At 32.9% G+C, this 144179-nt stretch overlaps 10 protein-coding genes and 2 pseudogenes across 17 annotated transcripts; 6 read left to right on the plus strand and 6 right to left on the minus strand.

Moving 5' to 3' along the window:
* Positions 1 to 11433: 11433 nt before the first annotated feature.
* On the minus strand, positions 11434 to 14663 carry LOC121231864 (U-box domain-containing protein 15). Its single transcript, XM_041116834.1, has 4 exons — positions 14074 to 14663; positions 13825 to 13941; positions 12911 to 13333; positions 11434 to 12822 (listed from the first exon to the last, which is right to left on the minus strand). Exons 1-4 carry the CDS (start codon positions 14413 to 14415, stop codon positions 11767 to 11769), a joined length of 1938 nt encoding a protein of 645 aa, XP_040972768.1. The 5' UTR covers positions 14416 to 14663; the 3' UTR covers positions 11434 to 11766.
* A 1997-nt stretch (positions 14664 to 16660) lies between these two features.
* LOC107922258 (G2/mitotic-specific cyclin-2) lies at positions 16661 to 19822 on the plus strand. 6 transcript variants are annotated; one of them, XM_041116882.1, is made up of 12 exons: positions 16661 to 16944; positions 17161 to 17220; positions 17334 to 17472; positions 17744 to 17800; positions 17893 to 17938; positions 18012 to 18134; positions 18223 to 18348; positions 18442 to 18531; positions 18625 to 18846; positions 18932 to 19030; positions 19114 to 19292; positions 19393 to 19822. In XM_041116882.1, exons 2-12 carry the CDS (start codon positions 17172 to 17174, stop codon positions 19535 to 19537), a joined length of 1275 nt encoding a protein of 424 aa, XP_040972816.1. In that variant the 5' UTR covers positions 16661 to 16944; positions 17161 to 17171; the 3' UTR covers positions 19538 to 19822. The 6 variants fall into 6 exon arrangements, with proteins under 6 accessions (XP_040972816.1, XP_040972891.1, XP_040972837.1 ...); XM_041116903.1 differs by having other exon boundaries at positions 16689 to 16948; XM_041116940.1 differs by having other exon boundaries at positions 16689 to 16948; positions 17747 to 17800.
* Positions 19823 to 19914: 92 nt separating this feature from the next.
* Positions 19915 to 21666, minus strand: LOC107922261 (small nuclear ribonucleoprotein SmD3b). The gene is made up of 5 exons (XM_016852198.2): positions 21415 to 21666; positions 20694 to 20746; positions 20492 to 20558; positions 20365 to 20421; positions 19915 to 20261 (listed from the first exon to the last, which is right to left on the minus strand). The coding sequence occupies exons 1-5, from the start codon at positions 21571 to 21573 to the stop codon at positions 20199 to 20201; spliced, it is 399 nt and encodes a 132-aa protein (XP_016707687.1). The 5' UTR covers positions 21574 to 21666; the 3' UTR covers positions 19915 to 20198.
* A 102-nt stretch (positions 21667 to 21768) lies between these two features.
* Positions 21769 to 24225, plus strand: LOC107917512 (dolichol-phosphate mannosyltransferase subunit 1). Its single transcript, XM_041117021.1, has 8 exons — positions 21769 to 22054; positions 22528 to 22627; positions 22724 to 22757; positions 22834 to 22910; positions 23003 to 23028; positions 23121 to 23285; positions 23376 to 23490; positions 23910 to 24225. Exons 1-8 carry the CDS (start codon positions 21957 to 21959, stop codon positions 24012 to 24014), a joined length of 720 nt encoding a protein of 239 aa, XP_040972955.1. The 5' UTR covers positions 21769 to 21956; the 3' UTR covers positions 24015 to 24225.
* Positions 24226 to 25626: 1401 nt separating this feature from the next.
* On the plus strand, positions 25627 to 30727 carry LOC107918201 (metallocarboxypeptidase A-like protein TRV_02598). 2 transcript variants are annotated; one of them, XM_016847737.2, is made up of 11 exons: positions 25627 to 26123; positions 27024 to 27081; positions 27159 to 27269; positions 27491 to 27628; positions 27863 to 27932; positions 28017 to 28072; positions 28198 to 28323; positions 28784 to 28923; positions 29831 to 29903; positions 29990 to 30064; positions 30265 to 30727. In XM_016847737.2, exons 1-11 carry the CDS (start codon positions 25987 to 25989, stop codon positions 30571 to 30573), a joined length of 1293 nt encoding a protein of 430 aa, XP_016703226.1. In that variant the 5' UTR covers positions 25627 to 25986; the 3' UTR covers positions 30574 to 30727. The 2 variants fall into 2 exon arrangements, with proteins under 2 accessions (XP_016703226.1, XP_016703228.1); XM_016847739.2 differs by lacking the exon at positions 25627 to 26123 and adding an exon at positions 26615 to 26639 and having other exon boundaries at positions 27472 to 27628.
* Positions 30728 to 32824: 2097 nt separating this feature from the next.
* On the minus strand, positions 32825 to 33987 carry LOC107917529 (uncharacterized). Its single transcript, XM_016846863.2, has 2 exons — positions 33592 to 33987; positions 32825 to 33474 (listed from the first exon to the last, which is right to left on the minus strand). The coding sequence occupies exons 1-2, from the start codon at positions 33985 to 33987 to the stop codon at positions 33430 to 33432; spliced, it is 441 nt and encodes a 146-aa protein (XP_016702352.2). The 3' UTR covers positions 32825 to 33429.
* Positions 33988 to 34725: 738 nt separating this feature from the next.
* On the minus strand, positions 34726 to 39744 carry LOC107918001 (pentatricopeptide repeat-containing protein At5g42310, chloroplastic). The gene is made up of 5 exons (XM_016847478.2): positions 37693 to 39744; positions 36986 to 37138; positions 36814 to 36885; positions 36148 to 36326; positions 34726 to 35921 (listed from the first exon to the last, which is right to left on the minus strand). Exons 1-4 carry the CDS (start codon positions 39475 to 39477, stop codon positions 36216 to 36218), a joined length of 2121 nt encoding a protein of 706 aa, XP_016702967.2. The 5' UTR covers positions 39478 to 39744; the 3' UTR covers positions 34726 to 35921; positions 36148 to 36215.
* Positions 39745 to 40363: 619 nt separating this feature from the next.
* Positions 40364 to 42099, minus strand: LOC107917371 (pentatricopeptide repeat-containing protein At1g06710, mitochondrial-like; annotated as a pseudogene).
* Positions 42100 to 52132: 10033 nt separating this feature from the next.
* On the plus strand, positions 52133 to 53553 carry LOC121232009 (pentatricopeptide repeat-containing protein At5g61400-like; annotated as a pseudogene).
* A 707-nt stretch (positions 53554 to 54260) lies between these two features.
* LOC107916910 (pre-rRNA-processing protein TSR1 homolog) lies at positions 54261 to 61644 on the plus strand. Of its 2 annotated transcripts, none has more exons than XM_041117313.1 (22): positions 54261 to 54565; positions 55639 to 55759; positions 55861 to 55937; positions 56010 to 56087; positions 56180 to 56311; positions 56534 to 56584; positions 56697 to 56828; positions 56918 to 57040; positions 57192 to 57269; positions 57532 to 57624; positions 57697 to 57819; positions 57939 to 58022; positions 58594 to 58692; positions 58808 to 59020; positions 59186 to 59261; positions 59682 to 59785; positions 59869 to 60128; positions 60220 to 60306; positions 60382 to 60612; positions 60773 to 60851; positions 60963 to 61026; positions 61153 to 61644. In XM_041117313.1, exons 2-22 carry the CDS (start codon positions 55669 to 55671, stop codon positions 61266 to 61268), a joined length of 2391 nt encoding a protein of 796 aa, XP_040973247.1. In that variant the 5' UTR covers positions 54261 to 54565; positions 55639 to 55668; the 3' UTR covers positions 61269 to 61644. The 2 variants fall into 2 exon arrangements, with proteins under 2 accessions (XP_040973247.1, XP_040973273.1); XM_041117339.1 differs by having other exon boundaries at positions 54275 to 54565; positions 57727 to 57819.
* Positions 61645 to 94570: 32926 nt separating this feature from the next.
* On the plus strand, positions 94571 to 100628 carry LOC107917964 (pre-rRNA-processing protein TSR1 homolog). The gene is made up of 21 exons (XM_016847417.2): positions 94571 to 94745; positions 94869 to 94945; positions 95018 to 95095; positions 95188 to 95319; positions 95563 to 95613; positions 95722 to 95853; positions 95943 to 96065; positions 96216 to 96293; positions 96556 to 96648; positions 96721 to 96843; positions 96963 to 97046; positions 97619 to 97717; positions 97833 to 98045; positions 98211 to 98286; positions 98702 to 98805; positions 98890 to 99149; positions 99241 to 99327; positions 99403 to 99633; positions 99794 to 99872; positions 99984 to 100047; positions 100174 to 100628. The coding sequence occupies exons 1-21, from the start codon at positions 94655 to 94657 to the stop codon at positions 100287 to 100289; spliced, it is 2391 nt and encodes a 796-aa protein (XP_016702906.2). The 5' UTR covers positions 94571 to 94654; the 3' UTR covers positions 100290 to 100628.
* A 39510-nt stretch (positions 100629 to 140138) lies between these two features.
* LOC107917366 (acyltransferase Pun1) lies at positions 140139 to 141488 on the minus strand. Its single transcript, XM_016846724.2, has 2 exons — positions 140986 to 141488; positions 140139 to 140880 (listed from the first exon to the last, which is right to left on the minus strand). The coding sequence occupies exons 1-2, from the start codon at positions 141486 to 141488 to the stop codon at positions 140139 to 140141; spliced, it is 1245 nt and encodes a 414-aa protein (XP_016702213.2).
* Between the last annotated feature and the right edge of the window lie 2691 nt (positions 141489 to 144179).

Below are 144179 nucleotides of genomic sequence, written 5' to 3' on the forward strand. Positions count from 1 at the left end.
TTTCCACGATCAAGTCTCATATTTGAGTCGTCCGGATCTTTATAAATAAATTTGATCATCATTTTCATTCATTTCATATTCTAATGCATTTAATTAATGCTCTAGGTAAAATTACCATTTTGCCCCTAAACTTTTAATTAATGACGATTTCATCCTTAGGGTCAGGAAAATAAAATTCTTGCAATTTAATCCTTATTTCCAGCTATTATTCTCATATATATTGATAACAATCCATGAATTCTATAAAATATCAGAATTTTTCATAATTTCAACCCTTTTCAATTTAATCCCTAAAACATGTTTTCCCCCGATCTTGAACTAAATTAATAATTTCATTCAATTTTGTAATTTAAATAATAAAAGAATCCATTTCATGCTATTTGGTCATTTCTTACATGTTTACAAAATTGCCCATAAAGTTTTACTTTTATTCAATTTAGTCCTTGAGCCTAAAATATGCAAATTAGCCATGCTAGATGAATATTCATACATATTTTTCCTCCTCCTTCTCTCCATTCCACATCCTTAATGTAGATAATACACTTGTAAGTAACATTATCCATAATTTTTATTATTTACTTTTATGAATATTCAAGCTGTTTATCTGCATCATAGTCACTAAATTATTTATATCTGGATCTATAGAACTCCAAATTAATATCAGATAATTTTCCCTGAATCTAGACTCATATATATTATTACCATAAAAATTTCAGAATTTTTGGTTTAGCCAATAAGTACAGTTTATTCTTTAAAGTTACCCCTATTCTGCTATCTGATAGTTCTGACCCCTCTTTACCAAAAATTAATTATCTCCTCATATAGGATTCAAATGATGTTCTTGTTTGTTTTTCCTAAAAATAGACTCATTCAGGATTTTATAAATATAAATTTAAGCCCCTAATTATTTTTATTCAATTTTTTATGATTTTTCAAAGTCAGAACAGGGGAACCCGAATTCATTCTGACCTTGTCTCACAAAATTCATTATATCTAAAAATTTACAAATCCATTTCTTACACTATTTATTCTATGAGAAACTATACTCAATAAGATTTAATTTCATATTTTTTTCATCTTCTAATTCGATTTCTACAATTTATGGTGATTTTTCAAAGTTAGTCTACTGCTGCTGTCCAAACTGTTTTTGTGCAAGCTATTAATTACCATGTTATAACACCCTTATTTTCTTTTTCTACACCATTTCTCATCACTTTCTCTTATTTTCTCTTCACTAACATATCAAAAACATAGGACCTTATGTAAGAAAACTCTACTATAACATTATTTCCATGCTTTGTCAATAATAACAAACTTAAAAACATATTGAAATCTTGATATACTTACCTTGTTCTATTGATACTAATCTTTAACTTGATTTTCTCTCTCCTCCAGGTTCTATTTCTTGAATCCAACTTGATATTCTAACTCTCCATGCTCTCCTTAACATTTTTGTCTCTTGGTAGCTATGGAAATTCATTTGATTTTTGGGTGAAAATGGTGAATTTTTTGTAAAAGGACCAAATTGTAAGAAAGCAAAACTTTCTTTCTTCCTCTCTTTCTCTCACGTTAGTGCATGGGAAAATATGGATGAGAATTTCTCATCTTTCTTTCTTTATATACTAATAAAATAATAATAAATATATTATTAAAGTATTAATAAAATAATATTTATCTAATTAAATAATTATAAAATATCAAAATATCTCTAGCATCATTATTACTTTCTAGATCTCTCTCTCTTCCAATTGACCATTTTGCCCTTCATTATCTTTTAAAATTTCATCCTTGAGTCATCATTTAATTTGGTAAAATTGTAATTTAGTCCCTCATAGTTCTTCATCTATTCAATTTGGTCTTAATTCATCCATTTTCCTTAGTTTCTAGATCATTCCACTCTTAAATTATTTATACTATTGGTCCTTCAACTTTTCATATTTACACTTTAACTCCTCAAATTATGAATATTTACTCTTGTGCAACAAAACTTTTCTCACTTTTACAATTTAGTCCTTTCTTGAATTAATATATCATAATATACTTCTCAATATTGACATAACTCAAAATTTCCCTTTTTGTCACTTTATTTCCTTATTTTAATATATCAAGGATAATATCTTACTGTAAAAATTTTTAGGGTATTACACTTCTCCTATATTATAAGCTCTTTTAGAGCATTTTGAGCTTATTCTTGTATCTTCTCACTTGATGATTATCAACTTTACTATCATTTTGAAAATTTTCTACATCAACATAATCTTCAATACAAGAGTCCTTTCTAGGAGGATGGTTAGAGTCATCAAAAACAACATGTATAGACAACATGTATAGACTCTTCTACTACTCAAGTTCTTTTGTTAAATACTCAAAAAGCTTTAGAATTTAAAGAATAACCAAAAAAATTCCTTTATCACTTTTTGCATCAAATTTAATAAGATTATATTTACCATTATTTAAAACAAAACACTTGCATCCAAAAAGATGAAAATAGCTAATGTTAGGCTTTTTATTTTTGAAGAGTTCATATGGAGTTTTCTTTAAAATAGGTTAATCATTACTCTATTAACAATATAGCAAGCAGTTTTTATGGCTTCCGCCCAAAAATATTTTGGTAAAATGCTTTAACAAACCATGGTTCTAACCATTTCTTCTAAAGTTCTATTTTTCATTTCAACAACTCCACTTTGTTGAGGGGTTCTAGGTGCAGAAACATTATGGCTAATTCCATTTGAGTTGCAAAAATTTTCTAAACCAAGATTTTGAAATTCGGTTCCATGGTCACTTCTAACACTAGTGATAAAGTAACTTTTTTTTCATTTTGATTCATTTTAGAAAATGTGATAAATTCTTCTAAAGCCACGTCTTTAGTACTTAAGAAAAGAACCCAAGTGAATCTAAAAAAGTCATCAACAAGCACAAAAGCATATTGTTTTCCACCCAAGCTAGTTGTCCTAATAGGACCAAATAAATCTGTGTAAATTAGTTGAAAAACTCTATTAGTTGATACATTATTAATAGATGTAAATTAGACCCTTCCATGTTTACCCTTAAAACATGCATCATAAACTTTATCTAATTCAAATTCAACTTTAGGAAAACCCCTAAGTCATTTTTGGCTAATTTATACAAAATGCTCATGCTAACATGTCCTAGTTTTCTATTCCACAATAAAGAATTATTTTCATTTGTAGCAACAAGACATATGAATGAATCATACAAGTCATCTAAATGCACCTTATATGTATTTCTTATCCTATGTCCTACAAGCATAATCTTATTAGACACAATGTCAATTACTTTACATCCATTAGACTCAAAAATGACATTAAGACCTTTATCACGCAATTGACTAATACTTAGGAGATTATGCTTAAGACCACTGACATAGAAAATATTTTCAATAAGAATTGAATAGTTTTTACCAATAGAGCCAATTCCTTCTATTTGTCATTTGGATTTGTCAACAAAAGTAACTTTTCCTTCACTTTTTAGCTTTAAATTGATAAAGTGGCTTTTGTCATCGGTCATGTGCTTTGAGCATCCATTATCAAGGTACCATGAGTTTTTACTTGAATTGTCCACCTTGAAGCAATACTCCTCTTCCTACAAACATAGAATTAAACTTTGATTTTTGGTACCCAATTTCTTTTGTGTCCATAAACATTAGTTCCTATAATTTTAGTCCCTTTAGGTATCCATTTTGAAAGGATGTCATTATCTTAAGTATTATGAGTCCTTTAGGGACCCATACACTTTTAATAATTTTTCCTTTGTAAAAATTTGGGGGACTTCTATGTTTATAGAAATTAAAGCTAGTTTTAACAAAGTTTGGTTTTGAGCTTTCTCCTCTTAGAAATCTTTTTAGTAAAACTTTGTTAGAGTGAGTTTTTTCACTCTTAAGCAACTCAAGTTGCTTTTGATGATCATCATGAACATTAGAAAGTTAATTATGCAAGTCACAATTCTTTTTCTCAAAATCATTTATAATAGCTTGCATATCATTTATTTTACTTTCAACTTCATGCTTGACTTTGGAGAGTGAATTATTTTTGTCTTGTAGCTTTGAAATAGTTTTACTTTATTTTGAAACCATTAATTCAAACACCAAGCCTAGTTCATCATAAGCATCTTTTATAACTCATCAAAAGAATAGAAAATTAAAATAAATGAGTTAGAAGTTACCTTAGGATTACTAATGGCCATAAGGCAAAGGTTGGCTACTTCTTGATCTTCATTGTCAGATGAATCTTCATCACTCCAAGTAGTAACATAAGTCTTGAGCTTTTGTTTGTTTGACCCATTTTTCTTTCATTAGAGATAATCGAATTTGATGTGTCCCGACTTCTTGCATTCATAGCATATGATAGGGTCCTTCTCCTTAGTAGATTCAAGCTTAAGTCCCTCCTTCTTTTGGAATTTTCTCCCTCTGTTAGACTTCATAAACTTCTTGAATCTTCTAGCAAACATGGTAATCTATTTGTCTTCATCCACCTCTCTACTTGATTTACTTTATTTATTCGTGGTGGATTTGATAGCAACACCAACCTTCTTCTTCTCAATTTTGGCTTCTTCAACCCCTTCATTGAGTCTCATCTCATGTGTAAGCAAAGAACTGATGAACTCATGTAAGGTCAATATTTCTAAATTCTTTACTTCTTCTATAAGGTGGTCACATTTACTTCCCATGATTTTGGCAAGCTTCGAAGCATCTTCCTCACAACTTTTTCATTAGGATAGGTCTTCCCATAAGATTTTAGCCCATTGATGATAATATTGAATCTATCAGAATTACTTTGATGTCTTCCTCGAGCTTCATCTTAAAGGTCTCATAATTGAAAGTGATGATTCCCACATTTGATTTCAATTGAGAGTGATGATTCCCACATTTGATTTCTTCACTTGGTTAGTTCCCTCATGAGTTACCTCAAGTTTATCACATATCTCCTTGACATTCGAACATGACGATACTCTACTATACTCATCCGGACCAAGTGCACAAAAGAGAGTGTGCATGACATTGGTATTAAGTTGAACACTCCTTCTATATTCTTCGTTCCATTTTTTCTTACTCTTTAGAACTAAGAGCTTTTTTTTCCGCTTGAGTGGAATTGAAGGGTTATCCATAATAATGTCCCAAACCGAAAATCATTTGCTTGGATGAATAGTATCATCCTTGTCTTTCAATAAGAATAATTAACACCATTGAAATAAGGAGACTTGGAGATAAATTGAGACTCACCAAGAAAATTCGAGCCGGAAGTAGACGTCATTGTAGGAATTGAGTTGATGAATGTTGAGTTTCCTCAAGGATCTTCTCTTTGGTTGTTAAACCGTCTAAAAGAGACTAGCTTTAATACCAATTATTAGCTCAAATAATCAAATTGAAATTGCCAAGAGGGGGTGAATTGGCTTTTAAAATTTTTTTGTGAAAGTTAGAAAGAAATGATAGAGAAATAAACACAAGAATTTAGAGTAGTTCAACCCCAATTACTTACTCCACTACCTTAGTTTTCCACTACTAAGGATTTTCTCAAATTCACTAATTTGACAATCTTTGAAGATAAGGTTTAACCTTACAAACTCCTTTAAGGTTTTTACCCAAACCTTAATATACAAACTCTCTCAAATAGATACAAAGAAACAAACAAACAAATAAGCCTTAAAAGATTGATGTGTTTGCAAAGTAATCTCAATTACAATGAAAAACACTTGAGCAAATAGAATGGAAATAAAGCTCACAAGTGTATGAAAGAAAAGTATTGAAATATTTGGCACAAAAGTTTTTTTTTTTATTGATCTTTAAGCTTGAATATTTTCTCTTCTTGTTGTAGGACCTTTACAAGCTGGTATTTATACCCTCTAATTCATTTTTAACCGTTGTGGTTGTTGAAAAAATAAATAGAGTCATTGGGGATGAAAATTTTAGATCATTAAATTCACCTGCAACAAAAAGTATCCATACTTTTTCTATGAGTATCGATACTAGTAGCATTTAATGCCTGATTCGCTGACCATTAAAATTAGTTTCTAACTATACCAAGAATGATTTATCAGTACCTGATAAAATGTATTGATATATTTATAATAAGTATTGATACTTTTTGTCCCTTCTTGAAAGATCATAAAAATAAAATTCAAAAATGGTATCGATATAAATTAATAGATATCTATATAATTTTAAAAGTATCTATACTTATTGTTTTTGTTCAATTTTTTATTCAAGTCAAAGAATAGTTTTGGTATCAATAAAAAATGAGGTATCGATAAAAAATATGGTGGTATTGATACATTTTAGAAAATATTGATACTTTTTGTAAGAAACAGTTTTTCAATTGATTTGATATTGTTTCAATCAAGTTCAAGTGTTTAAATTTGATTTTGAATTTTGTCCAAAATATTCTAAGTGTTCAAAACATTTTCTAAGATGTTTGAAAGTTCTGAAATAATTTTTATGCTTTGAACTATATTAATTTTTTGTTCTAAAAAAATTTTATTTAAAAATATTTTTGCTTGTTATATCAAAATAATTTATCAAATAAAACTAATTTAACAAGAACTAAATATACGACTTCGAGATATTATTTTTCCTTCCAAAAATAGTGAGAGCTTATTCTCTAAGTATTAATTTTATTTTTCAAAATAACAATTTTACCGGTTTCTATTGAGAGAGAATTTTGCTTTCCCACTAAAAGTAAAAGTAAACAATTTCTGATTATGTGTTTGATTCAATTTGTTCGAGCCCACACTCAAATCAATTTGTGGTACGAGAATAGCAGAGAAGGTAATTCGGTTGAAATCTAGGAATGACAAGGATCTGTTTACTCGAAAATACTAGTGAAATTTCGGTAAAGAGTTTATTGCTATAAATATCATAAACCAACTCGATTTTTAAAATTTTTATTTTTCATTGTACAAAAAATCGTTTTTGAATCGGATTTTTCCAACAACTAGCATGTTATCCTCAATTTTTTTTAAGAGAAAACATTTAAACATGAGTTTTTTTTTCTCTTACCAACACAAAAATTCATTCGATGGGCAACAAAATGGGAAATTCAATATTTTCTTTTCTTTTTCTACATAACATGAATTTTATTTTTTACAAGTATATTATTATTTTATTTATTTATTTATTTTTACTACACTCTTCTTGCATGAAAATTTCTACCAAAAATTCTTATGTAGGGGCCAAATGTAAATGCTCAATTTTGACTACTAACATTTTATCTCTTCCTTTGAGATAAAGAATATTATATTTCAGAAAATTGTGCTACCAAACATATCTCTTCCGAAGCAACAACTCTTGCTTAGAATGATTGTTGGTCAAAAAAAATATTGTTCAATATTAACAATACCCAAAATAGGGCTTTAGTTAGAACAAATGTCATCAAAGATAGTTATTATTTTAGAACAGCTCTTGTTGAGAACAACTAAAGTTTAGAAAAGCTCTCATTTAAAACAATCATTATTTGGAACAATTGTATTTTTTGGAAATAAAAATTATTCAAGAACAACTCTTATTTAGAATAACCTTTATATTGAGAACAATTCAAGCTTAAAAAAGTCAAAATAATTATTATTCATGAACAATTCTCATCAAAGAAAAACCATTTTAACCATTAATGTTATTGTGACATAAATTTATTCTATTATTTCTATTAATTGTCAATTTTGTAACTTTTATTTTTTTGAAACAATTTAAATAGGAGTCTTTCACATGAAAGGATTTTTGGCACTCAAAATTTAAACTCTTAAAGTTTTCTCAATTATTTTTTTTTTCTTAACCTTATCATCTTTCAGATCTCTCTTTTTTCACTTTATCAATTATCATCTACCGTTACGCTCTATATTATTGAAGCTACTTTAATCTTCATTTCTACCTTTTTCCAGTACAATCATTCATTTCTTTGCAAAGATTTCTCTTTCTTGGAAAGCTTATCTATAAAAAATCTTACCACTCAAAATCATGAAAATCAAACCAAGGGTTGAGCAGACCAGATAGCCCTCGCCACGTTAACCTTAGTCGCATCTACTTAACACCAAGCGGTGCACCTATCTTTCACTACTTTAACAGACCAAACTACGATAGAAGAGAGAATACAAGCAGATTAGATTTGCAAAAAGAGAAATTAGAACCCCCAAGGATTTTGTAGAGGAAAGTTAAGTGAGTTTAGCTCTCAAGGAGGGAAAGCTTCTAGAAAGAAGTGACAATAACAAGAAGAATGTATTGTCAATTTAGGAAACATGGGAATAAGTTACAATGAAATTAATTATTATGAAGATAAGATTGATGCTTTGTTTGATTGGTGGGTGTAATAATAAGGGAAATTTTATTCAGCACATTAATATTAAAATAGTTGTAATAGTATCAGTATTAAAATAATCTACTTTTTGGTAGATAAAAAAAGTTCAACAAGTAACATTAAATTATCACTTTATGTAATGTGAATTTTTCATTAATAAAAGAAATAAACCCTTAATAACTTATTTCTTTTCATGACTTGATAAAATATTTTTAAAATTTGTTCTATAAGCATAGTCTTAATCTTTCTTTTTTTTTTTTAATGAGAATTATTTTATAAAATTACATGCTAATTTTATAAACTTTTTATACGCCTCTACAATAAGTTTCATTCAAAAACAATTTTTAAATAAAAATATTTTATAAAATATTTCATTAAATAAATTATTTTACAAAACAAGACCCAAACAAAATTTGGCTATGAAAAAAATAAAAGTTGAAATTAATTTTTTTTAAATTATAAAATTTTCAAATTATAGAATTTAAAAATTAAAAGAAATATATATATTAGTTGGAACTAATGTCGGAAAAAAAAACATAATTGTAATTTATTATAAAAAGTCTTATATTAAAGTTCAATTACTATATCTACAAGTGTAAAACATTTTCTTAAAACTAAAACAAAAAGCTTCTTTTAAGTGGTGAAATAAGTATATTGAGTTGATTTTCCTAACAAAAAAAGTGGGTAGTGTTTGTAAAAACAAAAAAATAAAAAAACAAAAATATTTAATGTTAATACTTGCATGGATATTTTAACGAGCAACTGTGAACAGTTTTAAGCCAAGCACCGGCTGAGCAGAGACGTAGGTATATAAAGGAAGTAACTCAATGGTCAGAAAAAGGGCAACCAACTCCAACATCATAATATATGACTGTATCTTGTATATTTGTCCATCATGAAATATTTAAACTCTTGTACACTATTTGTTAAATATGACTCTTATTTTCAGTCAAATTTGAAAAATAATCTTCCAGTTAAACTCTGTTTACTTGTTTCAATCAAGTACTAATTAGTTTAGATTATTTTATTATTATTTAACCTATGAATTTAGCCTATAAATAGGCTCTTTTACAACTTTAGAAAAATACACCTATTAGAGATTAGAACTCATAACAAATTTAGAGAATTTTGTGAACTTTGTGTTTACGTTTTGAGGGTTCTTTGTTTTTGGGTTTTCGGGGTTTAATCTTTATTTCCATCTTTTGTACTTTTCGTTCTTTTGCCATTATAGTAAAATTATCTTTGTTCGTGGTTTTTATCCTCTTTGGAGGAATTTTTCCACGTTAAATTTGTGTGTTCAATTTCTCAATTTATTTCGCTATTTTTTTCTTGTTCGTTGCTTAATCGGGTCGATCCTAACAAATAGTATCAAAGCTAGTTCAATTTTCATAGATCAGCCCATTCAGATATAGCAGCAACAAGGTTTGAAATTGAGAAGTTCGATGGTGAGACAAATTTCAATCTGTGGTAAGTTCGGATGATGGCAATTCTAGTACAATCCGATTTGAAAAAGGTTGTTACCGGGAAAAAACCTAAGAATCTAAATAAAACAGAATAGGAAGAGCTTGATGAAAAAGGCTTTGTCTGCAATCTAGTTGTGCCTCACGAATACGGTATTGCAGGAGGTATTGATGGAGAAGACCTCATCTGCCTTGTGGAAAAGGTTAGAAACTCTTTATGCGACTAAGTCTCTGGCTAACCGTTTAGTGCTAAAACAACATCTATTTACATTTCGCATGAACAAAGGTGAGCTTCTTAGAGATAACATCAGTCAATTCATTACTCTTTTAAATGATTTAAAGAACGTTGAGATTCATATTGATGATGAAGATCAAGCTATGCTATTATTGTACTCTTTACCCCCTTCATACAAGTCTTTCAAGGAGACCCTAATTTATGGTAGAGACAAACTCTCATTCGAAGATGTGAAAGGTCATTTGTTGAGTAAAGACAAACTCGACAATGAGCTTTATTTGGATAGCAAGGCAGATAGGCAAGCTTCCATTTTGATAGCATCAAAGAAACGAGACAAAATGTGTCGCTATTATAAAAAGTTAGGTCACGTCAAAGCAGATTGTTATAAACTGCGAAATAAAAGAGCTGCTGAGAGTAATGAGGAGGATGTAGCTGGTGCTAATTTGGCCAATGAAAGCGGTGATGATTTCTTGTTAGTGTCAACGAGCGATAACTCCAAGCTCACGTCTGAGTGGATCCTAGATTCGGGATGTTCTTTCCACAAGTGTCCCAATAGAGAATGGTTCTCCACATACAATTCGGTTGAAGGTAGAGTTGTGCGTATGGGAAACGATTCATCTAGTAAGGTAATTGGTATTGGTACTGTTAAAATTAGGATACACGATGGGACGATTAGGACACTCTCAGATGTCAGGTATGTACCTAATTTACGAAAGAATCTCATCTCCTTAAGTATTTTAGACTTGAAAGGATGCAGAATTAACATCAAGTCGAGCAGCATTAAAGTATCTCGTGGAGCTCTCGTTCTGTTAAAAGGTAAAAGAACCGGCAGTCTTTATATTCTGGCAGGTTGTACAGTGACCGGTGAAATCGGACGTCCCTCGTCCGTTACGGAGTTGAAGTCAACTCGTTTGGAGCAGAGGCAACTTGGTCATAGGAGGGAAAAAGGTTTGACCATTTCGTTGAAGAGAGGTTCTCTTTTGGATGTAGGTTTTGAAAAGTTACGGCACTGTGTTCGTGAAAATCAAACCCGGATTAGTTTAAATTTGACAGTGTACAAGTCGAAGGCTAGAAGTATTCCAGTTTCTAAGCACAAATTCAACTCAATTAATTCCCTGCATAGCTCAAGATAAGCTCATGGCGGGCTTTGGCAAAGATAGCGTTGTGGAAATATGAGTCAAGGTGGAGATTTGTTAAATATGACTCCTATTTTCAGTCAAATTTGAAAAATAATCTTTCAGTTAAACTTTGTTTACTTGTTTCAATTAAGCACTGATTAGTTTAGATTATTTTATTATTATTTGACCTATGAATTTAGCCTATAAATAGGCTCTTTTACAACCTTAGAAAAATACACCCATTAGAGATTAGAACTTAAAGAATTTGTTATTTGTTTTTAAGTTTTCGGAGTTCAATTTCTAACACTATTCATACAAGATTTAACTACAACTTTATTACATAAATTAGAAAATAAGTGGAAATAAGAGTTACAAATTATTGAGATTAAGATAAAAATAAGGAAAGGCCAGTGTGGCTCCTCATGTACAAGACTCAAGAAATAAGTATATGCATGCAATACAAGTAAAAAGACTGCTCCTAAGTTAAGGGCCACAAATTAAAACGTTGAATATGTATACTCTAATGTCTGTGAACAGATATGATCATCTCTATCCAGAGAGAAAAGAAAACGAAAGCAAACGAATAATCAACTAATTGAGATATTGGGATTTCCATATATAGATGATATATGTATGTATAATGTTGAGAAGAATTATGGAATTTGTTCGGACTTGCTCATAAGCTGTAAAAGGCCATTTGCTTTCCTCTGAGCTCTATTGGTTCCACTCTCAGCGATCTGAACTAAATGCTCATATACACCAAATTGAAGGGCAGCAAGAATGTGTGAATAATTATTTGAACTCAACTCAAGAAGAACCGAGGTTGCACACTCCTTGTTCTTAGGGGTTCCATCTTTGATGATGTCAACCAGAGTTTGAATGAATGAAAGTTGTCCCATCTCGTGTCTCCCCTCTGCGTGAGTTGCAAGAAGTAAGAGGATGGAGAGGGCCTCATCAACCATTCCCAGTTTCTTGTCCTCCAGTAACAGCATTAAGGGTGGGACTATGCCTGCTTCAATAGCCCTCACCTTATTTAATTGGTTGAGAGATAAGCTGAACAGTGCAGTGACAGCATCTCTTTTACCTCTAATTGTGCCGTTCTGCAACAAATCTACAAGCGGAGGAATGCCGTTTTCCAGAGCTATCGTCACTTTGTTCTCGTCCAGCATCGACAAGCTAAATAAAGCGGCTGCCGAATTCTCTTTCGACTCCATACTTCCATTTTGCAACACCTCTATGATTGCTGGTATCGCGTGTTCATCGGTTATGAGCCTCTTATTAGACTCGTCTATGGATAAATTCAATAGAGCTGTAACAGCATGCTCTTGGATTTTAGAATCTGGATAGGACAATAGCTTTACTAATCGTGGGATGGCTCCATGTTTAGCAATCAAAACTCTGATCTCTGGATTCTCCTTGGAAAGGACACGAATATTCTTTACGGCTTTTCTCTGCACTTCTAATTGACTGGAAGATAGTTGTTCAACCAGACATGAAATTTCGTCTTCATGATCAACAAAGAACTTCCTGGAAGATGCTTGATCCTCTTTCTTGGGGAGATGAAAGTTGTTCTTCTCACACCATTGTGTGATCAGGTTCTTCAGGGCATAATTAGGCGCTACTGACAAGTGAGCTAGAGTCTGCCTGGTCTTCGGACATGTGCGATGGTTAGAATCAAACCACTTCTGGATGCTCTCTCTTTCAAACGTCTGGATTTTATTGGAATAAAAAAAAATCAATAAGTTTCTCATAGCATAACATGGTGAGCTTGCATACAAATGTTGTCTTTTACGTTACCTGTCCACTGGCAACAATAACAGGATCTCTCATGATTTCAAGTGTGATGGGGCAGAGGAACTCATGAGGGATGACCAAAGAGTGGCACTTGGACAACTTCTGAGGCGTGTCAGTATCATCAAGAACATTGGTAATTTCCATGCCTAAAACCTGCTTGAATTTGTTGAGCAGTTGTATGATTTGCTGTATAGATTCTGCAGTGCTGCCTCTTTCTTTAGAAAGTTTCTTTACAGCTATGGTTTCTATCTTCAAGTCCTCAACGGTATGTAAGTCTAGCTTTTTGGCTAGCCTTTCTACTATGGCTATGTCAGCATTCCTTTCATCGGTTTTTGAGGATACCGCCATCAGATCTACAGCAAGCTCTATATCTTGCGTGTCTGTTCTCTTTTTGGCCCGGGTTAATTGAGTCAGCATCAGCTCAATCTGAACAACAATCCACATTCAATTACCAAGAATCAATGTTAAGTAATCATGTTCTGAATCCCAAACATATATCCTATCAAATTAATTATCTTATAAAAGTTCATATATATATATAGAGAGAGAGAGACCAAGTCAAGAGGCAGCTTTTCTGAATGATGCAATTGCTCTTTTAATCCCTCTTAAAATTTTAAAAGTTCAATTTAATTCATTTTAACTTTGATCAAATGGAAAAAAAAATTGCATTTTTGGTCTCTCCAAGAAATTTATCATTCAAATTAAACCATTTTAACCCAAAATTTCCTACCTTTGGCCTCAAAATATTTTTAATTTCATTTCGAACACAAACATAAAATTCCTAGCTTTTGTCCCTTATTATATTGTATGTATATATATATATGTTGTTAAGATGGGTGAAGGCATTGAGTATAGTTTTGGGTTTCCAAATAATTCGTCAAGGCCTGAAATAGCAAAGAAAGATAATAATTCCATACCTGTTCCCTGACTTCGTCAGATACCTCAAGTTCATCGAAAGGCAGCTCTTCCAAAGCTTGGGTTAACTTTACGTAAGCATTATGAAATTTGATCATTATAGCCTCACTCTCCAATGCCTGAATTACAAAGGCAAAACCCAGAATATATTTATGTAAGCAACAATGAGATTTAGAAGAAAAAAAAAATGATGATATGATATGAGACACCAAATATAATCCACAAATTAATTAAACACATCCTCTTATTACCAGGTGGATCTTGCTACCCTCATTGCAAGTTTTCAATAGTTTCATTGCCAAACGGATTGCTTTCTTCAATCTAGACAAAGAAGCGACGCAATTGTGGCTGATGGGGGAACCATGGTGCCGAATCTCATCGAAGAAAGGTAACAGAATCTTCATGCGCCTAGCCAGATTGTAACATTCTTTCCTTTGGGCTCTTCGGTAATCCCCAAACCGAGCCACGTACTCAATCATACTCACCGTTTCATCCACCAAATCGGTGGGTGATTTCGTCCCATTATCTTCCCCCATATTCTCCCATCCTCCATCTTCGCCATCTCCGTCTCTTTCTCCAACATCCATCACCATCTGCAGCTTTCTGCTACCTACCTCTTTCCCTAGATCTACACAACTAATCTATCTACTGTGCTTGAGACTAACTCAATATATATAATCCAATTGTACATAGAGAGATATATATGGTTTTGAAAATTATATACGTCAAACATGAATCGTTAACGACATCCAGAATCGAAAGAGGGAGATGGGATTAACATAAACCAAAAAAAAAAACAAACCCTAATTTTCCATGAATGTTGGAGTGTTCATTGGTTAAGTTTTGGCTTCTTAATATAGAATAATTCCTTTTCAAAGTTCGTTACTCGTAAATGGACACCCATGGTTTGCTTATGTAATTACACATGTACGTAATTTAATTAAAGGTTAAAATCTGTTACCAGTTCCTGTACTTTTGCAAAGTTTGAGTTTTAGTCCTTATACTTAATTTCTCAATTTAAGAATACTTGTCTAATCATTAATATAGTTAATAGTTCTTGTAAAAGAATTTCAATTTAAAATGTTTATTTTCTATCAATCATATGTCACTTTATATAACTTTAGCCTAATCAATATGTCATGTTGGTAAATTGTGACATAAAATATTATGTAGGATTTTTTAACTTTTTCAAAGTACAGGGACTGAAAGATAATTTAACCTTAATTCTAACTTCTCTCAAATAATAATTGTGAAAAGAAAAAACCATAGTTTTCAAAGGACAGGGAGTGTGTTTTTCATATATTTTTTTCTAGAATAAAATTGTTAAGAGTGGATTTTTCAAGTTTTCGAAACTGATAGTATTTCAAAACAAATGCAATCTAATATGTTAATTAGGTGACAAACCAATGAAACCATGCAAGTTTGAACAGATTAGGTCAATTTTTATAATTAGTACTTGTGGTTTACTCGATTGGTGAATTTAGTTACTTTATTTTAATTTTGATAAATTTGTCCCTGTACTTCACGAGTTTGTAGATTGACGACATGGAAGGAATTTTTTTTTAATGAATTGGCATTATAGTGGATTCTTATTGGTTGGGATTTGAACGTCAAAACATGTTGAGTTTAAAAAATATATTTAAATGTTTCATTTAATAAAAAATAGAAGGAAAGAAAACTAAAAAATTAACCCTATTAAATAAGGAATATGTTTATCTTCATTTATAATCCGTTATTGTCGTGTCAACCGAGATAGATGCGTTGAATATCATCGATTGGGAGGTTCAAAGTTGACGCATCATTTATCTTTGAAGCAATTGGGCAGGTGTACGAGGTGCATGGAGGTCTAGCGGATTATGTACTTGATTGTGGTGATTTAGTTTGAGTCGAGATTCAGGCCAGTATATTTGGGTTCAATTGACAACACCATTAAAATTATGCAACATTATTATTAAACTTGAAATAGAAAAAAGATTTGTTAGATTTTTCTATTTTTAACCATGTTTCTATTTAATTTTGTAACTCGATCAAGATAACTGAATTTGGTTTAAATTGTCCGCCCTCTATACATTCACTTGTATTGAGTGATATTTGTTAATAAAATCAACTACCCTTTATAGTGTTTTATAATAATAAAAAAATGTAAGAAATATGTTAATTAGAAAAAGTGTATGGAAGACGTGGAATGTGTAAAATTGATGAACTGATTTTTTATGAAAATTAAAGTGCGTTATTCAAATCTACAAGTATATCAACTATTTATAGAATGTGATGAATAGATAAGGGTTGATTTTCTAAGGTTTTAAGTCTTTTTGGTGTAAAAAAAATCTCACAGGATGTGGACATATACTACTTCCCTGCCATTGATTAATTTTTCTTTAATATTTATTTGAATTTATTCAGATAAATTAGTAAGATTGATTAAATCGAGAATCGGTTAATATATTAGTTTAAACGTAAGGAACGAACCAATTTTTAAGTGAAATATTCAGAAATGAGATGGAAAATTGGATATATTTTATAATTTTTTTAATATTTTAATTTTTTACAAATTTTTAAATTATTTATTTTGAATTGAATTAAAAATAGATAATATGAGGGATCCAATTATTAAATTATTAATATTTCCTACTAGATGGGAACTCGAGTGGGATGGGGTAATGTTTTTGGATCAGATTGATCCATGGCCCCAATTTGTTTACAGTTAGCTAAATCCGACCCAACAACCATGGATAATGGATAATCATAATAAAAAAGGAGTAAAATTTGAAAGCACGTGGTATGCTAAGTTAAGCGTTGTGTCTTTTCATTCAATTTACTAGCCGTTAGATTTGAAAATAAAGAATTTCTTGTTTGCATGCTTATTTAATTTTGGTCCTTTTCTGCAAAACCAAAAGAAAAAAACCCCCAAAAACCTGATCGGAAGAGAGGAGAAAAAAGAGTGACAGCGGGAGAGAGAGAGAGATCACTCCATCGCCGTCCAGTCTTCAAATTCCAAATACGAGTAATCTCTCTTTTTAATTTCCTTTCCTTTTTCAGTGAATTGAGCATCGAAGGAGACGGGGTTTTTCTGATTGGGATTCTGAAGAGTGGGCAAAGATCAACGAGGAAATTCATTTGAGGCAGGTTCTTGACTATTTCCTTGTTTAAGATGATTTTTTGATCTTCTTTCTTTACTGGGTCTTTAGCATTTCTTTCAATTTAATCAATATTATCAAAATAGTAAAAAAAAAATCGCTTTGATTTTGATATGGAGTCTTGAGTTTAACGGTCTTCAATGAAGTTGTAGGGATGCCTATGTTAAGGGGGTTCTTATTGTATGGAGTTGTTGTTTGTAGATACGGAAGATATGGCTGGATCAGATGAGAACAATCCAGGAGTTATCGGACCCTCGCAAGGTGACTAGTTCCACCCCATTTTCTGTTAACTTGCGTTTGATGTTTAAATAACTATTCGATATTTAAAGTTTTAAAGAAATGTATTTTCTTCTTCTTTTTTTAATTTCAAATAGAAGTGGGCTTGCGTGCCGGGGCCCGGGGGAAGTTCGCGGCGGCGACTGGGCAGAATCGGAGGGCATTGAGCATCGTTAATCGGGATGTAGTTGGAGCTCCACCTTTCCCTTGTGCTGTCAAAAAGAGACCTTTATCTGAGTGAGTAATTTCTTAAATCCTCTCTCTGTTTGGTTGCCTATAACAGAAAAGAAAGCACGGTTTTTTAGTTTGCTTTTGTTGGTTTGAATAAATGATGTATATGAGGAGTGGGGTTTCTCTTGGAATTCAAGGGTCCAAAAATGAGACTTTTTTTTTATAATTAAACAAATAGTTTTCTATTTCTCTCTTTCTCTAGCTAGAGAATGAAATTTTGTAATCAAGGCACAGTTTTGATATTCTTTGTCCATTTTCCTTTTGTGTTCTAATTCAGAAGAAATGCAGTCTCTAATAAGATCCCATCCACACATGTGCATAGACCAATTACTAGGTCGGTAATTTTTTTCTTTATGTGATATTTGTTTTGGTTTCCCAAATTTATCTTCTTCTTGATCCTTTTTTGTTTATGATTCATTTTCTCAGGAAGTTTGCTGCGGAGATGGCGAACAAGCTGCAAATGAAACCAGAGGTACCCTTTTTACAATGAGAAATTTAGGTATTGTTCAAAATATGAAGTTTAATGGTTTAAGTTACACTTACAGGTTCCAAATGAATCGGATGATTTCACTATCATAGATTTGGATGACCCCAAGGAAAGTAATGACACCGAAGTGCCTATGTTTGAGCGACATGTTGAATCTATGTTGGAGGAGATTGACCGGATGGTATGGCATGCCTCCCTTTACTAACTGATACATCAATCAGTACCATTCTTTTGTTCAAATGGCACTGATGCTTTGCTTCCGCTTGCAGGAGGAGGTTGAAATGGAAGACATTGCTGAAGGGCCTTTTTTGGACATTGACAATGGTGATAAAAAGAATCCGCTTGCAGTTGTTGAGTACATTGATGATTTATACAAATTCTACAGGAAAGCAGAGGTGATTTCATGCTCAGTTGCAACTTAAAAAGATGGAGTGATTAATCATTTGTTTTGGTTGATTTTGTGAACCCTTTTCATTTAATTTTTGCAGTGTACCGGTTGTGTCCCTCCAAATTATATGGCACAACAACATGACATTAACGAAAAGATGAGAGCTATCCTCATTGATTGGCTGATAGAGGTAAGGAAAATGTTGCATTAATTGACATTGCTTCTTGTTATGGGATGAATTTGGTTTCATCCTGGCAATTAAATTATCATCCATCAATTGCAGGTTCATTACAAGTTTGAGCTGATGGAAGAGACCTTATATCTGACAGTCAAGGTAATTGATAGATTTTTATCAGTCCATCAAGTTGTGAGGAAGAAACTTCAGCTGGTTGGAATAACAGCCATGCTTCTTGCCTGCAAATACGAAGAAGTTTCTGTTCCGGTTGTGGAGGATCTGATTCTGATTTCTGATAAGGCTTACAGCAGGAAAGAAGTGCTTGACATGGTTTGTGATTCAACATTGTGTTTCATAAATGTACTGATGAGTAAAAGAAAAAAAGGGTGATACATATATACATCTTGATTTGCAGGAGAAATTGATGATCAATACTTTACAATTCAATCTATCTTCTCCTACACCATATGTGTTTATGAGGAGATTTCTCAAAGCTGCTCAATCTAACAAGAAGGTTTGTGACAACAAAAACATTATCATTTTTTGCTTTTGTCATTAATTGAATCTGAGATGGCTTTTAATGTGACTTTGAACCAGCTTGAGCTTCTGTCGTTCTTCATGATCGAGCTGTGCCTAGTCGAATATGAAATGCTTAAATTTCCACCTTCTTTATTAGCTGCTGCTGCTATTTTCACTGCTCAGTGTACTATTGGTGGGTTTAAGCATTGGAGCAAGACCTGTGAGTGGTATACAAACTACAAAGAAGAGCAGCTTATGTAAAGTCTTTTGGCTCTTTCCTCCTTTCAGTTACCATGAAATTTCAGTAACTTCCATCTAAAAGCTTACTCATGTTATTTGCTTGTTCTGTTGGTGTAGGGATTGCTCAAGAATGATGGTTACTTTCCATCAGAAAGCAGGTACAGGGAAACTTACAGGCGTACAACGCAAGTATTGCACATCTAAGTATGGTTATGCTGCAAAAACTGAACCAGCAACTTTTCTCCTTGAGGCAAAATCCTAGCACAACTTGAAAGCATTTGCCTTTTTATTGACCAAATAAAGCTGCCAAGAAACCTAACTATGAACTGAGGGGATAGGGGAGCAAAAGAGCAACACAAGTTGTTCCTGGGTTTATGAATACGACGCTGTCTGACTCAGTGTTTGCTTTTTTTTAGTTTTATATCTTATTTGAACTTAACCAGATTATGTTTGTTTTTCATTCTCTTTCCCGGAGAGAATAAATTGTAGAACTGTTCCAACAAACCCATTTTTATTTGTTTATATATCACAAGCAACTTAGACTTAAGCCCCCCCCCCCAATTGGATAAATAATTTGTGTTCATGTATTTCCATCCCTTTCTTTGCTAGACATCTATCACTACAGCCTACCAAGCAAAATTAAAAATCTCCAATATCTATCATTTTCCGAAAAGTACTGCCAAGTCATTAAAGCATTTTAAACATTCACACTGAAATTGAGCAGTCATTTTTGATTCAGGCAAAGTGACTTCACCTTTATCTAATTTCTTTTTCCTCAACGAAATGAAACGAGTCAATCCTTTTACATCAATTATGAAGAGTACAATACGAAAAGAGTCAATCCTTTTTTGCATCTCAAGTGGTCTGCAATGATGACTGATGCTTCTGACAGAAGAGATTACAAAGCACTTCACAATACCAAGTTACCTACGAATAGATGGCACAACACCTCTCCCGGCTGTTGTGCCACGGCCAGCAGCTTGAGCCTGCAAAAACATAAAAGAGTGTAGTTAAAACTTGGTAGTCCAAAAACTAGTCAAGGACATTAATGATGGGGGTCCATCTTCATTACTGGACGGATGAACTTACTTTAGCTCGCATTGCAACAGCTCTACCTCTGCCAACTCCAAGAGATGAACTCTTGCCCTTCATGAAGTTACACAAGGAAGTTAGAAATCTTCTTACAGAAAACTTAAAACCTACTAGTAAAATGTACCTTGATTTTAGCATCTAGACGTTTGAACATAGGAGCATTCTTCAACATATCTGGTATGACCATAAACCTGTCAAAATATGCCCCTTTTTAATAGCCAAACAATGTTATCTGATCTAAAGAGAGAGAGCACACCCTACACTACATACAACCCATTAAAAACAAAGGAACAAGGCTATGTGGGAGAGAAAGAGAGAGATAATACCTGACTTTACTGCCTCGAATGAAAACATGCTCAAGCTGTGAAACCTTCCCATCCTGAAAGCCAAGCCAAAGCAATCATCTTAAAATTAGTTACAAATTGATGCAAATGTGAGGAAAGACACAACGAAGCTAAGTACAAACGGGATGTGCACATGCTTTTAAAAAAGGATGATGCACTTAAATCACAACGAACTATCTTGGAATAAAAAAAAAACTGTGAAATTCTGAAGTCCCAAGTGCAAGTTTTAATTGTATACAACAAATAGTAAAGAAACATGTTCCAAGAAAGTCAGAAATTAAGTTACTTCATTAAATCAGCTACCAGACATTTGTGGGATATGATTTCAGGTCTAAATTTTATTGAAATCGATAGAACACACACACACATACACAAACTAATTAGAATGACACAACAACCAATTATCAAAGCTCAAGGACAAAGTAGGACATAGCAGTGAGTTATTGCTGAGTTATATCTTCTAATTGGAGCATAAACTCCATTCACTTCTTCCTTTCTCTCATAGGATTTAACCCATTTATAGGTTTAAGCCCAGAGATCCTATGCCTAAATCTAACATCATATGTTTATAGCATTTTAAGGTTTATCACTAACTGGGAACAAAAACCCTGAATTCAACAGATCCAAAATAAACATAAAGAAATCAAAGTCATTAAGAAACAAGTAAAAGAAAAAACAAAAAGGACGAGATAAAGTGAGGTACTTTAGCAGTGAAGGTGATGTTCTCGAGCTGGCAATTCCAGTTATCCTCGCACTCGACCATGCTTCCTCTGTAAAGCTCTCCACTCTTGAGCTCCACAGTTACGATGTGACCCGACGCCTCGTGCAGCAGCTTCACCGGTATACCCAAACTCCGACTCATTGTTTCTCCCTAGCCTGCTTTGCTTCCGTACAAGTCGAAGAACCCTAGTGGTTTTTTCACTAATTACTTCTCTCCTTTCATTCTATTAACTCTTCTCTAACCCAAGTCTGGTTTAGATTTTAGCCCAAAATAGGACGGTCTGAGATTAGCCCAATTGTTTTGTTTTCGTGCTTGATGGGCCTTCTTCTATGCCCTTACCCCCATTGAGTTTATACTACTCTGTTTGCTCTTAGCCTAATTTAATTGAAGCAAGCATCGTTCGAAAAACGAAAAATCAAATGAAAAAACAGTATTGAAGACGAACTCTTTCGACCAAGAATTCTTGCTGCCATAATCGGAGAAACGGCATTAAAATTGGTGAAGGTTTTGAAGAGAAGACGAAAATGGATGCTGCCAAGAAGAAGTACAGTATAATAGTACCAACGTATAACGAGCGCCTCAACATTGCTCTCATCGTCTATCTCATCTTCAAACATCTCCGGTATGTCCCTAACCATCCCAAATCTCTCATTTTCTTTCCCTTATTACATGGATGTCTTTCATCGCGATCTTTTGAAATGCTGCACCGAGATCCGATTATATTTCTCAAATTCGCGCTTTATTTTTCTTGTTATTATCGAGTTATGTTGTGGGTCTTCCATGGTATTAGAATTTTATGTTGATTAATTTCATGTATTTTTATTATATTGTTCTCGTATTCTTCAGATTATTTGAATTTGATGACGGATATAGAGAAATCTTTCACACTCTGTTTGGTAGGAATGAAAGAAAATGAGTGAATTTGTAGCTTTCTGTTCCTTCCAAATCCAAAACTTTATAACCATAGAGTTAATTTTTTCTTTCCTGGCTAACTTTCCCTTCCTTTCTATCATTATGCTTGAATAATTATAAGCATCTGTTATTTTTGAGATATCTTTGTACATAAGCTGTTGTAACTTTTCATGTCTGGGGTAGGGATGTTGATTTTGAAATAATTGTTGTGGATGATGGGAGCCCAGATGGTACTCAAGAAGTTGTGAAACAGCTGCAGACACTCTATGGTGAAGATCGAATTGTAAGTTATATACCTCCGAAATTCAATCCATATGCAGTCGGTTTTGCTGATCAATTCCTATGCTTACATCTGTTTCTTTTTCCCTTAATTATGCAGTTATTGAGACCTAGACCTAAGAAGCTTGGATTGGGTAAGTGAAAATTATTCCCTTTCAGGAGTAGTAGCTTGAGGCCTTGATCTGCCCTTTGAACCGTTATTGGTTTCAGGAACGGCTTATATACATGGTTTGAAGCATGCTTCTGGAAATTTTGTTGTAATCATGGATGCTGATCTATCACATCATGTAAGTGCTATGCTGTGTTTATATGCCTCTTCTGCCAGTTAAATCTTACGACACTTCAGTGCTTGATTTATTTCTTAAATCTTGTTTTGCAGCCAAAATACTTGCCAAGCTTCATCAAGTAAGAACTCCTTTTGTTGATCCTTTTTGGGTTCACAGTTATGCCTGATTTACTCAAATCCTTCAACTGTGCTGGTGCATGACATCTTTTAGGAAACAGCTGGAAACTGGTGCCAGCATAGTTACTGGAACACGCTATGTCAAAGGCGGTGGTGTGCATGGATGGAATCTGATGCGCAAGCTAACAAGTAGGGGAGCCAATGTTCTTGCACAGACTCTTTTGTGGCCTGGTGTATCGGACTTAACCGGATCCTTCAGGTACGAGATCTAATCAACAGAAAATGGGCTATTTCAGGCTGTCATAGCTTTTTTAGATATAACAATTACTTTTCCCTGTCTCTTTTAAAGGCTTTATAAGAAATCAGTGCTTGAAGATGTTATTTCCTCCTGCGTTAGCAAGGGATACGTATTTCAAATGGAGATGATTGTTAGGGCTTCAAGAAAAGGCTATCACATAGAAGAGGTATAATTCATTTATATGTAAGAGTTGAAACTTCTGTTATCTTCTTCTAATGTCAGTATATTTCACTTTAAAAGCCCAAGACAGGACACAGCCTTGAATACCATGCCTTTTAGCAATTTCCGCAACTAACTTGAATGCTAATTTGTTTTATTCAATATTTTCTTTTTAACTCAATCTCTTCCTATTTATCTGTTGACGGGATTCGGTGATGGAGAGAATGTTTTGCCCTGTATTCACCAGATTGTACAGAAATTATCTAGATCGGGGTGTTGGTCATATGCTTCACCCTTTTTGATTTTCGTTGCATCCCCTATTTCATTTTAAACCATTAAGTTGTTCTAAAATCAATAAATCATGCAGCAAAGGCAGCTTATTTAGACCTTGGAAATCTCATTGATTTGAATATTTACTGCCCACAGGTTCCAATAACTTTTGTTGATAGAGTATTTGGAAGTTCAAAGCTTGGGGGATCTGAAATTGTAGAGTATCTAAAAGGCCTTGTGTACCTTTTGATGACTACATAGACCTTGCTACATATCGTTCATCGCAAGAAGTAACTAACGATCCAAGACAGAGACTCTGCGGCAAACAACTTTTTCTGCATCTTCTTAGAAGTTACTGGCTTTAGATGGCAGTTTTTTCCTTTCTTTTTTTCTTTTTGAGTATTTTGGTTAACAATATTTACTGAGGAATGTTTGATGAAATGAAATGGGGAAAGCTAATCTTTGCACTTTACAGATTTTAGGATGGAAAGTTTAAGTTTAAAAACAGAATGAGTGTTTCTGTGATCTTTGGAAAAAAAAACTATCCTTGTAAAGAAAATTTAATAACATTTGCATTACTACTTCAAACGTGGAAAAATAATAAATACTTAATTATATAATTCAATGAAAGAAAGATTCAATATTAAAAATATACTTTTATCGCTTTACTTTACTTATAAATTAAGAACAAGATTTTATAAGAATGGTCCAATTTCAGTTTTAGTCCTTATAATATGCTCAAATATCAGTTTTTTTTTATTTTGAGATTTCATAAAATGGTCAATTTCAGTTTTAGTCCTGCTCAATTTTCAAATTTAATTGTTATACTTTAATAGAAAAGAATGTCCAAGGCATTCTTTTTATGACACCTGTCCAGATAATAAAATAAAGCGCTTTATTTTTAGATTTTATAAGAATGGTCTGATTTTAGTTTTATTCCCTATAATATGCTTAAATTTTAGACTTAATTTTATACTCTAATTTTTTACATAATTTGCTACATCAATTCTTATATTGTCATAGTTAATCTAAATACTTCATTATGATAAAAATGTTAACATATGTGTGTCTAAATACACAACCTTTTTATTTCTTTTTTGAGATTCGTTAGAGTTGTATGATTCAAATTCTTATGACAAGACAGGGGATCTACGAGGGCCAAAAGCGCAGATAAGGTGTCCAAATACGTATAGAAATTTACTTCTCTATTTGATATTGATTAGAATAACATGTTTTAACTCTATTGCATTATTTCTATTTGACTTGAATTAGAATAAGATTTTAAACCTATAAATAGATGTAATTGTCTCTCTTATTGTAATCATTCGAATTTGACATAAGAAATTTTCCTTCTCCTCTATCTGTGGTTTTTTCTGTATTCTATTTTTCTTTCTTTTCTTTACAATACATTCACATTATTAACATTCAATTTCTCTCAAGATCATACAATAATTGACAAATTTTAGTTTTGATTCCTATACTATGCTCAAATTTAAATTTCAATATGTATGTTTAATTTTTGACATTATTTGATACATCAACTTTAATATGTCATTATTAACCTAAATACTCTATTATGATCAAATGTTAATGTATAGGTGTCAAAATACATAAAATTTTACCTTTCTTAGATTATATAATAATGGTCAATTTTTATTTTTCAATTTTAATTTCTATACTATATTCATGTTAATTTCAAGTTTATTATGTGACTATCAATTAAGGAACATTTTTTAATTTTGATATTTCACATTAATTAATTTAATAGAAAATTTTTAATAATATTAACGATTGAATCAAAAATTTGAAATTCGCAAAATAGAAAAAAAATTAATATTTAGAAGCAAGGTAAAACTGTAGTGGAAGGCGAAGGAAGAGGTTTATTAACAGGGAAATCGGCGGTAGGTTTCAGCTATCCAGCGCAGAGCGAAAGGAAGTTATTACTATTATTTGATTATTATTTTTCTAAAATAATCTTTTGATTAAATTGTTTGGATTGGACAAAATTAAATGAGATTCTAGAATAAAACACATTTAAAAATAAAAATAAAAATAAAAATCTAATCAAATTGGTACGAGTGCAAATTACAGTGTTTGCATATATTTGTATGGCTATTTATAGTATCATATTCCCAGAAAACAAGAAATGAAAAAAATAAAATAAAACACAGAAGCCTGGCCGGTCCAGTCCACCACTCGCAGGGTCAGCGTTATTGTTCTGATATTATCGGCGATGGGTGGTTCATTTCTTCTCTTCTCTTACCTCCTCTCCGTTTTTGCTTCTTTGCTAAGTTTCACTGTCGTTAAAGCCGATTCTGATCTCACTCGACCTTCTTTTACTCCCATCAACCGGGATCTCTACCATTCCAGGTCTCTTTTCTCTTTCTAGTTATTATTTTTGTTTCCTTTCAACTTCGATACACAATTTAGCTATTCTTTTTTTGGTGCGTGTATAGCGTTCGATTTAGTATCAAAATTATAGTATCGTCAATATTCTGATAATCCCAAATCTTAAACGTGCTCGATGTACACTTTTTTTCTTCTTTACCCTTTCGTGGAATCAATAATTAGAACATTCTATTTTAACTTCTTTTTAACATTTTGGCGGATGATTTGAACGAATCTTTTGAACCCAAATAAGGAATTAAACAGAGTTGTTTGTTATACGTCAAATATGTTGGCTTGAAATACAGCTGACAATGTGAAATCTAAGTAGATTCGAGTAGAGTGATCTCTATGAAAATGTGTTCTTGATGCTTCAAGTAGGGAGATTTCTGTAACAAAATGTTTTCTTGATGCTTCCTTAGCTTGCTGTAATCAAATTGACTATCCAATCTTCCTTTCAAGCTGAGATTTGAAGCTCTCTAATTTAAACCTCCAGATAAGGTAAAATTAAGCTTGCCCTGGCTAGATTCGGAGAATTACATTGTACTCTGCCGTTCTGAGATTAATTAGGCATGGTGGAATGTGCAAGAATGTATTTGAATGTCAGGTTTTGACCTTTCTGCCATATATTTTAAGTTAAGTTGTGTTTTAGAACTCGAGAATCATTAACATGAGAACAAAAGGAGTAACAATCTAAGAATAGGCCGGAGCGAGAAATGAACTAATCTAATCTAAATTGTTGAAGTAGTTTGAAAGATCTAGGTCAGACACCAAACATTTTTTTCTTCAATTTTTGTCTTAAAAGTGCTGTTGAACTTGGAGTTAAGAGTTTTTTTTTTTTAAATATTGTTTCTTGTTTTAATTTACTTTTATACTATTTTGCAGTGATGATTTGATTGAACAAATAAAGTCTTTGGTCCATCGACACCCTGACAAACTCACTGTAGGTGAACTACATCTTATATTTGGAAACAATTTTTGTGTGAGAATTTGATTTTATATTATTCACACCATAAACAGGTAGAAACAATTAAAGCCGGAAACAAAGGGTACACATCGGAGATAACTGTTGTTACATATTGCCAGAGTAGGAAAGAGACTGATGACAAATCCAAGTTCCGGATCCTTCTTGTAAGTTCCTCCATAAATCATATTTGGTGAATAGTATAGCAAGAACTATGGATGTTTTTTCCTTTCAGTTATTAAATATTGTAACAGATTGAATCTACCGCTTAAATTTTCATACAATCACTGTATCTGCTAACCTTTTTCTCTTATCTGGTATGTAGTTAATATATGATCTCAGATTGGTAATTGCTGGTGTTCTTGACAGATTATTCATTGTCTTCCAGAGTTTTGGGCAGCATGGACGGGAGCTTATTACATCTGAACTGGCATTGCGGATCTTGTCAATCTTAAGCGAAGAGCAGTTTCTACCCAAAATGGACCGAGCTTCCTTAAATGGTACCCTTGAAAATGTTGTCATAAAGGTAACTTTTATTTACTGGCAAGACATTCATTGCTTTTGTTGGGCTTCTGATTAGTGAAGTTGGTTGTTTATGAAATTTTAGTTTACTCGAACTTCAATTATGAGCTTGCTACAGGAGGAAATATGGATAAGATTTTTTTCTTTTATTTAAATGAGCATGTGATGCTAGATTGCTTGAGAGATATAATATATGGACCATTTATTACTTGAGTGCTAATGTCCAATAACATGGCAGATAGTGCCAATGGAGAATCTGAACGGTCGCAAGCTTGTTGAAGAAGGAAATCTTTGTGAAAGAAGAAATGGTAATTCAATTTATCTCTCAACGATATATAATATCTATGATCTTGATAAGAAGTTGAAAGATTTAAATTGGGTTTCTTTGGCAGGGAGAGGAGTTGATCTCAATAGGAACTGGAGTGTAGATTGGGGAAAGAAGGAGAAGGTTCATCATGCTGCCCATTTTCTTCATGCAAATCCTATTACATATAGTTCTTACGACTGTTTCATGTTTAAGTTGTATCTTCTTTTACATGAGGTTTTTCATTCTAATATTTTGTTCAATTATAGGACTATGATCCATATGAAGAGAATCCTGGAATTGCTCCTTTTAGTGAGCCTGAAACCCAAATCATGCGGAAACTTGCCATATCATTTGATCCTCACATATGGGTTAATGTACACTCTGGAATGGAGGTGAGTGGTCCTGAATTGCATGTTAATAGTTCTTCCTTTCCAATTACTGATTTTGCCTTAACTATTGTGCAACCCTTAAGCTATTATTTCGTATGATTGCAGCATTAAAGTACCTTTTTTGGACACTGAAATCTCTAGGAAATATTTAAATTCACTGAGACATTTTTTTTTTCACCTAAAATGTTTCGTCAAGAGGCATTAATCCTGTTAGTTTGCAATGTGCATCCATATATCGCAAAAACACACAATGTCGTAAATAAAGCTGTAGTATGTACAATCAAGAGAAAACTTTGGATGTCTTATCCTGTATAATATTGCTTTATGCTTTTTGTCTCGTAAGGATAGGTCAGATGTGTTGCCTATATGCTCCAGCTAAATTCTGTTTTATTGGAGCTAACCATTGCTGTAGGTCATTCCAGACCCACTTCTTGCTTTTGATTTAATTCATGATTTCATGTAGGCACTATTTATGCCATATGACCACAAAAACAGAACCCCAGATGGACTGCCATCACAACAAATGAGATTGTTGCTTGAAGAGCTGAACAACGTCCATTGCCACAAGCGTTGCATGATTGGTTCTGGTGGAGGTTCTGTCGGGTTTGTATTCTTATACTTGAAGAAATGATGAATAGCATCATGCTAGTTTTATTAAGCATATAGTATCTACTTATAAATAGTCCAAGAATTTGAGGGATAGGATCACTTCCCACTAAAGCATTTCACATGGGCAACTTGTCATTTTACAGCTTCATTATCTCTCTTTATTTCTTTATTTCTTTCTTCTTCTTTTTTTAACATTGTCTTTGGGACTTGGGAGCTATTTTTGCTCAACTTATCCATCCTGTAGAAGTCGTATGTAGTTTCATTTTTTGAGTTACAAGTAGTTTTTAGTTCATGACAAGGACATCATTTCTACAATATCTATTTTTGTACTAGAGCACTCTAGTTCATTGAGTTGCTATATATGAAACCAAATTGGTTTTAATGGAAAGCTTTCTGTTCTCTCTCCAAAAAGTTAAAGCAGAATAAAAAAACTGGACTGTTTGAAAACTGGCTTTTATTGAACTGGTCAAGAAACGTTTGTGCCAGATAAAATCGGATTACACTATTACTTGAATCTGTTTTAGGGTTTATGTTATTATTTTAATATTCGAAATTCTTTGCAAGTGGTGAAATTTGAACTTTGACCTTTTATTTCTATACTATAGACCATACCTTTAAGCCAAATGCTTGTTTTGGTTTTTTTACTATACTTCATACTTTATATCAAAACCATGCACTTAATACCAAAATTTCCAATTGGCCGGCTGGTTGAACCTGTCATACTGGCGGAATTGCAATCTAAAGCTTCACCTAGTCCAACCTCCTATCTGGTTTCAAAAACATTGTTAAAAGTAAATAAATAAAACTATAATGATAACGATCATAATAACTGTATTTTGATATATTCACTTGTTTTTCATGCAATCTCATCCCACTAATATATGGATGTTACTTGTTTCAGGTATCTGGCACATGGGACAGCAACAGATTACATGTATGATGTTGTAAGAGTTCCCATGTCATTCACCTTTGAGGTATGTGAATTGCGAACTCTCTTTCCGCAGAATAATTTAAAGCAAATTTATCTCATTAACAGCTACAGCTGCATGTTGGGTGACAGATCTATGGAGATAATACAGCCACATTAAAAGACTGCTTTAAAATGTTCAATCCTGTTGACCATACCACCTTCAAGGTATGTTTAACTTGCCTCTGAAATCGGTTTCTTGCTTTTGTTTTCTCTTTCACTTTATTTTTCCAAATATATAATCTCAGATATCTAGAATTTTCTAAACTTCATTTGTTTTCCTAGAGTGGAAACTGTGGTTAATTGATGATTAAATTAGTTTGTTTATTTGCTGTAACAACTAACGAATATTTTATTTGGATTTACAGAGAGTTCTCAATGACTGGTCTGCAGCCTTTTTCACAATATTTAAGCTGGGACCACATCAGATTGATGTCCATTCCAAGGCTGCTGTATCTAGCATGGACAAATGGGTATCCATCGATGAATACTTTGATGGCTACTTAATGGGACGGAGAAACAGATACGGTAAGAAGATGGAGGTTCTTGAGGTTGGAATGCAGGAAATAAGAACATATTTCCGGCTTTTCTTGTTATCCTCAGTACTGTTATTGTTCATGTTCTGTTCTCGAATTTCTAAAACCGGCAGACAAATTGTTTCGGCCATACCTATTTGAACTTTTTTACATAGAATACGAACTCGGGACAACAGCACGATACATTCTTTTGATAAAGATGTATGTTGTGATTCTGTACACGTTAATTAGAGGCCTTTTTCCTTTTGTATGTTGAGTACATTCTTATTAGGTAATGTAGATAGTATTTTTACCATTTTGGGTGTATCACAAAGCTAAACCTCGCGTGTTTGCTGCAATTGGAACTGGAAAGCCCTTTTGTTTGGTAGTAACTTATTTTCTTTTTCTGATATAGAATCATTCTTTTAAGCACCAAAAATCGGGGGTATGAAAATTTTGCGATTGTGGGAAAACGTAAGGCACAAGCTGAAGCGATTGCGTGCATTTTTTTTTTTTGACAATCCTGGCAGCATTTGCAGGCAAATTGACTACCAATGAATACACATATTTACAAATGTTTCATTTTTGTGGATTCAGATAATCATAGAATTTTGATATTTTAATCACATTTTGTTACAAACTTAGAACCTGTGTAAATATTAATCTTCAGATGTTCACTAGTTGAATCTATTTTGTAAACATATCCTATCCTAATTCGAAATTCAAAATTTTGATAAATAATTTAATCAATTTGAAATTAAATAATATCATTTAAATTATATTTTGTTGATAAATTGATGGAGAGTATGAAATATGTGTAGATAATTAATCAATGAACACACACAACGCAATTTGAATCATCAACCAAGACATAAGTAATTTTTACAAAGAAATATGGTACCACTTAGCTAAACTCTATGTGCCCTTCAAATATGCACTCTCTTCACCAATTGAGACACTTTCACTCTGTAAACCCTTAAGGTTTTTCGCAAAGTCAAGAGACAAAATCTGAATTCTAAAATATTATCTACTGCAACGGACATCACTTCAAAGACTTCTCCTGAAACAGTGGATCCCCTCCCCATTCAACATATAAATAAAAGAAACATATTCAGATATTAAAGTTGCGGAATGAGATAAAAATTTTGCAAAAGTTGCACTCGCTACCATATGCAGGCATCCCGAAGTCGGATTGCAACAAATATTATTTCTATAGATAAAACAGCAGAGGTTAACGTACATTTTGAATGTTGTTTTTTTTCTTTAGAATGTTTCTTGTTTTGTTATATATAATTGTAGAAATCAGAGTATTTTTTATACTAAATAGAACATAAATCAGAGTTTTTATATACAACCTATGACACTACTTTAGGAAACTCTAAGTTAGGAAAGATACTAAATAGGAGATATGATCCCTTAAAATAAGGGATTTTAATAAAGAAAATATCTACAAAATATTCCTAAAATATTTACAGAATATTCCTACACTCCCCTTCAAGCTGGAGAATATACATTGTATAATCCCAGCTTGAATAGGAATTTATTGAACACAGGTTTTGGCAAAGCCTTGGTAAGAATGTCTGCAATCTGTCCTTCTGAAGGAATGTAAGAAAGAGTGGCTGTCTTTTTGTTGACTTGATCAGCAATAAAATGCCTATCAATTTCATCATGCTTTGTTCGGTCATGTTGAACTGGGTTCTTGGCAATCTGAATGGCAGATTGATTATCACACAAAACTTCAAAGTGATCCTCCTGATTTGTGCCAAGTTCTTTTAGTAATTTAAGTAGCCAAATTCCTTCGCATATCCCCAAAGCTAGTGCTCTAAATTCAGCTTCAGCACTACTTCTTGAAACAACAGATTGTTTCTTACTTCTCCAAGTTGTAAGGTTACCCCAAACAAAAGTGCAGTACCCACTAGTGGATCTTCTTTCAGTGAGATCTCCAGCCCAACTAGAGTCTGTAAAAATCTTAACAGTTTTGTCTTGTGTCTTCTTAAACATTAAGCCGTGTCCTGGAGTTTTCTTCAAGTACTTGAGAATTCTATTTGCTGCTGCCATATGCTCTTCAGTAGGATTAGTCATGTGTTGACTTATCACATTTACGGGAAAAGCTATATCTGGCCTTGTCAAGGATAAGTAGATTAGTTTCCCAACTAACCTTTGAAATTTCTCTCTGTCTACTAAGGACTCATCTTCTTTATTGAATCTCAAGTTTGCCTCCATTGGTGTATCAGCCGGCTTACAGCCAAGAAAACCAGTTTCTTTGAGTAAATCAAGTACATACTTTCTCTGGTTGATCACAAGTCCTTCTTTTGATCTTGCCACCTCCATTCCTAGGAAATACCTTAGCTTTCCCAAGTCCTTGGTTTCGAATTCCCTGTTTAACAACTTCTTCAAATTGCTAATCTCTTCCTCATCATCTCCAGTAAGAATGATGTCATCCACATACACAATTAGGATAGCTTTCTTATTTGTAGAAGTTACCTTGATGAAAAGCGTATGATCGGCAAGGGACTGCTTGTAGCCATTTTGAAGAATGACTTTAGTGAACCTCTCGAACCAAGCTCTGGGTGATTGTTTTAACCCGTATAGAGACTTATTGAGCTTGCAAACCTTGTTGCTACCTTCAATAAACTTTGAGCCAGGTGGCAATTGCATATAGACTTCTTCCTCAAGCTTGCCATTAAGAAATGCGTTTTTTACATCAAGTTGGTGTAATTTCCAATCGCAATTTATAGCCAAACTTAGGAGTACTCGAATAGTGTTAAGCTTTGCCACAGGTGCAAAAGTTTCTGTGAAGTCTATCCCATATGTTTGCGTGAAACCTCTGGCCACTAGTCTAGTTTTTGTATCGTTGGATACTGCCATTGGAGTTATACTTTACAGCAAAGATCCATTTACAGCCGACAGCCTTTTTTCCTTGAGGAAGGTCTGTAATGGTCCAAGTAGCATTTTTCTCTAGTGCACAAATTTCCTCTTCAACAGCCCTTCTCCATTTTGGATCCTTTAGAGCTTCAGCTATGCTTGTGGGAACCTGTTCTTTATCCAAAGTTGCTGTAAATGCTTGAAAAGACGGCATCAATGAATTATAACCAGTAAATTTTTCAATAGGATGCTTGGTGCACTGTCTAACCCCTTTTCTAATAGCAATAGGAAAGTCATCTAGAGTAGTGGACTTACTGATTTCTTCTTCCATTTCGGCAGCTGGACCCAAATCCAATTCTCGGCAAGAATCAGATTGCAAAACAGTCTCAGGGATATGTCTTCTTTTTCTTGTGTAGACACGAAGCTGTTTGGGTGATGGTGTTTTTGAAGACTGTCAATTGGAGTAGGTGTATTTTCAGGAAGAGTGTTTAAAGTGGGTGTAGGTGAATTAGTCATAGGTACTACAGGAGAATCAATGGGAGCATTCACAGGTGACAGATCTGCAGGTAATGGCGAACAAGATGGCAATTCTGAAGGTTGAGAATGAAGATTAGAAGGAGATACCTGTTGTGGCTGAAAATCACTCCATGTTTCCCCCTGAATTTCAGCCTGAGTGAAATAGGAATCCTGCTCATAAAATGTTATATCCATAGTGGTGAAAAATCGTTTAGGAGGATGATAGCATTTATAACCCTTCTTAAGTGAAGAATACCCAACCAATACACATTTTAAAGACTTAGGATCTAACTTGGACTTATTAGGAGCAATATTTTGGATAAAAACAGTGCAGCCAAAAATTTTAAGTGGCAGAATGGAGGAGATAGGCTTAAAATGAGGAAAGTGCTGCAAAAATATAGATTGAGGCGTTTGAAATTTTAAAACCTTACTAGGCATCCGGTTGATTAAATATGTGGCAGTTAATAAGGCTTCCCCCCACAAATATTTAGGAACATTAGTGGTAAATAGAAGAGAACGAGTAACTTCAAGAAGGTGCCTATTTTTTCTTTCGGCAACGCCGTTTTGCTGTGGGGTTCCAACACAAGAACTAATCTGAACTATGCCCTTTTCCTTAAAAAAATCACCTAAAGACCTAGCAAAAAATTCACTGCCATTATCAGATTTAAAGAGCTGGATTTTAGACCCAAATTGAGTGAGAACCATGTTATAAAATTGCACAAAAACACTAGCAGTTTCAGATTTATCTTTCAGCAAATAAGTCCAAGTTATCCTACTGTGATCATCAATAAAAGTGATAAACCACTTACAATTATCAGCATTCTTCACCCGAGAAGGGCCCCAAATATCACTATGGATCAAAGCAAAAGGGTAAGAAGGCTTGTATGTAGAAGGAAAATAAGATGATTTAGTATGTTTGGCAAGAGAGCAAACTTTGCAAGAAAAAGAATTAGGCCTTTTATTAATGAATAGAGCAGGAAACAATTTTGCAAGGTATTGGAAACTAGGATGGCCTAAACGAAAGTGCCATAACATAACAGTATCAACTTTTCCTAAAGCGGTAAATGACTTGGAGATCTCGATTTTAGGTGAGGTAGGGAGGATGTAGAGACCATTATGCAAGCTGGCCTTACCAATCATCTTCTTCGAGTTCAGTGCCTGCAAAGTACAATCACGATCATTAAAAATTACAGAGCAGTGCAAGTCTGCGGACAATTTACTAACAAAGATGAGATTGCACGCCAGATTTGGTACAAAGAGAACATTTTTAAGTGCAATCTGTTCATTGAGAATAACAGTGCCATGTCCCTCTATTTTGCACAAGGTACCATCAGCCGTTTTGACAGCTTTACCAAAGGTATGGAAAAAATTGTGAAACAATGCCTTGTTACCAGTCATATGATCCGTAGCACCAGAATCGAGGATCCAATTAGGAGTCAACTGGGAGGAGAAAAATGCAGTAGAAGAAAGGTTACCTTCTGGATCTTTTATGACCAGATTACCTTCACAAGACCCTTCAAGAAAATTGTTGCCATTCAATCGATGGCAGGTGATAGTCAGACCAGACGAATCTGATGGAGCATCGGAACCAGAAAAATTTTCTGGATTTGAAGTAATCTCCGAAGTAGGAGAAGGAGTTTCGGACATGGTCTAGGTTGAAAAAGAAATCGTAACCTAAGCTGATACCATGTAGAAATCAGAGTATTTTTTATACTAAATAGAACATAAATCAGAGTTTTTATATACAACCTATGACACTACTTTAGGAAACTCTAAGTTAGGAAAGATACTAAATAGGAGATATGATCCCTTAAAATAAGGGATTTTAATAAAGAAAATATCTACAAAATATTCCTAAAATATTTACAGAATATTCCTACAATAATACACAAGATACAGTCAATCAATCATATTGTTTCTATTTTGAGATGGTGAAAAAAATGTTCAACAAAAATACAAAGAGAAGAAGAGAAGGGGGGGAGGTGTCATCATGTCATATGTATAATAGTCCTAACGTATGGTAAATGTTCCTCATTCCAAGCTCCGGAATACAACTCGTGGGGTTCAACCACTCCACTGAGTCACACAAGGATGACCTTGGCCAGCATGGCAGCATGAATTGATGGTTCCTGCAAAACAGTTTATGGAGGAAAACAATTTACTGGATATAGCAGAAGATTATCATTTTATTTGCTATAAAGTGACATGGGGTTAAAAAGTACCCACTCACTTCTCAATTAAAGAACACTTTATTGTAGGTTCTTTTAAACGAAGTAACTTGTGAGCAGAAAACAAGCTTACTTTCACGATGGAATTATACAAATGTTCATACATCAAAAGATCGTGTCTACTAACCTCAAACTGATAAACAACAATTTGTTCAGTCATGACTTGCTTTAGCCATATGGATTATGGATTGTCAACTATGACTTCACTGCTTGCTTCATGTATCTCAGAGCAGACCGCAACATTGCCCTAGCTTTCCTATCAGGAGTGCAACCAGACAAAATCATCTCTTCATATACAGCGGGGACCTGAATCCAAACCACACAGAGTATCTTTAAATAACAAAAAATGGATGTTACATTTGTAAATAGATGATGCATGCAATGCATTACGCTAAGAGCAACTGATGTAGAAGCAGAATTGATCAGACCAATACCACAAATCTGTTTGATCTTTCAACGTTTTTTAGTGGACAGGAAAACTAGAATAAATGTTGCTATATACTACAGAAGAGAGGGGAGGAGTGAGGGATAGTCAGATCCCGGTAAGATGCAAGCAAGTTTATAGTTGTTTCAGTAGATGTTGACTTACAACCGAGATTCAAATCTCCAATAACTATAATCAAATGACTCAACATAGTCATATAGGGAGAAAGAATACAAAAACAGCAAAAAGCAAAGCTAGCATGCACTGATCCCAATGGCTATCTATACAAAGGCACAGAAAATATTATTTGTGATGCAGAAAAGCAGAGGGCTAGTATCTCATTCTCATAACAGGACGGACACATTATACCTTATGAAACTTGTCAACACGGATAAGAGCTTTCATAAGTGTGGTATATGTGACTACGTCAGGTTTCAGACCCTGTATATAAATTGAACCAGATAATAGTGTCATAATTATGACCCAAAAGAATAGTACCAATAACTTCAAGGCAAGCAAACGAAGGTAACAGGGTACTCACGTTTTCCTTCATGTATTGCAACACAGCAAATGCCTCAACATCCCTTCTATCCTCACCAAAAGCATTTATCAATGAATTGAGAGCCAAGAGATTAGGCTTCAAGCCGTCTGCTCCCATAACCCTCAATGCATTCATTGCTTGCTCAGATAAACCCTGTTTAAAAGCAAACAAAAGATAATAAAGGTATGCTACAAGCATCTCAACCAATAGACTTAGCTCTAGCCAAACCTCAAAATTAATGATCTGACATGCCAATAGAAAATGCAGTCTTTGTGCCAAGCAGATCACTAGACTAGTACATTTTGTTTTCGTAACAACATAGACCCAAATAAATCCTTCCCAAGTATTTGACTCACTCCTCAAAGGTACACCTGGTACACTTTGCCCAACAGTTTCCTACTAATCAGGAACCACACACGAGAATTATCAAGATACAGACCATATTGAAGAGGATCAGAACTGTCAACATATTCATATACTATGAACTTACCAACTCATGAAGGCATTACGAATAGGACACATAACTCTGCCTCCTAGTGGTGGAGAATATATAAACATGTTTTTATGACCAAGAAAGCATCAGCTAACTCTAAAACCATCAAGTTAATTAAAGAATGTATATCATAGCAGTGCATGATCAGGGTTAAGTAGGACACTTTGGCCTAACATGAGAGAATGAGAACTGAAACAATGATAGCATAACTTACCCTTTGTGCATATGCATTTATCAAGGCATTATACATGGTTGAGGAAGGTTTTAATCCAGCCGACTTCATGAGCTCCAAGCACTCTATGGCATCACTGAACCTCCCAGACTTTCCATAAATATCTACAAGTGTGGTATATGTCACAATATTAGGCAACAAACCTTCACCCTGCATCTTCCCCAACAAGCTCTTAACGTCGTCCCATCTCTCCTGTTCTCCTAATGAATTTATCATAATATTATACGTAGTTGTACATGGTGAATACCCTTTTTCTTTCATTTCCTCAAACAATTGCTCCGCTCTATCATGCCACCCTGCTTTACAATGGCAATCTATTAGCGTATTCCAAGTAACAGTATCTAGCTCGATCCCCTCTGACAACATACGATCAAAGGTGGCCATGGCATGATCAAGACAGTTATACTTCCCAAAAGTATCAATCATCACATTATAAAAATGCCTATCGGGTTGTATTCCATTACTCTTCATTTCCTTCAAAACCTGAAAAGATCTTTGCCACTCTCCTTTGTTTCGATAACTTGCTAAAATCCTACTATAAACAAAAGAATTCGGCTTCACATTATTGGCTTCCATCTCTTTCAATACAATTCTTGCACTCTCCCACCTACCGGCATTGGAATAAGCATCAATTAAAAGACTATATGTATGCTCATCAGGAGAAACCCCACTTCTCTCCATCTCGGAAACAACTAATTCTGCATCTTTCAAGGAACCTGATTTCACATACCCTTTAAGAAGCGCGTTATAAGCTCTGGTTCTAGGCTTCAGTCCACTTCCTTTCATTTCCTCAAAAACAGCTTCAGCCTCCGCAATCCTCCCACAACAACCTAAGGAATAAATGACCGCCACAAGAGTAGCCGTTTTCGGGCTCAACCCAATTGCTTGCGCCATAGCTAAAAACTTTAGAGCCCGGCTTGGATCATTCGCTTTGGCGAAACCAACGGTTATATCATTCAAAAGCTGCCCATCGACCTCAATTCTATCACACTCAATTTCTCCATAAAGCTTCTGTAGAAGAGATGAATCAATCTTGTTGTTCCTGGTAAGCGATTGAATTATCAAGCTGTAATTCACAAAATCAGATTGGTAACCATCTTGACGCATTCTTGACATAAGATTAAGAGCCTTCTCGAGATCGTCATTGCGGGCACACGCGTTGATTAAGGCGTTATATGTTAAGGGAGTAAGGCTCTGCCTCTGAGAGAGTAAAAACGCTTCGTACAGCTTCTCGGAACGACCAAGCGCGTGGATTAGAATCGAGTAGAGAAGCTCGTAGGAGAAACAAAGGTTGTGTCTCTGAAGCCACGAAACGACAGCGTATGCTAAGTTGATAGAAGAGGAGGAGGACGAAGAAGAAGAGGCACATAGAGATTTCAATAAGGAGTGCCAGAGTGGAGCAGGTACCGCGCGATATGACTCGGCCAACTGGAATTCAATAGGGTCGAGTGAAGTGGGCGAGGCAGAGTCGGAGTCCGAGTCAGACGCCGAGTTGGAGCGGGAGAGGTAATTGAGTAACGGTGTGAAGTCGTAACGGCGCTTGTGAAGAGAAAGAACATCGTTTTCGTCGTCATTTTCATCACCGTACCTGTCTCTATCTCTCTCTTTATCAAATGAGAGAGTGATGGAGGTTTCGGCGGCGGCGGCGGCTTCGGCGGCGGCAGACGTGCAGAGGGATGTGTGGTGGCTGAAATGGAGGCGAATGATCGGCGAAGATAGTTGGATGGAAGGGAATCGCACGGGGAGGGGGGGCGGCAGCAAAAGCATTCTTATTTCTGATTCTGTATTTCAGCGTCGTTAGCGTTAGGAATAGGGAGAGTGGAGAAAGCTGCTTTTAGTTTTATCGGTTCTTTTGACGGTTAGTTTTGTGGTGGTGACCGTAGCCAAGCAGATTTTTTTTTTCTTTCAAATAACAAAATTATTTATTTGATGTACAAAGACATGGGCTACAGGGGAACTATAGTAAAATGTGATATAGCCAAATCCAACCCATTAGCCCCTTTTGTTATGGGTACACCCTCACTCTTTCTACTCCAACCAGTTTGGATGTTAATTTCAGGTTGCTTTTAAATCATGGCACTGGTTTTTGAAATTTTTGGTTTAAGGTGGTGTTGTATTATTATTATTTAAAAATATTTTTTTAATTATTTTGTGAAGTAAAAATATATATTTAAATAATATTTAAATTCATTAATGTTATAAAATTTTAATAATAATCTAAAAAATTAATTTATTGTAACTCATTATTAATATTTTGATATATAAAATATAAATTTTAAATATTTATAAGCAATTAATATTAATTATTTTTAAAATTTAATTTGAATATAGGATTAGTGTCCGAACTTGACAACTATTCTCACATTAGGGCTTGAACTAGACCTGATCATGGGTTGGGCCACCCGACCAGGCCCGAAGACCCGCATTAAAAATGGGAGGGTTTGGGTAAAAATATAGGCCCAAAAAATAGATTTGGATAAAAAAAGAAGCCCATTTAGAAAACGGGTCAGGCCTCAAGTAAGACTTTTTTTGGCCTGAGCCCAATCCGAATTATATACTAAATATTTTATTTTTAATCATTTTTAATTTTTAACCTTACTTTTAGTTTTAGTTTCAGTTTCACTTTTGTGTCCTCCTCCCCTTTATTCCCAATTCCAAAACCAAAATCCCTAAGCTCACTACCTCCACCGATCTAGCAATGTTGTCCGTCGGCGCCGTTCACCACTTTTATCTCCACCTCCCACCTGCTTCCTCTGTCACCGACGCCCACCTGATTTCCTCAATAAGAAATTTTCTTTTCACTTTCTTCTTGTTTGGTCACTGAGAAAACGAAGGAAAATTTTATGTTCTGATTATATTTTAGTATCATTTTGTTTGGTCACCTGAACTGTACCTAATTCGAATGGAAACTGAGAATTTTGTGTTTTGATTATGTTTAGTATGTCTGTTTCATCTCTTTCAAAAGTTCACAAGCCTTATCTAATAGGCCAATTATACAACAGTGGTTTATCAGAACACTATATGTGATGAAATTCGGAGCAACACCCTCGAAACCCATTTGTTCTAAAAGTTCGAGGCTTTTTTTTTATTTTACCTGCTTTGCCGAAGCCATCTATCATCGCAGTGTAAGTCACCACATTAGGATAACACCCCTTTTTTTCCATCATTAACATGAGCTTATAGGCCTCATCTGTTTTACCAGCCTTACATAGGCCATCAATCATTTCTGTGAATATAACAACATTAGGAGCACAATAATTTTCAAGCATTTTGGATAAGACTTTTAAAGCAAGGTCTAGTCGTTTATCTTTAAACAATCTGTCAATTAATAAACTGTACGTATAAATATTTGGACTATAACAATGCTTAGAAATCTTGGAAAACACCTTTTGTGCTTCGTCTAGCTTTCAGACCTTGTAAAATCCATCAATAAGAGCATCATACACAACTTGGTTTGGCTTACAACCAACTACCGACATGGCTTCCAATAAATCGTGTGCTTCTTTAACCTTGTGAACCTTGCATAAACCATCCACTAAAGCTCCATATGTGAATACATTTGGTGTTTGGGCATTACTTTCAACCACTTTAAAATATAAATCTACATCCGGGATTTCTACATTAGTGCACATTTTAGCATAAATTTGATAGGCTTTCTTAATCTTCCTAGCTTTACAATGACCATCAATCAAAATTGTATATGTAACAACATTTTGAGTGCAACCTTTACACAACATCATCTCAAAGCATTCATTAGCCTTGGACACCTTCCTTGCTTTAAGATAAACATGTATTAGAGCAGTGTACGTCACCACATTAAAGGCATAACGACCCTTTACCATCTCATCGAACCAATTATGTGCTTGTTTAATAAGATCAGGTTTAAAAAAAACTATCAATTAAAATAGTGTATGTATATACATCAAGTACGACACTGTTCTTTTTCATTTCCCCGAACAATAGAAAAGCCTTTTCTACTTTAAAGGCATTACACAAATAAGCAATCACTTTGGAGTATGTACTAGTATCAGGTATAAAGCCTTTACGCATCATTTCATGAATAATGTTACATGGTTTCTCAAATTTTCCAACACCACATAGAAACCTGTCAAAATTGCTGAAATTGATCTTATTTAGTATAAATCCAGCAGCAAGCATTTCATTATAAGCATTCTCAGCCAAATTTAGCACATCTAAGCTTGGTAACTCATCATTCCTACAAATGTTTGCGATTGTTGTGATTGTTGTTGACCGGATGTGCTTCGAATGTTTATGATTGTTGTTGACCAGAATTGAGGGTCATTTGCTGATTGTTTGTTTTCTATATACACAAACTAGTTGCATTTGGTTTGCATTCATTGCATCTTCAGTGCCAGGGGGACTTTGCATTCTAACTGGTTACTATTTATTACTAAAAAATTTGTATTTACTTCATAACATCTTGTTTTGTCTTACATCAATAATAATTTATTTTTAACATGATAAGTTAAAATTTTGATCAACACAAGTTGAAATGAGTTTCTTAAACACTAATATTTTCGTTAAGTAAACGATCTAATATTTAAATTAACATTAAAACTTTAAGTTGTTTTGGCATTATTTTTGTTATATATAATGCTTAGGGGAAATCTAAATTCAAATAGTGCTAAGTTTTAGCTCGAATTTAATTCGAAATTCAATATTTAACTTTAGACTTAATCGAGTTTATCAATTTTCATACTCAAGATTAGGGTCATGAAATGCTCAATTAGGGTCATGAGTTGTTCGAATTGAGTACTAAAGTGTTCGAATTTGACTCAATAAATAGTTCAAGTTGCTCGAGTTTGAGCTCAACTTAATAATTACCAATCAAATTCAAAGTTTTTATTTCGAACAATTTTAATAGCTCTTGCAAACACCACTATCTTATTTACACCCTTAAGCTCTTTCTATATAGTAAGGTAAAAACATAATTGCATAATATAAAAAATTATTAAAATGAAAAGCCTAATTAAACTCACAAACTAATTGAATCAAGTACTAAAGTACTCAAATTCTGCTTGATTGTACTTGAGCTCAACTCAATAATTATTGTATCGAATTCAAGTTTTTTTCGAATCAAATTGGAATAATACCTAAACACCGATATCTCATTTACATATCTAATTATATTACTTTTATAAATTTCCATTATTTAATTTATTTGAAATAAAGTTATATATAGAAGACAAAACCAGCTTGATGTAAAAAAATTCAAGTTATCTCTGTTTTGTCAAACATATTCAAATGTAAGGTTGAATATCTCTTATTATGTTACTATTACCTTCAATGTCATAACATCTTCAATGCCAATATCTTCATCTATGGCCTTTACTAATGTCAAAGGACACTTTACATTATTTCCTCAAGTTGAATGAATAGGGAAATGGATCTAGGGACTTCATTGGCACATTCCCTCCCTTAAAAAGCCTCACTTATCTGATTTGGTTTTTAGTTTTTATTTTTATGAATGTATTTATATTTGTATTTATGTCTAAGTCATATTTGAACATGAATATAGAATACGACATCTTTATAAATTAATATTTGTTATGCTATATCATAATGAATAAAAATTAGATGCAAAAACATAATTGAATCCATTTATATGTTGAAATCCTTGAACCTTGTTGCTTTGTTATTCCAAATTAGCATATAAGTATTTTAGAGAAAATGACTTTTTTTTTCTTCTGAAGATGGAATGTTGGAAAAGTTATGTTATATGTAATTTAAGGGTTATAACATTAATATGTATCATTTGCACATTAATCTTAATTTCTATTTAGTTCATCATGAATTAGAAATTAGTTAATTTATTATCTACTCATATTCAACATATACTTTATATGATAACTGAAGTCCAGTTAATCTTAACTGTACTAGATTAGTTTTAATTTGGGCTAATATTTTATGATAGTAAATAATAACATGGAATAATTCATATATTATATACAATTGTTGAACAATTATATAATCTTTTGGTTTATTTAGATTTCAGGACTTGAGTTTTTATGACTATGGCTAGTTCGAACACTACTATACCTGTGGACGATGTGTTTAATGAATATGAAAGTGCTCTTAGACGTCAAAAGTCTACCACTTCAAAGGTGTAGGATGAAATAACAAAGTTTGAATGCAAGAACAAAAATGAATTGAAGGCGCAATATAATCACTGTAAGAGTATCTTCTCTACTAAATCTTCTAGTGAAACCTCTCATTTAAGACGTCACCTAAATAACTATTTGAAAAAAGTTAATAAGGACATCACTCAATACACCATAACCATTCAACCATTATTAGGAGGTGGTCAATCTATAAAAAAAACTACAAGTTTGATGCTGATGAGTGTCGTCGAGCTGTTTCTACTTTTCTTGTGTGTAGCAAACATTTATTTAGAGCAGTTAAAGAACCAGGATTTAGATACATGATGAGAATTGCTAGTTCTAATTTTAAGAATATAAGTAGGCATACAACTGCTAGGGATGTCCTAATGTATTATGCAAAAGAGAGAGATCATGTTAAAGAAGAGTTAGCTAAAACACCTAGTTTAATTTGTCTAACTTCTGATAATTGGAACTTAGAGCATACTAATGATGAATATATTTGCATTAGTGCTCACTGGGTTGACAAAGATTGGAAGCTACAAAAGAGAATCATAAGGTTTAGAGCTTTATTTCCTTCGTATAATGGTTTGAACATAGTGGATGAGCTTGTTTTATGTTTATCTAAATAGGTTATAAACAAGAAAATTTTTAGCATCACCTTGGATAATGCTTATTATAATGATGTTATGGTTTATTATCTTAAAATCGTTTTCGTGCGAACTGAGCTATTTTGTGTGATGATGCTTTTTTTTAAGTTAGATGTTGTGCACATATATTGAATCTTATAGTTAAAGCTGGTTTGAAACTTGTTGATGATGTTGTTGGTAAGACTCAAAATGGAATTAAGTACATAAAAAATTCGGGAATTTGTAGGAAAAGATTTTATGATGTAGCCGACAAAAGTTTTCATTTGAATGCGACCAAAAAGTTGTGTCAAAATGTGTGTGAGAGATGGAATTCTACTTATTTAATGCTTGAATATTCTCTTTACTATAAAGATGTGTTAGGTTATTGGGGCCAACGGGATAAAGATTATCAAATATTTGCACTTTCTAATGAGGAGTGGAGAAATATTGCTATTCTTTGTAAATTTTTGAAAGTCTTTTCTGATGTGGCTTGTGTTTTTTCTAGTTCTAATTATCCAATGGCTAATCTTTATTTTAAAGGGGTCTGGAAGGTTTACAATGTCTTACTTGATACAGTTAAAGGTCCTCATTCTTTTTTTAACTCCAATGGTTAAGCAAATGCAAGAGAAATTTAATAAATATTAGGCTGGGTATTCGTTGATATTGTCATGTGCTGCAATTTTAGATCCTCATTACAAGTTGAATTATATACAGTATTGTTTTACTACAATCTATGGTGTTCATGCTTTAGATTTTGTTGAAAGCATTCTTAGCAATCTTAGACTCTTGTTTGACGAGTATGTTAAGAAATCCAAATCCACGTCTTCCTCTTTGGCTGAGAGTTCTAATGTTTCAGATAAAAATCCTGTTGATTCTAGTTTGCATCAACATAATGTAATCAGTGCCGATTTTAGGGGAGATTTTGATGAGAGTAATGATTATAAATGATATTTAAATTAATCTAGCACAAAGAGTGAAAAGTCACAGTTGGACATTTATTTTGAAGAACTGGAGCTTAAGTTGAATAATCAAATAGATGTTTTAGATTATTGGAGCAAAAGTTCAATTCGATATAGTGAGCTTTCATTATTGGCTCGTGATCTTTTGGCAATTCCAATATTGATTGTAGCTTTCAAATCGGCTTTTAGCATAGGTAAGAAAGTTATCACACCTTTGAGGAGTTCACTTAAGCCAAAAATGGTTAAAGTCGTTTTTTGCTTTGATGATTGGATGCGAGTTAAGGGATTTTCAACGAGTAATTATTATTCTTGTTTTATTGTTGTAATTTTATAATATTTTTATCAATTTGATTATCTAATTATTTATTCTTATTTCATGTTAGAAATTGGTTGCAAGAATGATGATGAAGATGAGGACGATGTTTCTTCAATTGCTTTTTAGGTTACCTTTCTAATTGTTGACAATTTAATTTAGCTTCCAATTTATAGTTTGTTATAAAATTAAATATGTTGATTGGTTAATGTATAAATATTTTGGTTGGTTGATTATATTTTGCAGGTTTTTTGTGTTGTTTTGATGTTGTTGGTGATGTTGTCTTTTGTGCAGTTTTGGTGCTACTTTTTATAGTGTTTTATTGTTGTTTCGCAGGTATTTATTATGTTGTTCTGTTGTCGTTTTTAATATTATTTGGATATTGTAGAACTTTTATTTTATTATTAATTTTGTTATTATTTTAGTTCTAACTTGTTTCAATTTTAATATAACAACTTTTTATTATATTTTCAATTTGTGTATTGTTTTAAGAATTGTTTTAGTATCATTTTTTATTTGTTTATTGTTTTAATATTTGTTTTTATGTTTTTAAATGCATTTGATTTATTATATTTAAAATTTTTTTATTTAATGAAATAAACTAAAAAAATTTAATATGGGTTGGGTTGAGCTCGGGCTTGGACAAATTTTTAGGCCCATATTTCAGATCTAGCCGGGCATAAAAAATGAGCCTGGAATTTTGTTTAGGCCCGACCCAAACCCGACCTAGCCCAGCCCATGAACACCTCTAGCTTGAACTTATTTTGGGTCCAAGTTAGACCTTAAACTTGGCAATTGTTCACACATTAGGCTTGAACTTTTCTTGATCTAAGTTAGCATGTTGGCAACAAATGCATATACATATGCAAATACATCCCTCCACCACACCAATGTCTCCGAAGAGGCAATGGATACTTGATGACCTGTAACAAATGTTGGGTCCCAAATGACATATCATATTCTCCACATCGTCAACAAACCCATATAGAAATGTGCATATGATATTATTGGCATGTTAGTTGTATCCCAACCTTTTTATTAAGTTTACATGGGCTTCAACCATTCATATACTATACTCTCATTTCATTTTATCATCAATTCGTACAGTCCATTTTCATATAACATAGTTCATATTATATTCATGTCACATATCATATACCAATTATGTCACACACTCTTTTACACTATATTCAATTCAGACAAATTTCTCGGCATTCAATATCACTTAATAAGAATTATTTTATATGATAATATAAGTTTACCTCGATAGTTATTCATGCAAGCAACATGTAAATGTGTATCTATATAATGATCTCGAATAATAAAAGTACAAACCGTAATTATTGTTACTCGTGTAGAACTCTCGTATTTTCTATCTCTCATGATGGCTCGACGTTGCCTTTAGCTACGTTCGATAATTCAATAAATAAAACAATATTAAATTTCATTCAATTCACATTCAAATACAAAGTCAAACATATTTTTTATTTTGTAAATTTAGTCATTATATTCAGAGCACGCGTATTTTTTATATCTAGCATCGAATCAGAATCCAACTTCACATTCTCTCATAAGGGATACTCTCTATTCATAGCATAATTTCATGACATGTTCTTCATTTATTCAATTTAGTTTCATGACATGTTCTTCATTTATTCAATTTAGTCCCTAATATTACAAAGATATCTAACAAGTTTAATTAGCTTTACAAACTAGTCCTTTTTACAATTTAAACTTGCTGACTATCAATTTCTTCAAATTAAACCCAAAATCGTTAATTTCTCTTTAATGGTAATGATCTGTTGTAATTTGACATGTCAAATTAGGCTCTTCGTTACACTTAATGAGCTTGTTTCCTAGCAAGTTATATGTTTTGTCATGTTTTTACTTAGTTTTAGTTATTCACACAAATAAGTTATTATTGTGAATTTTATGCTATTTTGTGAATTGAGATGACCAATTGACATTCCGAGCATCTAATGAGGTTGGTGGATGATGCAGGGAGCCCACAGTTGTTGAAATGGAGCAAAAACATCATCAAGAATAGGTGTATCACAATATCAAAGTATAAAAGTTGTGATATCTCTGACAATGTTGAAACAATGAGACTCATATCCTTATCTCCCATAGTTGCCATCATACCCATAATTAGGCATTGAAATACCATTCACATCAGAAACAAATTGATCTTCTAGCCATCTATAGTTATTATTAAACAATGAAACCATTAAAACATAAATAAACGGTGTATCTGCAAACCTAATTTTCACTAATTATCTCATTAACAAAGCATGCAGAAATCAACACAATTCAACTTACCACACACAAATCTCCCTGACAATGATGCTAGCGACTTGATTGTGCATGTTGGTGTTTGTAGTTCAAGTAGAGAATTAGCACAAAATATAGAAACAAAAAATGACTTCTATGAATAGGTCAGATGTAGTATTTATGTGTTTTACAACGAAACACGAGTATTAATCCGATAAAATAAAGTAGTCATGTAACGTCCCCCTACCCGAGACCATTGCCGGAGTCAAGCAGGAGACATTACAAAACTTATCTTAGCACTTAAACAATTTTCGTAGTAAACTATCCATCTGCGTCACGGTCGCTAAAAAAATCATATCTCGAGTTACGAAACTCGAAATCCAATTCCGTAAATTTTCCCTAAAACTAGACTCATATATCTATTTACTAATTTTTTTCTAGAATTTTTGGTTAGGCCAATTAGTACAGTTTATTAGAAAAAGTCTCCCCTGTTTCAGGGTTTGGCTACTCTGACCCTTGTGCACTACGAATCAAATTTCTTCCTGTACAGAAATCCAATGACTATGCCATTTGTTTCAATTAAAAATAGACTCAATAAGGAATCCATAAAAATAAAGTTTGAGTCCTAATTATTAATACAAAATTTATGGTGAATTTCTAAAGTCAGAACAGGGAATCCAGAAATTGTTCTAACCCTGTTTCACCAAAACGTAAATATCTCATAAAATACAACTCTTTTACCTATTTTGTTTCTTCCATATAAAAATAGATTCATTAAGCTTCAATTAAATATTTTATTCATCATCTAATTCACTTTATACTATTTTTGGTATATTTTCAAAGTTGGATTACTGTTACTATCCAAATCTGTTTTAGTATAAAATGTTGATAACTAAGTTTATAACATCTTCATTTCTTCTCTCTACAACATTTACCAACAATTCCTCTTATTACTCTTCACTAACATATCAAAACATACCATACTTAAGGTTTTGGTAACATTTACAAAACATACCAAAATATCACTTAACAACTTAGATACTTTCAAAATAACCAAAAGACATCCTAGGTACAATGCCATTTTCTAAAAAGATAGAAACTTCACCAATTTGAGTTTGGGGATCGGCTTGTATGCTGAGTCCTTATACTTTCGTACCTAGCCTGCACACGGAAACAAACCGTACGCTGAGAATACTCTCAGTGGTATTTCTATAAACAATAGCTTAATCAACTTTAAAACATGGTAATTCAAACACATTATTGCTATTATTCAATATCAATCAGTACTTTCATAACCTTTACTTTATTTACCCTTATTAACATAACTCGGACACTGACGGATACACGGATCCAACCCACACTCCGGGATAAGCACATAGTGCTTCATCGGAATAAATCCGGAACTTTAACATTATAGTACACAAAGTACTTCATCAGAATAAATCCGGAACTTTAACAGTAGTCGACACATAGTGTCTCATCGACTTAATGTCGGAATATCCCAATACTTCCAATTCCTATGACATGTCAACTATATCCGACTAGCCCGACACTGTTAATAGGGTATTCAAAATCACATTCATTTCAATATGGTAAAAATACTTACCTCATTCACATTTTCATACAATATAAATATCAAATATAGCAATAACGATTAAGCTCGGTTTATAGAAATACAAACCACTATTTATCGAATTTAATCGATATCTTCGTTCACTTTCTCTTTTCCCTTCTTTGATGACGTATCCGGTGCTACGTTTGCTACTAACAATCATACAATTAAAAATCATCAATATACTAATTCATAAAACACATTTTTCACTTTCTATCAAACTTTTATAAAAATTCCAATTTCGTCCTTTTTCCATTACTAATCTTTTTTTCTTTAACTTAAGCTTCATATTCTCTTTTAATCAACTCATTAACAATTTCTAACTCATAAAATTCATTATAAAACATAAATTTTGAGCTCTATTCAACTTAATCCCTATTTAAACCTAACTTAGAATTCTTTTAATAAATCACTCAATTTTCACTTCTAACTTCAATTCCTATCAATTTAACCCATAAAACCTCAATTTATTCAACTAAATCAATATCTAAAAATTTTCTATTTTTCTTCATTTTAACCTCATACATGTAGAACTTTGAATTAGGCATCCATAAACATAAAAATCATAAGAAAATGAGCTAAAACAACTTACCAATCAAGCTTTAGGGCCTTAATCCTCAAATTTCCCTTTTCTATTTCTTTCTTTCTTTCTTTCTCACGTTTGCTCTCTGTAACTCTTTCTATGTTTCTTTACTCATTATTATTTATTCATTATACTATATTATATTATTATTAACCTATAATAAATATAAAATTAACATGTGTAATAGCTATAACATAAATATCTTATAGCTATTACACATATATATACCAACTATTACACATGTTATATCATACATTCACACACATGGCACTTAAGGTCTAATTGCTAGATTAGTCCCTTTTACTTCTTTAATCTATAATTAAACTTTTATTCCTTATGCAATTTAATCCTTTAAACTAAATTCAAGCTACTTCACTTAATTAAACACTAAATAACCATTCAACTATAATTCATAAATATTTCTAATAAATATTCATGAATAAATTTCACGGAAACAGTACTCAAGACTCAATTTTCGATACCGTAACTTTCGGTTCATTACAAGTCAGTTGATATCCATGTTGCTAATTAACTCTCGGGTTAGAGATATAAATTGCTTAAACTCCTAATTGGTCTAATTTTACCTTTTGGTCACCATTTTACCTAATTAGACGATTTAGTCTAATTTATTTCTCGACCTTACTAGACAAAATTGGGAAAATCAAATTTGTTTACAACAGAAATTCCTCTTGATCTCACCTAACTAAATGTTCCCTAGAGTCATCAATTCCAAGTTTTGAAGCTTATTTGATTTAATCCAATTTTTACAATTTAATCCAATACAAAACGTATATTATTCTTTTTTCTTTTTAATGAAGATAGCTTTATTAACTATGTATGATTGTGTAAAATGCGATAAAAATTCTATTTTTAATAGATTTTGGGATCAATTTTAATTTTTAAATTTCTTTCAAAAATTATTTTTTAGATGAATTTTTTTAAGTTAACAAATAAAAAGTAATTTTATCATAATTCATGCTAAATGAATTTTTTATTCTAATAGTGATTCATTATATGAACCTTGTATTAGTTTTACAGGATTGAGTTTTAAGAATTAAAACAAATTTAAATCGTTTAGCATAAATAAATTTGACAATAATTTGAGGCAATATTTTTATCAAATAAAATATTGAATTATAAAATATATAAAAATTATAAAACGATTTAAATTTATTTATAATATTATCATAAAAGTAAATTTATACAAAAACTATAAAATAATTTTAATATATTTTATTTAACATACAATGAAACTTGTACATTGTCGAGTAAAAAAACTATTTTTTTTAACATTAATAAAGATGACGTGTCAATCAATTAGACCATCTACTTGTTAGAAATTAAACAATGCTACATTGGAAAATTTCCATTGTTACCTTGTTATAGAATTCTGAAAATTGAAACCTTATTATGAAAAGTTTTAGATTGCAATAATTCCCTGCCATTTATGCTTAAAAGGAAAATTTCTTTCCTTTCTATCATTTTAATTTTTAACCATGGAACTGACAAAAGGAAGAAGCCCAAATCCTCTTTTTTTCTTACAACCTGTTTCATTCATGTAAATTACTTTAAAAACTTTTATTTTTTTTCTAGAAAAGTTAGTTTTTTTAAGGGTAAATTACACCAACAGTCATCCAACTTTGGGGTAGCTGACAAAACAGTCACCTAGGTTTTATTTCAGTCACTCAACTTTCGAAAAGTTACAAAACAGTCACTAACGTTACAAAAAAGTGACAAAACAGTCACTGACTAACAGTTTCTGTTAGTATCTAAACAGAACTGCTGATGTGGCAAGTTAACTAGCTGATGTGGCCAGTTAACTTGCCACGTTGGATGAAGAAATTGAAAAAGAACTCTAAAAAAAACCCTTTAACAGAGGAGAAGAAGAAAAAGAAGCAGTAGTAGCAGAACATGCCTTGTGGGTTTATAGAAATATCAAAACTTTCCCTCAAATGCAGGCTTGTAATGCACTTTTAGATGGGTTAATTAAGTTGCGCAGGTTTGACTCTATGTGGGATCTTTACAAGGAATTGCTTTCACGGGGGTTTTTGCCTAATGTTGTTACTTATGTGGTGTTGATAAATTGTTGTTGTTTGTTAAGGTGATGTTTTAAAGGCACAGAACTTGTTTTATGAACTGTTGATGAAAGGAATTCCACACAATGTTGTCCTTTACACTACTGTCATAAAGTTACTTTGTAAAGAAGGTAAGATGCTGAAGGCAGAACGTATGTTTAGATTGATTAAAGAGGGTTATTTCCTTCCAAATTGGTGCACTTATAATGTTCTGATGAATGGATATTTCAAGATGGATAGAGTCGAACGAGCCTTGGAAATAAACAGGATGATGATCAGTGATAGGTTGGGACCAAATATTGTTACTTTTGGTATCTTGATTGATGGACTTTGTAAGGTGGGTGAATTGACGGTAGCTAGGAGATACTTTGTTTGTAGGGTTAAGTATGGTGTTTTCCCTTATATTTTTGTCTACAATTGTTTGATTGATGGCTACTGTAGGGCAGGCAATGTTTCTGAAGCAGTGCAGTTGAGCTTAAAAATGGAGAAGTTGGAAATTTTGCCTGATGTTATCACATATAGCATACTGAGTAAGGGTCCTTGTATTGCTGGTAAAGTGGAGGAAGGCAGCTTTTTTATTGCAGAAAATGAACAAAGATGGAGTTTTGGCTAATTCTGTAACTTACAATTCCTTGATTGATGGGTACTGTAAAGTGGGAAACATGGAGAAGGCTTTGGAGATATGCTCTCAAATGAACGAAAATGGTGTAGAACCAAATGTTATCACTTTCTCTACATTGATTGATGGTTATTGCAAGACTGGAAACATGGAAGCTGCTGTGGGATTTTACTCTGAAATGGTTATCAAATGTCTTGTTCTGGATGTGGTGGCTTTCACAGCTTTGATTAATGGGTATTGTAAAAATGGTAATATCAAGGAGGCATTTCGGCTGCATAAAGAGATGCTAGAATCAGGATTAATGCCCAATGTTTTCACGTTAAGTAGTTTAATTGATGGCCTTTGCAAAGATGGAAGAGTTTTGGAGGTTTTCAGCTTTTCTTTTCTTCTTCTTCCTATTATTCTTCTTCTTCTTCTTCTCTGTTAAAGGGAGGTCTTTTAGGGTTTTTTTTCAATTTCTTCATCCAACGTGGCAAGTTAACTGGCCACATCAGCTAGTTAACTTGCCACATCAGCCGTTCTGTTAAATACTAACGGAAACTGTTAGTTAGTGATTGTTTTGTCACTTTTTGAAAGTTGGGTGACTAAAATGAAACCTAGGTGACTGTTTTGTCAGTTACCCCAAAGTTGGGTGATGTTGATGTAATTTCCCCTTTTTTTAATTAGTGTTCTTTGTAGGTTTAACTGGTTTAGGTTCTGTTGTCTGAGAATAGTGGTAAAATCAGGGGTTGGTACTACTTCCTTAAAATAAAATTTTTTTCATTTAGACATCTGTATCATTTATAAAACTTCAAATTAAAAATGATAAAATTATATTTTGATCCCCTAAAAATGTTAAAAATTGATTTAATCATTCAAAGATTATAAATATATAATCTATTAAAATGATAAAATTACTTTTTTATTATGATAAAAATATACAATTTAATTTTCGCCCTCCCAATAAATTCATTTGACTTCATCCCTGCCTGAGAACAAACTTGTTCTAAATATAACATCATGAAAATGAAGGCTTACTAAGTAATGTTTTTTGTTGTTTCATTTTTTTAGTTACGAATCTAGCATCGTTAAACAAAATTGATATAGGTTTCAACTCAACAAAAATGATTTAGAGTAAACTACTAATATAATTATTTAATTATAAAAAATTTTCATTTTAACCACCTAAAATAAAAAATTTGTAATTTAAATATTTATGTTACATAATTCGATAATTTTAATCATTTTCGTTAAAATTAAAAACAACAAACTAAGATGACAAGTAAAAAATTCGGTTGAATAATAAATTTAAGCCTAAATTTTTACATATTATAGTTATAATTTTAAACAATTAACCTAAAGTTTATAAAATCTCAAATTACAAACTTTTTATTTTTTTTGCTAAATAAATATTTACCGTATCCCTCGTTCCCCTTCCCAATCCCTAATTCCCCTTCCCCCTAAATGCCGCTCACCGCCTCCAGTGCGATCTGAGGTACCACATCGTGCTTTTTGCTTCTTTGCCTTCTGCAAATTCTGCAACCTCAGTTCCCCCACCCACCCATTCACTCATTCACAGAGACGACACCCCCACCGCGCTTGGTGACCTCCAGCGCCGCTGCCCGTCCGTGTCCCGCTTCCTCTGTCAGCTTCTCCGCTCCAACCTTCAGCCGTCGCCGTCCCACTGGTTTGCTCGGTATATATGCACCATACTTCCACTGCTGCTTCCACAGTTCATATATTTTTGTTTGTTATATTAATTGAGTTTTAAATCTTGTTAATTATCGACTCTGTTTGCATTGGAACACATGTGGGAGGACTGTTGTGAATGGACAGTCTATGTAATGTTGTGATCGCAAATGGAATTGCCTACTTTTGACAAGCCAAAGTCCTAAACTGTTCTCTCTACTTTATGTTAGATGTTACATGAACTATGTAGTTTTTTTTCATGCTATATAGAAGATTAAGTGGTAGTGGCACATTTATGCTTTGTTCTCATTGAAAATTTTAAAGCTTGCTAAAAACCTGATTGATGTGGATTGTGTTGTAAAATGCTCAGCTTGGAAACACAATAAGCAATTTGGTGGAAGAAAGATGGGAAAAGAGGAATGTGAAAAGAGAAGATGGACTAATTGTCAGGTCTTGAAATAGTTATAAAGCCACCAGCTATAATCTAGCATAATGCTAAGCTGTTTAGTTATAACCAGACCAAATCATATTAGTTGCATTTCATAATAACAAGTCCAAGTTGAGTTGCTTGTGCAAGCAGTGCCAGAAAGTTCTGCCTGCTTCTATCAAATTGCTGTAGAAATTATATAAGAGTGATGGTTCAGTTGATAAATTCTATGTAACTATAAATTTGTTTCTGTGTATAAATCTCAGCTTTATTGTAAGACCGTGCCATCATTTATCCTTTTTACCTTCATCGCACAATGGTATTCTTAAAATTGCTTTAATCCTTCTCCTTATTGCTTAGTCAATTTTTTTTGGAAATATTTATTTTAATGTTTTGATATACTATATTTTTAAAATTTATTTTATATAATATTTTTTTCAAAAAAAATTCTGGCTGGGCCCGAGTTTAGCAAATATAATTCGTGCTAGGCTTGGACAAAAATCTAAGCCCCTTTTTTGGGCCGGGCCCGGGCATACCAATCGGGCCTAAGATTTTGGTCAGGCCATGCCCATGGACACCTCTAAGCTTATCCCTCCACTGCCAACCCTGAACTTAACTTTCAGAGGTTTTGAGCTATTTTCCCTACTATGCAGGAGTCTGTTTATCCCACTGTCTCGATCAGCATGGAAGGATCTCGAGCTCAAGTCAATAAGCCTCACAAAACTCGTTTCTCCTCTAAATCTTCTAGGAACATTCATAAAATCTCTCACAAAGGTTGTCCTTCTCTATTCAACTTCAATGGTTCAGATTTATATTTATATATAACTATGATTTTGTTTTCCCTACTAAGGATTCTTTGTCTTTTGGTCATTTAGACAAGAACTGGATTGCAAAATCAAACCGTAATGTAACGCAGGGAGCCCGAGCTGCTCGGCTTCAGCGAAGCAAGATGGTGAGTGAGAATAAATTTGAATATCTCTCGTGCTTATTATCTCACACTGGACATTGCTATTTGATTTTGTAGCTAAGAGAGCAGAAGAAGGAAGCTCTTTTGAAAGAAAAAAGGGCTTCAAGTGGATCAGCCAGCCCTCCCCGTGTCATCGTATGCCTTTTGTATAAATTAATTCTTCCCATCTTGTTGCTTTGAGTGCCTATTGTTTCCCCCCTAAAGGCTTATTATTTTTTTTATCACAGCTTCTTTTCCCTCTTTCTGCATCTGTGAATGTAAGTTCACTTGCTGAAGACATTTTGAGATTGCTATCAGCAGATGTTGGCGGAGCTTTTTCATCAACAGTAGTTTCTTCAGAGTACAAACTGCGAGCAACAGTAGGCGTCACTGCCCCTGTTTTTATTTCATGTTATTAGTTAGAGAAAGCTGCTAGTTAATAATTTCAATCTCAGCTTTCTTTTTGATTTGTCAATTTTGTGGTGGATGTCATTTTATCATTCAGTGAGGTTCAGTGTAATATTATTGAAAGATGTGCCGTTTATGCTTTATCCTAAGTGCAAGAACTAGCAACCTCTTAATCGTCAAGTTGTTCTGTCTAGGTACTGCATGCTCCTCATGGGGACCTATTATCGTGTATGGAAATGGCCAAGGTAAAAAATTGTCTACAACTTGGTGATATATTGTGTCAACCTCATTTAGTAACCCTCCTTCTTTTTTCTTTTTTTTTTTCACTGTAATGGTCAACTGCCTGTTTAATTGTAGGTTGCTGATTTGATTGCTTTTGTGGCATCAGCTACTGAACAAAGCACATGTGACTATATTGATTCATTTGGAAGTCAATGCCTTTCGGTGTTCAGGTCTCTAGGCTTACCGAGCACTGTCGTTTTCATTCGTGTATGTTCTTAGTTCCTGACTTTATATGGTTTTTATACTTGTGACCTCTCTAAGAAAGCAAGTACTGAGGTTGAAGTTTTTTCCTCCAGGATCTGCCTACTGAGCTTAAAAGACGAAATGATGCAAAGAAGATCGTTACTTCCAGCCTTACTTCTGAATTTCCAGAAGATTGCAAGTTTTATCCTGCAGATACGAAGGACGACTTGCACAAGGTGATATTCTCTGCAATGAGTTATCTTTTTTTGGGTTTAACTGATATATCCGTGAATTAATCAGATTGAGATGTAATTGAATAATGATTGTGTTCCATTTATTCACATTTTTTCCTGCTTCTAATACACTTTACTGATATTTTGATTGCAGTTCATGTGGCTTTTTAAGGAGCAAAGACTCACAACACCGCATTGGAGAAATCAACGGCCTTATCTTATTGCTCAAAAAGTACTTCTAAGTTTTTGCAAATTTTTTTATGAATTTTACATTGTTAGGAGTAGCATAGATTGTGAGGAAACTTTAACGAAGGTATTTTTGCAATGTAAGTCTTGGAGATGTTCACCTATAAAAAATCTGAGTGATAGGTTGTACACAATCATTTTTGGATGGGCGGTTGTCCAATCCTTTTACAATCCATTAATTTTTTTTCATGTTACTTGTTTGTGCCAAAACCTTTTAAGGTAAAATTTTATGAACTGCTATGTTTTAGGTTGATATGGTACCAGATGACTCCAGTCCAGAGAAGTGTACACTTCTCCTCACTGGTTATATGCGTGCTCACAGCCTCTCAGTGAACCAGCTGGTAGTTATATCTCTCTACGCTTTTGCTTCCCATGTATATCTGGTGGTGGCTTCTTATGGTCTTATACATTAGGTTCATGTGTCTGGTGCGGGGGATTTTCAGTTGAATAGAATTGAAATTATGAAGGATTCTATCCCTTTAAATGCTAGAAAAGATCATAATGCTATGGATTCTGATGACATACAAGATGCTGAGGTACGTTTATTTTAATGAAACTTGAACACTATTTCAGAAGCAAGAAAAGCCTTTATCTTGTGTACTGGGTAGCAATGAAGTGGGTAATGAACTTTTCATTTTTGCTTCTTCACGTCCAGATCATTCATTCCCTAGCTCCTGATCCATCAAGCCAGGAGCCTTTGCTTGTTGAGAATGTTCCAGATCCACTTGCTGGAGAACAGGTAACTTGGATATTAAAGCTTTAAAAATCTTGCTCGCGATTTCCTATGATTACTCTGTCATGAGTTGGTACTTGCTTTTTGGCATGTAGATCAACAGAGTTACTACTTTGGTCTCCTCATTCTTGTTAAATATTGACTTCCCTGATATTATTTCATCTCATTTTTCTGTTTCTTTCAACTATTAATCAAATCACTCAAATGTGTTTTTTTTGGAGTAATAGTAATTGCCATGCATGCATCAAAACCTGTAGTAAAGAATTAAAGGAATTTTGATGCTGAGTATGCTTAAAAGATGAGTATAATTAAATTGAGACATCAGGAAAACCAAGGATTGTATTTTTCAAACTTTTGGTTACATATTAGAGGTGTGCCTTTGATAAGATGATTAAGTTGCTGCTTGCCCCCAATCCAATCTACAAAGTACAAACTAATTTTGTGTCTGCTTAGATACTTTGTAATTGAGTTTTTCTTATTAAATTAGTAAAATTACTTAATAGTGGTATGCAAACACCCTTATGCATTCTTCTAGGGGATGTTGGGTGCTATTTATACTGCTGTTTTATTATGATAGACATGGCCCACTGAAGTAGAAATGGCTGAGGCTGAAAGAAATCAAAAGCAGAAGAGGTTGAGAAAGAGAGCTCTCCCTCGAGGCACTTCTGAGTATCAGGTCTGAATTGTCTTGCCATTTCCTGGGACTCTTAACATTTGCTGCCCACCTTTCTGTTTCTTATTTATCATGTTTATGGATAACAATCTATTTGTGACCACTGTCTGCCATTCAGGCTGCTTGGATCGTAGATGATACAGATGGAGAGGATTCTGGTGTGGAGAATGATGGAGATGATGATGAGGATGATGATGGCATGTTGTTGGATGAAGGAGAAAGTGGCTTTCCTAGTCAAGAAGACACCAATAATTCAGATTTTGAGGAAGATCAAGCTTCCTTGCACTTAAGGGACTCTGATGAAGAAACTGAAAATGATTCAGTGATGATGGTGTGTCTCTTTGATGCTTATGTCCCAATGCAATTTGTACTTAATGAATTATGAGGAAGTGCCAGCTATATGTTTTTGCATATCCTTGCTTCTTGCGGCATTCATGTTGTTTCTTTTTCTGTTAAATATTCTGTATGTGAATGATTTTTTCTTTTATACATGCAGGAAGGGGACAATATGACAAGGGAACAGATAGAGGATGAGATTAAAAAAATAAAAGAGGCACATGCCGAAGATGAGGGTATTTATGTTTTCTGGATGAGTCCTAGAGTTTTTTTTCAGAGCATTTCTTATGATTAGTTGTCACATTGTGTAAAGCCAGAATAATGTATATCCGGGGGTGGGGGGGGGAGGACACCTATAATTGGAACATCTTATTATAGCTGACTACTAAAATTTGACCCTTGTAAGCCCTTTTCTCCTCATAATTGAAGTCACTAATTCTAGTCTTCAAAGTATTAACAAGTGAGGAGAGGGCATGCATATGATAGCTAGTCTGCAGTTAAGTTTTGAATTTTGATGATGAGATTGGGTAGCTACTACCCCACTACACCAATGCATGCATTTTTCTCTGAAAACTCTTCTCAAATCTTCACAGCCATGTATGAACACCTCTTGTAATGTAGGTGCTAATATACTGTTGATTAAATGTTAATTTCAGAATTTCCAGATGAAGTGGATACTCCACTAGATGTTCCTGCTAGAAAGCGATTTGCAAAATATAGAGGCCTCAAGTCTTTTAGGACATCCTCGTGGGACCCCAAAGTAATTTATTGTGATACCATTTTGGTGAGCTTTGTTTTGGGTTAATATTATGAAGTTATTAAAAGTTTACTGGTAATTGTTAGGAATCTCTACCTCCAGAATATGCCAGAATTTTTGCTTTTGATAATTTTGCAAGAACACAAAAGCATGTTGTTGCAAAAGCTTTAAAAGTGGAGCAAGAGGGCAGGGATGACTGTGCGCCGGTTGGTTCATTTGCTAGGTTTTATATCAAGGAGGTCCCTTTTCATGTTGCTTCCAAATTGTGTGCGGCCTCAAGAACTGCACCCATTGTTTTATGTGGTCTCCTGCAACATGAGTCTAAGATGTCTGTTCTTCATTTTAGGTATATATTTCTCTTTACACTTCCCTGGTTATGAGTAGCAACAATTCACCCTTATTTATTTATTTTTTCCCAATATGAATTCTTTTTGCAGTATAAAAAAGCATGATAGTTATGATGCTCCAATTAAATCTAAAGAAGAACTCATATTCAACGTTGGTTTCCGTCAGTTTGTTGCTAGGTAATGGTCTCTTTGTAGCTTACTACTGTCTTGGACCTTTTACCAGGATCCTGAAATTTCTCTGCTTATTTTCAGACCGAACTTTTCGACTGACAATATTAATTCAGACAAGCACAAGATGGAAAGGTTTCTTCATGCCGGACATTTTTCAATAGCATCAATATATGCTCCCATTTCTTTTCCACCTCTCCCCTTGATTGCTCTGAAGAGTGCAGCAGGAGCCGGCACTCCTGCAGTTGCTGCTGTTGGTTCCTTGAGAAGTATTGACCCCGATAGAATAATTTTAAAGAAGATTATTTTAACTGGGTATGGATTCTTTTGTTGGGTGATAAAAGTTTTCGAAGATGATTTTTCTACTGGTTTATGTTTATTCTAGAATTTCAGACTTAAAAGAAACAATACCTATAAAATGCAAAAGTGATTTATGTAGTTTGGCTATGTTGATTTGGATTATATCTTGATGCAGTTATCCTCAACGAGTATCCAAGTTAAAAGCCACAGTGCGATATATGTTCCATAATCCAGAGGATGTGAGATGGTTTAAGGTAGGATAATCTGTTACAAGTGATTTAACATATTTTGTTTCTATAGTTGAATAGCCAGTGGAAAAATTACTTTTTACATAAATTATATTCTTGATTTGGATGTGGTTGCAGCCTGTTGAAGTGTGGACGAAGTGCGGTCGTCGTGGTCGAGTTAAGGAACCCGTTGGTACCCATGGTATGCTAATCCTATCAAATACACATATCTTGCTGAATGCCCTTCTTTATCGAATATACTTGGGTGCCGGCTCTAGCTTTCAAGGAGAAAGCTGAGTATTGCTTTTTGTTCCATTCTTTTTATCAGGTGCAATGAAATGCATATTTAATGGGGGCCTTCAACAACACGATACTGTTTGCATGAGCTTGTACAAGCGGGCATATCCAAAGTGGCCGGAACACCGGTTCCCTGCTAATGTTTGATCAGGAGCTCCTGTTTCATAAATGCAGGAGATGCGCTTGCTTGTATTGGGAATGAAGTACCGGTTCAGAAATCTGGACTCCAATTTACCATACTATATTCTTCCTCTCTTTGGTTTCTTCTCTATTTGGATTTTCTTTGTCCATTTTGTGATATGGGGCATTTGAGAACTAATATGATATTTATACAGAAAAAGAAGAGCTGCATTTTTTTTTGTCAACAGAAGCTGCATTTTGTTAGTTAGGGCAGTTGAAAACAAATACCATTATCCATACAGCTAAAGAGAAGCTTGCATGCTGATCAGATTTTATTTTGTTTAGTTTCTAATATTTAGGCATTAATAACATTTTCAGGATAATAACATTTAGTTATTTTACATTTGTTTTGGTTTCTTACAGCGAGTGATAAATGATTTTATTTAATAATTAATTTTTAAAAGAAATATAAATCGAAACAAAATATTATTATTTAAAAATAGGGTCTAATCAACAGATTTGTGCTTGAATTATATTTTTGTTCTTCAATTAAAACTTTTTTGGTTGCAAATTATACAAAAAAATATTTTTTTTTCTATATCGATTTAGTTATAATAAGATTTACAAAGCGTCACAAAACTCGTTTCCCCTTTAAATCTTCTAGGAACATTCATAAAATCTCTCAAAAAGGTTACCCTTCTCTGTTCAACTTCAATGGTTCAGATATATGTATATTTAATTATGATTTTGTTTTCCCTACTTAAGATTTTATGTCTCTTTTGAATGATTATTTGTCTTTTGGTGATTTAGACAAGAACTGGATTGCAAAATTGAACCGTAATGTGACGCAGCAAGACCGAGCTGCTGGACTTCAGCGAAGCAAGATGGTGAGTGAGAATTAATTTGAATATCTCTCATGCTTATTATCTCACACTGGACATTGCTTGATACAAATTGGAGTAGAGGAAGCAGATCAGGATCAAATTCAAGTTTTTTGATTCAAGAAGGAAAGATTTGGATGTAAACTGAAAAGAAAAAATCAAATAAATTTAGAAAATAGCAAATGAAATAATAAAAATAAGAAAATAAAAGATAAATATTCAAAATAATAACTAAATAGTGAAAATATATATTAAAGTAAAGTGAAAGATGAAACGATAAACCAATGAATATGATGGATAGAAGGATAAATGTCAAATTGAACCATTTGATATATAAAACTCAATAAACTCAATTAATGGCTCTAAAAAAAAATCTTGTAATGATTTGTGTACAATGCAAAGGCTTATATATTGGTTAGTTAAATAAATCTAAATAAAACTCTTAAGTATATTAGAACCTAATTAATTTAAAGAGAAATAGTTTTAAACTAAATTTTCTTCTGAACTCAATATGATTTAAATTCGAATTAAAAACCTAAAACTCGTAATTCATGTCATAATTTTGTCTAGAAATTCTGCTCGCGCAGTCTTCACTAAAACGGTCATAAGTTGAGCTTCTGAACTTAAAATCAAGTAAGTCAATGTGTGTTTCGAAGACAAGAGATAGATCTTCAAACTCTATGAAGACATCTTAACCAAGAAATACTTGGATCCAATCTAAAAAGTAGTCGAAAGTCTGCTAATTCCTCAAACTTAAAAATTGGCAGCTTCAGTTAATGGAATTTAATAAATTTCATCCTATCCGTGCATATATCATTCCCCCTTTCCTCGAAAAGATTCGTCCTCGGATCTTGGTTTGATTTGTTTGACCTTTAACATTATTGTTGGGCCTTGAGATAGTGTAAACTCATTACATCTATGGGTCTGAAATTGGACCTTAAGATTCACTTCATTGCTATTTGATTTTGTAATTAAGAAAGCACAAGAAGAGCTCTTTTAAATTAAACTTACTCTTTTGAATTTTAATATATTATAAGCATTTGATGGAAAGCATAACATCTTTTAAGTTGGAAGAGTGTAAAAGTATTTAATTTGTTCAAAAAATTAAAGTGTTAATTGTTTAATAAAAAATTACAAATCTTCAAACTGGATGAAGGTAAAAAAGTTGAAATTATTAAAAACTTTTAGATGTTTTCTATTTTATTGAAAGTTCAAAATACAAAAAATAAAAATAAAAAATCACTCCATTAAACTTTAAAAAAGTATGTACCATTGTTGTTATTTTGTCTTTATACCCTACTCAAGCATAATCTTTTGGCACATTAGCCTATTAATTGATGTTTGTTGATTTGAATAATATTACAGAGTTTTGATATTTGGTAACTTAAAATTTTGTTATATGTCATCCATTTATTTTTTTTATAATTTTTCATTAATAAATTGATTTTTATAATTCGATAATATACTTTTTTTTCTAAGATATTCACAGTTTTTATTTTTATAATTTAGTGGTTGATTGTAACTATTCATTCTATACGTGTAACAATGAGAGTAAAAATAATATGTGGAGTCATTATCTAACTATCCTTGATTATAATGATCTTCATTAGACTCTTCACAATATATACTCTCATCCTAATAAGAATACGAGGAATAATGATCATATATTGAGTTACTACCTAATTATCCTTGATTGTAATTATCCATTCCATACGTGTAACCATGAGAATCATAAGGAGACCAATATCCTTATCTCCCATAGTTGCCATCATACCCCCAACTAGGCATTGAAATACCATTCACATCAAACACAAATTGATCTTCTCCACCTACAATTATTATTAAACAATGAAATCATTAAAACATAATAAAACTATGTATCTATAAACCTTGTTTTCACTAATTATCTCCCTAACAAAGTATACATAAATCAACACAATTTAACTTATCACACACAAATCTCCTTGACAATGACGCTAACGACTTGATCATGCACGTTGGTGTTTGTAGTTCGAATAGGGAATTGACAAAAAAAAAGAAACTGCAAGTGTGACATGTTAGTTGTAATATTTATGTGTTACAACGAAATAAGAGTATTAATCTGATGAAATAAAGTGGCCGATTGATATCCTTATTGCTAATTAACTTGGGTTAGGGATATAAATTGCTTAAACTTCTAATTTGATCTAATTTTACCTTTCGGTCACCATTTTACCTAATTAGACGATTTAGTCCAATTTGTCTCTTGGCCTCACTAGACTAAATTGGAAAAATCAATTTTGTTCACAACAAGATTCCTCTCGGTCTAACCTGACCAAATGTTCCTCTAGAATCGTCAATTCCAAGTTTTTGAAGTTTATTTGATTTAATCCAGTTTTTACAATTTAATCCAATACAAAAAATATATTCTACATTTTTCTTTTTAATGAAGATAACTTTATGAACTATGTATGATTATGTTAAATACGGTAAATTTTCTATTTTTAATAGATTTTGGAATCAATTTTAATTTTTAAATTTCTTTCACAATTTATTTTTTTAATTTTTTTTCAAACTAATAAGTAAAAGGGAATTTTATTATAATTCATGCTAAATGATTTTTTTTATTCTAATTGTGATTCATTATATAGATTTTATATTAAATTTAGAGGATTGAGTTTTAAAAAAAAAAAACTTAAGGGGGTAAAAAGCTCTCAAACTTTAAAAAAATAAAAAATTAAGCCCATGTTTTTTCTTTGCACTCAATTGGGTACTTGAACTTTCAAAATACATCAAAAGGGCCCTTAAACTTTTTCAAAAAAGTAATTAAGCCCCTATTTTCCCATTCAATTGGGTACTTGAACTTTCAAAATGCATCAAAAAGCCTCTCAAACTTCTCCACAAAAATCAACTAAGCCCCTATTTTTTTCACTCAATTGGGTACTTGAACTTTCAAAACACATAAAAAAGCCCCTCAAACTTTTTCAAAAAAAGCAATTAAACCCTTGTTCCCCCCCCCCCCACTAAATTGAGTACTTGAATTGCCAAAATGCATCAAAAAAACCCTTTGACCATTAACTTTAACAATTGACTATTAAAGTTAACTGTTCCTAATTTTTTTCAGTTAAAGCCGCCACGTGTCACAACCATGACATGACGTGACAGAAAAATGATAAAAAAATAAAAATCAATAAAAGTTATAAAAATGATTAACTTTTAATAAAAATATTTAAATTTTATTAAAAATTAGAAATTTTTTTATAAAAATTGTAAAAATATATAAAATATATAAAATTTTATAAAAATCATAAAAAATTATAAAATATATAGAAATATAGAAAAAATTATAAAATTTTATAAAGTCGTAAGAAAATTATGAAAAATGTAAAGAAATATAAAATTCGTAAACAAGTATAAAAATTATTGTACTAAAAGAAACATTTTATAATTTTTCTATAACTTTTATAGATTTTTTTAATCATTTTTGTCACATGTTACGCTGTGTTGCGACACGTGATGGTTTTAATTTGAAAATACTAGGGATTGTTAACTTTAATAGTCAACAATTAAAATTAATGGTTAAATGGACTTTTTGGTGCATTTTATAATTTTTATGATTTTTATAAAATTTTACAATTTTTTTTCTAATTTTTAATATTTTAATATTATTTTATTAAAATTTAATATTTTTTATAAGTTTAAATGATTTTTATTCTTTATAATTTTTTTGCCACATGCCAAGCCGTGGTTGTGACAAGGTGGTTTTAACTAAAAAAAAATTAGAGGTAGTTAACTTTAACTGTTAACTATTAAGGTTAAAGGTCAAAGGGTCTTTTTGATGCATTTTTACAGTTTAAGCACCCAATTAAGTGAAAAAAAAAGACCAGGGGCTTAATTACTTTTCTTGAAAAAGTTTGAGGGTCTTTTTTATGCATTTTGAAAGTTCAAGTATCCAATTGAATGCAATAAAAAAAGCAAGGGTTTAAATTTTCCTTTTTAATTTGAGAACTTTTTACACCCTTAAATCTAAAAAAACAAAACAAATTTAAATCATTTAGTATAAATAGACTTCATAAAAAATTAAGACAATATTTTTATCAAATAAAATATTGAATTACAAAATATATAAAAAGTTATAAAATGATTTAAATTTATTTATAATATTATCATAAAAGTAAATTTATACAAAGCTATAAAATAATTTTAATATATTTTAATTGATACATACAATCAAACCCATACATTGCCGAGTAAAAAAAAACTAGCCTTTTTAGTATTAATAAGGATGATGTGTCAATCAACTAGAGCATCTACTTGTTACAAATTAAACAATGCTACATCGAAAAGTTTCCATAGTATCCTAGTTATAGAATTTTGAAATTTGAAACCTTACTAAGAGAAGTTTATATTGCAATAATCCCCTCCACTTAAGCATAAAAGGAAGTTTTCTTTAATTATTATAAGGAAACTAGTATCTTTAGTTATTTCAAATATTTTTATGAAAAATTTAAAACCAAATTTATTTATTTGAATGTTCTGTAATGGAGGTTTCCTACGGCGACTTTGCGATTGGCTCCAATCCCACTCAATCGAACGACAACCTTGGTCGTTCGACCAAGAAAGTCTATTGGTGGCCAATAGATCTGCCTGATTTGGAAAATCTGATTGTTGATAAGAATGAGGTGAAAGTGGATTGTTTGAAGGGTGAGAAGATGTCTTGGAAAGATAAACTTGTGTGGATTGCTTCTTAGGAGACAGGAGCAGTCCAAGAGGAGGAATTTAAACTTATTGATGTAGACGATGGTGGAAACTGTGGATGGGGTTCTATTGATTACTTTCTCAGAGAGGGTGTATAAGCATATTGAGAAGCGTATGGCTAGGACTTGATTATCAAGCTAATGTGTAGAAGGATAGCCTTTAGTACACATTTTGGGAAAGTTTAAAGTCTTTGGAAACCAAAGAAACTAATATAATTAATAGACTTGGAAAACGATTATTACATGGTGAAATTTCAAGATGAAGAGGACCACTCTGCTGCTTTGATTGGTGAACCATGGATCATCTTTGGGCAATACCTTATGGTGTGGCCATGGTCTTCTTTCTTTTCCACAACTCAAGATACCTCCCAAAAAATAGTGGTTTGGATTTGATTATCGGGATTATATGAATGACTTTATGAATAGTGCCTCTTCAAGGTTATTGGTGGAGCCATTGGATCAATTTATAATACTGATCATAACACAAACAGTAGCACCAAAGGACGATTTGTGAGACTTACTGTGTGCATTGACTTGGGGAAACTTTTAGTGTCGAAAGTTAAGATTGATAGAAAAATGCAATGTATTGAATATGAATATTTTTCCAATGTTTGTTTTGGTTGTGGAAGATTTAACCATAACCAAGACATATGCCCATTAAAATCTAGAATGACATCGTCGATGGGGGAGAAGCCGAATCAACCGTTGTCAAAGATTGAGGAAATCTAGAAAAAAGTTAAGAAAGAGTAGTTCGGGCCATGGATGTTAGTAGAAAGAAAACTAAGGTAGATACCACAACCGAAGAAGAGTTGGGGGAATAGTGTAGACGGTGGACGCAATGGAGGTTCACGTTTCAAAATTTTAGGCAATAATCAAAGGAATAATGTTGTTGATGGAAATTCTAAATCTAGAAAGAATATTGGAGATTCAAGGGGCAAGATTTTGGGGATTGAGATAGATAGTAATATGACCAAAATGGGAACTAATAAAGGGGTTTCTAAAAAATTAATTTTAAATTCCAAAGGAAAAGGCATAGTGGTGCCCAGTGGGCTGAAAACTACTTTGTATTTTAAAGCCATCAAATAAGAAAGGAGAGTCCTCCATGGGTGAGTAACCAATTCCTTTGATGATGGATCACAAATGGGGCCTAAAGCTATTGATGTTGTAAGCGAGCCAGTTATCTTTTAGGCGGTTAACGTGAGTAAAAAACTAGATGCTAAGAGGAACAAAACAGTCAAATTTGTGGAACCAAAGAAGAAATTGCCTTTGGCGATAAGTAATGTGCCTGCTACCGTGGAAAAAAATCAAGGCAGTTGACTGCTCCCTAGCGTATGTGCACCGAGGTTGAGAATCAACACTAATACGACAATCAAATCAAAATAACTACGTATGGTGTTTGCAAGTGTGACAAGTCAGTTGTAATATTTGTAATGGCAATGGAACACTAGAGTATTCTAAGGATTAAACCCAAAGGAGTCAGTGATTTAATGATTCCTACTCGACAATCATGTAATGAAGGATTCTAGCTAGATACTCACTAAACACTATATTATGGCAAGCAATAAATGAAGTTGATTAAAACTAATTAATTACCTAAAACAGAAAAAGACTAAATTGTAAATAACATAAAGTGTAAAACTAACAAATATGATAATAAAAAATGGTTGGTTGATTTCCATATTATTGATTAAATTTTGAATTAGGGATCTAAATCATTGTTACTCCTAAATTGGCTAAAATTTACCTCTCGATCTTAATTTTACCGAATTAGATAAAATAGTCTAGTTTTTCTCTTGATCTCACCCGACTAACCTGGGACTAATGAATTGGTGCTCAATAAGATTACCTCTCAATCTCACTTATCTTGATTTTATTTTTGGGTCATTAATCCTAAGTTTTGAAGTCTATTCGATTTAGTCCAGTTTTTGTGATTTAGTCCTTGTACCAAAAACTAACTAAATAACACTTCCATCAACATACCACCAAAGATTTAGCTACTCCTAATCATTTCTAAACAAACAATGCCCAACATACTAGCAAACATGCATCAAAAGTAAGAACAATAAAGATTGGAGATTTCTTAACAACTTTTTGAAGAAAATAGAAATAGCAATAATGGTGATGAAAAGGAACACAAAAGATCAAATTTTTATCATAGAAAAAAAATAAAGTTGGGCTATATTAAGTCTAGGGATTAGACTAAAAATACATAAGAGTTTGAAGTACTAAATGAGTAAATAAAGTTGAGTTGCAGTAAAAACTAACTTAACTACCACAAGGAACTAAAGAAAACCCGAAAAATGATAAACTAAAACCCGAAAAAGATGAAGAAGAAACAACTACTCTAAACCTAAGCTAAAAAAATAAAAGAAACATTAAAACTAAAAGCTCTCTACTCTACTCTACACTTGTTCTCCGCCAAAAGTGGCTTTTTAATCTGATTACAACCCAAAAATTGTGCCCAAAATGCCCCTCAATGTGTTTTTTTTATAGGTGTTGGAATTGTAACAACCTGTTTTCAGTGGTGTTGGAAACAGTGGTTTCGAGACCACAATTTCGACAAGTAAATTAGTATTTTATTATTTATTTAATGTTTATAGAATTAATATAAGTTCATATTAAAATTTGGTTAAGAAATTTTAATGTTTAGCTAGTTAATTTAATAAAAAGGACTAAATCAAAAAATTGCAAAGATTTAGTCCTATTAACTTATATGTGCTTAAAGGATATTAAAGTATGGAATGAGGGTTTTATTTGGAAATTGTGCCTATTTAAAAGGTAGTGGACAGTTATGTTATCTTTTAGTTAAAAATATGAGTTTTATTATAAGGTTAAAATAGTAATTAAGTAAATAACAATTAAACAAAACAAAAATAAAATTATCTTCTTCCTTAGTTGGGGTTTCCACAAAAAATTAGAAAGAAAAAAACAATATAGCCATGCTCAAGGTTTGGTCTAAGTTCTTAAGGAGCATGTAAGTGAATTTGGTTACCATTTTTAACGATTTTTATGTTTTTGTAATCATTTTAGTTTAATTTAGCCAACCCGTACCCCCGTTTTTGAAACTATTAAAGTTCTAAAATGTTGACATTGCTGTTATTAGGAGCTTTTGGTTGATAGATGATAGATTTGTGAACATAGATAGGAAATTGAATTAATCTGTTAAGGGTTTTATGTTAATTTTACTTACAAGGATTAAATTGTTATAATCTTAAATTTGGCATGGTTTATATGCTAATATTCAAATTTTTACAGGTTGTAGAGGGGCATAAGGAATTCGACACTAATGTGTTTAGGCTATTGTGGAAATTTTGTAAGTTTTATGATAATGACTAAATTGAATAAAATGTAAAAGTTTAGGGTAAGAATGTAAAATATCTTTAAGTGGTTAATTGTATTAATGTAAGTATTTTAAGATGTTAAATTTGGCTAATTGAATTAATTTATTATATTTAGGTCAAGAAACTGACTAGTTTGTTGATAAACGGGGGAAAGGAAAAGTTGTCAAATAATCGTCAACGTGTATCGTTAGCTGCCGTGCTCAGTAAGTTTGTACTACTATTCCTATGTTTATAATGAATTTTATTAATGATACATTTCACTATAATTAGATTTAATGTTTTTTGTTATTATCTATTGAATGATTATAAAATAAATAATAAATAAATATAGTGAGTACGTAATGTACTTTATTTAATAGGCTTTGAGTCGGTGTTTATTTAGCAAGTTTTGAGCTAGTTTTTATTTAGCATGCTTTGAGCTGGTGTTTATTTAGAAGGCTTTGAGCCGATGATTATTTAGCAGGCCTTGAGCCGGTGTGTATTTAGTAGGCCTTGAGCCGGTGTGTATTTAGCAGGCCTTGAGCCAATGTTGATCTAGCAGGCTTTGAGCCGGTGATTATTTAGTAGGCTTTGAGTCAGTGATTATTTAACATGTAACATGTACCGATGATATCAATCATAATGATGGCTTGAGATCCTGCATGTGTTGTGGATACTCTGAAGCTTATGTGAGTAGCATCATGAGTAGGTTAAAGTTCTAAAGTTAACTTGAATGAGTATTATTCTTTTGACTATTTGAAATGAGATGTTATTATAACAATGATTTGGTTTATGATCATTTATCATGTGGTATTTTAATGATATAAATTATCCAGGTCTAAATGTTTTGAAAAGTTGAAAAGTTGGTATATTAGCAAGAATTTTTTGTTTCATTCTTTGTATGTTTTATAATTAAGTAAAAGATATGTGATGTTTGTTTTACGAACTTACTAAGCTATATGTAAGCATACTTTGTTTGAGTTGTATTTCCTTGTAGGTTGTTAGACTTTTGCTATTGATTGGAAGTTTTGGAGATCATACTATCCTGCATTTTTTTCGGTAGTTATTTGTTAAATTTGGTCCAGTTGCATGTTTATAAGACGATGTTATGTTAAGGCTGTGAATGTATTTGTATTTTGATTGTAAATGTCTTTATATGTAAAGTTGATATATGTTTTGATGAAGGTGGCCTTTTGGTAATGTATGTTAATAGTCATTTTTGTAATGGTACTTAGGTTGGCATATGATGTTAAGCTTTGTTGATAATGTTGTTGGTTCATGATACCTAAATGGATGAAATGAATGGATTTGAGAACTTTGTATGCAAACTAATTTGGTATGAGATGTGATTTTTGGTATGGTAATTGAATTTTATGATGGCATTGAGGATACATTGGTTTAGCACTTAGGTTGTATGTTTTGCTATGTTTTGTACTTTTTCGAATGCATTTGAAGGTATAAAAATGTTTGGTTTTAGCTTTGGTTTGTTACCCAAGTAATATGTGAAAGTTGCCTTGATTTTTAAGTCATTTTTAGGTACACACGGCCTAGGACACGTGCTATCACACAGCTGTGTGTCATACACGACCCAGTCACACGGCCGTGTGTCATGTTATCTTCCATTCCAGGTTGGTTCACATAAGCATAGTGAGTTACACGAGCTGAGCACATGGACGTGTGGGGGTAGCCATACAAGAGTGTAGGGTAGCTATATGAGCTGGCCTTTTTCACACGGCCGTGTGACCCCTATTTTCACTTAAAATTTCATAGAAGTTTCAATTTAATCTAGATTTGATCCCAGTTTGTTTTAAATGTTCTTCAAGCTCAATTTAGGTTTCAAATTGTTTGAAAAGCTTGTGAATATTGGTGATGAATTATTTTGATTATGTTTGATTTAAATATATGAATTATGTTAAATTTTTATAGCTGTAATATCTTATAGCTCAAGACGGTGACTAGACCGGGTATAGGGTGTTACAGGAATTGGATAATAACTATCTCTGTAGTCAATTTTTGTTTCCTCATGACAGTAGTATTCTGATTGTAACATCCCAAAATAGGGTCTAAATGGAATAGTGGTTGCGAAACCATGAATCTGAGATAGAAAATTTTATTCCGATTAATTTTTATTATTTACCGAGTGATTAGATGCATGTGTTAGAGTATCGATGGAAAATTTTATATATAGCATGCTTAATTTACCTACTAGTGCTTAATTTCAAAAGTTGATAAATATGAGTTTTAGATGCTAAAGGATTAGATTGAAGAGTACAATTGAAGTAGAGGTCCTTAAACGAAATTAGACCATTAGGTTTTCATGAACAAAAATGGACATACATGATAAAAATAACTAAAGTTTTAATGAAGGGTATTTTAGTCATTTGGTAATTAAAAGATTAAAAAAGGGAAAAAGATGGCAAAATGTGTCCATCTTCTTCATTAGGCCGAAATTTCAAGGGTTCTTCATAGCTAGGGTTTTTCCCAAGCTTTCAAGCTCTATAGTAAGTGCATTCAAGCCCCGTTTTTAATGTTCTTTACATTTTTGAAATCCTCGTAGCTCGGTCTACCTATTTCTACCATTATTTCGAGTTAAGGTTTATGTTTAAAAATTTACCCATGAATGATATGCATGTATTTTGATGTTTGATGGTAGAATATGAATGTTTGAAGTTAGGAGAACGATCTTTTCTAAGCGATTTTTAGCAAAAACGAGCAAAACGTCATAATCGGTAAAAATACTTAATGTTCATAAGTACATGTTAGAGTGAGAATTTGATGTTGTCATAGAAGAGAAAAATGTTCATCATCTCATGAAACATAAGAATAAGGGCTGAAATTAAATTTCCGAGCCTAGGGGAAAATCATAATTTTGTAAAAGTTAAGGGAAAAAACGTAATTTTTCCATAATGTGATTTTTAGATTGAAATAGATAGTATGAGTGTTAAATGAGCTAAATGTGTTGTTATAGATCAAGAAAGGCGTGGAATCGACCTCGAATGGGGGAAGGAAAAGATTTTGGACTAAATTGCAAAATTTCCATATTTTGCACCGAGGTAAGTTTGCATGTGAATAATACATTATCTTTATTTACGTTTTTATATTTCAGCATATTTTATATATTGTAGTTGATTTTGAATCATAATCGACTATTGAAAGAATGGAAATAAGTATTAGAAAGTGAAATACTTCCTGGTTGAACCTTCGAAATCGAAAGATATAGATGGTATGTAGCTAGGTCACATGTATGGTGCCAAGCGCACATCATGTGTACAAGAGAGCTACGAGATACTATGTGGTAGCTAGGTCACATGTGTGATACGGGATGTATACCATGTAGACAAGAGAGCTACGGGATAAATGTAGCTAGGTCGCATGTGTGGTTCCAGGTGAAGGACAGCATGTAGACAAGAGAGCTATGAGATAAAATGGCTAGGTCACATGGGTGGTACTAAGTGTTCATGTTCACCATGTGTACAAAAGAGTCGAACTATGTGATGGGTGGAACTACGCGCTGAAACCACCAAGTATCAGAGACTCGATCTGAAGTGTTCAACGGGAAAATCGACTAAATGAAATTATGTATGACCTTGTAATGATAAGTGTAAGAATACACATGTGTAACGTATGAGTAATAAGCTCAATATGTGACTGGATGTTGGAAAAATTGTTAAGGATAAGCAAAGAATGCAACCAAAGTGTGAAAGATCAAAATTGACAATAAAACTGTTTGGACAGTTGCAGAGACATGAATTTGAAAAATCACAAAAAATAGTAGGAATTTAATTAGAGTCTGAATGAGATATGAAATTAAATATTAATGAGTCTATTTTCATGTAAAAGAAATAGAGCAAGTAAAGGAATCCTATATTTTGAGATATTTATATTTTTGTGAGACTTGTTTAGAATGACTACGTGATCCCCTATTCTAAATTTGAAAAATAATTAAAAATTGTATAAAAGTAATTAAGAAATATAGTTTATATTCCTAGATTCCTTATTGAGTCAGTTTTAAATGAAACAAATTTCAAATCTATTTGACTTTTGTACAGGGAGAAAAATAATTCGTAGTAAACAGAGGTTAGATCAGTCGAGCTGTACAAAAGGGGAACCTTTAACTAATAAACTGTACTAATTGGCTGGGCCAAAAATTCTAGAAAAAATTTAGTAAGAATTAATATGAGTCTAGTTTCAGGAAAATTTTACAGATTTGAATTTTAAGTTTTGTAACTCGAGTTATGATTTGTTCAGTGAACATGACGTAGGAGGGACGGTTTGATCAAATTGGAGTAAATAGTGAAATTAAAAATAGATATAATTGAGTTATTTTGTAAACATATTAGATTCCTTATCTATTCTAAATTGTGTAGAGAAGAAAACTGGTACAGTAATTAGACAATCGAGTTCTAATTTGTTTCACTTTTTTCTATTTCAACATGGCATCCATAATATAGGGTTTCAAGGACCTATGTTCACTTGGAATCTAGGTAATCTATTTGTATGCCTTGAAAAATCTATTTGTAATGATCTGTAGGAATCCTTTGCGCCCAATTTTATAGCCTGTCATCTCTACAAGCTTAAGTCTAATCATCGACCTCTTTTGGTATCCATGAACTTGACTTTTTCAACTCATCGTGAACGCCATTTTCGATTCCTTGCTAGTTGGCTTATGCATCCACAGTTCAAGGACTTGGATTGAAATACATGGAATAATTTAGTGAATGTTGTTTCAAACTTTAAGAGGTTTGTCACTTTGGTTCAAGATTGGAACAAATGAGTCTTTGGTAACATTTTTGCAAAAAAGCAAAAAATTATAGCAGAGTTAGAACAAGTTCAAAAGGCTTTGGAGTTTCGCGACTCTATACAACTTCGAGCCCATGAAGTGAATCTTAGATCTGATTTAGAGAATATTTTATTCTAAGAAGAATTTTTGTGGTACCAAAAATCGAGAAGTGAATTGCTAGCTGGTAGAGATCGAAACACAAAATTCTTTCATAGTCGTACTCTTACTTGCAGAAAGCAAAATGGGATTGAAGCTCTTCAAATTGTCGATATTGGATGGTGTTTTGATGATGAGTTTCTTCAATAGAATGCAGTTGATTTTCATAAACAACTCTACTCAGTGAAGCCTCAACCTGTTGGTTGCTTTCCTTATAGAGGTCAGTTTCCAATCTTTTTAGAGAATGAAAAGGTGAATCTAATTGCTTCAGTCTCGATGGAAGAGGTTCGAAAAGCGGTGTTTATTGTGTCACCCTTGAAGGTGCTAGGTATTGATGGATTTCATGCAAAATTTTATCAATTTCAATGGGATTTGGTAGGTAACAGTGTCTATCATCTTGTTTGATATGTTATGGAAGAGGGGATGCTAGATCCTGGTATAACAAGACATTTCTAGTGTTAATTCTGAAGACCATTGGTGCAGAGTCCCTTAACCAATTTCGTCCGATCAGTCCCTATACCATAATTTACAATATCATCACTAAAACTTTGGTGAACTATCTTCGTATGCTTATGAAAAATTAATACGATAAAAGCAAGCTAGTTTTATAGTAGGTTGTAATATCTCAGAAAATATTATCATTGCCTAAAAGGCAATGCACACAATAAAGACAACAAAGAGTAAAAAGTATTAGATGGCTATCAAAGTCGATCTAGAAAAGGTATATGATAGAATTTGGTGGGACTTTTTGGAATATACATTTATGGATGCAGGCTTTCCTAATACTATTACCAATGTGATTATGCATTGTGTCAATTCGATGACAATGCAGGTTTTATGAACGAAACAATCACATAACCTTTTTGTCCAACACAAAGGGTGAGACAAGGAGATCCTTTATCTCCTTATCTATTTGTTTTAGGAATGGAGAGTCTGGGACGTTTAATATATCGAGCAGTTGACAACAATGACTGGGAATCACTTTTGCTTTCTCGATGAGGTCCAAGTGTTTCACACATTTTCTTTGCAAAAGATCTGGTCTTGTTTTCTAAAGCTGATAGTCAAGGTGTTGAGTTTCTATTTTGAGTGCTTTTTGCTCTTATTCTGGACACAAAGTAAATGGACAAAAAATTGAAATTTTCTTTTCATCCAACACTCTTTAAGCGGTGGTTGTAAATGTGAGTCATAGACTCGACTTCTCAAGGGTGGATGATTTGGGAAAATATCTAGGGATGCCTATGTTTCATAGATGGGTTTCTATTGATACGTTTCAGTTTATGGTTAATATAGTCTGTGCCAAGCTTAATGGATGGGATGCTCAAATACTTTCGATGGTAGGAAGAATTACTATTTCCAAATCTGTGCTTCTTGCTATACAAAATTATTTTACGAATATTGCTTGTATTCCAATTTTAGTATGCAAAGAAATTGAAAAAATTGCACGTAATTTTATATGGGGATCGAGAATGTCAAAAAGAAAGCCTGCTTTAGTTAATTGGAGGGATTATTGCTTGCACATTGAGAAATGAGGATTGGGCATTCAAAGTCTAAATGACCATAATAAGATTTTCCTTCTAAAATTAGGTTACAATATTGTTGCTAATACAAATGCTCTTTGGGTTCGTGTTCTGAAGAACAAATACAATGTGTATAGGGTTATTCCAACATCCATAGAACGTAGTAACTGCTCATATATTTGGCGATCCCTCATGAGTGTTTGGCATGAAGTTATTGATGGCGTTATGTGGTCTATTAGTGACGGATGACTAGCAAATTTCTAGAATAATCATTGGGTAGAAGATATCAACCTTCTTTGAATGCATCATATAGGCAGAGTATACATCAATGAAACTTTCCGAGTTTGTGATTTGGTCACAGCTAGTGGAACTTGGAATTAGCATTGACTTGAGTTTTTTCCTCGACACATCCTAGCTTGTATTGCATCAATTTTTCCGCCTACACAAGCCGTAGGTCATGTTCAACTTGCATGGAGATGGTAATATGCTGGTCGTTTCTCTTCTTCTAAAATTTACAAACAACTTGTTAAGAGAAGAGATTTGTTACCACAAAGCGATAACTCAATGATTTGGAAAGTTAATACTCCCCAATAAGTAAAGGTCTTATTATAGTTGTTTCAACATACTTGATTGCTTACTAGTAGGGAGAGAGTGAGATGTGGAATGGTTGATGATGTTGACTGCATGCAGTGTGGTGAACCTATGGAAACAACAATTCACGCTGCGTAGGATTGCCAATTTGCTATCATAGTTTGGAAGGCTATTGTACCTAGAAATGTTTGGGCTTCTTTATTTAATTATTCGCTGGAAACTTGGTTGAAATTGAACATCATGAATGAGGGAGGCATCACAGAAGTTGATAGAAAATGACCAACTTTCTTTTCAATCTTGTGTTGGATATTTTGGAATGGTTAAAATGAATTCATTTTCCAATAGGCAAGTAGTAATAGTAGCAATCTGATTTCGAAATGCATGGTATGGACAAGAAGTATCATTAATGATAAATGTATGGATTGACTTATGTGAAGCACAATCACTTGTGATAATTGGTATCCACCGGAGGAAGGATAGATGAAGCTTAATACAAATAATGCACTATCATTACAGTACTCTAATGCTACTATTGGTGGTGTTCTTCAAGATTTAATAGGAGGCTGGCTGTTTGGATTTGCTATGAAGGTCGGTGTATCAGACATATTTTAGATTGAAGCATAAGCTATATATGAAGGACTCACTCTAACTTGGAAGAAGGGCTTCACAAGGTTGTGATTGAAAATGACAATGCATTGTTGATTGATATAATTGGGAATGATTATGCGGTTGATAATAACCTTTCTGAACTTTGTTTAATACATGATTTATGCAAGCAAGTTTGACAACTTAAGTTTTGGCATGTCATGCGAGAGCATAATAAACTGGTAGATTGCATGGCCAAAGTTGTTCCAAGTGATCTTAACAGATTATCAACTTTTGAAGACCCACCCGATCATGCTCGATCTTTGTTTTATGAAGATGCTCATTCAATGATGGTTAATATAGGCTCCTATTTAGGGGTGTTCAATCGGTTAACCGATCCAAACTACCATTATCCGACCCTTTAAACCCTTAACCGTTAACCGAATCGAAATTTTTCAAAAAAAAATTAATTGAACCGAACTTTTTCGGTTAATTCATTCGGTTAACCGAAATTTATATATATTTTTATTTTTGGTTAAAACAAGTATAAAAAATATAAAAAATTAACCAACTTAACCGACCGATCCAAAAAGTTAACCGAACCCACCAAATACTTATATATTATAATATTATTTACTAAATTCTGTTAACCGACCAATTTCGAACCGAATTAACTGTTAACCGACCTTCTAAAAAATTATTAACTGACCCTGACCGAATTAATTCGGTTCTACTCGAAATTTGCACACCCCTACTCCTATTAGCCTTATTGTGGCTAGTTCCTTGAAGTTGTTTCTTTTCTTAAAAAAAAAAGAAAGGAAAATTTCTTTCATTTCTATCATTTAAACCATGTAACTGAAAAGAACAAGAAAAAGAAAAATTCATTTCTATAATTTCTATCATTTTATTTTATTCGTGTCATTTACTTTAAAAACCTTTAAACTTTTTTTTCTAGAAAAGTTAGCTTTTTTTTCTTGTTTAATTAGTGCTCTTCATAGGTTTAGCTTGTAACGCCCCCACGCCTGAAACCGTCGCCGGAGTCGAGCTTGAGGGGTTACCGAATATAATTTATCAAATTAAGAACTTCAAATCATTTGTTTCTACATTCACAGCTTTCTAACTACCCGCGTCACAGTTACAAGAAAAATCATATCTCGAGTTACGAAACTCGAAATTAAGATCTGTAAATTTTCCCTAAATCTAGACTCATATATCTATTTACTAATTTTTTTCTAGAATTTTTGGTTGGGCCAATTAGTACAGTTTATTAGTTAAAGTCTCCCCTGTTTCAGGGTTTGACTACTCTGACATATGTGTATTACGAATCAGATATCTCTATACAGAATTTCAATGACTACGAGGTTTGTTTCTATTAAAACTAGACTCAATAAGGAATCTGTACATATAAAGAATGACTTCTAATTATTTTTTTACAACTTATTATGAATTTTTAAAGTAAGAACAGAGGATCCAGAAATCACTCTGGCCCTGTTTCACAAGGTTTCAAATATATCATAAAGTATAATTTATATGCCTTTTTTTTTTTGTCCATATGAAAATAGACTCATTAAGCTTAAATTTCATAACTTGCTCATCATTTAATTCCATTTATACTATTTTTAGTGATTTTTCAAATTCATGTCATTGCTGCAGCAATATTCTGTTTTAAGGCAAGTTTCATCTTTCCATGAATTTTTATGAACTAGATAACCTATTAAACTTCCATAATATCAAACATGATCTAAATTAGCCATCACCATGACTTATCAATATCAAACATTTTCTCAACCAAACATGGCCATATCATAAAATTATTTACACAAAATAAGTATATTGCTATACATGCCATACTTAAGTTTTACAAGCCATTTACCCAGATGAAAGTCCTTTGGATAGTGTGATCGAACCTTCGACCCGTCCCGATTCCCGAGCTGGCTTGTTCAAAACTACAGTAAATAAAGAGGAGGGAGTAAGCATAAATGCTTTGTAAGTTCATATGTAAATAACAAGTAACATAACAATACAAATATACCAAACAACTTTAGCATGGTATCACCAAAACATATGTCATATTTCTAAACATCATTCATCATCTTACCACCTTATCATTGTTGTATCTATTTTCAACCCGAGGGTTAAGAACCTACCTGTCCAAAGTGTCCATTTCACAACACTTGCCAAAACGTCACTTGCATCTTAAGTGTTCTTCCATTTCACTAGAAATTTCACCCGTTGAACACATCGGAATACAACTCGAATACACGGATAATTTGCACATAAGTGCCTCATATGTAATCAAGAAATCATGTAACCCGCCCCTAAGTGAACTCGGACTCAACTCAATGAGCTCGGGCGTTCGCATCCATAAGTGAACTCGGACTCAACTCAACGAGTTCGGATGCCTAGTTACATTTCACGAACTCGGACTCAACTCAATGAGTTCGGACATTCGCATCCATAAGTGAACTCGGACTCAACTCAACGAGTTCGGATGCTCAACCATCCTAGTGACATGTCACTTGTATCCTAATCTATTCCTAAGGTTCAAACGGGCTTTTTTCCTCGATCTCACATTGCCGTCTTCCATGGAATATCGGAACCGATACTCGGTAGCAATTCATATTTATCAAGTAGTAAACATAATTTGCATATTACTCAACATTAACCACAAAGCATAATATTTCACGATAAAAAAAATCAGCATATCATATAATTAACATCAATAACTTAAAAATAATAATTATGCTACATTATTTACACATGAACTTACCTCGTATGCGAAAATGGCTACTTTTACCATTTCGTCCACAACTTGGTATTTTTTCATTTTAGCCCGAATTTCAGTTTTCCTTGCTCTATCATTTAAAATATAGTCTAATTAGGACTCACATTATTCAAATTGACCCAAAATCATATTTTGGCAAAAATTACAGTTTTGCCCCTAAACTTTTGCATATTTACACTTTTTCCCCAAAGCTCGTAAATTAAACTTCAGCCTATTTTCTTATGTTTTATGACATGCTGATCATTTTTCCCTTATATGGAAACATCAAATTCTCACTCTAACATGTACTTATGACTATTAGGTATTTTTACCGATTAAGCCCTTTTGCTAGTTTTCGCTTAAAACCGAGTAGCACAAGTTGTCTAACATAATTTAAAACCTCATATTCTATCATAAAACACCAAAATACACAAATTTCACCTATGGGTATTTTTCCAAATATAAACCCTAAGTTGAATTATTGCTAACATAAGCTTAATCGAGCTACCGGGATTCCAAAAACGTAAAGAACATTAAAAACGGGGCTTGGAATCACTTACTATGGAGCTTGGAAGCTTGAAACAAACCCTAGCTATGGAGAACCCTTGAAATTTCGGCCTAATGAAGAAGATGGACAAAAATTGGCTTTTAATTTTGTTTTTAATTCATTTTAATAACTAAATGACCAAAATACCCTTACTACTAAACTTTCCAAAAATTCCTTCCATGTCCTAATTTTGTCCATGAACTTAAAATTGGTCAAATTGCTATTTAAGACCTCCTCATTAATATTCCAAAACAATTTCATACTAAAAACTTCTAGAATGCAAGTTTTGCAACTTATTCGATTTAGTCCCTACTTTCAATTTAAGCATTTTAGGCATAGAATTTCATCACGAAATTTTCACACAATCATGCAATCATATCATAATCATCAAAAATATTATAAAATAATTATTTCTATCTCGGATTTGTGGTCACGAAACCACTATTCCGATTAAGCCCTAATTCAGGATATTACATAGCTGGTTTAGTTTCTGCTACCTGAGAACAAACTTGTTCTAGATCTAATATCATGAAAATGAAGGCTTCCCAGTAATGTTTTTTGTTGTTTTAGTTTTCCAGTTAAGAATCCATCTTCGTTAAACAAAATTGATCTAGGTTTCAACTCAACAAATATGATTTAGAATAAACTACACAAATAGTTAATTAATTATAAAAAAGTTTCATTTTAGCACCTAAAATAAAAAGTTTACAATTTAAGTACCTACATTACAAAGTTCGATTATTTTGGTCACTCCCGTTAAAATCACAAATGGCAAGCTGACATGGTAGTTAAAAAATTTGGTATAATAATAAATTTATTCCTCAACTTTTATATATTATATCGATTTTTTAATAATTTTAAAAAATTAACCCTAAAAAATTAAAAATAGTCTCAAATTGATTTTAATTCTAAAAAATTCAAAGAAAAAAATAAAAATATAATTTTTTTTCAAAAAATATAATAAATTTTAAAAAATATATAAAATAAAAAAATATTTTTGACAATAAATAAAATAAATAAAATAAAAAATTTAAAAATATATAAAAATATATTTTTAAAAAATATAACAATAAATTTAAAATTTATATTAATGTTACATAAATATAATTATATTAATATAAAATAAAATAAAATAAAATAAAAATCCCTCACTTTGTGCCTCTATTTTCCAATTAAATAATAATTTTTTTTGTTCAAACACGATTGAGTTCCACCCATAAATCCTCTGAGTGAGCCCTACATAATTCTTTTAAGGTCATTAATGTTTTAATGATCCTCATAAAATCAATAACTAATCCCATACATATATTCTTGTCCCCAAAGTTAGGCCCTGTTCGTCATTGATTTTTAGACGGGCTTTTAAAAAAAAAGTGCTTTTATATAAAAAGCATTAAAGAAGAGACGTTTTTTAGGTGCTTTTTTCAACTTAAGAAAAGTACTTTTTCTCAGATGAAAAAGCATAAATTTGGTACTTTTTTTCAGCCAAAAAGTGCTTTTTGGCTGATATTACTTTTTTAACCTTATTTGTTCTTCTTCCAAATAGACGTCAGAACCTCTAGTTCTTCTTCTTCTCCACAGGTGAGTCTTTCTTTTCTTCTTCTTCTCTTTAAATGTTCATTATGCCTTATTTTTTAGTTTTTAAATAGTAAAAAAGAAAAAAAATAGAGACTAAAAATAAGCAGTAAAAAAAACATTAATGGCCTTTGTCTCTCTATATATAGGAGCCCGTCACAGGCTTCACAATCCATTCCCCTCCCATCTCTTGTCTCTGTTTTGCTCCAATTTCTTTTTTCAATTATCTTTTCTCTTCAAATATTTCAACTCTTTTCTCTGACAAATATTTCTGCTGGCTTTTCCTTGCTTTCTCCCCTCTAAAATACTCTGTTTTTTCTTTGTTTATGAGTTTAATATTATTTGGTTTCTCAATGCTTCTTTTCATTATTTATGGGTGAACTTTTTTTGGTTTTTTTTTTAAATTTCATGTTTGTTTACCCTTTGCTTCTCATTTTTGGATTCTCTACCCCTATGCTCAGAGGTTGAGGATTTTGTTTTTATGGTGCTTTAGTTACTGCTATTAGTGAACAAAATTTTGGGTTCATAAAGATTTGCTTGTCAAGATTTTCTTTTTTAAAATTTGGTGGATTTAAGTTATCTGGTTTTTTTTTGTTCTGAATTAGGATATTTTTTGGTGAATTATATGGATGATAATGTAAAATTTTTCAGGTAATTTGGATTTACTAGATAAAGTAATATATATAGATAGATAGATACATGAAAGCTTGAATTTTTATATTTATTTTGTACTATATAAGTTGTGTAAATTTTCTTTCCTTTACATCTAGGTTTGTTTGATTTACTCTTTTAAGATTGTTGTAGCTTTCTCAACTTGTTATTTTCATTTTGATCTTTGTTTTGTGATTTTTTTTTTCATTTCCAAATGGTCATTTCATGATGTTATGCAGTATTAATTTGGTGTTTTATTCCTTCAAAAGTATAGCATAAATTGTAAATTAATAGATGTTTTCAATTGACCATATGCAGTATTTGCTTGTATATGTTTTAGCATTAAACAGTCTCTCTATGTTTTATTAGTATGCTTGTTTTGCCATCGAAGCTACATGGTTTAATGATTTATGATTTGGTCTGTAAGATCCATATAACTTTCCAGATGTGGTAAATTAAGAGTAAATACCAAGTTATATGGAGAATATTTTTATCTTTAGTTGTGAGAAAAATTTGATGCAACCATATAACTAATGAACATGATGTTAAAGATTATCAGCCTTATGGCATAGCGTGCATTATACAATCCTAATAACTCAATCGGTTTCTTTCAATATTGAATTTTTTATTGTGTTTGATGCTATTATTAGTTGTGTTCTCTTTCTTGGTTATTATTCCGGTCTTGGAAAGTAGATTTTGATTGAGGAAAAAAATCATAGGACCCTATCTTGATTTTGATACACATGTAAAAAAAATACTTATGTGACATTTGATTTTCTTGATTGCTTTATTGGCTGAAATGAATCTGTTCGTATACACAATAGATGAGTACTTCGGCGGTTGAAGTTAGTGGTGAAAAATTCAAAGCAATGTGGGATAAGAGATTGACAGAAATATGTTGTGATATTTGTATTAAAGAGATATTGAAAGGCAATAGGCTTGGTACTCATTTCACAAAAGATAGATGGTTGAAAATAACGACCAACTTTAAGAAAGAAACGGGCAAGGCTTTTTCACAAAGGCAACTTAAAAATAGGTGGGATGCCCTAAAAAAAGAATGGAAAGCTTGGAAGAAACTTAAAGGCGAAGATACTAGTCTAGGGTGGAATCCTATAAAAAGAACCGTTGATACATCGAATGATTGGTAGGAGAGTAGGCTAAAGGTACATTAATAATTCAGAATATTTTTGTTTTCTTCTTATTTATGAGGTTATTGATAATTACTGTTATTAAACTATCATTTTATATGTAGGTTTTGCCTGAAGCTTAAAAATTTAGAACATCGGGCATTGATCCTGAATTTGAAGGGAAGTTGGACCAAATGTTCATGGGGATAGTTGCAACAGGTGATAAAGCATAGGCACCTTCTTCTCGTACACTCCGTAGTGATTTTCTTGAGAATGTTAACAATGAAATACCTGAAGAGAATGAAGAAGAAAATGTGAGAAATGATGTTCACATTTTAAATGATGTTCACATTTCAAATGATGTTCAAATTGATGGAAATGGTCAAAAAAGAAAAAACGCTGAGATATCAAGTTCACATTTTAAAACTGGAAGAAAGAAATCCTCAAAGAAAATTGGAGGGTTGCAAGATTGTCCAGTCAAATAGAAAAATTATGCAATGCAGCTGACAATATAAGTCAAGCCACATCTAGTTTGACTCTTGTTATGAATCCATATGGTATTCCATAAGCAATGAAAATGCTTGACAGCATGTCGGAAGAAGTTCCAGAAGCTAGTCCCAGAAGCTAGTCTGCTATACTTTTTCTCACTTAAATTATTGTTCAATAAGGACAAGCGAATTATATTTTTATCAATTAATCCCAAGATTAGAGCTTTGTGGCTTAAGATGGAAATGGAAGATAGTTGAAAATTTTTGATCTTCTAGGGTTCAGAGACATCTATTATGTTACTAAACAACAATGCTAAACTAGTTTTATCAATAGTTATTTATGTTTGGGTTCTGGATATTGAATTTATGTTCTACTTATTTATGTGTAATCTAGTTTTATCAATGGCTGTTTATGTTTGGTTTTTGGATATTGAATTTATGTTCTACTTATTTATGTGTAATCTAGTTTTATTAATAGTTGTTTATGTTTGGTCTTTGGATATTGAATTTATGGTCTACTTATTTATGCTTAGGGCTAGTTTTATCAATAATTGTTTATGTTTGATTTTTGGATATTAAATTTATGTTCTACTTATATATACTAAATTAGTTTTATCAATAGTTGTTTATATATGATTTTGGATACAAAATTTATTTACAGGTGATGAGTATAGTTGAGAATTCCAGCGATGATGAAAGGGAAAATAAAGAGATTTTACAACACATGGAATATTTTAACTGATTATTTGGTGTTGCATCTTCTTACGTGCAATTATATTACGAGAAGTATATATTGAAGCAACCATGCATGGATTCAAAATAGTCATGTGAGACATGGATCTGAGAGATCCTTGACTGTCAAGAATCACGTTGTATGATTAATTTTAGGATGTCTAAAATGGTATTCACAAGTTTATTGAGAGTTTTGGAGACAAGATACAACTTGCAAACTTCAAGAAACATATCTTCTAGTGAAATGTTGGGAATTTTTTTATATATCTTGGGCACTGGTGCAAAAGTTTCCCAATGTTGAGAAAGATTTCAAAGATCTGGATCAACAATAAGTTGATACTTTACAATTGTGCTTGAGAAAGTTTCAAGGATGGTCACTGATCTAATTGCACCCGAAGATCTTTTTTTTAGCTCAATACCCGAACAAATACGTAATGATTCTAGATATATGTCGCATTTTAAGGTTAAAATTTAATTTTATATTATTATATTTTAATATTTTTGGTCGACTAAAAATATGCACGAGACTAATATAATTATTTGTGTAACATCCTGATTTTGGGCTTAGTCGAAATAGTGGTTTCAGGACCACAAATTCGACGAGGAAAATTTTATTTTTATTATATTTTTATGGTCTACGATTTCACGGAATGATTTCATGAAAATTTCGTTAAAAAATTTTGACGTTTGGGCACTGAATTTGGTCAAAATGACTAAATTGTAAAAAGTGTAAAAGTTGAGTTTTACATGTTAGAAGTGTTTAATTGTTATGAGTTTTTAAATCAAAGGTCCTTAAATGGTAATTAGACCATTTTGAAGTTTTTGGACAAAAAATTGGACATGGATGAAATTTTTTGAAAGTTTAGTAGTAAGGGCATTTTGGTCATTTGTATATTAAATGAAATAAAATGGGAAAAATAACACAAAATGGTCATCTTCTCCATATGGAGGCCGAAATTAGCATGGGGGAAGCCATGGCTAGGGTTTTAAAGCTTTCCAAGCTCAATAGTAAGTCCGTTCTAGCCCCGTTTTTCAAGTTCTTTACGTTTTTGGAATCCCAGTAACTTGATTAAGCTCATGCTAGCAATAATTCAACCTAGGGTTCATATTTGGAAAAATACCCATAGGTGAAATTTGTGTATTTTGGTGTTTTATGATAGAATATGAGGTTTTAAATTATGTTAGACAACTTGTGCTACTCGATTTTAAGTGAAAACGAGCAAAAGGGCTTAATCGGTAAAAATACCTAATAGTCATAAGTACATGTTAGAGTGAGAATTTGATGTTTCCATAAAAGGGAAAAATGATCAGCATGTCATAAAACATAAGAAAATAAGATGAAGTTTAATTTTCGAACCTTGGGGCAAAAGTGCAAATATGCAAAAGATTAGGGGTCAAAATGAAAAATTTTAAAAATATGATTTTTGGACCCGTATGAATAGTGTGACTAATTATTAGGCAAAATGTGATATTATAGATGAAGGAAATCGAGATTCGGGCTTAAATCGAGAAAGTACAAGGTTATAGACTAAAATGGTAAATTGCTGTTTCTGGATCGAGGTAAGTTCGTATGATAATAATAATGCAATGTTATGTTTGAATTATATTTCTTACTATTATTGCATATATTGTATGATTTAATATATTGGAAAAGTTGATGGAATGGTGTTTATGATGTGGAAATATGACATGAAAGAATGTTACATGAAGTGCAAGAAAATGATGATACATGACAAGTGATATATGAAATATGTGATTTATGTTATGTAAATTCTTAAAAGCTGATTTTCCATTTGAGTTGTGTCTTATTATACTATGAATGGACAATTGGTACTATGGATAGTGAGATCGACACTTCGAGTAAGTTCGTATATAAATAATCTATCGATTCTTTTTATGTTAATATATTTTGATATCATATGAAATGTGGCTACCTATCAAATGATTATTTGATGTAAATTATGAATTTAAATTGATTCGGACAATTTAGTAAAATGTTGAAAAGTGAGGAATTTCCCAGTTGAACCTTCGGAATAGAAACGATACCAATGAGCTATTGTGAGGTCACGTGTGTAGTACTAAGTGTAGGCTACTACATGTACCAGATAATTGGTCGCATGTGTAGTACTAAGTGCAGGCTACTAAGCGTACCTGATAACTTCGATCACGTGTGTAGTACTAAGTGCAGGCTACTACGTGTATCAGATGGTTAGGTCACGTGTGTAGTACTAAGTGCAGGCTACTACGTGTACCGGATAATTGGTCGCATGTGTAGTACTAAGTGCAGGCTACTATGCGTACCAGATAGCTTCGGCTACAAGTGTGGAAATGAGAAAATGTGCAGGCAATTGTGTATCTGTTATTATTCCGATAAGTTCAACGGGAAATCGATTAAGTGAAAATAAATGTGAAAGTGATTATGTGATGAACAAGTGCAAGTATATGTTTATTTGAATTTATGAGCAATATGCTTGATGTTTGAGTGAACCTCGGTAAAATGGAAGGGATTAAGTGAAATTGTGCAAAAGTGAACTTTATTAGTAAAACAGTGTTGGACAGCAACAGTGCATGAATTTGAAAATTTACCAAAAATTGTGTAAGTTGAATTAAATTTAAAATAAAATATGAAATTAAAGTTTATTGAGTCTATTTTCACATAAAAGAAATAGGGGAAGCAAAAGAATTCCATATTATGTGATATTTGAATTCTTGTGAGGCAGTGTCTGAATGAATTCGAGATCCCCTGTTCTGACTTGGATAAATTTTTAAAAATTATAGAAAAATAATTTTGGGGTATAATTTATATGCCTAGAATATTGGATGAGTCTACTTTTAATAAAAACAAACGAGAACATCATCTAAGTTTTGTACTATGAGATAAATAAATTTTAGTGAAGAAAGGTCGAAGCTGTTAAACAGCAAAACAGGGGAGATTTTGAATAATAAACTGTACTTATTGGCTGAACTAAAAATTCTGAAAATTTTATGATGGAAAGATATATGAGTATAGTTTTTGGGAAAATTTACGGATCTTAATTTGGAGTTCCGTAACTCTAAATATAAATGATTTAGTGACTATTACTCAAGAAAACAGCTTAACCAGAACATGTGTAAATGTACAAATGTACAAATGAGTTAGTTTTATTGTGGGAAGCATGTTAGTAAATTGCTTATTATTATTTCAAGTGAGCTTACTAAGCATAAAACTTACCCCCCTCCTTTCCATTTCTTTTAGTGTTGTCAGGTTAGCTCAGGGTTAGAGATCGTCGGAGGCAGCATCACACTATCAAACTATTATTTTTGGGAAAATTAATTCAAATATTAGAAATATCAAGTGAGTGGCATGTATAGGGACCTAATTTTATAACATGTGTTATTATTATTTGGCCAAATATATTGGTCTTTAGTGAGCTAATGATTCTGACTTATAAATCTTGTAACACCCCAATTTTCAAGAATTCTGTGAATGTTGGCATAGGTTTAATTATATTAGTGGGCTTCTAGAAGGCCCAAGCTTAAGATAGAACCCGGAAATTTTAGTTAATTTTTGTTCCATAAGAAAAAGGGGGTGAAATTATGAAATAGAACCTATATGAAAATGTTTGAAAATGCTATAGGCTAAATTGAAGTGGCCAAATAAATAGGAGTGCAAAATAGAAGGATTTGCATGACAAACCTCCCATTTTACATGAAGTGGCCAGCCATCATGTTGTTGTAGACAATATGAGCACTTGATATCCATAATTTATGGTACAAATTGATACAAATTGATAATGGGTTAGGTAAATGTTCCATGATAATGGATTAGGTAAATATTGTTAGGTAAATGTTCCATGATAATGGTTTAGGTAAATGTTCCATGATGGGCATTTCATGTCTTTTGTATTAAAGAATTAAATGGATGAAATATGAAATTTTATTAAAAGAAAAAAGGGTGAAAAGAACAAAGTTTTGTCCATCTTTGTTCATCATAGCCTAAAGTTAGAGAAGAGAAAGGAGAGGAGAAAGCTCTTGAATGTTCGGTCACTTGGGGAAGAAAATTGAAGGTAAGTTCATGGTAGTTTGCTTCTATCTTGATGTTCATGAGTTCTTCTTGATTCTACCTTAACTCTTGAAGCATATTTTGGTTTTTGGTTGTGTTGTGAGCATTTGGTCATGAATTAAAATGAAGGAAATGATTGTTGTTTCATGTTCTTTTGATGAAAAATGGAAGATAGGTGAAGTTGAGCCAAACAAATGAGCATGCATGTGCCTTAGATGCTAAGGAAAAAAATTGGCTAATATGTTGTGCTTTAAAATAATGAAATGGAGATTATATTTAAGTAAAATCATAGATATGTGATGATTTATTGGTGATATACATGTTTTAAAAAAAAAACATGCATGCAAGTTATGTGTGAAAGAGTGATTTGGTAATAAATCTGCTTGAGACAGCAGCAATAATGTGACTTTGGAAAATCACCATAAATTGTGGGAGATGAGTTAGAAGCTGCATAAATTATGTAATTAAAGCTTAATGAGTCTAGTTTCAAATGGAATAAACGAGAACATATTTTGAATTCTATACAATGAGAAATTTGATTTGTAATGAAGAGTGGTCAGATTAGTCAAATAGTGAAACATGCGAAACTTTGAGAAAAATCTGGTATTGATTGGCCAAACCAAAAATTCTGAAAATTTTATGGATATAAGATATATGAGTCTATTTTCAGGAAAAATTAACGACACTTGATTTGGAGTTTCGTAGCTCCAGTTATAAATGATTTAGTGACTGTTGCTCAGGAAGACAACTTGCAGTGAAATTATGATTATGTGGTAAACATTGACAAAAATTTGTTAATGAGTTGCTTATTGATTTCTTATAAGCTTACTATGATCTGTCGGTGTGGTTGGCCGAATATTGTAAGGGGTTAATACGTAGTTTGTATTTGAATAGTTAGATTAACGTGTTAGTAATCCAATTGTAGGCGGTTCGTGTGTGGATCTCGTCAGCATATCGTCGCAAACAGGTGTGTAACTAACACCCTCTTTCTTAGTCTAGATCGGTAAAAGTCGAAAAGCCGAAATGTCGAAAACCGGTATTTTGTAGATTTGCGAGTGTGCGAATGCTCGTGAGGTAAATCGATTAATGTTTTTGGTAAACTGTAAAATTTGGACTGCAAAGTGCATGATTTCTGTGCCCTCGATATTTTTGGGCTTAATGGGCCAAAATTGGAATGATGGGCCAACGGGCCCAATTCGGTAAGAACCCTCGGTACGTGATTCTCTTAGTACGTGAAAGGTAGGAATATGCATGAAAATCCCTAAAATAGATAAATTACTGAAATACCTTTAAAAGTGGAAAATTTACAGTTTTACCCATAGGAGATAAATTACCGAAATACCCCTAGGGTTAAATTGACCGAAATGCATGTTTGACTGTTGTTATTTACTGCATGCCATGTTGTTATTATCTGATGCATGGGACTGGGATATTGATGGAGGAAGTACTGAAAGTGGCTTGTCCACGTACTGGAGGCTTTGCCTCAATTTACTGTTAACTGAGCAGCAGGGCTGGAACTGTGGAGTGTTGGGCTGGGTGGGTTGAGCTATTCCCCACATGGAGTGTATGGCTAGTACGGGTGGAGTGTAGTGGTTGGTGGGTTGAGTAGTCTCCCCAAATGGGCTTGCATATGTTATTGATGTTGCATGTATTTTGAAATGGGCCTATGGGCCATACTGTTATCTGAATAAGGGGCTAAGGCCCGGTTTATTGTAATCTGAAAAGGGCTCTGGCCCGATACCACTGTTACCCAAATGGGCTTGCATATGTTTACTGATGTTGCATGTATTTTGAAATGGGCCTATGGGCTATACTGTTATCTGAATAAGGGGCTAATGCCCAGTTTATTGTAATCTGAAAATGGCTTTGGCCCAGTACCACTGTTACCTAAATGGGTTTAGGCCCAATAGGCTTGAGCTGACTTGGGCTTTGAATGGGTTTTCCTTACACACTGAGTTTCCCCAAACTCACCCCTTTTATTTTCATCCATGTAGGAAATCCACAACCATAGTGGGCTTGGAGTTGTGAGGGAATTCGGAGTGGCCACCCGTTCTGAAAGTTTGATTTTCTTCTGGTGAACTGGACATCCTTTTATTTACGTTTGAAGTTTTGGGTTTTTAAATGTAATAAGGCCGCTTAATTATTTTTGATGGTTTTAATATGTATTACTAAGATAGGTATTACTTATTTTAACTGTTAAAATTGGATAGCTTTAGAGCGCGTTTTCAAAAACAACAATTGATTTCAAAATAACACGACAACAAGCAAAGCTTCCGCAATGAAAATATTTTCCAAAATTAATCACTTTTCCTAAAAATGACTTAATCAAATCGGTTTCCTAGAAATATCCATGACGTTAAGGTGTGGCAATGGCTGTATGCATGTCTAGGATTGGATCCGAAGGGAGCTTGGTACTTAAGCAGTCCGATCCTACATGGTGCACAGCTTCCATTCACTTTAACCTATAATGAAATTATCTTTTAAAACACTAAGTAGTTTTTCTGGATCAACAATATAAAATGTTTTGAACGCTTCGATGTGGCATGTCGGATCCGGTCATAACGTCTGGGCCGGGTTTTGGGTGCTACAAATCTAGCTATTTATGTTATGTTTGATATTGGTGATGTGCATATGCTTGGTTGTCATGCATGGTTGGTAATAAGTTGTTTAAGTTGTTTAATTGATGAATTAAGTTTAGTAACACTTCGTGCTTGACTCTGGCGATGGTCTCGGGTACGAGGGTGTTACAATTTGTTCAGGATTGCATAGGTGCAATTGTTGGTACTCATATTGTCGCTATTCTTCCACCAAATGAACAAATTCCTTATATTGAAAGAAAAGGCATCTCGACTCAAAATGTTATGGCAGTGTGTGATTTTAATATGTGTTCCATCTTTGTCAAGGCTGGATAGGAAGGATCGGCACATGACACTAGAATATTTCTTGATACAATTCGAGATCCAAAATACAAATTTCCGCACCCACCAAATGGTTAGATATTTCATTTCTTTCTTTCTTTCTTAAATAATAAAGTATAAGTTCTTTAATTGATAATTTTTATAAAAAAATTCTTGAATTAATTTTTTATTATATTATGACATATAGGAAAATATTATCTTGTTGATTCTGGATATCCTCAAATGAAAGGTTATCTTGGACCATATAGAGGTCAGCGATATCATTTACCTGACTTTTGTAGAGGTAGACCGGTATATGGTAAAGAAGAGATATTCAATCATTCACATTCATCATTACGTAGTGTGATTGAACGACCTTTTGGTGTTTTGAAAAAAAAATGGGCCATTTTAAGGGATATGCCAAGTTATACTTGTGAAAAGCAAACGATGACCGTTGTTGCTACAATGACGATACACAATTTTATCCGAAAACATGTCGGTTGAAATGATGCAGATTTTATGGAATACGAAGATATTAACTGGGCATATGAGAATATTATTGATTCAGAAAATGCGCATGGTCAAGAAAGTGATGATGGTGATGATGACGATGATGATGGTGATGATGACGGTGAATCAAACAATTCAAGTGGTTTTGAACTGGAATTAACAAGAGATGCTATAGCTTCTAGTATAATGAATTCACTTTAAATTGTAAATGCTATTGTAAAAATTTTAGTGTTTATTTTTGGTATATAAATATTATCCCTTTTTGAAACTTTAATCAAAATATATGTAATATTTTAATTTGTTAGGTTTATGTTTTCTATGTTATGTTAATATCTAATATAAGTTATATATTCAAAGTACATTTTAAAATAAAATAATACAAATGTGTTAAAAATATTAATTAAAAATAAAAAATCATTTTTAATGTGTCAATATCTAATTATAAATATTTAATTATTATATTTAAATATTTAAATATAATTTATATATTCTAATTAAATTTAATAAATAATTAATATTAATTACTTAGAAATATTTCAAATTAATATTATATATTAAATATTAACAACAAGTTATAATAAATTATTTTTATATTATTACTAAAATATCATAATATTAACTAATTTGAAAATTATTTAAATGCATATTTATTACTTTATAATATCATGTCTAAAATGGACATTTTATTTCTCAAAAGCATTTTTTGACAGCAATACCAAATACTCAAATTTTCAAAAGCATTTTTACACACTACTTTTCAAAAGTATTGCTAAACTAGCCCTTAATATTTCTTTTCAAAAGTAACCAACAAGTACAAATGACCTAAAAGTTTATATATATATTTTGTGCAATGGAAGATTGGATAATGACTCTGGTTTCCGGGATAGAGGGTTAAAATTTGAGATTATTTGTAAATTTTGAATGTTAATTTTTTTAAATTATGGTTAAATTGATATAATATGTAAAAGTTGATGGTTACATTTGATATTTACATTAATATTTTTAACTACCACCTCAACTTGTCATTTATTATTTTAACGAGAGTTATCAAAATGATTGAACTATGTAATATAAGTGTTTAAATTGTAAATTTTCTATTTTAGGTGCTTAAAATGAAATTTTTTTATAGTTAATTAACTATTTCTGTAGTTTACCTAATCAATGTTATTTAACAAAACATATTCTTAAAATTAGAATTAAATTGAGATTGTTTATAAATTTTAAATGTTAATTTTTTAAAATTATAACTAAATTAATATAATAGAAAAAAGTTGAGCACTAAATTTATTATAATACTGATTTTTTAAAATGTTTGTTATTTTAACCAACTATGTAACCTTAAATTACAAATTTTATACTAAGTTAAATAAATGGATTAATTATCTAATTAATTATCCATAAATAATAACATATAAATAATTCTGTAGCTTATCCCGCCGCCAACCCTAAATAACTTTGAGAGATTTTGAACATTCTCTGCTTTGGAGGGGTTCGTTTATCCCACTGTTTCCATCACCATGGGAGGATCTCGAGCTCAAGTCAATAAGCCTCACAAAACCCGTTTCTCCTCTAAATCTTCTAGGAACATTCATAAAATCTCTCAAAAAGGTTGCCCTGCTCTGTTCAAATTCAATGGTTTAGATTTATATGTATTTTTAATTATGATTTTGTTTTCTCTACTAAGAATTTTATCTGTTTTTTTGAATGGTTCTTCATCTTTTGGTGGTTTAGATAAGAACCGGATTGCCAAATCGAACCGTAATGTAACGCAGGGAGCTCGAGCTGCTCGGCTTCAGCGAAGCAAGATGGTGAGTGAGAATAAATTTGAGTATCTCTAATGCTTATTATCTCACACTGGACAGTGCTATTCGATTTTGTAGCTACGAGAGCAGAAGAAGGAAGCTCTTTTGAAAGAAAAAAGGGCTTCAAGTGGATCAGCCAGCGCTCCCCGTGTCATTGTAAGCCTTTTGTATAAATTAATTCTTCCCATATTGTTGCTTCAAGTGCCTATTGTTTTCCTCCCTAAAGTCTTATTATTTTTTTATCACAGCTTCTTTTCCCTCTTTCCGCATCCGTGAATGTAAGTTCACTTGCTGAAGACATTTTGAGATTGCTTTCAGCAGATGTTAGCAGAGCTCTTTCATCAACAGTAGCTTCTTCAGAGTACAAACTGCGAGCAACAGTAGGCGTCACTCCCCGTGTTTTTGTTTCATGTTATTAGTTAAAGAAAGCTGCTAGTTAATAATTTCAAGCTGCTAGTTGATAATTTCAAGCTCAGCTTTCTTTTTGATTTGTCAATTTTGTGGTGGATGTCATTTTATCATTCAGTGAGGTTCAGTGTAATATTATTGAAAGATGTGCCGTTTATGCTTTATCCTAAGTGCAAGAACTAGCAACCTCTTAATCGTCAAGTTGTTCTGTCTAGGTACTGCATGCTCCTCGTGGGGACCTATTATCGTGTATGGAAATGGCCAAGGTAAAAAATTGTCTACAACTTGGTGATATATTGTGTCAACCTCATTTAGTAACCCTCCTTTTTTCTTTTTTTTTTCACTGTAATGGTCAACTGCCTGTTTAATTGTAGGTTGCTGATTTGATTGCTTTTGTGGCATCAGCTACTGAACAAAGCACATGTGACTATATTGATTCATTTGGAAGTCAATGCCTTTCGGTGTTCAGGTCTCTAGGCTTACCGAGCACTGTCGTTTTCATTCGTGTATGTTCTTAGTTCGTGACTTTATATGGTTTTTATACTTGTGACCTCTCTAAGGAAGCAAGTACTGAGGTTGAAGTTTTTTCCTCCAGGATCTGCCTACTGAGCTTAAAAGACGAAATGATGCAAAGAAGATCGTTACTTCCAGCCTTACTTCTGAATTTCCAGAAGATTGCAAGTTTTATCCTGCAGATACGAAGGACGACTTGCACAAGGTGATATTCTCTGCAATGAGTTATCTTTTTTGGGTTTAACTGATATATCCGTGAATTAATCAGATTGAGATGTAATTGAATAATGATTGTGTTCCATTTATTCACATTTTTTCCTGCTTCTAATACACTTTACTGATATTTTGATTGCAGTTCATGTGGCTTTTTAAGGAGCAAAGACTCACAACACCGCATTGGAGAAATCAACGGCCTTATCTTATTGCTCAAAAAGTACTTCTAAGTTTTTGCAAATTTTTTTATGAATTTTACATTGTTAGGAGTAGCATAGATTGTGAGGAAACTTTAACGAAGGTATTTTTGCAATGTAAGTCTTGGAGATGTTCACCTATAAAAAATCTGAGTGATAGGTTGTACTCAATCATTTTTGGATGGGCGGTTGTCCAATCCTTTTACAATCCATTAATTTTTTTTCATGTTACTTGTTTGTGCCAAAACCTTTGAAGGTAAAATTTTACGAACTGCTATGTTTTAGGTTGATATGGTACCAGATGACTCCAGTCCAGAGAAGTGTACACTTCTCCTCACTGGTTATACGCGTGCTCACAGCCTCTCAGTGAACCAGCTGGTAGTTATATCTCTCTACGCTTTTGCTTCACATGTATATCTGGTGGTGGCTTCTTATGGTCTTATACATTAGGTTCATGTGTCTGGTGCGGGGGATTTTCAATTGAGTAGAATTGAAATTATGAAGGATCCTATCCCTTTAAATGCTAGAAAAGATCATAATGCTATGGATTCTGATGACATTCAAGATGCTGAGGTATGTTTATTTTAATGAAACTTGAACACTATTTCAGAAGTAAGAAAAGCCTTTATCTTGTGTACTGGGTAGCAATGAAGTGGGTAATGAACTTTTCATTTTTGTTTCTTCGCGTCCAGATCATTCGTTCCGTAGCTCCTGATCCATCAAGCCAGGAGCCTTTTCTTGTAGAGAATGTTCCAGATCCACTTGCTGGAGAACAGGTAACTTGGATATTAAAGCTTTAAAAATCTTGCTCGCGATTTCCTATACTGTCATGAGTTGGTACTTGCTTTTTGGCATGTAGATCAACAGAGTTACTACTTTGGTCTCCTCATTCTTGTTAAATACTGACTTCCCTGATATTGTTTCATCTCATTTTTCTGTTTCTTTCAACTATTAATCAAATCACTCAAATGTGTTTTTTTTTTGGAGTAATAGTAATCGCCATGCATGCATCAAAACCTGTAGTAAACAATTAAAGGAATTTTGATACTGAGTATGCTTAAAAGATGAGTATAATTAAATAGAATTGAGACATCAGGAAAACCAAGGATTGTAGTTTTCAAACTTTTGGTTACATATTAGAGGTGTGCCTTTGATAAGATAATTAAGTTGCTGCTTGCCCCCAATCCAATCTACAAAGTACAAACTAATTTTGTGTCTGCTTAGCTACTTTGATATTGAGTTTTTCTTATTAAATTAGTAAAATTACTTAATAGTGGTATGCACACACCCTTATGCATTCTTCTAGGGGATGTTGGGTGCTATTTATACTGCTGTTTTATTATGACAGACATGGCCCACTGAAGTAGAAATGGCTGAGGCTGAAAGAAATCAAAAGCAGAAGAGGTTGAGAAAGAGAGCTCTCCCTCGAGGCACTTCTGAGTATCAGGTCTGAATTGTCTTGCCTGTTCCTGGGACTCTTAACATTTGCTGCCCACCTTTCTGTTTTTTATTTATCATGTTTGTGCATAACAATCTATTTGTGACCACTGTCTGCCATTCAGGCTGCTTGGATCGTAGATGATGCAGATGGAGAGGATTCTGGTGTGGAGAATGATGGAGATGATGATGAGGATGATTATGGCATGTTGTTGGATGAAGGAGATAGTGGCTTTCCTAGTCAAGAAGACACCAATAATCCAGATTTTGAGGAAGATCAAGCTTCCTTGCACTTAAGGGACTCTGATGAAGAAACTGAAAATGATTCAGTGATGATGGTGTGTCTCTTTGATGCTTATGTCCCAATGCAATTTGTACTTAATGAATTATGAGGAAGTGCCAGCTATATGTTTTTGCATATCCTTGCTTCTTGCGGCCTTCATGTTGTTTCTTTTTCTGTTAAATATTCTGTATGTGAATGATTTTTTCTTTTATACATGCAGGAAGGGGACAATATGACAAGGGAACAGATAGAGGATGAGATTAAAAAAATAAAAGAGGCACATGCCGAAGATGAGGGTATTTATGTTTTCTGGATGAGTCCTAGAGGTTTTTTCAGAGCATTTCTTATGATTAGTTGTCACATTGTGTAAAGCCAGCATAATATATATTTTGGGGGGGGGGGAGGACACCTATAATTGGAACATCTTATTATAGCCGACTACTAAAATTTGACCCTTGTAAGCCCTTTTCTCCTCATAATTGAAGTCACTAATTCTAGTCTTCAAAGTATTAACAAGTGAGGAGAGGGCATGCATATGATAGCTAGTCTGCAGTTAAGTTTTGAATTTTGATGATGAGATTGGTAGCTACTACCCCACTACACCAATGCATGCATTTTTCTCTGAAAACTCTTCTCAAATCTTCACAGCCATGTATGAACACCTCTTGTAATGTAGGTGCTAATATACTGTTGATTAAATGTTAATTTCAGAATTTCCAGATGAAGTGGATACTCCACTAGATGTTCCTGCTAGAAAGCGATTTGCAAAATATAGAGGCCTCAAGTCTTTTAGGACATCCTCGTGGGACCCCAAAGTAATTTATTGTGATACCATTTTGGTGAGCTTTGTTTTGGGTTTAATATTATGAAGTTATTAAAAGTTTACTGGTTATTGTTAGGAATCTCTACCTCGAGAATATGCCAGAATTTTTGCTTTTGATAATTTTGCAAGAACACAAAAGCATGTTGTTGCAAGAGCTTTAAACGTGGAGCAAGAGGGCAGGGATGACTGTGCGCCGGTTGGTTCATTTGCTAGGTTTTATATCAAGGAGGTCCCTTTTCATGTTGCTTCCAAATTGTGTGCGGCCTCAAGAACTGCGCCCATTGTTTTATGTGGTCTCCTGCAACATGAGTCTAAGATGTCTGTTCTTCATTTTAGGTATATATTTCTCTTTACACTTTCCTGGTTATGAGTAGCTACAATTCACCCTTATTTATTTATTTTTTCCCAATATGAATTCTTTTTGCAGCATAAAAAAGCATGATAGTTATGATGCTCCAATTAAATCTAAAGAAGAACTCATATTCCACGTTGGTTTCCGTCAGTTTGTTGCTAGGTAATGGTCTCTTTGTAGCTTACTACTGTCTTGGACCTTTTACCAGAATCCTGAAATCTCTCTGCTTATTTTCAGACCGATCTTTTCGACTGACAATATTAATTCAGACAAGCACAAGATGGAAAGGTTTCTTCATGCCGGACGTTTTTCAATAGCATCAATATATGCTCCCATTTCTTTTACACCTCTCCCCTTGATTGCTCTGAAGGGTGCAGCAGGAGCCGGCACACCTGCAGTTGCTGCTGTTGGTTCCTTGAGAAGTATTGACCCCGATAGAATAATTTTAAAGAAGATTATTTTAACTGGGTATGGATTCTTTTGTTGGGTGATAAAAGTTTTCGAAGATGATTTTTCTACTGGTTTATGTTTATTCTAGAATTTCGGACTTAAAAGAAACAATACCTATAAAATGCAAAAGTGATTTATGTAGTTTGGCTATGTTGATTTGGATTATATCTTGATGCAGTTATCCTCAACGAGTATCCAAGTTAAAAGCCACAGTGCGATATATGTTCCATAATCCAGAGGATGTGAGATGGTTTAAGGTAGGATAATCTGTTACAAGTGATTTAACATATTTTGTTTCTATAGTTGAATAGCCAGTGGAAAAATTACTTTTTTCATAAATTATATTCTTGATTTGGATGTGGTTGCAGCCTGTTGAAGTGTGGACGAAGTGCGGTCGTCGTGGTCGAGTTAAGGAACCCGTTGGTACCCATGGTACGCTAATCCTATCAAATACACATATCTTGCTGAATGCCCATCTTTATCGAATATACTTGGGTTCTGGCTCTAGCTTTCGAGGAGAAAGCTGAGTATTGCTTTTTGTTCCATTCTTTTTATCAGGTGCAATGAAATGCATATTTAATGGGGGCCTTCAACAACACGATACTGTTTGCATGAGCTTGTACAAGCGGGCATATCCAAAGTGGCCGGAACACCGGTTCCCTGCTAATGTTTGATCAGGAGCTCCTGTTTCATAAATGCAGGAGATGCGCTTGCTTGTATTGGGAATGAAGCACCGGTTCAGAAATCTGGACCCCAATTTACCATACTATATTCTTACTCTCTTTGATTTCTTCTCTATTTGGGTTTTCTTTGTCCATTTTGTGATATGGGGCATTTGAGAACTAATATGATATTTATACAGAAAAAAGAAAAAGAAAGCAAATACCATTATCTATACAGCTAAAGAGAAGCTTGCGTTTCATATACTGATCAGATTTTGTTTTGTTTGGTCAAATTCTAAGATCAGGTTTCTCTGACTTCCAGGTTTGGTATTTATAGTTTCATCTTTTCAATTTGTCGCAAACTAAATTTTAGTTATTAACTTTGTGATGTCAAATTTTAGCATGCATTAAAAGTTCCACATACATTTATATATATACTACATAAAACAAAATTTATAAACATATGTATATTATATAATAATATCCATGCATATAATATATATAGAAACCCACTCATATATATATATTACCAAAATCCATTAATATATATTCTATATAAAATAAAGCCCATGTATATATATCATAAGTTTATGCATTTTTTCCACCATTAAAATTGCACATGTATATACTTAATTATTCAACCAAAACTGTAAGGACTTGCATAAGGAAGAAGTCAAGGTTTGCATATGTTTTCTTAGTTTGTGTTATGTATTGGAGTTTAAATGTAGTATATCAAACCATTCTGTTTAGCAACCATAGTTTCAACTACTATACTCAATTAAACTTCTATTTGCCTTTGTCCATGGTTGTAGAGGCTCTTTAATGAATTGATACTTTTCATACACATCAAACACATTACAAAGGCATTACTAACATAAAAAAACACCATTAAATCATTTCAAAATCATAGATCAAAGCCCATTGACCTTTATGCCGAAAACTTAACTAGTTTTGTCGAAATAGGTGTTTAACCATTCAAATCTAACTTCTAATATTAGATTTCAACTTCATACATACTAAATATTATCTAATTACAAATCTAAACCATCAATTTTACCCAATTTCACCGATTTAATTATTCCGGAAAAATCAAGCATATGTGATCTTTTAAAAAGGGGAAAACATTCAATTTGCTTAAATTTGTTAAGGATTTGTTCAATTAAGAGAAAATACCTTTTAATTAGATAAAAAAGAGTTAGAAATCACTTTAAAACCAAAGCTTAGCCAAGAAATACGAGATCTACCATTTTCAAGCCAAAAATCAACTTAAAATCAAGTAATATATTGAGATCTTGGTTAAATCATTTAAATCTTGAATAGAAATAACAACTCACTTAGTTAATCATAGAAAGTTAAAATCTCACCTCAATTTTGCAAAATAGATGAGCTATGGATCTATTTCAAGTTAAAATGTGTGATAATCTCTTGAGGATTTTAAGGATGAAAATATGAGAGTTCTTCAAAATTGGAAGGAGATTTTGTATTTAGGGAGCTTAGGAATAAAAAATAACTAATTTCGGGAGAAAAGATTTGATTTGGTCTTTGACAAATTTTTGAAGAAGATGAAGAATGGGAGGGAAGGAGATGTGGCGGTTGTTAAATAGGCAACCCATTTTTAAAAATTGGGCCATTGGCCATTTAACCACCTCCAATTTATTCCTTTTTTCAAATACGTCCTTACTTTTCAATTAAAACCAATTTCAAAATTATTTTCAAATCAAGCCTCATTTTTATAAATCCCTTTTCATTAAATTAATTCTCAAACACCTAATTTTAATTTCCTAACCTAAAGTTATTAATTCTAATTATTCTAATATTTTATTTAATTAATTCTTAATTATTTAATTATATAATCTAATTATAGTTTCCAGTTCACTAACCCCTGATTTAATTACCCTATTCTCCTAACTTGGTTTTAGGGATGTGACAATTTAAGAGGTTAAAGTGTAAATACGAGAAAATTTAAAGGACCAAAAGTGAAATAACCCAATTTTTAAGATATGAAAGTGAGGTATAATGACCAAATTGTATAAGTGGAAGAAATGCAAAGGAATAAATTGCAATTTTACCAAAAGTGAGTAGTGACTTAAGAATGTAATTTTGAAGTAATATGAAGGGTAAAATGGTCATTAATCAAATTAGCTAATTATATGGTGTAATAATTAAGGATGAAAAGTGTTGAAATATGACTGGTTGAATATTTTATTGTTTTAATGATAAATTAATTAATTCATTATTCGAGATGTTTTTAAAGAAAAGTGTAGAAAATTCTCCCATTCTCTTCATGTTTCTCATGTTGGCTATATATACATGTAAGGGGGATTTTCATTTCTTTACAATTGAATCCTTTACAATGAAATCTCACTTTTTTTTCCAAATTCCTGGAAAATTTCCATAGCCACTCAAAAGAAGAAGTGAAGTAAAGGTACTTGAGAGTTAAAATATCATCTTGAAATAAAGAAATTAGAAGAGGAAGTAGAAACAGTTGTGGGAAAAGTGAAGAGATTAGAGAGATAAGATAGTTCTTCAAGAATTTTACTTTATTTAATTTCCATCCAAGTGTAAATTATGTTAAATAGTTGAATTAATTATGAATGTGTGAATATGATGTATGAAATTAAATTAGTGCATTGAAGTAGTAGCAAAAGGAATAAATTGTAAAGTAAACAACCTATGTCATCCGTGTGCGATAAGAGGCCTTAGCTCCTGGTGTTATTGTTGGTACCTTTTCTATCTTTAATGTTAGTGTGTATCCATTAATTGACCCTGGGTCAACACATTCATATATATGCTCTATGTTAGTGATGGAAAATAATTTACTTGTCGAGTCCACTAATTGTGTTGTTAAAGTAACGAACCCTTTAGGTCATAGTGTGATAGTTGACTTGGTATGTAAGCAGTGTCCCATAAAAATTCCAGGATATAACTTTCCTGCCGATCTAATGCTATTACCTTTCAATAAATTTGATGATATTCTGGGAATGGACTGGCTGAATGTACATGATGCTGTGGTTAGTTGTTGACGGAAAAGAGTTAATTTGAGATGTTGTGGTTAGTTGTTGACGGAAAAGAGTTAATTTGAGATGTCCGAATGGCGAGGTGATTGTTGTTAGATATGATAAATATAACTATGTTTCGAGTATGATTACAGTAATGATGACACAAAAATTGATCCGAAAAGGCTGTAACACATTTTAACCTATATTTTGGATTCCAAAATATCAAAAAAGAAAGTTGATCAGGTTCTGCTAGTATGCAAGTTTTCAGATGTTTTTCTTGAGGAGTTACTAGATTTACCAACAGAGCGATAAGTTAAATTTTCTATTGAGTTAGTGCCAAGGACTGCTCCAATTTTGATTGCTCCGTATCGAATGGCTCCAACCAACTTAAAGAGTTAAAAGCTCAGTTGCAAGAATTAGTTGACCGAGGTTTTGCACGATCGAGTATATGACTTTGGGGTGCACCTGTATTGTTTGTGAGAAAGAAAAACGGGCCGATGATGTTGTGTATAGATTATTAGAAATTAAACAAAGTTATGGTAAAGAATAAATATACGTTGCCTCATATTGATGATTTATTTGATCAATTGAAAGGAGCTTCATTATTTTTGAAAATAGATCTCAGATCTGGTTATTACCAATTGCGAGTAAAAGATGTGGACGTGTCGAAAACAACATTTAGAATGACACTATGAGTTTTTTGGTTATGCCACTTGGATTGACGAATGCTCCAACAATGCTTATGGATCTGATGAATCAATTTTTTTCAGCCACATCTTGAAAGTTTGTTGTTTTTTTATTGACGACATTTTGATTTATTCTAGAAATGAAGATGAACATGGTCGACACTTGAGGATCGTATCGCAGACCCTACGTGAAAAGCAGTTATATGCAAATTTTAACAAATACAAATTTTGGCTCAAAGAAGTGGGATTTCTCGGTTATGTGATCTCGACGGAAGAAATACGAGCTGATCTAAGTAAGATTTTTGCTATTCTGAATTGGAAACCCTTGAAAAATGTTTCTGAGGTACGTATTTTTCTGGGATTGGCCGGATATTATCGACGATTCGTTAAGAATTTTTTGATAATAGCTTTACCTATGAGGAAACTGTTGTAGAAAGATGTTAGCTTTGTGTAGTATGAAAAATGTCAGTAGAGTTTTTTGATCAGCTGAAGAGTATGTTGGCAGAGGCACCAATGTTGACATAGCCTGAACCTGGGAAAGAATTTGTTGTTTTCAGTGATGCTTCTTTAAACAGTTTGGGATGTGTTTTTATGTAAGAAGGAAAAGTTATTGCATATGCTTCTTAATAGTTAAAAACTCACGAAAAGAATTATCTGACACATGATATTGAGTTGGCTGCAGTTGTTTTTATGCTAAAAATTTGGTGTAATTATCTATACGATGAGAAATGTCACGTGTATATTGATCACAAAATTCTGAAGTATTTAATGACACAAAAAGAGTTGAATCTACGACAATGAATGTGGCTATAATTGCTAAAAGATTATGATTTGGTGATAGACTATCATTCGAGGAAAGCTAACGTGGTTGCTGATGCTTTAAGCCGAAATCTCTATTTGTGCTTCGATTGTTGAATGCTCAACTCAAATTAGAACTTGACAGGTCTATTTTGGTAGAGCTTCGAGTTAAGCCTTTATTTTTACAAAGGATTTAAGAGTTAAAGTCTTGTGATCCGAAATTGTCATCTAAAAGGGAGTTAGTTAGTAATGGACAATTGGTTGACTTTAGTATTGGTTCTGATGGTAATTTGTATTTTTGTAATAAATTATTCGTACCAGAGGATCCTTAATTGAAACAAGAAATTTTTACTAAAGCTTATAATAATGTGTATTCCTTACATCCAGGTAGCACTAAAATGTGTTGTGATTTAAAACAAAGATACTGGTGGCCAGGAATGAAACGTGAAATCTCTGAATTTGTTTCGAGATGCCTTGTGTGGCAACAGGTAAAGGCTGAACATCAAGTTTTGTTATATTTGTTACAGTAAATCATGATTCCTGAGTGGAAATGGGAATAGGTTATGATGGACTTTATATCAGGGTTACCGTTAACACCAAAGAAAAATGACGCGATTTGGGTCATTGTGGACCGATTAACAAAATCCACACATTTTATGCCCATGCGAACGAATTACTTGCTTGAAAAATTAGCTGAGCTATATGTCTCTGAAATTGTTAGATTGCATGGGATTCTATTGTCAATTATTCGGATCATGACCTGAGGTTCACTTTTAAGTTTTGGAGTAAGTTACATGAGGCCTTTGGTACCAAAATAAAGTTTAGTACAACTTTTCATCCACAAACAGACGACCAGTCAAAACGGGTGATTCAAATACTTGAAGATATGTTACGATGTTGTATCATTGAGTTTGAAGGTAGCTAGGAAAAATATTTATTGTTGGCTGAATTTGCATACAATAATAGCTATCAATCGAGCATAAAATGTGTAACAACTAGTTTTCAGTGAATTCAGAACAGTGGTTTCGGGACCATAAATTCGATGAGTAAATTTTTATTTTATTATTATTTTAATGTATATGGGATATTAGTAAGGTCATACTAAAATTTCGTTAAGAAATTTTAATGTTTGCATGATTAATTAAGTGAAAAGGACTAAATCGTAACAAGTGAAAAAATAGAGTTCTTTTAGTTAAAAGAGCTAAATTGCTACGAAAATTTAAAGTGAATGGACTTAAATGGTAATTATACCATTTATAAAGCTAGTGGGCAATTATGGATATAGTTTAAGTGATTTTTAAAATCAATAAGCAAGGTTAATAAGGTAATTTAATAATTAAGTAATAGTAAAATGAAGTAAAAGTAGTATCATCTTCTACATTTGTTTCTTTCCATCGAATTTGAAGAGATGAATAGTCATTTTTAGGGTTTTGAGGTTCAACTAGCTTTGGTGTGTGAATGTAAGTGATTCTGAGCCCTGTTTTTAATATTTTTTATGTTTTTGAGATCACTGCAACTAGGTCCAGCTAGCTCGCAACTTCGTTTTTGAATCTGTTAAAATTTTGAAAGTTACCATTGATGAATCTTGAATGTTTTTTTATGATAACCATGTGTTTGAAGCTTTGATTTTGGTATTTGGTTGAATTTTGAAGTGATTTTTGTTAGATTTTGATTTAAGGATTAAATTGTTAAAATTTCAAAATCTGAATGTTTAATAGTAAATTTTGATGTACAATAGAGATTTTTAAAAGGTCTATAATATTTTACTGTAACTTGATTCTAAAGAAATAATCAATTTGATGATTTTCGAGTTAGAGGACTAAATTGCAAAAATTGTAAAAGTTTAGGAAAAATATGAAAATAATAAGAATTTAAGGGTTGTGTATATTATATGAAATGTGGAATATGTATGAGATTAATATATTGTATTTAATTATCATATAGATCAAAACTTGGATAAAAAAGACAACCAAAAAAAGGAGAAAATAGCGGATTAGTCTTTGCGTGCTGGTTAGAATCGATTAGTAGGTAAGTTCATAGTGTTTCAATAAGTAAATTAATTTCTAGTTGTACTTTTACATTATAGTTCCTTAGCTAAAAATCAATAATTAATTATTAAATGTTTGCATATTCGTGCCCCTATTTGTACTTTGGTACCCTTGTTTGCACATATGTGCCCCTGTTTGTTCTTTGATACCTCTGTTTGCACATACGTGCCCCTATTTGTACTTCGGTACCCCTTTTTGCACATAAGTGTTCCTGTTTGTATTATGACAGCCCTAAACACATTTACATGTGTTGTTATACTCTAGTAACCCTGAAATCTAATAGTATATGAATTGTATCTAATTGTGTTAGATTGAAAGTAATACTATGATCTTAATAAGTCATGTAAAATTACCGGATCTTGTGGATTGCTTTGTAGAGTTCTGTTGTTGACACTTTGGAAGGGTTAATCAATCGGCTCACACTATCCATCGAAGTTGGTAGTTTTTGTGTCTCTTAGGGTAGTGGCATGTATATGTGGGTAAATAGGTTGTTTTGGCACAATTTGATACTTAACTAAACTATGTCAATAGGTATTTTATCATGCTTGTAAATAGGTTTCTTTTTGGTATAATTATAATGGTATGAAAATGAATTCTTGGGGTATGTTTTGGTATATGATTGAACTAAGTTACTATGCAAGAAATGGATCAATGATGATATGTTTTAGTTGTTGATGTTTTGATTGTTTTTGAGGTGCTTTTGACTGACATATTGGTTAGTTGAATTAGGACATTTGGAATGGTAAATATATGTATGTTTAGGTATGGTATGATGCCTTGTTAGCGTGCACAAGTTGTTCAAATGGTCATGCATGAAATGATGTTGGAATGGCTTGTTTTAGGTGAATTTTAGGTCTACACAGCCTGAGACACGGGCGTGTGACTCAGCCATGTGTGACATACGGCCTGGCGACACGACCGTGTGCTTCCTGAAGGTTCCTTTGTATGAAAGTTAGTGAGTTACACGGCTTAGCACATGGCTTGAAACATGTGTGTGTGGGGAAATTTTGAGAGTTACACGACCTGGCATACGGGCGTGTGACACGACCGTGTAACCTTACTCAGAGAGTTTCATAAGTGAGGACACAGACTGGGATACAGCCGTGTGTCCCTATTTCAAAGGTTACATGGCCTGAGAAATGGACGTGTGTGTCAGCCGTGTAAGGCACACGGCCTAGCCACATAGTCGTGTGACCCCTATATTCAAATTTTTTGCAACTTTTTATTAGGTTTTCCAAATATTTTCAATTTAGTCCCGAATCGTTTCTAAGGTATTTCTAGGGCCTCGAGGGCTCAATTTAGGGATGGAATAAACATGTATGATTGATATATAATATGTTTATATTAGTGAATTAAATATTGTTTAAATGTTTTCGATTGTATGGAAATACTCTGTAACTTTAATTCAGTGACAGATACGGGTTAGCGGTGTTATAAAATGACATCGTACGAGGCTTTATACCGGTGTAAATGTAGAAGCCCTTTGTATTGGTTTGAGTTGAATGAAAGAAAGTTAACTGGTTTTGATTTGGTCTGGGAAATCGAGGATAAAGTTAGAATTATCTGTGATAACTTGAAAGCTACATCAAATCGTCAAAATTCTTATGTTGATTTGAAACGTAAATATATAGAGTTTTCTGTTGGTGAGAAAGTCTTTTTGAATGTCTCGCCCTGGAGAAAAGTGTTGCGGTTCTGCAAAAGGGCAAGATCAGTGCGAGATTCATTGGACTGTATAAAGTTTTAGAGAGAATTGGACATGTGGCGTATTGGTTGGCATTACCTTTAGATATTGATAGAATTCACAATGCTTTTCATGTTTTGATGCTTCGTCGCTACCGTTCTGATCCATCATATTTCTGTCTAAGGATGAGATTGAATTACGGCCTGATCTGACATATAGCGAATAACCGGTTAAGATTTTGGTTTAGGAAGTGAAGGAGTTGCAAAATAAATGTGTACCTTTAGTTAAAGTGTTATGGCATCGGCTCTGTAACAACTCGATTTTTGGGCCTAGTCAGAACAGTGGTTTCAGGACCACAAATTTGAAGTTGGGAAAATTATTTTATTAATTTTTTTGGGATTATAGCATGATTATGAGGGTGTACGAAAAATTTGGTGTAGTAATTTTAGCGTTTGAGGGCTTAATTTAGAAAAAGGACTAAATCGCATAAAGTGAAAAAGTCCTATTTTAATAGCTAATGATGCCAAATAGCTAGAGAACCTAAATTAGAGGTCTTTAAAATACAACTAGACCCTAATATAGTGCATGGTCGGCCATAGGAAGCAATTTGGTCAAAAAGTCCAAGTTTGGTGGGTTTGGTGGCTAAATTGACTAAAATAGAAATAAAATAAGAAAAATATGATATCACATTCTCATCTTCTTCACTACCACTGATTTTTAGCCATTTTTAAGGGTTTTGAGCTTCAAAAATTTTAGCAACTTGTTCCTCTTGCAAGTAAGTGATTTACATACTTTTTGTTGATGGTTTTTACATTTTTGGGCCCCTTGAAGCATAAGCTTTCTATTAAGGGGACTATTTTGCAAAATGGTAAAGAGTTTAGGGTTTGTACATGAAAGCATATGTGCAGTTTTTTGAAATTTTAGGGAAGAATATGAGTCTTAGATGTGTAATGAACAACTTTTGTGAAAGGTTTCCTCATGAAAACCCTCATAGGGACTATTTGGCATAAGTTGGAAATTTGTTGATAAATGGGTAAGATAGTGGAAATTTTGGATTGCTATAAGAGTATTAAGGGTTCGGCTAAGCTTTTGATAGGAGGAAATTCGTTAAAAATTAATTTCCGAACCTAGGGGTAAAATGGTCATTTTGCAAAAGTCTAGGGGTAAAATAGTCATTTTGCCCAAGTATAAATTATTGAGTGCCTAGATTGATAAAGTGATTAATTTGTGAACTTTTATTATTATAGATCAAGAAATTCAAACTCTGAACTTAGACCGAGGGAAAGCCAAGCAAATTGATTAGACTGACTTGACACCATATTTTGTAACCGAGGTAAGTTTTTTGTAAATAATAAAATTACATTGTTATTATATGTGTTTGAATTGATATATCATAAATTTCTTGTTTGTGGAAATGATTATGAATGGTGAATTTTGAGATAGTAAAACTTCCGTAAGAACCTTAGAAACAAATAAGATATTCACGCCATGACGTTTGGGTCATTTGTGCACTAGTGTAAGACATGTTTGCAACATGCATCGGCCACATTATAAGAGCCATTGTAAGACCATGTCTAGGACATGGCATTGGCATTGAAACGAAAGCTAGTGTAAGACATGTCTGGGACATGCATTGGCCTCGCGATGTAAGCCAGCGTCAGACATGTCGGGGACATGCATCGGCTACGAGATGTGTCAGTGTAAGACCATGTTTGGGACATGGCATTGGCACAGAGAGATGAGAGCCAGTGAAGACCATGTCTGGGACATGGTGTCGGCCTCGATCTCGATAGTCAGTGTAAGACCATGTCTAGGACTTGACATCGACTTAATGGATGAGCCAATGTAAGACCATGTTTGGGACATGGCATCGGCATTACACCTTATGTTTGAGGCTTAATGAATATTCGATAGCATACCAAATGGTTCAACGGTGAAAGTTACAATTTCAGTTAAACAAGAAAAGTAAAACCAGGTTATGAGTGGTACAAGTACCTATTTGAAGTGTATGAGACGTGAGCTCAATATATATATGCTATGTGAATTACATTAGTTATTAATGAGTAAGTTGTGCTTATGCCTACTTTAGTACTATGAGAATAATGATGAATGGTAAAGTTGTTGTTATATTTATTGCATGCAACTTACTAAGCTTTATGCTTACCCCCTCTCTTTTCCATTTTCTTATAGTGTCGCCTAAATAGCTCAAGGACCATCGGACGTCGGTGGCTACGATTACGCTATCATTAGAAGCACTCGGTATAGTCAGATTATTTGTTTTTAAGTATGGCATTTATAGGGCTTAGACTTGAATATTTTGTGTCATTGAGAAATTAGCTAAATGTGTTGGCTTGGGATAAATCCATTTATTTTGTATAAGGCCATGGATAATGGTCAATACTCACTTTGATTTATAAATAGAAGATGATATTTTCATGGATGAGTAAATTGCACAAATGAAATGTTGTCCATTGTGATTATTTTGGCTATGTTATGTGCCCATGTCTTGGTATAGAGTGATTTTGTGCAGGTTATGTAAGTAAGGGTGGCAAAGAAGCTTGGTAAATAGCCTTATTTTGTCCACACAGGTAGGCACACGAGCGTGTGTCTAGGCCATGTGTCGCACACGAGCGTGTGTCTAGGCCGTGTGTCACACACGACCAGCCCCATGGGAGTGTTGTCCGGCCATATGTCCCTTGCACGTAAATTTTATAAGTCAGTATGCATGATAGTAAACACACGGGCAGAGACACGGCCGTGTATCTTAGCCGTGTGAAGGGCATGGCCTAGCACATGGGCGTGTGACCCTTAAGGATTGCTGACGTCAAAAATAGAATGTCCAGGTTTTTGCACACGGGCTAGGACACGGACGTGTCATGGCCGTGTGAAGGACATGGTTCAGGGACGCAGACATGTGCCAGGCCGTGTGAAAACCACTGTAGGTGTGAATTTAGAATTAATTCCATACAAGTAGAGGACACGGGCATGTCCCTATATTGCTTAGGCCGTGTGAGCCATACGGGCTAACAGCACGACCATGTTGAATTGGTCACAAGGGTGTGTTGCCCTTCCAACACGGGCGTGCGCCCTTATGGCTAGTAAGATTTTTCAATGTTCGTGGTAAGACCCGAATCATTCTCAAATAGTTTAAAATAAACGTTTAGAGCCTAGTATGCCTTTATTATGGAGTTTTTGTTGTAGAATGGAAAAGTTTTAAATTTGACTGGATTTTGGTGATTCAGAAACGTGTGAATGTGTGTGTTCAAGTTGGATAATGCCTCGTAATCCGTCCTGGCGTGGGGTACGGGTGTGGGGTGTTACAGGCTCGGAGTTGAAGAAGTTATGTGGAAAACAGAAGAATAAATTAGATCACAATATCCGAACCTATTTTTTGGTAAGATTTTTGGGTACGGAAATTTCTTTATGAGGGAGAGTTGTTTGGGAAAATAGAAGAATCAGAAACAATGGTTTTGGGACCACAACTCCGGTTAAAGAGATAATTTTTATTATTTAATTTAATAGAAATGGTCGTGTGAAAGTCGTATAAAAATTTAGTTAAGAAATTTTAATGTCTAAATAATTAATTAGGAATGGCTAAATTGTAAAAGTTGCGAAAGTAAATTTTTAGTTATCAAATGTAGAAAAAAGGTAAAGGAAAAAAATGATTGATGGGCTCAAGTGGTAAATTAACCATTTTTAGGTCTATTGGATGGTAGTGACCATCATTTTAATGATGGCTTGGTTTTAAACATAAGGGTAAATTTGTAATTAAGGAAATTAATTGTAAAACAAAGGAGAAAAATCATGTTCTCATCTTCTCCATTAAGTGATTTTGGTTCCCATTTTTAGTAAGTGTTATTGAGTTTGTAATAGCTCAATCTATGTAACCCGTATGTAATTTTGTAGAATTGTTAAGAGTTTTTGAATTTACCATGATTGATGTTTGGATGTTTTGCTGTTAGTAGATGAGTTTATAAGTTTGATGATGTTTTTAGATTGTATTGTAACATAGTTTTGGTTGGTTTTGTGGATAGAGATCAAGTTGTTTTAATTTCAAAATTCCAAGGGCTACTAGCTAATATTTGGTTGTTTAAGGACCGTTTAAGGACTAATAAGAAATTAGCACAAGTCCTTCTAGCTCAATTTGTATAAATTTAGAAGGTTAATGATTAAGGATTAAATTGTATAAATGTAATAGTTTGGGGTTAGTTATGCAAAATGCCATTGAACAATGAATTAGATGATTTTTAAATGTTTTAAGATATTCAATTAAATTGATTAAGTTAAATTAATATACCTAGATCAAGAAATGAGTGGTTTAGTAGATAAATGCGGGAAGGGAAAAATAGTTGAGTAGACGTCATTGAATACTAGTTGTCACTGCACAAGTAAGTTCGTGTTATATTTAATATGTTATATTAATTTCATTGATATTTGTTTTACTCTAATGGTTGTGATGTGTGAAATCAGGCTTTGAGCCTAGTAAGCTTTGCGCCAGTGTAATGTATTAGGTCTTGAACCTAGCAGGCTTCATGCTGGTGTAATATATCAAGCATTGAGCTTAGCAAGCTTCATGCCGGTGTGTTGTATCAGGTAACTTGTACAGAAAGTACTATTTTTAGTATACAATGAGTTAAGAATGTTCTCGAACTATACGATCTTATATATATATATATGGAGTTTTAGATCATGACTTGTGATTTTTAGTAATGTGGATATTATAAATTGAACTGTCCCTATAAATGGGATAGGTAAATTATGATCGTTGATCTCATGATACGTTCTTGAATTGTTATATTTAAATTGTCGAGTTTAACAAGTTAATTTCACAAACTTACTAAGCTTGATTTGAGCTTCCTTGTTTGATTTAATATTGTAGGTCCGCTAGAATCGTGACGTCGATTGGATAAGCTCAAGAGATCACACACTATCCACTATAATTCCGGTAGTTATTTTGTTCATTTTGGGTTGGTTTTAAAGTGGCATGTAACTAGGCATCCTTGTATATAAATCTATACTTATAGGCTTTAGTTGATAAACAAATTTAGTTGAAATAGTAGCTTGTAAATGTTATTTTGGATATTTGGTTCATGTGGTTGATTTTTTTTATGATAGTTAAATGTGGTTAACATCAAGTATCATAATGAGATAGAAATAGTCATTATGTGTATGAATATGAAAGTGATGTTTATTAAACTAGATAAAAATGATTTGTTATGTTTGAATTAGGTTTAGTGAGTGATCTGGAAATGTTGATTGGATCAAAATTGATATGTGAATTGTGGTGCCTATTGATGGCATATTGGTTAGACATAGGATTGATGATTTTTAGTATGTTTTTATATGTTCTTGAATGTGTTTTAATAGGGTGAAAGTGTCTTGAATGGGGCTGGATTGGTGCCCAAGCAATTGAGTCTGAAAAGGCTTGTATTAAGGGTTATTTAGGGTGCACACGGCTTGGAACACTGGCTGTCACACAGTCATATGCCACACACGGTCACACTATATGGTTGTGTATCCTTTTAAATTTGAACTGTAAGATGAACCACACAGTCTTAAAGAGTTACACGGCCTGGTGACACAATCATGTGACCCAACTTCGAATATACACATGGCCTGCAACACGACTGTTTGACCCATACTTCGAATGGTACATGGTTTGAGAATATGAGCGTGTAGAGTAGCTACATGGACGTGTGGAATAGCCACACAACCATGTTTGGGGCTACATGGGCTGGCCTTTGTCACATGGCCGTGTGACCCCTATTTTTCACTTTTAACCGATATTTTTGTATATGTTCCAATTTAATCAAGTTTTAATCCCGGTTTATTTTAAGTGTTGCCTAAGCTCGATTTAGGTCCTGATATGCTTGCAAGACATCAAAAGGGATAATGTTTTGATATGATATGAATTATTTGGTTATTTTGTTTAAACGTTAAAATATTATTAATGTATTATTTTATAACTCGGGTAAACTTCCGAACTGGGTATAAGGGGTTACATGGGTCACATCCATGATGTCTTTCACGTATCCATGTTGAGACGTTATCAGTATGATCTTTCACATGTAGGTCCAGTTGAGGAGATTGAGTTAATGTTAGACTTGTCTTTTGAGGAAGATTCGGTACATATTCTGGACCGTAAGATTAAGGTTTTGAGAAGGAAGACCATCCCTTTGGTTAAGGTGCTGTGACGGAATCATGGTTCCAAGGAGGCCACTTGGGAGCCTGGGAACTTGATGCGTCAGCAATATCCTTATCTTTTTTAGTCAGGTAAATTTCGAGGCCAAAATTTCTTTAAGGAGGGGAGAGTTGTAATGCCTCGAAGTTCTTAAATATGGAATGTTAAATTATGTCAAATAATTTAATTTGGTTCAATGGATAGGTGTGGTGATTATGTGTGTAAGGTTTTGGGTTCGAGTCTTTCCTTTGGAATTTTGTTAAGTTTTGGTTCTATTCCTATCCGTGATTGTTTGGTTTAAATCTTATTTCTGAGCAAGTTATGATAGAATGAGCTTACTGGTTCAATGGTTAAGTTTTAGTGTACTCTTGGGTCTGGAGTTTGAATCTTGGTGTGGGCATATGAAATGTTTTCTGTTGCTTGTTTTTTGTTAGTAGTTGAGCTCTTTTTGAATTACAAAAGTCTAGTGGTTGAATTATTATTGGATATTTTATTTTGTTTTATTTTTAAGTTATCAAAATAAAATAAATCCCTAAAATTACTCTACATTTGTATGTCTAACAACCCCTCCCTTTTCATATTCGTTTCATTGTTTTTTTCTTTTTTTCTTCTTTTTCTTTTGGAGACTCCTTTTTATTCTTCTTTTCTATTGTTACTTAATTTCTGCTATTCCATTTTCCCCCTTGTGTACCTGCACGATATATGTTATTTGATTGTATTATTGAATGTAGAGTAAGTTTCATTCAATAATTTTTGTTCTTTTGCATTGAAATTGTTTCTTGAGCAAGATAGGAGTTGTGCTTATGCCTAATCTTCGTTCTTAGTTTTAATAAGTGCTCTTGTGTTTTCGATTAGGCAAAGGGGTGAGAATCTAATTCCTCCAACAGAGTAGTTCTTGTCTTTAGTGTTGTTTTTTAGTAGTAAGTATGTGAACCTTGTTTTAGGGATTGAATTTTAACAAAAAAGAATGTCAATTTGGGTAGGTCTTTGATGGTTAATTGTGGTGATTTGTTGATTGATTGTAGGTTTCGTGAGTTCCCGATACTGTGGATATTGAATTACGTCATTAGGTGTGTGAAACTAACTCAAACCATACCTTAAAACTAAAAAAAAATTATGAAACATGGGCTGTTTTCAAAACTATCGAGCGCCACACAGTCATGTGTTAAACCGTATGCTCCACACGGCTTTGTAGTAGGCTGTGTGCTGGGCTGTGTGGAGCACATGACCATGTGTGATTAAATAGCCTATGTGGTAAACCGTGTGTACCATATGGTCGTGTGGTAGGCTGTGTGGACCACATGGGCTAGATTTTTGGTCTGTATGAGCCTTTTGGGCTAATTTTGAGGACCGATTAAAGGATTCAGAAATTGGGTCCGTAGGCATTATGTAGGGCCATAAAAGTTTAAGTTTCAGTATACAAACATAGGTATGTGTAGGAATCATGTTGATAAGTATAATAATGTGATATGATATGCTCTATAAGTATGTATGCTAGTTATGTTATGTTCCTCAAAAGAAAATATGTGTTCATGTATGTTGTAGGACTTACGAGATATGTGTGTATGATATTATGATTATGTATATGTCTATGTTTTTTGCTGAGGTGTGACATGATAGAAGAAGTACTATATGGCAAGTTTTACTGCAACTATGACGGCTTGACCGTAAGATTTCTATCTGCCAGCTTAGCTGCGTATTTATGAGTGGCATACCGCCACATATTAGTGTGACTAGATGGATGGACTCTTGTAGTCCTAATTGGTGTGACTGGTTGGACGAAGATGATGTGTAGCGGATTGGGGTAGGATATAATATGTTATGATATGAGATATGATATGATATGATACGATATGTAATCTGATATGGTATGATATAAGATATACTCTGATAAGATTTTGATGTGCTATGACACAATTTGATATATATAGATGTATGTATTTATCACACTATGTGGGTTAAATCACACACTGGGCATAAAGCTCATGCGCTTCTTTGTTTCGTTTCAGGTGAACCTTAGACTTAGGATTAGACGACAACAGCAGAGCTCAATATTGAAGTTTTTGGTTTAGTATGTATGGATTGATATTTTTATGGACTTTTGGGACATTTTAAATTTGTAAAAGCTATTTTAGTATTTATTTTGTGAAAGTTTAAACTTATATCAATGCTTAAATCAAGATAACTAAAAATAAATTACGATTATATGATCAACTTGCCATAATGTTTTCTGCTGCAAGTTTTATTGAAATTTGCTAAAACGTTTTATCTCACAAACAAAGTAAGAATATTAAATATGTTTTGGTAAATTAACAAATGTGATTTTCGTCAACGTATCAACGAAATAATCAAACTGGGTTTCTTTTGAGTTAAGGAGTTTTTGTCAATTGAAGTAGTATTGTTTTTACATACAATGTAATCTTCACAATATGACCATAACATCTAGGCTGAGTTTGGGGTGTTATAGCTTGAGCCCCCCTTTGACGCCTACGAGTACCACGTCCACAGGTTCCTTACGAACTTATTATAAATTATCTACATTTTTAGAGTTTTATGCATCAGTTGAAGTTTGTTATCAGAGATCTTATGTCAAAAGCATTTTATAGAATTATCACATTTTTTAGCTAAAGTAGAGTAATTCTAACACTACAGTATTTTTCTAACTATAAAGCAGAACAAAAACAGAAGTACTTACAAGATTGGCACCGAAGACTCGATAATTCCCACAAACTCTTTTATCAAAAAATTACAAAATTTTGAATCTTTAAAACTCTTTGTCATAAATTTTTTAACCTAAAAACCACAACTCGAGTTTTGAACCTAGCTCTGATATCACTAAATGTAACATCTCAAACCCGACCTAGATGTTATGGTCAAATTCTGAGGAGCCACATAAACCTAACAATATTAGGGTAAACGCAATTAATAAACTGAGCTCTAATTACGTTGATCCACCCCAAGGAAACATGCAAAGTGTGAGCTTACAAGCTTAGTGTGCATATTGTCACAAATAAAAAATTAGATGCATAAATATTGCAGAGAATATATCAAATTATGCTCAGATACAGATTCTAGATATTTTTCATTAACAGGTCAGATGCAGAAACATTTTCAAAAATAGATACGCAATCAAATGCATATATAAGTCCTACCCCCAACCGCTACATATTATCTCTATCCATCCATGCACACCAGTTAGGGTATCAAGTACCCATCCAACCCCACACACCAATAAATGAGCATATGCCACTTTTTAGAACTAGCGCAGTGAAGCTGCCAGATAACAATATGCGATAAACCACCAGAATCAGATATATGTGGTTGAGCTACCAGATAAGGCAAATAAGTTAAACTGCCAACACTTCCTCTTTCATATCATATCCCAACATGATGCACACAATCATATTAACAGATACACTATTTACAAATGTCACACATGCATTTCAGAAGAAATCATGCATTCAGATTCATTATAACATAGATCATACATGTAAAACTCACATACCATAACTATGTTACAACATAAATTATTAACAAATATAATTTTTCGAGTCTTTTTTAAGTACTATAGACCTCATGGAAGGTCTTATTACGAATTTTAGATTTAAAAGGCCCTAAATGAAAATTTCAAGAAAATGGACCCACACGTCTGTGTGGCCCACTCGGCCCAAAAGGCCAGCCTGTGTGGCCCATATGGCCTACCTGACTTGCCTGTGTGATTCCACTCGCCCGTGTGTCCAACATGACCTACTCAAATTGCCTATGTAATCGCACACACCTGTATGCTTTACACGACCTACCTAATTTGCTCAGGTAATTACACATGCCTGTGTGCGCCCACACGATCGTGTGTCCATACGGTCTACTACATGGTCATGTGACGAGCAACAGTTTCAAATTTCCATACATTTCTTTTTCCAGATTTTCCAGACTTTTCTGGTGGTTTCGAGTTAGAAACACACACCTGAATTAGTTTTGATGTAAAACCATGAAAGAGAACACCAGAACCTAAAATCAATAGTTAAACGAAAAATTTTAGTAAAGATTTACTAGCTTCCAAGTAACACTTTGAATAAAAACTCTAATATACGTATTCTAACCCAAAAATCAACCTTTTGGGTGTTCGATTACTTACCCAAATGAACGTAGTGGTTCCTAGTACACCTAATTCACAGTCACGGAGTTTTGATTCTCTTAATCGTCACCTAACAACAAAGATTCTGCAAAATCAAACCCATGCTACAAGATAAATAACCAATTCGCCAATCAAAGAAAAACCTTAATAAAAATTTAATAGAAATAAACTTACGCATGGTTATGTGAAAGATTTAAATTGCGAAAGGTTAAGCATGAAAAAAAAAGTCCCATCACGAAGGTAATTAAAACAAATTATCAAAAGGGAGTAAGGATTAACCCAAAACAAAATGCAAAGGAGAACTAGAAAACAAGAACAGAGGAAAGAAAACAAACAACGACTTAGGGGAAAGAAGGAAAAATGATTAAAAAATGTGATAGAGAGGGTGAATAAAGAGAACGTGGGTAATTTTTTTGAAACTTAATTAATTAGTTTTTAAACCAAAAGAATCCTAACCAAATAGAACGAATAAAAAATATTTTTTCCGCTTCGCAACCATAGGGACTTGAACACAAGAACAAAGGGTAAGTTGACACCTTACTACTAAACCAATAGGTTCATTCTTTTTAAAATTTTCCAAAAATTAAATTTCAATCAGACGTTCAGAGATAGAAATAGGGACAAAATTAGCAAAAAATTCAAAAAGGATGATTTAAACATTGGATTTTAAACACACATCCCAGGTACTTAAGCACTAAAACAGATCAATTCACTTGAAAAACTTAACAACCCAAGAACTCAAAATTTTGGGGGGTTACAAGAACATACTCATAACACATCATATTGATATATTGGAAATTTGTGATTGTAAAACAAATATATAAATTATATGCATTGGATAAACGAATCTCCATATAAGGCCTTACTATTGACTTAAAGAGTGCTGCATGAATGCTAACACTCACCTTACCCATGATTCATAGAGCCTTGCGCTATCTTTGGTGAATGGAGCCATGCTTTACATTCCCTTATCTTTCCAAAGTTGTATTTAAGCCGCAATGCCTTATCATAATAACAAGGGTGATTACTCATAATCCTATGGCATGCCAACTATATCCAATGGTTTCAAGTGTTCACATTGCCAACATATCATTTTAACACATTCATGATACTCAATATAATAGGGCTCGCAATTTAGCAGAGCTCGCACAATATAGCACAGTTCACAATTCATAGTTCGCAAATCTGCAGAGCTCGCAATATCATAATTCACAATTCATAGTTCACATATATCATAGGTTCGCATAACAACATAATTTACACATAACATAGGTTTGCATAGCAGTCTAGTTCGCACATAGCATAGGTTTGCATAATAGCATAATAGGGTTCGCATAGCAATATAGCAAGGTTCACACATAAGCTAGGGTTCACACTTTTGGTTAGGTTCACATATTCAGTAGAGTTAACACATTAGTAGGTTCACACTTTAGGTTGGATTCACACATTAGGTAGGGTTCTCACATTGGTAGGGTTTGTACATTAGTAGGGTTCGCACTTTAGGAAGGGTTTACACATTAGTAGGGTCTGCACATTGGTAAGGTTTACACTTTAGGAAGGGTTCGCACATTAGTAAGGTTCACACTTTAGGTAGGGTTCACACATTGGTAGGGTTTACATATTAGTAGAGTTCGCACAATGACATGATAAGGTTCACACATCATATAGAAGTCACACAACATAGCTTCGCACATCACATAGCAGTCACACAACATAGGTTCGCACATCACAATAGGGTTCACATGAAATTATAACAAGGTTTACATGACATTTTAGCAGGGTTCACATGACATTACCTAGGCTTCCTGTAGCATGTGAACTGGTGTTTAAGTTGCAGTATACATGATCACTCACTTTAGCAACCTTACTTCAATGACAAAAACTCAAGTTAGCTTTTGTTTGCCGTTATCATTGCCTGTCGAGGCTCTCAAATGAATTCGTAATTCACATACACATCAAAAATAATACAAAGGCATTACAAACAAAAACAAACACAATTAAATCAATCTAAAATCACATATCAAAGCCTCTTAATCTCTATACCAAAAACTTAACTAGTTTTGTCGAAATAGGTGCCTATTCACTCAAATCTCATTCATAAGCTTAGATTTTGACTGCACACATCCTAAATATCATCTAATTACATATATAAACCATCAATTTTATCCACTTACATTGATCTAATTTTTATAGAAAATCAACCTTATTAGATATTTTTAAAAGGAAAACATTTGATTTGTTAAAATTACTGAAGAATTTGTTAAATCAAGATTAAAAACCTTTTAATTAGATCGAAATAAGTTAGAAATGACTTTAAAATAGAAGCTTAACTAAGTAATATGATATCTACCATCTTCAAGCCAAAAATCAACTTAAAATCAAGTGATCTATTGAAATCTTGATTAAATCATTTAAATCTCAAATTAAAATAACAACTCACTTAATTTAATCATAAAAAAGTCAGAATTTTACCTCAATTTTACAAAATCGATGAGCTATGGAGCTAATTCTAGCTAAAACATGTGAAGATCTTTTGAGAATTTAAGGATGAAAACGTGATTAATCTTCACAACTGAAAAAAGATTTTGAGTTTGCAAAGCTTACAAATAAAAAAGGATAAATTAATTTTGAGAAAAAAGCTTTAATTTGGTATTTGGCAAATTTTTGAAAGAGGGGTTGAATGAGAAGGAAAGAGACAATAGGTGGTTTGAATGACCAACCAAATTTTAAACATTGGGCTTTTGCCCCTTTGACCACCTACAGTTTCCTTCCTCTTTCAAATTGGTCCTTGGTTTCCAATTAAAATCGATCTCAAAATTATTTTTAAGTCTGATCTCGTTTCTAAAATTTGTAACAAATTAATCTCGAACTCCTAATTTTAATTTCTTCCCCTAATATTTTTAATTCTAATTATTTTAATATTTTATTTAATTAATTCCTAATTATTTAATTATCTAACCTAATTACGATTTTTGGTTTACAAACTCGATCCTACTTACCCAATTCTACTAACCCAATTTTTGGGATGTGACAAATCGTAGAAAGAAATATTTTTTTTGAACAATCTTATTATAGGTTCCGATCATATCTACTCTTTTTGACATAATACCTAGAACTACCCATAGTCCCTTCCCAACCCATAAATAGGAGGATAATGAGCTTCAACACACTCAAACCTATGTCTTTTTACATTGGCAACAATGTGCATGTCAATTGAACTAAGACTCAATCGACAGAAATATTTTAAAAAAAAGGATAAATAGTTTAACTAAATAAGAAACTATGGTTAATGTTGAATGGAATTTGTTGGTTTGTGTCAATTTTAGATTAGAATGGCGTATATACAACACAAACAGGGGGAAATATACCAAACCAACTTCTTCAACACCTCATTATCTTACAACACACATGCTTTCCTTTTTGGATCAGTTCGTTCCTTCATCTTATGTTCCTATAGTATTCTTCTATGTGAACTAAGAAACAAACATTCCACTAGCTGATATCATTGCCTCCAACTCCATGAGGTCCCAATTGCTTAAAGAATCTCTATCACAAACCTTAACATTATTTTATCCATTTGCAGGAAGGATCAAGGACCATATTTCCATCTCTTGTAATGATGAGGGAGCATACTATGTAGGGGCTAGAGTTAGCCTTCCACTTTGTGTATTTGTCAACCTCTCTAATTGATCTTATGTTTCTGGAGATTTCTGACACATTCAAGATCAATGGCGTTTATGATGATCCCATAAGCTTATGGTTGTTCCCATTTTCTTTGAGGAGTAATGAAAAACAGTGGTTGAATTCATTACTATGAGGTTCAATCACTACTTGGAATCAAATGGCTGAAAATTTTTTGTTGAAGTACTTTCTACCAGCCAAAATAGCTAAGTTGAGAAACGACATCCCTTCCTTTCTTCAATTTGATATAGAGACATTATATGATGCATGAGAGAGATTTAAATTTATAGCAATACTTATAGTGCAGGTTGGATGAACCATCCAAATTTCTCCTGGGTGGTCAAGGAAATTAAAGGTCACAACCCCCTCTGGGTTTTAAGCAACCTTATCAGCAAAAGAAGAAACTAAACCTTGAGGAGATGTTGGTTAAATTTATTTCGGTGTCAAAAAATCGTTTTCAAAACATTGAAACAACACTGAAAAATCAACAAGCATTGATTCATGGACTTGAAAATCAAATTGGACAGCTTGTCAAACTTACTTTAGAAAGACCACAAGGGAGCTTACCTAAAGCCACTGAAACTAACCCAATGGGGCAAATCTATGCAACCACTATTCGAAAAGTGAAAGTGATAGTTGAGCATGAAAAAAACTCAAAGCTAGAGGCTGTTGTGAAAAGTGATGAGATTGAAGGAGGTAAGAAAGAGCATAAGTCATTAAATAGAGAATACAAACGACAAATTTCATATTCGAAAACCACAAATTCCATATTCGGCATCATTGAAGAGAGACTGCACAAAATAAAATTATGGTAATGTTCTCGAACTTTTAAAAAAATTGCATATTAACTTACCTTTTCTTAAATCCCTTTTGCAAATGCCAAAGTATGTAAAATTTTTAAAGGAGCTGTTAACAAAGAAAAGGTAGTTAGACGACTTGTCAACTGTGGAGCTCAATGCAGTTTACTCAGTCATTCTCCAGAACAAACTAAAAAACAAACTTAAAGATTTAAGGAGTTTTACTATTCCTTGTCTCATTTGTAGTTTAAATGTTGAAAATGTTTTGTTTGATTTGGGAGCTAGAATAAATGTTATGTCTTATAAGATGTTTAAGCAACTTGGTCTTTGGGAACCCAAACCCAATAGGATGAATATTTAATTAGCGGATAGATTAGTTAGATATCCTAGGGTTTTATTGATGATGTACTTGTGAAGGTCGATAAATTTATATTCCCTGTTGATTTTGTTTTATTGGACATGGATGAGGTTATTGAGGTACGTATGATCTTAGGTCGACCCTTTTTAGCCACAGGTAGAACTATTATTGATGTGATTTTGTAAAAGTCTCTAGTGAGCAAGATGCTACTAATTGTTCTGTTAATGTTAGTAATCAAGTGGCTCAACGTTCTTTACAAGAAATCCTTCATGAAAATGTGTTGGAGTCATATTTTATTCAAAACGATAGAACTTGAGGGACAAGTGAAGAACGAATGGTGCAGCTTGACAAACTAGATGAACAACAAATGAAAGGTGATGAGAAGCCAAGAAAGCAAAATGAAGAAAGAAATGTGAATATCATGAACCAATTCAAAGTTGGGAACAAAGTACTGTCAGAAAAATCGAATCCACAAATTTTTCCTTCGGAATTTCATTCAAAAGGGTCCAACCCATTTGTAGTAAAAATCATTTTTCCATATGGTACAATTAAGGTAACACATCTTGAATTCGACACATTCAAAGTAAACAATACTCGTTCAAACCTTATTTTGGTGTTAAAACTGATAACGACAAAGAGGAGCTTCAGCTCCAAGATCTACCTTAACTGTGAGTTTTAAAAAGGGAATTCAAGCTTAGACTCTAAATATGCGCTTCTTAAGAGGCAATTCGAGTATTTTTGTGTTATTTATTTATTTATTTTTACTTTCTTAAAAATAACTTCAAAAAAAATTTTACATTCATTTTTATTTTTATTACTTCAAAAATTAAAACAAAAAATTTTAAAGAATTTCATTCATTATCATTTTTTTAAATTTTAAAAAAAATTAAAAAAATAGGGGTCACTCAACCTGGGGTGATCCACACAGCTTGGAGACACAACTGTATGGACTATACGGCTGGACACATGGGCGTGTCTTAGGCCATGTGGATACTGGAGTTAATTTTTCAATTTTAATTTTCCACACACGGGTACAGAGAGTTACACGGACTAGAGGCATGGCCGTGTGAGACACACGGGCATTTGTGAAACCGTATACCCCACACGGCCTTGAACACGGGCGTGGAAGAAGCGAAGGATGATCACACACGGGCGTGTCCTAGGTCGTGTGAAAACTGGGCTTAATTTTTATTAATTTCTCAAATGACACACGGCATAGGAGGATGTACACAGGCGTGAGAGACGGCCGTGTGGCCCAACACGGGCTTATACACGACTGTGTCTCCCATAACGAATTAGAAACCCTAAATGTTTTTTGTCTTGTCCTTTTTCTATCCACGCTATTTCCTGCACCCCTTCTCTTTCAACTGGTTTTCTTCACCACTGATCTTCCTTCTCGCCGTCGATCTTTCTTGCTTCCTCATCCTTGCCACATGCGCGGTTCACGCCACTCGAACTCTGTCCCTTCCCCCTAGTTGATCGACCAGAAAAAGAATCCCTACCTCCGAACCCCTGTCCCTTTCTTTCCACATATCGTCGTCCCTATTAGACCTTTCCCCCCATAGATCTCCGTTTCTATCAACTTGATATACATCCTCCACTTCTCACACCTATGTCAGAATCCTCGTTTCTTGTTGACCCTTCCCACTACTCTTCGTTTCACACCATCGCCAGCCAATTTCTTCTATCGACCAATACCTCCGCCGCGTGCGCCACCGCCATACGCAAAAACCCACCGTTTGGCTCTTTTCTTCCCTTTTCCTTTTTGTTTTATTATTATTCTTATTATTCTTATTACTTTTAGTTTTTTTTTATTTTTACTGTGAGTAGAAGTAGTTTTATATATATTGTAACGCCCTAAAAATAAGTCTAGTAGTTTCGGGTAAGTTTACTGGGTTCTGAGTGAAAATTGAGAATTAATCGGGTTAATTAGCGATTTACATTCTTAATTAGTTAGCTTAATTTCATCTAAAAATTGGTAAATAATATTCCAAAAAATAAAATATTTTTAGAAAATTTATTTTTATGGTTTTAAATAAATTTTGGGTAAAAATGAGTTTAATTGGGTGATTTAAAATATTAATTAAATGGGACTAATTTGAAAAAAAAAGAGAGAAATGTGTAAGTGGTTTTATAGCAAATAAACCATATTTTCAGAATTTTGGAGGGAAAGGACCAAATTGTAAAACAAGAGAAAATGGGGAGTGGCCTGATGGCAAATTCCCCATAATTTGGAAATCAGGTGGGGGTTTTCAGTTTTAAAAACTCTGCAACTACGTCACTTTTCACTCATTTTTACTTGAATTGAGAGCTTTTTCTCTCTTTTTTTTCTTGTTTTCATAAACCAAATGTCAAAGAGTAGATCTAAACATTTTCTCTCCCAAATTTATCTTTAAAATCTCTCGAAATAATTTTCAAAGTTGGGCAAAAAGTCATCCGAATTTCTTCAAGCATTTTGATTCAAACTTCAAAGTCAATTATTTGAGTTCAATTGAAGGTATTCTCATTTCTAAACTTATTTTTATGTTCATTTCAACCATTGTTTGTTAATTAAAGTGATTATAATGGATTTTCAACTTTAATTTCTTCTTTCTTGAACTTGAGTATCAATAATGATGGATCTTTAATTTTGAGCTGTAATCCAAATATTAAGAGGTTTTTATTCTTAAACCAAAATATCAAACATGTTTTATGGATCAAATTTGAGAAATTTGAATATGATCAAGAACATGGATGATTTTTTCGGAAAATTATGAAACGAATTAAATGATGGAATTAACACTTAGAATGCTTGTTATTGAGCTATAAATGAAGATTAGAAGTGGTTTGAGGTGTTGAAAAGAGAGTTCAGTTGAGGAATTTCGTATTTCGGCTTAGTTGTGCAACATCCGTAAGGTAGTTTAGAGCAATGATATAGATTTGTATATTTTATCAAATTTCATGTTTCTTGTTACTATTGTTAGTTTTTAATGCATACTTTGTCTATGTTAAAGCTCCATATCAAAGGAGGAACATGCAAATTAGAATTGAAGCTCAAACTTGCTTGTTTATTGGTGAATGATATGCAGGGCAATTTGGTATATTGGGCCTGATTATGTGTTAAATTAAAGGTTTAATTGGTGTTAGTAATGACTTAATTGCATATTGGATGGTTGGAATTGCAAAAATAGGTTTTATTTTATAAAAGAGCAAAATGACAATTGGTTTGGTAAGTTGTGTATTATGCTTTTAGCATGATTAAATTGTATGAAATAAATTGATATTTTGAGCATGAATTGCTGATTTATTGAACATTTGATAATTTCTAATTGGTATATGAATATTGGGAAAATGATATTTGCTATTCTTAATTTTATTGATGTTAAAATTGCTTAGCAACATGCTTTTACTTGCATTTTAACATCCTAAATTAAGTGATTAAACAACATATTTTATGCGTTGTATGTATGATTATATTGGAAACATTACATGGTGAATCCATTGGACATAGTTGGCATGCCATAGGATTTGTGAGTACTCACCATTATTTGTGATATTGTGAGCATATGGCTCTTGATCTGATGCTACACGGCTATTTAATAAATTAGGGGATCGACTCTATTACATAAGTCGATTCCTAATTTTTATCTCATATCATGACATAAATAAGCAGTTCTTATTTATTGTATCGGCTCAAAACCTCGCTAAATGATCTTTACGGTGCTTCCTCTATCAATTAGATATTTATCGATAGAATAAAGTATCTAGGCATATGTATATTTCTTCATATTTCGACTTCTATGAAGTTTCTTTTTTTGTTACAGTTGATAAAAATTATTTTCTAGACAATGCAATATGTAGAAAGCCTATTTTTTTCTAGTATTTTATTTACTAGCGTATTTGCTATTTCTTTCCTTTTTTTTATTTCTATAGTGGAGATAGTCGCATGTAATGACAGATCACAACCATATTATTAAAAGCTTGTGGTAAGAATGGGTTTTGTTCTAATGCTCAAAAATAATATTCTAAAGCTTTTGTATGCTTTCTATTACTTGTGTGGATAAGACCTATGTTATATAGTATATAACTTCGATCATAGGGATCAATTTCTAGTCGCATAGCTTCACAATAATTCTATAAGGCCTCCGCATAATTTCCTTTGGATTGAGTCGACATCCGTTACGGTCATCATTCGATTCAAAGAATTCTCCATTCTAAAACAGTACATGAGATTTTCACCACATACGACTCCTCCTTTATGTGCATAATAAGAATAATCCATGGAATTAAAAAAAAGGTTGAAATATTGTCATTATGAACTGAGTGGGGCTAATGTTTTTACAAGAAATCTCTAGCCAACCCTTTGGCAAAAGATCTTTTCTTACCATCAAGCGTGTTTGTATTAGATAAAAAAAAGTAAACTCCAACAATTTCTTTGTTCTCAACGCTCCTTAATTTCCAGGAATTAGTCACTTCAACAATCTTCGATGGTTATATGGGTATCCAAAGTACGAACAAGATGGATGTTCGTTCCCAACTAGTTTTCTTAGTTCTGATCCCGATAAAGAAAAGGAATCATTAATAACAAAGTTTTAGTGTTGTTAATTCCTAGGCATAGTGCTTTTTCCTCTATGCCGCCTATTGGTACTAGTGTAGTAGGGTTGACCCACAATACAGACCCATAGGTGTAACCTTTCGCTCAATGCTCAAATCAACAATTGCATCTGAGGTTACATTAATCGAGGATACACTACAGAAGGAATTGCTTAATTTATAAACTTCACCTTCAACAAGCGTAGATTTTTTTTTCAATAGCCTTTTTTCTATTCTGAATAATGTGTCATTTTCCTAAAACTGAGAGTGGTAAAGTAAATAAGAAAGAAAATAATAAATAAAATAAAAAATATATAATAATCAAATCGCACCATCTTTGTAATAAGTAAATGCCTCTTTTTCTCCTGAAAGTGTTGGAATTATTCATAATAACATATTGGCTACAATTGAAAAGGTCTTATCAATAAAATTTCCATTTATCTGCGATCTAGGCATAGGTAGCAATCCATTCTATAACTCTTTTTATTACCTCTCGTGAGAAAATAAAATGACCTCACAAACAAAAGAAGTATACAGTCTGAAATAACATAGAATTAGACCCATTCTATTTTTTAAAAAGTCTTCAAGCCCGGAGGCTAAAGAAAAAATGATTGTACACCGCTGCTCAATAACTTAGGGTGTGCTTCCAATAATTTTTTACCTCTTATTCTAGTGTGTGCTTCCGGAGGAGCGCACATGTAAGAAGGAAGTTTGAGCTTGATGCAAATAGTTAAAATATCTTCTGCTCTATATGATTATCAATCAAATAAAAAGTTATTTTATGTATCAATTCTTACATCTCCTACTACTGGTGGGGTGACCGCGAGTTTTGGTATGTTAGGGGATGTCATTATTGCTGAACTCAATACCTATATTGCATTTGTGGGCAAAAGAGTAATTGAGCAAACATTTAATAAAACAATACCGGAAGGTTCACAAGCGGCTGAATATTTATTCCATAAAGGTTTATTTGATCTAATCGTGCCACATAATCCTTTAAAAGGTGTTCCGGCGGACTGATTTGTTTGGAGTAGATAAGGGAATGTTGAGTTTGAGTCTCCACTCATCAGGTTATTTGAAGCGCTATAAGGGAGCGTGTGGTGTCGACCCGCTCAATTTGGAGGACTGTATTTGATTTGTGTGAGTTCAAAAATCGGTTTATCAAATGTATGATCACACGTTTACTTATTGCCATGGATGTATTATGCCAATATAATTGAATGTTTCTGTGTTAAAAGATGATTTTACCTGCCATGGAAAAATTTATTCTTAATTCTTGAAATAGCATGTGATGTTATGGTGAAATGTTAACATGTTGTGAGTGAAAATTTAATGTTTAATTGCTTTGATTTATGCATGATTGGGTGCAAATTACTTGATGTTTTTACTATCATTCACTATGCTTTTTAAGCTTACACCCTCACATTTCGTGTAGAGAATTTTCGGGCATAAGGAGTCAAGAAGTGAGTACAAGGGTGATCCAAGAATAAGGCTTGGTAGTGGCTTAAGAAATTTACTTTAGAGACTATATAGGGGCATTGTGATGCTTTTGAGACTAGTGTTATTTTACTTGTAATGGACATTGGACATTAAATTTTGGACTTTAATTTTAGTGATTTTATAATTGCTTTAGTGCATGATTTTATGCCTAATTGATGTTTGATTTACGATATGTTGATGAGTGTTCGTACAGTGATTGATAACACAATGTATGAAGCATGTATTTTATATTAACAATGTTTAATTGAAGCTTACCATGGTGTGGATTGCTTGCAACTAAGGTATGTAGCTTGTGTAAATTAATTGGTATTTGCTAAGTGTGTAATTGGGTGTTAAATTTTGATTATTTGTTGCATATTTGTTGTAAATAAATTAGATTGGAGATCTGTGGATGTTTATGATAATTACTTGTAGCTATTTCAAGTTTAATAGGTAAGTAAAATATGTAAAATCGGGTCATTAAAACGAATTTTTGACAAAATAGATGCAATGGGTTGCACACGGGTGTGTATCTTTTCATATGGACGTGTGGGTTTTTAGGGGTTTGATTTTTGGTTTTTTTAATCTAGTATTCTAATTTGCTTAATTTATAATTTAGTTCTAAAACTTGATTAGATTAATTGAAGCCTTTAGTGATGGGGAAACTAGGTAATATTTTAAGATTAGAATTGTAATTGTTAATATTTGGTATAAACACTCTTAATTTTTAATTTTGAAAATGTAATAAAAGTTTATAAAAGTTACAATTTAGTCCCTAATAATAAAACTTGAATTAGACATAGTAAATGAACTTGAATTAAGCTGAAATTTTTAAGGCTTGCATAATTTGAATAAAAGAAGGTTGGTAACTATTTAGAAATAAAATCGAGATAGTTTAACCTTAGGTGGGAAAATGACCAAAATACCCATTATGTTTAAATTCTTAAAAAAAGTTTAAAAAATGGTTCACAAATTGCACTCAAGAGGATTAGGCCGTTGTACTGATTGGGCAACCCTACAAGAGACACACTTGGTCGATAGAGTGTGCACACTGATCGAGACAACTCCATAGGTCTGATTTTTCTCCATCATCGAACGCACCTACTTGGAGCTTACATAAAGTTTTGTTTAACATTTTTTCTACAGCATGTGATGTCAAGAAATGAAGGGCTGTGCACTATTTCTTTCAAAATCAGTGGTACGACGCATTATCTAAGCATCCCAGACTTCGGATCGCCCTTGGACTTTATTCTAAGGAGTTCATGAGTGTTGAAGGGTTCCTCACATTATTGGACAGACATTGCTACGACTATGACACCATATAACCCAAGTCAGTCGAAGGCGACTTCTCTACCTCTGGCATTGCGCTACATCCATGCCATTTTGGAGCACACTTTGACCGGTTAGAGGGAGAGAATCGGTGTTTTGAGTCATATGATGCTTACTTTCTTTGGAGCACGGCGACGCAATGACCCTTCTATCTTGCATACTTCATCGCCCTATCTTTTCGCCACCAATCTGACCATAATAGAAAGGGTCCTATTTGTTTAAGTCTTTATGTGACTCACCTAGAGAGGTATTTTGGCTTCCTTGATATTCTGAATGTAACACCCCCTAACCCTTATCCATCGCCAGACTAGGGTTACAGAGCATTACCTTAGAAATCAAATACTAACAATTCATAATTATTCACACATAAACATCATAATTCAATTATATAGTCCCTTTATGAATCTTTGAAGTCCAAAACACGTGTTAAAACTATCAATCTATTGACCTATCTAATGTATATTCATAAGTATTTCATATATAATATTCAGCCCAATTCAATTAACTTCATTCAAACTAAATCCAATTCATACCAAAACATAATATTTTATAATCTCAACATAACATATAAACCTATATATATATATATATATATAATTAACCAATATCATCTTATATCATCTTTTACATTCACTATTAAAAATAACAAACATAAACATTCCTAGGTACATGTCATTACTTAAATAGAAATATAATTCACCACTTTGAGTTCGGGATCGACTTTGGATGCTGATTCAACGATCTGACTTTAACCTAACTTGCACACGGAAGCAAACCGTACGCTGAGTATAAACTCAGTGGTATTTCTATAATCTGAATACTTCAAAGAAAATAACATTATAAAACATACACTTTTAACCAAATATAAACATTAATCAATCAATAATTCAATTCATCCACTTAATCTTCATTTTTCATCAATAACTAATTCAAATAAATTTTCTCACTTTGATTTACATAACATTTAGCAATAACAATACTCCTTTCATGAACCTTCGGTTCATGCATTTCACTTGTACAATTCAATTCAATGTTCAATTTCAAATTCACAGTCAATACCATTCAATATCAATCTTTTTGCCAACTCATTTATTTACCCCTATTAACACGACTTAGACTTTGGCAGATACATGGATCCAACCAAAACACACTAGTATGGCACCCAGTACCTCATCGATAATTCAAAGCTTGACACCCAGTGTCTCATCGGCCATGCCGAAGTAAAGTTGGTACCCAGTACCTCATCGAATTTATTCGAAGTGATAATATGACATCTAGTGTCTCATCGACTCGAAGTCGAAGTAATTCCCTAAACTCTTCCAATCCTACAGCATGCCAACTATATCGACTCAGCATAATACAATTAATAAGGCTTCATTCACTTTTCAACAACAATCATTAGTCAATATTCAATTATCAAAAAATTCATATAAATCTCAATTCAATATTTTCATATTTCAACAACAATCAATATTTTAATCAATCACATATTCATATAATCTCATTTCAATATCAAGATAATAACAAACAACACTCACCTTAATTACTTTGTAACATCCCGATTTTGGGCCTAGTCGAAATAGTGGTTTCGAGACTACAAATTCGATGAGGAAAATTTTATTTTTATTATATTTTTATGGTCTAAAATTTTGTGGAATGATTTTGTGAAAATTTTGTTTGAAATTTTTGACGCTTGGGCACTCAATTTAGTCAAAAGGACTAAATCATAAAAAGTGCAAAAGTTGAGTTCTACATGCTAAAGGTGTCCAATTATTATGAAATTTTAAATTTGAGGTCCTTATATGGTAATTAGACCATTGGTTAATTTGATGGACAAAAATGGACATGGTTAGGCATGTTTCCAAAGTTTTTCATTAACGGTATTTTGGTCATTTAGTTATTAAAATGAATTAAAAGTCTGTTTTGGCCCCGTTTTTAATGATTTTTACGTTTTTGCAATCCCCGTAACAAGATCTATCTATTTCTACCATTAATTTGAGCTAGGGTTCATGTTTAAAAATTGACCCATGTATGAAATGCATGCATTTTGATGTCTAATGGTAGAAAATGAGTGTTGGGTGTTAAATAAATGACTTTTACTAAGCGATTTTCGATGAAAACGTCTGAAATGACCATTTTGTAAAAGTTGTAAAAATGAAATAAAAGTGTGTTTTGATGAGAATTGTGGCTTGCTATAGTTATGAAAATGGTTCGGCTAGGCTTAAAGAGTGAGGAAATTGAATAAAAATTTTTTACAAGCCTAGGGGCAAAAGTGTAATTTTGACAAAGTTTAGGGGAAAAATGTAATTTTGCCAAAATATTATTTTTGGATCAATTAAATAATGTGACTAATAATTAGACTAAATGTGATATTATAGATCAAGGAAAACGAGGATTGGACCTAGATCGGGTGAAAAATAGAAAATCGACGGTTAGGTTCCTTTTTACTATTTTGGTGCCGAGGTAAGTTCGTGTGTCAATAATATTGCAATGCTATATTTGAATTGAAAATTTTATATTATTATTGCATGAATGGCATGATTTAATATATTGAAAAGTGATGAAAGAATGGTATATAAAATTTGTGAGAACAATGAAATATGACTAGTAGCATATAAAATGTTTGATGGTTCAATTATTGATGGCTTGCTATATAATAGATAAATATATTGAGAATTTGATATAACATGATTTTTAATTAAGTTGGATAACTTGTGAAATAGTGAAAATGAAGGTAAGTTCATTTGCAAGTAAATACGATGTGTGTGGCATGTTAATTGCTTAAATGACGATTATATGATAAATGTATGCTCTTGATAAGAATATGATTTGAGTTCTCAATGTATGAAAATTTATGAAACATTGACATGATTGATAATAAGAGGAAGAAAAATCTCAATTGAATGAAATAGGATATTCGATGGATTCTTGAAAAGGAATTGATGGTAAAAAAGATCTGGCCCGGACGGGTGATCCAGTCCCTATATAGCCCTCTCGAAGAGTATGTGTAAACAGGTTTAGCCCGGATAGGTAATTCAGATCCGAGCTCATTAGAGTAAATGTCATTGTAGGGGATTTAGCCTGGACTGGTAATCCCGTTGTAAGAAAGGAGGTTCGCGGGAGTGTGCTTTTTAGAAAGGGAAAATACGAATTGACGGACATGAACTTGTAAAGTGATCTAGCCTCCTGAAGAATATGTGTGCTGAAATGGATTTAGCTTGGACGGGTAATCCGATTAGGATTTGAATTTAGCCTGGACTGATAATTCAGATCCGAGCTCATTAGAGTAGATGTCGTTGCAGGGGATTTAGCCTGGACTGGTAATCCCGACGATACTCTATGAGTTTATATTACGGGGGTTTAGCCTGGACTGGTAATCCTGCCGTCAGAGCGAGCTTTGCGGGAGTGTATACTTAAAATGATCACTTGTATGAGTTGACGGTGAATAGGATATCCATCGAGATTCCGAGAAATTCAACGAGATTAATATGAGAAATGAAATAAAAGGGTTCTTGCCATGATAAACTCATTTATGTTGTATGATACTATTATGATGCATATGAATTGTCATGTTTGGACGAGTGTTGTGCTAAGTGATATCACAGGTAAGTACTCGAAACCCATGGACTTGTGATAAGAATGAAAATGAATCAGTGATACTTATGAGAGAAATTTCATGAAAATCTTGTGATGGTATCATTATATTGTACTAAAACAATTTAGACAGCTGCAGTAGTCCTACTTTGAAAATCCACAAAAAATTGTGGAAATCGAACTAGAGACTGAATAAGATATGAAATTAAAGCTTATTGAGTCTAGTTTTACATAGAGAAAATAATTTCATATTATAAGATATATTAATTTTTGTGAGACAGGGTCAGAGTGATTTCGGGGTCCCCTATCTTAACTTTGGAATATCATTAAAAATTGTATAAAAATAATCATGGGTTATAAATTACATGCCTAAAATCCTTAATGAGTCTATTTTCAAGGGAAATATACGAGAGCATCATCTGATTCCCGTATTATGAGATAAATAAATTTTAGTGAAAAAAAGGTCGAAGCTGTCAAATAGTGAAACAAGGGAGAATTTGAATAATAAACTGTACTTATTGGCTAGACCAAAAATTCTAAAAATTTTATGGTAAGAAGATATGTGAATCTAGTTTCTAGAAAAATTAACGGTTCTAAATTTTAAGTCCCGTAGTTCCAGTTATAATTAATTTAGTGCTCGTGACTCAAGAAAACAACTTAACTGGACTTTGAATAAATAGAGAGGAATTGAAAAATAGCATGTTAATACATTGCTTATTATTTTTCATGCGAGCTTACTAAGCGTAAAGCTTACTCGCTCCTTTCCATTTCTTTTAGTGTTGTCAGATCGGCTCGGGGTTGGGGATCGTCGGAGGCAGCATCACACTATCAAGCCAATACCTTTGGAATATTGTTACATATATTAGAATTATCAAGTGAGTGGCATGTATAGGGACCTAATTCTATGACATGTGTTATTATGATTTGGCCAAATGTATTGGCCCATTTTGAGCTATTGTATATGGTCATGAGATGTGGCTCGTATTGATTATGACTTATAAGTCTAGCTAGTCATGTTATGATTTATTGTTTATGATGTGAAGATATGATTATGTTTGTTTGTCATGCATGGTTGGCAATATGTCATGCGTGTTGAATACATGTTTTATGACCATGAATTAAATGTGTAATATGGAGATAAAATAATAATGCTTTGAACATGGAAGTTTGATGATAAGTTGAAATAAATTGGCAAAAAGATAACTATGATATGACTAGTCTTGGTTTAATGTGGGAATGTGTAACACTTGCATGTTGATAGGTAAATGATATGTTTGTATCATAATTGAGGATGTTGAATGCCATTGGATCCATGTATGTGTGTGCGTGTAAGGGTAACAAAAAGGCTTGAAAAATAGCCTAAGACTTAACTACATGGGATGAGACACGACCGTGTGTCTCCACCGTGTGAGGGACACGGCCTGGGGACACGGGTATGTGGCTTGGCAGTGTGGTTCAATTTATTTGCTGACGTCATAAACCAAGAGTTACAGGCCTGAGGACACGGGTGTGTTGATGTCACACCGGCGTGCCCCTGTGTCCACATGGGCGTGTAACCCTGTTTCATGAGAAAAATTTTTAAGTTCTTCCCAGAGCTTTCCAAAGTTCTCGGTTTGGTCCCGAACCCTTTCTAAAGTATGTTTTGGGCTTCGTAAACCCAAATAAGGGATTATGTACATGTGATAGAATGATTTAAAATATGAATAAAATTTTATGGCCCAGTTTGCATGATTGTTTGTGTTTAAGTCCGGTAATGCCTCGTACCCTGTCCCAGCGTAGGACACGGGTAAGGGGTGTTACATACTTACCATACACATTAATTTAAAATACAACAAATAAAAATTATTAAATTCAGATTATAGAAATACAAACCATAATTTCCGAACTAATCCTCGTTGACTTTGTCTTTTCCTTTCTTAGCCGAGGTCTTCGGCTCAACGTTTGCTACAGAATTAAAATAATTTAAAATCATCAATACACACAATTTAACATTGAATATTTCAATTTATACAAAACTTTTGACTAAATTTCAATTTAATCCTTACCTAAACTAACTTTATTTTTACAAACTAATTCCATATCTTATTCAAATTTCCACTTTAAACTAATTTCAACTCTCTAATTTCACCATAAAACTATAATTTCAAAATTCTTTCAATTTAGTCCCTATTACTAAAACTTATGATTTATTTTACAATTCAATCCTTTATTCAATTCTAACTTGAAATTCTACCAATTTAACATCTAATTCTTCAATTAATTCAACATAAACTACATCTAAAAATTCACCAATTTTCAAAATTCTAACATAAATCAAGTAGTATTTTATTTTAGGATCCTAAAAACTCAAAAATTACAAGAAAATGGATTAAATTGACTTACCACTTGAACTTCAAACATTTAAAACCCTAATTTTCTTTTCTTTTTCTTTCTCCCTTTTTCTCCCTTATTTCGTTTGCCTTCTGTTCTTTCTTTTATTGTTTTGTTTCTTTTATTTATTTATTTTACTTTATGTTTATTATATTAATATAATATTATATTAACTTAATAATTATTATTTCTTAAATAATAAGTAAATACATATATATATTACAAATGCATAAATGTATTTATTACACATCTACATTATTTTTACCATACAATTGTCTCACTTTGATTTATTTATTTATTTAGTTATTATTATATTATATAATTAATTATTAAGTATTTACATTTATAATTATTTTATACTTATGTACATTATTTGTACAAATGTATTTCATTGTTACCATATACTTGTATTTACTTTTTACTATACAAGTGTTATGGTTTATTTTCTCATTTAATCCCTCAACTTTTCTTTAATCTATAATTAAACTTTTACACTTTGTTCAATTTAATCCTTAAACCTAATTAACCTTAATTCAAGCTAATTCTCCTAACTAAAACCTAATTAATCATACAACTAACTTCCTAAATATTTTTAATAAATATTTACGAATCTATTTCATGAAAACGATGACCCAAAAATACACTTTTCGATTACCCGACTTTCGGGTCATTACACTGAAGCAGACATCCTCTTTTACATTAGTTGGACAGCTGATCCTGCAAGGATTATTAATTATGAGTCACATGAGGATGATCAAGCAATAGCATGAAGTGGGTCCACCTCAATGCATATTATCTCATTCCGACCCTTAGGATGAGCATGAGGAGTTTTCTGACGATGGTCCTCCTCACCATGCGGACCCACCTCGTTCTCCTCCTCTGAGTCACCCTATCGCTACTCCTACTATTACACTCAAAGACCTCTCCAAGCGATTTGACTGATTTAAGCAGCAATGCTTTAAGCGGTTCGACAGCATCGACGCGGATTTACATCAGATTTGTCAGCACCTTCATATCTCTCATTCTGATTATACGGCACACCATCTCAATGCCTCTCATGACGACAATCACTGATCTGTTTTGTTTTTCTACTTTATTTATTTTTATTTCTAGTTGTACTTTTATTTTTATTTTTTTGTTTTGTTTTTTTTTGTTTTGTTTTGTTAGTTGTTTTATTTTTATTGGTGCGACGGCTTTATTTTATTTTTATTTTGAATTATGCTGTTATTTTTATTATTTTGATGTTTGTTTCTATTCGAGTGTGCAATCTCTTTATCTTATTATTTATTTTTGTTTCTCTTCTTATTAGCTTGCTCGGAAACATGCACTACATTTAGATTTGCCCTAAATTTTGGCTTTTTCACTATTCTGGCAATTTCATCCATATTCAAGGCAGTTTCAATTCTCTCCCTCTCTTTTGATATTGTGCTTATTATGTAAATATCTTTTTGTACATTGAGGACAATGTACATCTTAAGCGTGGATAGGTTGTTTATATATTTGTGATAAAATCCCTAAATTATTTGTTGTGCTTAAGTAATTTTCTCATACCCTCCATTAGTTTCTATTTGGAATTTTTATTGATGTTGTTTTGGATTTATTTGTGGATATTTGCGCGTTGATGTATTTATACTTTAAGTCACGAGAGAGTCAATCATGATAAATTGTTTTTCATAAATAAATATTCTAGGTTGTCTCCCTGAATTGAAGTATTATCTTGATATTTTAAATTTGCAAGTTTGACATCAAAACCTTCAACTTTTTATAAGATTTTGAGCCTATAAAGCATATATTTATTCGTGTTCATTTTATTTTTAGTTGAGAGTATGTCAACTTGATTTGTTTTTCTAGAACTTGCTTCGACTATGCATGTCAAGACAACATTATTGATTTGATATACTGAGATGATAGAGGCACTTAGGATTTAACCCACTTAACCTAAACCCTGTTGATCCTAATACATTTTTTTCTAACTCGTTTTTATTAACACATATGTATGTTGTAAAATTATCCTCGTTATTGACTCCTTTTTTGTCGAGATTTGATTTGGTTAGTTGTCTAACTATGTTTCTTTTTTTTGAATTGCTGAATTTTATTTTTGTTCTAAAAAAATCAAAAATTAAAAACAATGAAAATGAAAAAAATATATATTTGATTGAGCTTGAATAATTAGTTTGTAATTTCTCTTAATTCAGCAACTGATTATTTTTCTAGTTGGGTAATTTATCAACTCGATCTCGATTATAACTGACTTTTTTGACCTTTTTAATATCCTTAACCTAAGCCCCATTACAACCTATTATAACTGATTGACCGTAATTTGTCGTTTAGTAAAACTAAATTTTAGTTATTAAGTTTTTAATAGTTAGGCATTAAATATATTATAGGGTAAACTATAAAAAAAAAATTAATTTTACTTGACTCAGATTACATTTTAGTTATTTATGTTTGAAATGTTACATTTTAGTCACTTACGTTATCATTTTGTTACGAGTGATAGTCCAAATAGGTTTTATAAGATCAGTTTCTCTAACTTGCAGATTTGGTATTTATAATTTCTCTAAGTTTTAATACTTTTATAAATTTTAATTTTATTATATACATTTTATTATTTCCATCAATTACATATGTTAATAATGTATTTGATTGAGTTAGTGTCACAAGTTAACTTGATATTAGCTCAAGATTGATGACAATGATAAATAATTTAAATACACATTTGTGATTTCACACATACATGTGTGATAGGTTTTCTAAAATTCTTTAATGATTTTGAGATTATATTTTTAGGGCTTTTTCAAATATTATTATAAAATTAAAGTAAGTAATTTGATTGTATAAATTCTCTATAAAAAAAATTGTATTGATTTTCTTATTTCAAGGGTTAGTTGTCTTCTTTTAATTTACTATAATTATTTTTTATCAAATCTATTTAATATTTTTCAATTAATAATTTTTATAGAATTTTAAATCAATAAATTAAATTGAATACATAGATGATGTATAATAATTATTTTATGCATTTAAAATTTAAACCACAATTTAGAATTATCATAGTACAAGCTATTTTCAATACAATTTATTCTCTTCCAATTTATCCAGCAATGTTAATTCTTTATTGCTTGTTCTTGTGTATATATCATCTCAAACAGATTAACCCACTTTCAAATTTAATGGACTCTGATCCAAGATTCCAAACGCACGTAGCTCCTGGTTTTGCTCTAGCATAACCATGTGCTGCTCCTCCAAGAACACCCGTGCTTCAACTCCATTTCCCATTTTTGTATCCATTAGAACAATCGTATTCACCATCCCAATTTCTGAGTTGCTTTCTGTGGCGCAGGTAACCCACGTAGGCTTTCCCCACCCAAAATCTATCTCATAAAGACCAAAGTTGCACCAACTGCTAAATAAAATAATATCAATGTTATCATTTGTACCCTTACCTATCTCTTTCATGTACTCGCAATATTTAAGCAATCCTCCATCTCCTTGTAGGGCGGGAATAAGATCACCGTCTATTTTTCGTATTTCTTTCCGTAGATGGCAAACCAAGTTATCCAACTCGGTCTCCTTTGCTGTCACTAGTGCTGCTGCTAAGCATAGGAAGTTTCCCATTGAATGTTTTGGGATTTGTGGTCTTGCCCTTTGACGAAGATTCACTATATGAGTTATAAGAGTTGACTTCTGGATGTCGGATTTTGCTTTGAAGGTAGCCTTGATACACTTGCTGAGTAGGGCGGAGACAACCTCGACTCGTGTTGGATCTGGTACACTTGAACTTGCCGTTTTGGCCTTCAGTGCAGCTATTGCTGAGGCATCAAAAATAATTCTTCTCGACTTCCATTTTCCTTTTTTGACAAACCGGCTTAACAGTGCTAAAAAGGTTGCCTCCCTGGGGTATGCCACACTCTGTGGGAAGACAAGAGAGGCGTCGAAATTCGGACATGGAGCTTCTTCACCACATTTGCGAGTCAGTGCAGCCTAGCTGCTGATAAACTTGGTAGCAGCAGGTCCATCGGCGATTACGTGGGAAAGAAATGCACCAATAGCAATGCCACCGCATGCAAAGGTGGTGACTTGTATCATGGCTATATAACCCCCTGCAGTCGTCGCTGTCCATGTAGGTTCAGCGGGGAGGAGTTGAGAAACATAAGGTGAATCAGTGAGGTTGAGAAATTCACAAAGTGGACGGTTAACTCTAGCCTCTACGTAGTAAGCTCCCTCATCGTTACAATCTATAGAAAGATGGTCCTTAATCCTTCCAGCCAAGGGATAAAAGAGAGTTAAGGTTTCTGATAGAGATTCCTTAAGCAATTGTGACCTCCTGGAGTTGGAGGCAGCTACTGGAATGCTCCTTTCTTGGTCCATATAAAAGAGGACCATAGGGACATAAATTGAAGGAAGGAACTGATCCAAAAAGGAAAGCATGTGTGTTCTAAGATGAGGGGGTGTTGGAGAAGTGGGTTTGATAAACTCTTTGGAAACTATTTCGACCACCATAACCATTTTCCCAGGCCGTTAAAACTGAACTTTTGACAAAACGCAACTTTAGAAAGAAATTTAGCTTCCAAATAAAACAAAAACAAACTTGAAAGTCAAAGAAATTAACAACTAACAGAAAAGCCGCCAGAAAGCTTAGCAATTGTTAGTACTAAGTGTTTCTATACTTTCAAGAATTATAACTGAGTAGGATGATTACAAATGAATAGTAGATCTCTATTTATAGTTTTTCTCCCCAGGAAATAGTTTAAATTAAATTGATAGCTACAAATTGATATGGTTAAAGGGATTTTCCAAGATCCTCTCTTATTACAAAATTAAAGTCAATCTATAAATTGAGATTTTTAAGGATTTTTCAAGATACTTTAATATTACAAAATTAAAAGGAATCTATAAATTATGTTTTTTAAAAGATTTTCTCATATCCTTTGAGACTATAAAATCTCCTAAAATTATTAAATCTCTTAACATTAATTTTCATATTCATTGAGCTAAATAGATAGGTTTCTCCGCAAGTTTTACAATCTAGACCAATTCAAGTAGATCAAATGAACCTCATTTAATCATTTGAGTTCTATGAAAAGTTTTGTGTGCATTTATCACGAATTTTAATCAACAATCCGTGACACTGACTCAAACTTATATTTGTATGATTGTATGAGACAATTCATTTTATACTGGGGATAAATATCAAATATATACATGAACTTCAGTCTAGTGTGTAATTTGATACATAAATTTTAATTTAGTACAATTATACACCTAAAAATTAAAGTTCAAGTATCACATTATTGTATAATTTTAATATTTATCTGTTGTTGCTTCCATTAGCATTCTTATGTATATAAAATCTTCAACCCAGATCGTGAATTAAATAAATATCATAGTAGCATTCCTTATGTATACAAAATCTTCAACCCAGATCGTATCGTGAATTAAATAAATATCAAAGGATACTTTTCCTCCTTTGTGCTTTATTTGGTTAAAAACTTTGACACCGTCAAGGCACTGTAACTGCAATTAATTAGCAGCAGATTTTCTGCAGGTCTTTCCAGAGTGAATTGCATGTTCTTGAAGTGTAGAAACAAAATTTGGTCTATTGTTACATTTGTCGTCTCGTTTGCCTAAATGAAAAGGCCTCTTCTAGCAGAATTTAAAAACAGAAATAAGTTAGCAGAACAAACAAGAAGAAGCTTAATACTGAGGTTGAAAAGGACTTGGATCCAGGGCAGCAAATGAGAGTATTTCTGTTGACTTTGTAATATTGCCATTCCATCACCATTTCTTGTTTCAATCAAAAACACCAAATTCTGAAACATTAATCCATCTATGCCACTAGCACTCACCCACATATCCTCCCTGCTCGTACCCTCATCTCCCTCTCCTCCGTCCTCTTTGCGGCCGCCTTCATCCTCTCTCTCTGTTGAAGCCGTGGCCTGCATCGCAACAAAGAACCAACAGCAACAAATTGGTCAAAAGACCAACAGCAGCAAATTGTACAATTTTAGCTGCTATACTGTTTTGTAGCAAAGAAATGGAGTTGGTTCAGTTATAAAATTACTTTTTTGAATATTTGTTCCTATGGAACTTAGCCTAAATCTTTGTAATGAGTTAGCTAAGTTAGTAGGAAAGATTGACTGATGTAATAGCTGGTATGCCAGCTTTCTTTTGTATACAAGTTGCTATATTTTTTTTTGGTAAGTAAGAGCAGTTAAATTAGTAGGTAACTGTCAAATACTTTTGTAACCATCATATATTCAAAGTTTGAATGAAATTATGATGACTTCTCAGTTACAAATTTTATGCTGAGTTCTTTTCTTTTGTTTTTCTTTCATTCGTTTTTTTGCTTTCTTTGCTACTGCCATTTATCCAACAAATGGTATCAAGAGCTTTCAGTCTTTGAGGGCCTTGGTTGTACACTGTCACTAAGCAAATTGTGTTTGAAACAAAAGAAGAAGAGGTTGTTTTGCTTGCTGAAAAATGAGTTTTACACCACCTCCTCCACCTGTCTTTGTTGGAGAAAATTACAACATCTGGGCAGTGAAAATGAGAACATACCTGCAAGCACACGACCTGTGGAATGTTGTTCTCAATGACACTGAGCCACCACCATTAAGAGCCAACCCGACCATAGCCCAGATTAGGCAGCACAATGAAGACTGTGCCAAGAAGTATAAGGCTATGTCGTGCCTTCAAAGTGGAGTTTCTGATGTTATTTTCACAAGAATAATGGCTTGTGACACTCCAAAGCAGGCCTGGGACAAACTCAAGGAGGAGTTTCAGGGGTCTGACAAGACCAGACAACAGCAACTGATCAACATGAGAAGAGATTTTGAAAATCTCAAAATGAAGGACTCAGAAACCATCAAGCAGTATGCTGACAGAATCATGACTACTGTCAACAATATAAGGCTGCTTGGGGAGGAATTCAGTGACCAAAGAGTGGTTGAGAAGGTCATAACAACCTTGCCAGAGAAGTATGAAGCAAAAATTTCTTCTCTGGAAGATTCAAGGGACTTGTCAACAATCCATTTGACAGAGCTTATAAATGCTCTTTATGCTCAAGAGCAGAGAAGGGCAAATAGGCAGGAGGACCACTATGAAGGAGCTTTTCAGGCTAGAAGCAGAGAAAGCTCAAGTGCAAACTTAAATGCCAAAGGCAAGAAGCCCTGGACTGAGAAGAAGAAGAAA

The sequence above is a fragment of the Gossypium hirsutum genome, chromosome A01 (genome assembly GCF_007990345.1).
Source record: "Gossypium hirsutum isolate 1008001.06 chromosome A01, Gossypium_hirsutum_v2.1, whole genome shotgun sequence".
NCBI lineage: Eukaryota > Viridiplantae > Streptophyta > Magnoliopsida > Malvales > Malvaceae > Gossypium > Gossypium hirsutum.

What these genes read in the sequence shown, in the direction of transcription:
- LOC107918001 (XM_016847478.2), bottom strand. Translation starts at nt 39,477, where the DNA reads ATGCTTTTGCTGCCGCCCCCCCTCCCCGTGCGATTCCCTTCCATCCAA. An exon ending in TAAATGCATATGCACAAAGG is followed by an intron (nt 37,139 to 37,692) that starts GTAAGTTATGCT and finishes GCTTTTAAACAG; the next exon opens with GGTTTATCTGAGCAAGCAAT. An exon ending in TGCAATACATGAAGGAAAAC is followed by an intron (nt 36,886 to 36,985) that starts GTGAGTACCCTG and finishes ATTTATATACAG; the next exon opens with GGTCTGAAACCTGACGTAGT.
- LOC107922258 (XM_041116882.1), top strand. Translation starts at nt 17,172, where the DNA reads ATGGCTGGATCAGATGAGAACAATCCAGGAGTTATCGGACCCTCGCAA. An exon ending in GGAAAGAAGTGCTTGACATG is followed by an intron (nt 18,847 to 18,931) that starts GTTTGTGATTCA and finishes CTTGATTTGCAG; the next exon opens with GAGAAATTGATGATCAATAC. An exon ending in TACAAAGAAGAGCAGCTTAT is followed by an intron (nt 19,293 to 19,392) that starts GTAAAGTCTTTT and finishes CTGTTGGTGTAG; the next exon opens with GGATTGCTCAAGAATGATGG.
- LOC107917529 (XM_016846863.2), bottom strand. Translation starts at nt 33,987, where the DNA reads ATGGATATAACATTTTATGAGCAGGATTCCTATTTCACTCAGGCTGAA. An exon ending in CGAAATGGAAGAAGAAATCA is followed by an intron (nt 33,475 to 33,591) that starts GTAAGTCCACTA and finishes CGTCTTTTCAAG; the next exon opens with CATTTACAGCAACTTTGGAT.
- LOC107916910 (XM_041117313.1), top strand. Translation starts at nt 55,669, where the DNA reads ATGGAAGGATCTCGAGCTCAAGTCAATAAGCCTCACAAAACTCGTTTC. An exon ending in TCATAAAATCTCTCACAAAG is followed by an intron (nt 55,760 to 55,860) that starts GTTGTCCTTCTC and finishes TTGGTCATTTAG; the next exon opens with ACAAGAACTGGATTGCAAAA. An exon ending in CATCCTCGTGGGACCCCAAA is followed by an intron (nt 59,786 to 59,868) that starts GTAATTTATTGT and finishes GGTAATTGTTAG; the next exon opens with GAATCTCTACCTCCAGAATA.
- LOC121231864 (XM_041116834.1), bottom strand. Translation starts at nt 14,415, where the DNA reads ATGGTGATGGATGTTGGAGAAAGAGACGGAGATGGCGAAGATGGAGGA. An exon ending in AGGGTAGCAAGATCCACCTG is followed by an intron (nt 13,942 to 14,073) that starts GTAATAAGAGGA and finishes TTTGTAATTCAG; the next exon opens with GCATTGGAGAGTGAGGCTAT. An exon ending in CTGACGAAGTCAGGGAACAG is followed by an intron (nt 13,334 to 13,824) that starts GTATGGAATTAT and finishes ATTGTTGTTCAG; the next exon opens with ATTGAGCTGATGCTGACTCA.
- LOC107922261 (XM_016852198.2), bottom strand. Translation starts at nt 21,573, where the DNA reads ATGAGTCGGAGTTTGGGTATACCGGTGAAGCTGCTGCACGAGGCGTCG. An exon ending in GTCTAGATGCTAAAATCAAG is followed by an intron (nt 20,422 to 20,491) that starts GTACATTTTACT and finishes AACTTCATGAAG; the next exon opens with GGCAAGAGTTCATCTCTTGG. An exon ending in CTGTTGCAATGCGAGCTAAA is followed by an intron (nt 20,262 to 20,364) that starts GTAAGTTCATCC and finishes ATGTTTTTGCAG; the next exon opens with GCTCAAGCTGCTGGCCGTGG.
- LOC107917964 (XM_016847417.2), top strand. Translation starts at nt 94,655, where the DNA reads ATGGGAGGATCTCGAGCTCAAGTCAATAAGCCTCACAAAACCCGTTTC. An exon ending in GGCTTCAGCGAAGCAAGATG is followed by an intron (nt 94,946 to 95,017) that starts GTGAGTGAGAAT and finishes TCGATTTTGTAG; the next exon opens with CTACGAGAGCAGAAGAAGGA. An exon ending in CCAGCGCTCCCCGTGTCATT is followed by an intron (nt 95,096 to 95,187) that starts GTAAGCCTTTTG and finishes TTTTTATCACAG; the next exon opens with CTTCTTTTCCCTCTTTCCGC.
- LOC107917512 (XM_041117021.1), top strand. Translation starts at nt 21,957, where the DNA reads ATGGATGCTGCCAAGAAGAAGTACAGTATAATAGTACCAACGTATAAC. An exon ending in CTCATCTTCAAACATCTCCG is followed by an intron (nt 22,055 to 22,527) that starts GTATGTCCCTAA and finishes TGTCTGGGGTAG; the next exon opens with GGATGTTGATTTTGAAATAA. An exon ending in TCTATGGTGAAGATCGAATT is followed by an intron (nt 22,628 to 22,723) that starts GTAAGTTATATA and finishes TTAATTATGCAG; the next exon opens with TTATTGAGACCTAGACCTAA.
- LOC107918201 (XM_016847737.2), top strand. Translation starts at nt 25,987, where the DNA reads ATGGGTGGTTCATTTCTTCTCTTCTCTTACCTCCTCTCCGTTTTTGCT. An exon ending in CCAAGTTCCGGATCCTTCTT is followed by an intron (nt 27,270 to 27,490) that starts GTAAGTTCCTCC and finishes ATTGTCTTCCAG; the next exon opens with AGTTTTGGGCAGCATGGACG. An exon ending in TCTTTGTGAAAGAAGAAATG is followed by an intron (nt 27,933 to 28,016) that starts GTAATTCAATTT and finishes TTTCTTTGGCAG; the next exon opens with GGAGAGGAGTTGATCTCAAT.
- LOC107917366 (XM_016846724.2), bottom strand. Translation starts at nt 141,488, where the DNA reads ATGGTGGTCGAAATAGTTTCCAAAGAGTTTATCAAACCCACTTCTCCA. An exon ending in GATGGACCTGCTGCTACCAA is followed by an intron (nt 140,881 to 140,985) that starts GTTTATCAGCAG and finishes GGCATACCCCAG; the next exon opens with GGAGGCAACCTTTTTAGCAC.